The sequence below is a fragment of the Battus philenor genome, unplaced genomic scaffold (assembly GCF_028537555.1).
Source record: "Battus philenor isolate CCGP_79_NKW_IND1 unplaced genomic scaffold, ilBatPhil1.0.hap1 SCAF_1, whole genome shotgun sequence".
Lineage (NCBI taxonomy): Eukaryota > Metazoa > Arthropoda > Insecta > Lepidoptera > Papilionidae > Battus > Battus philenor.
In genome coordinates this window covers 566,694-680,832 of record NW_027181661.1, presented here as the reverse complement: position 1 = coordinate 680,832, position 114,139 = coordinate 566,694, and the positions used below count along the sequence as shown (strand labels likewise).

General features: G+C 32.9%; 1 protein-coding gene across 2 annotated transcripts; it reads right to left on the bottom strand.

Annotated features, from left to right (window-relative positions):
• Nucleotides 1-4,561: 4,561 nt before the first annotated feature.
• LOC137919330 (forkhead box protein L2-like) lies at nt 4,562-100,171 on the bottom strand. 2 transcript variants are annotated; one of them, XR_011106726.1, is made up of 11 exons: nt 100,013-100,171; nt 60,362-60,473; nt 20,735-20,894; nt 19,657-19,991; nt 19,295-19,514; nt 12,591-12,747; nt 8,868-8,937; nt 8,359-8,481; nt 6,737-6,853; nt 5,516-5,590; nt 4,998-5,077 (listed from the first exon to the last, which is right to left on the bottom strand). XR_011106726.1 is itself a non-coding variant. In XM_068762378.1 (10 exons), exons 1-10 carry the CDS (start codon nt 100,088-100,090, stop codon nt 5,010-5,012), a joined length of 1,440 nt encoding a protein of 479 aa, XP_068618479.1. In that variant the 5' UTR covers nt 100,091-100,171; the 3' UTR covers nt 4,562-5,009. The 2 variants fall into 2 exon arrangements, 1 of the variants encoding a protein (XP_068618479.1); XM_068762378.1 differs by lacking the exon at nt 5,516-5,590 and having other exon boundaries at nt 4,562-5,077.
• Between the last annotated feature and the right edge of the window lie 13,968 nt (nt 100,172-114,139).

Here is a 114,139-nt window from a genome sequence, read left to right as displayed (position 1 = left end):
ATTTGGTTCATCGCTATATATTATATAACTTATTTTTAATGCGTTTGGTTCGCTCTGCTTTGTGTATGGCAATGTCTTATCTTTTTAATTTTCTTTTTCTATTCATTATTCACAATTCCTTTAATTCATCACGCATATCCTAATTTCAATCATCAACATTCATTTTTAAATTTCGTTATTGTTAAAGCATCTATATATTTCACTTTCTTCATTGACAATTTTTTTTATTACTTTTATTTATTTATTAAATTACATAATACAATTAATTTATTATTTTATGTTTTGTTGTCGAGGTTGGTAGACCTTTTATTTTTACTTACTTAATTTTTAAAGTACTTACTTACAATATATTATATATATCTTTAATGCTAACAAATTCATTTATATCTATCTTATTTATATTTTAATTATCTGGGAATAGCTACTGCATGCTCTATGAAAATTTTTCGTCTTAACGTTGATTTATGGGAAACTCTTTAAACACCACGTATAGTAGAAATTTTTTTATCAATCATGTTAATATTAGTTTTAATTATAAATTAATTATTATTATGTATACATTTATTTCCAGGAACACACGAAAATACGATAAAATATTATATTTTTTAAAACATTTCGTAAATATAATAAAATCTGTTTTTTTTGTAAATCAAACTCTATTAATGTAATACATAAATACTATATTTATAAAAGGATATTCAAAATATATTTTTATATATATATAGAATATTTTATATAAACATATTACAGTAAAATATACGTGGTAAAGAAATTGTCTATTGAAATTTATATGTCTTTTTGTAAAAAGCTGATCATGATTTAAGTATTTTTCTTTTAAAAATAGAATTCTCTATCATAACGGAATTTGGTTCTTCTCCACGGGATGTGAATAAGTTCTCCGCTCAAGTGAATGTCTCAGCTCAGAGTTTCTTGTGTCTACTGACTCTATTGTAGTTTCTTCATGAGTAAGCTCGGCATCCAATCCCATCCACCTCAAGAAACCTTCGAAGAAAATTCGCTAAAGAGATTTGATTTAAAGGTCAACGTTCAACTGTCTCCAATCTGCTACCACTGCTCGATTATGTTTTAACAGTTACGAATTACAGATACATCAGCTTGTGAAAAAAAATTAGTACTGACTGTTATAAAATTTAAGATTAATTGATGTATTATAATTAAGAGAACAGTTAAGAATTTTATTAATATTTATTTTTAACTTCATATTATAAATCAAAGGTTGCTATATTTAGTATTATATTTTATCTGTAAATGCTATTTTAGAAGCTATAAATAGCGTTATTATTATAGCATACATATAGTACATTGCGACTGTTTAATATAAAAAAAAAAATTATACTTGTCAGCTTTTTAAATTATGACATTTATTTTATTGTTTTGTTTTTTTAAATTTGGAATATATAAAACAGAAAATAATTTGAAACAAATTTAAAATATAATTTTAATGAATCGAAATATTCTATATCTGTCAATATAATAGTTTGCTATAATTGTTTCATTCGATAAAAAATATATAAGGCATTTACGAATAAATTATATATAAGTTCTAAAATATTTATGAATAAATAAATATATATTTATATATCTATTGAAAACGATGTGTGTATAAACCTATCGATATAGCAGAATAAATTTTTTAAATAACAAGTTTTTTTTTTAATATGTATTCCTATCCCTCAATATTAACACATTTGGGTCAGTAATATGATGTAACGGTGCTGTAAAAATTAGATATCGTGTTACGTTGCAACTGTCAAATATTGCAGGCTTTCACAATTTGAGAGAGACAATGGAGAGAAATCGATCGGTGTAGAAGAAGGAATAGAAAAATGCGAAGAAGTAAAAAGAACCAAGTGGTAGAGAAAGAGAAGAAAAAAATTACAAAATTAGGTACGGCCACGTATTTGTTTATAATATTTGTGTAGATTGTCCTCTAGTTATTCAAACTCATGACAGATATGGACGAAGTCAATGCGAATAGCAGCATCTTCATTCGAATCCGTTCAAATTTAAGCTTTCCGCTTGAAACAGCTATTAAGTCAAGTTCTCACAAAAAGGCTTTTAAATCAATTATGACGATAAATTTTCTCTTCTTCTAAGCCCCCATAAGGTAGACAGGTGAACTAAATTGAGTTAAAACGATGATAATTTAACTAACTGTGATAATATAGCAGACTGTGGTCTAGGAACGAAGAAACGAAAAGGAAGGTGAGACATGGGAGACGATTTGAATTTGAAGAAAGGAGAAAGTGAAGTAATAGTATAAAATAGAAAACATATTTACCAGAGTTGTAATGTCGCTGCCCCACATATGGATGGAGGGGACGAGAGGTCCCAGAAAAGGGGGGATATGTAAAAAGAGGACAGACGAACTAACAAAAGTTGTCGAACAACATCGGATACAGGCCGTTTTATCCAGTCTAATTTTTTTATGGTGTTCCAAAATGTGTTTGGGGGGAATTTCGTTCATCCAACGTTGTGTGAGGCAGGGAAGTTACAATTTCGGAATAAATATTTTTTTTTCAGTATTATATATTTATTTATCTTTCTCTTTTCTTTCTTCACAATTTCTTTTTCACATTAATTACATAGCCCGTCGTATTGGATACCTATGATCGAAGCCTGTGTCTTGTAATGGGAGTCTTACAGCAGAAATGGCGATGACTATACTGTTACCAAGTTTAAAATTGTTTGCGTCGGAGTTATATCAATTGACCTCCCATATTCTTTCTATCATCAGAAATCTCTTAAGCATTAAAAGTTTTGATAATACTTTTATAATTCGAACAGTAATGATATGGAAATGGTCGTTGTTTCCTGCTAACTCTAAGTTAAGAAATAATAGGTTTCTTATAGGTAATGTAGCATTGTACACCTTGTAATAACTTAACATCAGGTAAGATATAGGTCAAATGCTTTGACTATAGTTGATAAAAATGTGTATCCAGTTTAGGTGAGAGGTATCAGTGACGCGTGAGAATAAAACAGTGATTTCATTTGAACAAGATATTGTCTTGCGTATACAAATGACGACATCAAGAATAGACAAGTAAATTTCGTGACTTACACTAAGAAAATGCGATAATATAAGACGATCGAGTTTAAGACAAACTAGAATAAAATATACATGACTTTGTACAAATAGAAATGAAAGTTATATACATAACATTTCGATTTCATATTTTTTTTAGTCCTCTAAATCTTATCGTAAACTGGAGCGATTGCAAGTGTTCAAAACGTTAAAATTTTAATTTATGGATTTAATGTACAATAATCTCTACAGACGCCACATTCATTTTTAGATCTAAAAACTCAAGATTTTTTCTTACAATTTCTACGACATCATCAAGGAATGTACCTAAGTTATTTTGCATAAATTTTCTGTTCAACTTACATCTACGTATGAACTATTCTAGAAATACAATTTATATATGTATATAAATATTTAAACTACGATGTTGAAATATCAACTTTAACACTACACATAGTTCATTTTATTTCCATTAATTTTACACAAGATTTACAGTACGCGGCGATAAATATTGCACATCGACATTTAGAAAGAGACAAACAATCGGCTAATTTCGGGCGGGCTAAATTAGGGCGTTATCTCTGTCGTACGACTGATAAAACGTCACATAGGTAGTGTGTGACAGAGATCTCTACGAAGCCGATTGTCTCTTGCCAATGGTCGATGTGCAATATCAATCGCCGGGTACTGTAATTATACTATAATTATATATTTAAATAACTACGATTAATCAGATGAGATATCGTTTTCTCAAATAAAGAAAAGAAAATGTGCTTGCAAAAGCTCCAGGTAAATCTATAAAAGTTTTTCCTTAATAACATTATATCTACTCCATCTTAAAATATAAATTGAGGTGAATTTATTGTCATATATGAATTATTTTTCAACGATTCACAAACGTCCGAAGTTGACAATAGGCAGGCGCGAAGTGTAACATCGATCTGTGATTTAAAAGCTTGAGTAGCTGTTTTAACAGAAATTGTATATTTATAATAAACTAAGACGAATATTTAGACCAATGATTTCCAAAATCGAATCCACAGACCTCTTAGAGACCCCTTCACAGTTAAATTACTTTTAATTAATGTTACTCTAACATTATTTTTTAATTTTAATATAAAGGTTGTGCCAGAAAGATGTGCGTATTTAAATTTCAAATCGAATGCAACGTAACTTTTTTATTTTTACATGGTTCCAACTAGATGGCGCCACATACATTACTTTCAATAAGTTGTTTTTAACGAAATGTTTAGTTAAAATTTGACATCGCTGGGAGACATTTCATGATCTTCCCAGATCTTAGGTCTCGCGTATATTTCACATCAATGTATTTTTTTTTCTCAATGTATTCTTGATTGTGTGATTTACACTAATGACTACGAAAAACAGATAAAAAAATCGATGTTTCAGTTTACACTGGGCACACATATGTGATGTTATTAAAACTAGGAAATATATTTCTTTGTGTCTAGAATATTAATTTTCTTTCCAAGGTTTACAGTTTTTTTTTCTATGATTTTTTAAAATCCGCACAACTTAATGGCCAGCCTTTTACAAGTGTAGGTTTTTATTTCTCTAACATTTGGTTTAACAATGTTTTTAAAGCTACTGTTCTACAAGCTTAAATACATTTATATATATCTTAATTATATGTTGATAATTAGATAGATGTTTTATGATACTTCTGCCCTGCCTTTAGATTTTTATATTGAACATAAAAATGAACGCGTATTTATTCGGTGGGGACGTCTGCAACGAAACTCAATGAGTTCCGTATATCTTTCGTTGTCTTGCGTTTGAAATCTATAAATGTTTATACAAATCCGTAAATTTATCTTAAAATTATTTTATACACTGTTGACTAAGATTTATGTTACTTATGGTATTATTGGCACCTCTTCATCGCTGTACGATTGTGCCGGATACAAATGATAGATTTGTGCTCTTAAATCTAAATAATTTACATGAAACACTTGTATGGGGCTCCGTTCGACATAAGATTCGTAGATGCCTCTTCTTTTACACCAACTGTAAAAATTTAAACGAAATTAAAGCATATCCATAAATGTACAGGATGATTTGAAATAGATGTATAATGTTCATTTAAAACACTTCATATTGCTGGCCATTACAGCCATAATTCTTTAGTTAAAATTAATCATGCACGTTCGAATTGAAATTAGAATGAGAATTTGAATTCGGAAGCCTCCAGTTTGGTGATCCCAATGTTACCTTAGACTCACTTCAAACAACACGCAGTCGGCGAAAACGCATGTACCATATATGTGCAAATTTATCCCACGCTTGAACAGGTCGTGGCAATGTTCCACGTACATTCCGTCGATAACGTATTTGCTTTTAAAAATTAGCTCAAATGACAATACGACGGTTGCATTCGAATTAATATTTTCAAATTGAAATTCGAACGCCGAAGAATTATTTTTAAATAAAAAATTGTGATCGTACCGGCCAGCATTACGAAGCGTTCTTAAACCAGCTCTGTATTGTATTTCATTCATCGTCAAATACGTTGTGAATATACTGAAATAAATTAAATTTGATGACTGCAATTTGAAAGGTTAATAACTTCAGTAAGTCTGTAATCAGATTGTAAACAATATTTAATTATGATATGCAGTAATTCGAATTTCGAAAATATTTGTTCTTAATATATTATCATTTTCGAAACCACTGATTTGATTAGTGTCTATTATATAATAGTTGACAGCAAATTAACTATATATTCTCCCGTTTAAATATAAATCTTTTAAGTGTAAATATCAAACTATGTTAAATTTTAAACTAGCCTTAGTGTATGAAAGAGATATACGGTCAACATATCTATTGTTTACAACGGCAGTTGAAAGCTAGTAAATCATTTACAATACATATCTATATTTGTTATTGTAATACTGTTGTAGTAGATAAGACTGGAAGGGGCCGCAGATCGGATTAGATATCATAATCATAATTTCAGCTATAGGATGATAATATGTATGATTTCTATTCCTGAACATAGGCCTTTACTATTGATTTTCAAAAGGATCGGTTGGAAGCGGCCTGGTGAAAGGATATTCCAAACTGCACTTGCCTGCCAACATACTTATGGAGCCTGCTAAGTATATCTAGAATTTAATTTAATTTACAGGTTTTCTCTCATCAATATATTGGTATGAAATTAATTATAATAAAATGGTAGTACATACTTAAAAAAATATTCAAAATGGACCATGATTTAAGAATGAGTGATGCAACATTGAAAAACTACATACGTGTGGTTAGTTCATCTAATTCCAATTCTTCCGCTTGTATGAAAAAAAAAACAGTGCCAAAATTGCAATTACATATTTCAATAATTTCGTTTTAGTTTTAACTTTTATATTTTTAATTATACATCAACAACAACATGTGTTGTTAATGCACGACCCGCCAATTTTTTTTTAATTTAAATTGGTCCATTGATTAAAAAAGGTTGCTCACCCCTGCTTCAAAATATTAAGGCTCGAGATATCATTTATTCCACTGACGTGACTCACTGCAACTTCAACCTGTTGATCAGCTGAGCTGTGGTTTACTTTCGTAAGGATCGACTAGTTTCAGAATCGATCACGCAAAGAAATCCTAAACATAACCCTAATGAAGATTCGATATCTATATAAATATAGTAACGTAGTTATTAATATTTACCGTCCGGCCAAAATGGGAATCGAGCAGTAGTATCGGAGGACGTAACCGACTCCTGTCGTCGTGTGGGCGAGAAGTTTCCAGATGGAACATACCCTGGATTGGGGCTCGGTGATCCACCTTACAACAAAAAAATAAATAAAAAATTAGTCTTGTTCATATAATTTTATAATTTGAATCGCAATGAACACTTCTGTATCTTCAAAGTAATGCCAATAAGAGCCTTTTCTGGTAAAAACTAAAACCAAATTGAACTCATCGATGACAATATTCAATTTAAGTATCAACCAAAGCTAGAAAATCACGTCCTGATCTAAGAAATAACCTTATTAATATCTATCAAGTGTTTTTGAGACAAATGTCTTGAATGGAACGGGGAAAAGGTCTTATAGCATTGCAAAGCAAAGGCCTCTCCTAAAAATATCTCTGTGGAGGTTGGCATCATAAACGTTACGTTTGGCAGGTAGGTTGGCGATTGCAGTGTGGTATTATATTATGTAGAGGGCGTTATTGTCCATCCTCTGGAAACTTGTGTATGAGCAGAGACAATTCTAATATATAAAATAACTAATGCACTAGTGTGAATTATATAAGATTGTATCCCGGGAATTAAGCCCATGACCTTCGATTCCAACTTTCAGTTCTCTATCACTGGGCTACCAAATAATATGTATAAACATCTAATAAAACCTCTTTAGCTATACCATTTGCATCTGGCTGGTTTTAATGGCGTTAAAAAGGTTGCATTACAATTGGTTAGATTTGGTCTCTCAGTATTTTTTTTTGTGTTCTACTTCTGTAAAATTGAGTGACTGTAACGAACAGAAATTCGATAGACATTAAAATTATATTTAAAAAAAAGATAAAACGCAAGCCGTGGAAAGAATTGTGACGTTTTCAATTCGGGAATTTTCATGTCAAACATGTATTTCGCTCTGGACATCCGGTTACAGATATATTTCATAATAATTATATCACATAATAATATCTTACACTAAATAATGCTTTAAAAGGATTTCATATTGTTATTTTTATAACATTTTTCTGATAGTTACCAAATTTTACTGGGACACGATGCGTTAGGTAAACTACAAGAATTTACTACCAAAATTATAGTTTTCTTATCGTGTTTCGAAGCGTTTAAAATCAATTGTGACGTCACAGGCGTTACGACTACCGCTGTCGCCTATATGACGTGTGTTATAAACCAACGGACTATTTTGCGTAGGATGAATGATAGACGGTAGTTTTCATAGATAAGAAAAATCCCTATTTTTACATAATTATGCCTGCATATTAAGGGAGCGAAAACTAAATTTCATTTTTTGGATTTCAAATCTGTTATTTTCAATTAAAAAACGTTATATCATATCGATTTGATACGATATATAATTAGTGTTTATTTTACGTACAATCTTTTCTATGTGTAGCCTTTTAAAATTTGTTTCGATTTGAGGCGAATTTTTAGTACTTATGTAGAATTGAATATCGCGCCATCTATGAGCAATGCATGTAATTATCTTAAATATTAATAAACGCTGCTCTTCGAGTGAGACTGTTTCTTAATATCGCCGACAGATGTCTCTAGTTAATATTGTATATGTGAAACTTGTATTTTATTTTACCTTCTGGCCAGAATGAGAATCTGCTGGCAGCGTCAGATGATGTGACGATATCATGGTGCCGATTGGGCGAGAATCCGCCCGGTGGCGGATAGCCTGGGCCAGGACCAGGGCTTGGAGAGCCGTCTGTGAATAAGTACACGTTTATAACCAAAATTCTTTTTGAATATTTCTTGTTAAGACCTTGCATACTTTTAGCTTTTAATGAAACGCTCCTTGATATCATTCAAATAACAGTAAATTAGAAATCCGTTTTCAAGTGAATCAGTTCAAGTAGGGACTTTGTAAATTAGGTTTTTTATATTGTAAAAGAGATAACCTCACTTTTTTGTCTTTGGAGTCTTCTAATAAAAGTAGGTTATACACTTAAAAGGTGACTCAGAACATGGTATCATGTAATTATTGGATAATGAAATAAACATTTTATATTTTTTATTTATTTATTCATTTTATAGTAAACATTTTCTTCTCTCTTCGCGTCATTTATATCACGTAGTTAATAATAGGCTTACCAATACTGACTCCTAATTGGTTGTATGTGTTCATTGACATCGTCTGCATAGGTTGCAGCGGATTCTGGAGCTGCAAGTAAATGTAATTATTTATTAATTATTTTCTCAACTATGCCCAATTTAAAGTGACATAATTAAATTATAATCGGTGGTTAAATTTGGATAACACTCTTTGCCACGCATCTTTCTCTCTTTATGTTTTATTAGCTGTCACAACAGACATTGTACTGTTAAAAGGTATTCGCTAAACAAAATATAAATGATATACTGTGATCAAAAAGTAAAGTTAAATTGTCATTTAAAACTTCCGGGTATTAGAAAGGCAGGTAATTTTTTATAGATTGGTAGGATGGTACATAATATTAACCAAACGTCTGTTTGTCAAAATTTTGAATATTATTTGGTTCAAACAAAACTGTTTTGTTATATGTTTTGTGTTACAAACGTGTCAAGTCTTTTGTTTTTAGCCAACTCAAAGGGACAATGCGGGGACGCCGTTTTGACACGATTGAGGAGATAAAAACCGAACTAAACATCTTCAAGGCTATATTATATTTCGAAGACTGGAATAAAGCTTTGGTAAAAGTTCGATTCAAGCGACGGGAATTATTTCGAAAAGGATGAAATTAATTTGGAAAAATAATACATTTATATTTTATAAATCAATTCAACTTACTATTTAATCACAGTATTATATTTCAGAGAGATCAATTTATTTGTGACGCAAAAGATGAATAAAAATATTCGCGAATTTTCTTTGTGACTTCATGAAAAAAAATCGATTTGGCCGATTAAAACATTGGTCGATTCAATCAAACGTGCGACTATACTATGTTATTTGATTGACATTATGCTAGCCGGCTAAGGCTTTGTGTAGATTCTTCGATATATAGCTCACGGGTATAGCAGATCCACGAAATATAAATTTATGTTAGGTGAGCGTACCATTCATGCATCGCAGCTACAAAACTTTACACCTACACAGATGTTAAGTATTGTGACTGTAAGGCAAGCGAGGATTACTTAGTCGGCAGCGACTTGGGCAGACCCTGACTTTCGTTTTCACTCGGTCTACGGTGTCTTAAGTATCAGTGTGATGGATACGCGAAACATTATATGTACATAAAAACAGTCTTAGTACTAAGTTTATAACTTAAATATATAAAGGTAAGTTAGTAATAAATTATTTATTTACATTAAATATATAATATCTACATAATATCTTTAAATGGGATGTAATGTTCAACGTAATTTTTTGCGAAATTCGTTTAATGCATTTATCACCAGCTAGTTCATTATACTGTCTGTGTTGAGTTCTGTATAATGTAGAATCATACGGGTGAGATATAACTTCGTTCAATAGGTGTTTACAACGGTAAACTTTTGAAAGGATATAACCCCATCAGTAGTTTAGTTTAAGTCCGCTTGTCACAATACCGAAATTAGCACTGTGTTTCCCGAATCCAAGGATATCATACTCCTCAAACCGGCAAAGATATTATAGTAAGATTTTTAAGTACATTTTTGTTATCTTTTATTATGTATGCCATATGTTAGTCTAATATAAGGCATTTATTAATTATAAATTTTTTGTACACCATAGATAATAAATAAAGGAGAAAAAAACAATTCATAAGGTACCGGAGGCGGTTTTATCTTCTTTGGATGGAGATGAGAGACATGAAGGAGAGGGCAGTTTAGGGTGTATATACATATAAATATATACATTACTATACATATATATGTTTATGTGGGAAAGTTATCAAATAAATATGAACATTTAACAGATTCTACACAATATCCTATTTTAGAGGCCAAGGAAATGATTTTTTTCTATTTTTGTAAATGCTGATTTTTACAACGATTTAGCGCATCTTATTGGTTCTGGTAGCTCATTCCATAACCTGACAGCGACAACAGTGAAAAAATTCTCCATAAACATAGTAGAATGAGCAGGTAAAGTCAATTTCAAGTTTTCCGAAGATCTGAGCAACTTATCATGTGTGAAAAGAAATCTAGATTTACGGTATGAGGTTTTTAACTTGATTTTACTTATGTTATATTTAGTATGATGATGTTGATAATTGCTTAAACTATATCTATCTAATTCATTGAATGCTCATCAAGCCTTTTGTATTATATTAACTTAACTAGAAAGCTAAGTTGAAATAGATACTATTGCCTTATCTATTTTATCTTATTATTTTTATCTGGTGGAATATTTGGTGCATTTAAATTCAGATTACGGCTTGAAATTGGATAAAGCGAAAAGGATAGATATACTTTAGTCGATGTCAAACTATTTTATATTCATATAAAGTAGTATGTCCGTGTGTGTTGGTATGTATAAGTAACCAAAGTTCATTAAGACGATTTGCGAACAAACGCTTTTATAGTTTACGCACTACTAACATATTAATTACGTTTAGATTAGCTGATATGAAATTATTGTTACGCTCCGTTATTTCGTTTTATAATGTCTAGAATTTTTTTTTAATTTTTTTTTACGTTGACATGTAATCATCTTTGACATCAGCCATGGAACGCCTATATATAAAGCCTTCACCGGTTTTCAAATGGTTAGGTTAGTTAGGTTAGGTTTTGGGACAAGATCAGTCCACCTTGTTACCTTAGGAATCTTAAGACTTCAGTGGTCATTTACTCTGCACACTAGGTAACCTACTTATAGTTAAGTGTATTATAACTAAATTTATGAGCACCATGAAAAGCCTTGGGGTGTATTATTCAATAGAAGAACGCTGCTTAGTACGACTGGGTAACTTTAAAAGAAGCCTTCAACTTGGACTATATCTATACGAGTTTAGCATTCAATACAAAAGCGCGAATTTAAAACAAAAGGGTATCACAGATAATTAATATCAACATGGTCCGTTGTCTCTCGTATGTACTACTGTGATCATGAAGTAACATGAAATTGTCATTCAGAACTCCCGGACATTAGGAAGACAGGAATTTTTTTTTCCTAGATTGGTAGAACTGTCTATAATATTTGCCAGGCGTAATTTGTACATATGTTTTTTTTCAAATGTGTCTATTTTATTGAACGCGTCAAGTCTCAGTTGGTGCCAAAATTTTTGGATAAAAAAGCGTCAAAAACTCGACTCATATGGTTCCGTAACCACCGTATTCGCCTGATTTGACTCCGTTTTACTTCTGGCTATTCAGAAAACTCAAAAAGACTTTTCCGACTGTTTCAAGGACTGGAAAAATCGTTGACAAAAAGTTGGTTGTGCCTTTTTCGGACGGGGATTACTTTGAAGGAGATGAAATTGATTTGTAAGAATAAATAAAGAATTTACGTTTTGATAACAAATTAACATTACTTTTTTATCATAGTATATTTATAAACATGCCTTTTTTTTGGGTTACTTTTTTAGGAGGTATGCTAATACTCGAAAGTTGTATTCCTATCATCATAAGATCCCATCAGGTGATTAGGTAGTCACTATGTTTTGAGAAAAAACTTGATGAGAATTTTTTTTTTCGTTTTATATTTAAAAAGTGTTTAAAACATAATGTATTAAAAAGTAAAAATATGATGTAATTATATTCATCGATAAAAATCCAAAAAAGGTTTTTAAGGATTGTTTTTTTTTTTTAATTTTATAATTGGTTTCGTAATTTCCTTTGCCGATGTGTTTGCAAATGTTATGCCTCCATATAAAAGCCCTGTATATACATTTATAAAAGTAAGTAAGGTACCTGGCCTTGAAGCTGGTGTGTAGCAAATGGGTTGACAGGCACAGGGGAGGTCTGGTGGGGCAAGGCGGTATGCGGGGAGCATCCTGGTGGGCTCCTAGCCATACTGCCGCAAGCGCTCGCGTATCCCAGACTACTGGTCGGTTGCGTCAACCATGTTCTGTAATGAATTGTCCAAAATATATAACATTATAATACACATGCAAGCGGAAAATGCAGGCTAGGTGTTCAACAAACAAGGTAACCAGACCACTTCGTAAGTGCACTGGAAGACGCTTGGTAAAGGAAGGTTTTACCTAGTCTTACAGGAGATGTATGGGAGAGGACTATGTCCAGCCGTGGACTTGTAGATTAATATTGTTCTTTTTTTAAATATTTCTGTATAAGACTCTTTACTAGTTATTTTTAACAATGTATACACACACTCACAAAGATACACAAACACGAATACACACACACATATATATGTATATATATATACATATTAATTTACATTTATAACGAAATATTAATAACAGGTATTTAAATTTAATCGCTGATCTGCAATAAAACCTTTTCGACAAATTGGAAAGATAGAGAGAGAGAGACACAGAACTGCATTAATGGTTTGTTCCAGTTTTCGCGTTTATTCAATAAGAAGAATTTATTCAAGAAGAATAATCACAATTTGTACAACAATACCATCATGTCAATACAAGACTTGTTTACTATAATTAAATGTAAAAAAAAATTAAAATTTCATTCAAAATGCGAATTGGTTTTCGCTTGCAATGCGTTTTATACGAAAGCTACATGTAACCCAGAGAGCTACGAAGAGGGTTATTCTTCATTGAGAGATCAAATCAGAACTAACATCTATAGAGGAACCATGGATACCGATGTAGCTTTAAAATTGTCCATCTGAAAAGGCAGCGAGTTCGTTGTAGTCTGTATTCTGGGCGTTGAATCTGTTGTTAGCCTTGTGAAGCTGTTACAACTTTGTAACAAAAATTTCCTAATGCTATATTATTTGCCTCCCGGCGCATCGGTGCGCTGTGTGGGACTCGGTGTGTTGCCGCTGTTTTCGCTGCTGTTTTACTTGGGCGTATCTTGTCGCTTTGTGTGACCTTTTTTTGGGGACCCCCCTTGGTTTTTTTGGAGGGCGTCTTTTGATCCCTTTCGGGATCGACGCATTCTCGTTCGGTATTGCGTGGCGTGGCCTACGCTTTACTGTTGTCGGGTTTTCTTTGGGTATGTAACTGGCCGCTCGGGCCACCAGATGTTTCGGGTGGTGTACGGCGTCTTAGAAGTATGTCCTTGACGCCTCTCTGAAGAATTCCTTTATGGTCGGGAGGTTTAAGTCGCTGTGAATGTCGACGTTTCTCTGGTAGGGCTTCGCTCTGGTTGCTTTCCGGGCGAAGCGGTTTTGGACCGTTTACAAACGATTCAGTTTGGTCTTACGCAAGCCTTGTAGAGGTGGGTTCTTGGTAGACGTTGCGTGGGTAGATCATCCACTTGGTGGGTCTATGACATTATCAAGGTCACGGGATGTCGCTGAAAGCGCAGCGCTTGACCCGTCCTCGTGGACATCTTCGGAAGAGATCTATGCCCAACAGTGGGACTCTATCGCTCGATATAACTAAATTAAAGTACGTATTTGAATATAGTTTTACAAATACACAATTAAAATAAATAAATTTATTATTTATTAATGTATATAAGATGCTTAAGTGCGGTAGATAATTGAAAGACACGTGTCAAGTTTGGCCGGTGTTAATACAAAGGCAGTATTTAATTTCAAACCAGTTTTGTTCGTGTCGGTGTTATATGTGTAAGCAGGTGTGTCTTGTCGCGTCATCTTTGTGTTGAACACGTAGATGCATGGCTGTTATATTCCCTCGCGTAAACCGGTCCGGATCGTAAATAATTGTGAAGATACAAACTCCGCCCCCGATCTTATGTGCTCAGCCAATAAGCGCATCTTAGAATCTCACCTATTGTTCGCCTAACATACACTTAGATTTACATTGTCATCGTTTTATGTATGACAAAATATAACTCATCATCTGATTTATATGCATTAAAATATTCTTAAAATAAAATAAATTAAATCTACACATTCACTTTATAGATCTGAGAAAAGTAAATTTTTTTGTTGTTGTGGTCACTGTAACACACTCTTACTAATACATCCTTAGTAATCCTTAACGCTATATTAGGAGCTTTAATAAATATATTTTGATATGTACATGGTTAGTACTTAAAATTATAAGCTTATCTTTAGGAGAAATAGATCTGTGAAAAGCAAAATGAATTAGATGTATTTTAATTGTGGTTACTCAACACATTCTTATTAACACTTAATCTTTTCAATTGTATTAAGATCTTTTATACATAAATACTTGTCAACAGGTAAAGATTACAAATATTTACAAAGAGTAAATTTAAATAAAAAAGAATTTAAAAAAACAACACATCAACATTTCGAAGCAAATTATGGAAAAATGTAAAGCTATCGACACGTGTACTTCCGTTGTTGATACACTAGATATATATATATATATTTATATATATATATATACATATAAATATATATATTATAACTCTCATACCGAATTTATATATAGCATATGTATACATGTATTGGTAATTTATGTGTATACTATATCCTCCTCTTTATATATTTATTAGTAATTATTTACCGTATATAGTATATTACATAAGTATCTGCCGGCTTTATACTTCAAGTTAGTGGCCTGTCGAATTTAGATAGAAAAACATTGAAATTGTAACATATATATGTTCTTTTTTTATACAATGAAAATATATGTCAAGGCTTTCACGCTTTTTGCTGACAAATGAGCTATACCAGGGGTGTACAACACGCGGCCCGTGAGCCAATTGCGACCCGTTAAACTTATTCATACGATTCGCTAAGTATTTATAATTTTTTTTATCGACTTTATTCCATCAATATATTGTTATAAAATTAATTTTAATAAAATTATAGTACATACGAAATGGAAATAATTAATCGAAAATGTCAACCGATGTAGACTGAGACTCACTGCTGACCAAATGGCACTTACAGGTTTCGCGGGTATGAGGTGGCAGGCCGCAAAGGGTGCCTCCTGGTGCCTTCTAGGCTCCGAGGCAATAAATTTAGCGATTTTGACAACAAATTAGACTTGACGGGTTCTATGAAATTGAAACTTTCTGACAAAACACGTGTCCAGACAGTCCTAACAATCTAGGAAAAAAATTACCTGCCATCTTAATGCCACCTTACTCTTTGATAACAGTACAAGAGACAAAAACCGTGAACCAAAGTTCTCGCAAAAAAACTGGTAAGTTTAATATGCACTAGACATCTCTATCATCATCTATGCGTTCATGTATCATCATTTCAACTGTACGTCCAAAGTTGGACAAAGGCTTTCTCCAGAACTGTTCAATAAGACCGATACCGATATATACAGCCTTCCGATGACCTTTACAAGTGGTGAATTACCCGTTGTAAAGGTCAAGGTCAAGCACGTTGGAAATGAAAGTATGTATTTACATCTGTACAAAGATTATGTACAATTTATACGATCTAGACACAATGGTAGCGATCACTTATGGGGTCCGAATTCGAATCGAATTTCAAATTTGAATTCAACCGTCGAATGATTTAACATATTACTGTCGTCGTAGTGGCCAGCTAGAGGAGACGTGATAGTTGTAACTTAAAATAGGTCGCATATCCGTCTCAAAGATAGATTTCCTTATTTTGGATATCGGGGGGAAAGTTTCAGGATACAAATAAGGTACCCTGCTAACCATTAAAACTCCTTCGGTGGTCGCTTCGGTAAATAACAAAAAAAAAAAATCTTTATTAAAACACCGTTATTGGCGTCCGAATTGTTGTTAATTTTAAGCAAGTGTCTTTTAAAAATATTCTAAAAGCTCCTTTATTCAATAAATATAAGTTGACCGGAGAGTAATGTCGCTTTCTTAAATTAAATTCAAACGACAAGATTTTTAACAAGTTTTAGTTTCTAATCAACTATATATTCACCTTCGTGAACAACCTTTTGTCATCAAAGATACAAAATCAATGCCCGAGCGGTAACAAATCAATCGATTTTTCTGTAAAATATGCCGACAGGAATGATATGATTTTCCGGACCCCCTATTATATATATTTGCAATAGATTAATTTTTATATACCAATCATATACTTTTTTATCCTTTATAGGTGAAATATTTGAACTCTGTCTCGCCTGATGTTAAGCTAAGACCAAGCCTACGAAGGTACATGCTTGCCAAGAAGAACTTATACGCTCATGTCTTAAAGACCCCTTTAGTTATAATTTTCTAGAAACAATGACGCCGGTTAGGTTTTTCACTTCAGCTAGGATTGGGTAAATGACTTCAAATGTACATTCTAGAATCTATGTATCGAATGACACTCTTAATGTTAAAATAATAATTAAAAATATTGTAGTGGGTGTGGGTGTGACCTTGTTGCTATGCGAAATTCTATCTTAATTTCAATGTCATTGAGATACAAATTGAGATCATAGGTGACCAGGAAAAGAACAACTATATGACATTATGAAAGCATTTGTTTTTATAACACAACTTACAAAGTAATTATTTTAATAATAATTACCTCGTAATAACAGGTCACGTGCGTTTTGTTTATTAAAAAAATATATGTGATCAGAATTATATTCTATTAAGATTTGGCCAATGTCTTTCTAGTCTAGAAGAATCTTTTTGATGAAATTTATGACAATGAAATCTGGTTTTACACACAATATACTCTGGAACAACGAAGCCTTGAACTTATTTGTATACGTCGACAGAACTGAATAAAACGACTACTAACTGGTTTAATAGGAAATCTATTGAAAAGGAGTCCAGCTGTGGGTGTCCAATAGCTGATATGATGACGATGGTGTTGATAAAATTTAAAGTAATACCCCGCTTTACGCGACCCCGTTATACGCGGTTTCACTATAACGCTAATTGCAAATTTCGCGCTCAAATGCCTCGAATTACGCGAAAGAGTGCGTATAAATATAATGTAGTCATCAACTTCTCTATGGTGTCTTGACCATCTGTCAAACAATTAAAAACAGTGTTGGGTGTTATGAACGTATTTTACACGAACGTAAACAAAACGTTACCCAAAAGACAATAGATGTATTTTTCCGTAAAAAATAAGAGTATGTATTGCATAAAGTGTTCCTAGAATTAAAGTGATTGAATAAAAGGATTTGTATTTTTTTTGACTATATTTAATCATAAACCTCGTTATACGCGAATTTCAGTTAACGCGATTTTTTTTTGTAACGTATCCCTCGCGTAAAGGGGGGTATTAGTGTTGAAGGTTCTAGTTTTAATAATAAGAAAACTAATACAGCGAAACAAATCAAATTGATTATTCGAATTTTTTTCACAACTTCTCTTAGTGCTTCTTGTTTTTCTTTGTAGCCGGTGGACGACCGCTACAAGGCAATAGATAGTCAATAGACTTCCATAGACCATATCGTAGGCCTACCTAGTCGACCTAGCCTCGTCACGTCTTCCGGATCATGGTTGCCACTCGAAAAATTTTCGGACCGAATGGCCATCGATCACAAGCGTTGTGTCACTGCCATTTCAGACAAGTAATCTTGCAGCGTCACTCCGAGCATAACTCTTTACATTGCTTTCTACAACCGAGTAAATCAAGAAACGATTTCCTTGGACGTTCTTGAATTATATCCACAAAGTCAAGGATAGATGGACCTTTCAATACTCGAAAATCTCTGTAAATGACCTACATGTTGATTACCCTAGTTATCCTTGATTTAATTTATTACAAACGAAGTTTAGGACTATAAACATACCGGGTATTTGCTTGTGTGGTATTTTAAGTGACCTTCTATCAAGAAAATAAACATCTTAACGATATTAGCTGACTTTATCAAACAAGCGCACGGCGGTCGGATTGATAAAGCACGTCAAATTTAATTCGAAAGGTTATCAAATATTAATAACAAGTGCTGTACCTAAAATATACAGTTGCATTATGGACAAATATATACGGTATGTAAACATTAAATCATATATAAAAATTTATTCATTGTTACTCGTCACGAAACAAAAATTTTCTGTTAAATTCTATATAGAAATATAACTTAAAGAAATAGAAAACAAAATCTGAATAAATACAGAAATATAAACTCAGTGTTAGTGCCACTATAAACGGAGATTTGTTTAATTTTATCCATTCCCATAGGGCAACTTAAATAGTAAAAATACAATAACCGGGGTATGATATCTTCTATCATAAACAATTCTTCTTTTTTATCATTACCATGTCAGCCGATAGACGTTCACGGCCTTCCCTAAAGATTCATTTTAAATGATCCTCCTTTTTGGGGATATATCATTGAAACAAGTAAACTATTTTTTTAATTTTTTACAATATCTAAATTTAAAATTTTCTTCTTGCACGAAATTTACCTAGCTTCACATTCTAATTGTCTTCTGTGTATTACCTTTCTTCCTCCATCTTCCTTTCAAGACCACAGTTTGCAGCATTATTAAAGCTTTGACTTAATTTTTAGATTTTATTTACATTTTACTATTCCGTCAAAGATTGCAACGATGTCCAGTCTTACGTTGCCCGCGTTTAACTATTTACGCATCTGATATAAAATTATAAATAAATAAAATAAAAATGGACTCACGTATCGTAGCGCGGGTATGAAGGCGGATAGGGCGAGCTGGATCCGAAGTAATTTCTTGCCCCAAGTGGCAGCGGCTGCATGTGCGCGTGCTGGGCCACGTGCGCCACGTGGTACCCATCTCCGAACAGTGTCTTGGAGTAGGGTGTCGCGCGGAATGGCCTCTTCATCCGACGCCGCCGCTTATAGTTGCCGCCCTCGAACATGCCCCTGCATTGTGGGTCTAAAACAACACTTAACTGACACAGGTTCTACAGTTAAGCTAAGCAGGGGAATACGCCAGCGATTCGCTTCGCTCGCGAGCTACCTTCGCAATGCAGAAACGCGAGTACTAAAAAAAGGTTATGTTTCAAAGTATAACTTACCAAGGGTCCAATAGTTTCCCTTTCTTTCTCCACCTCCTTCTCTCGGAACCTTGATGAAGCATTCGTTAAGGCTCAGATTATGCCGGATGGAGTTCTGCCAACCCTTTTTGTTCTTTTCGAAGAACGGGAACTCTTTCGTAATGTAGGCGTATATCTCGCTGAGAGTTGCGCGCTTGGACTGGCTGTTCTCTATTGCCATGGTAATGAGAGCGACGTAAGAGAACGGCGGTTTCGTCAGGGCTTGGGTCGTCGGCGTCGTGGACTGAGCCTTCATCTCCGAGGAACTCCCCGGACTGATCGGCGTCGATGACTTTGATTTATTTTTCGAATCCGAACTGCAATTGTCACAAATCGTGAGATCAACAAAGCAGGTATAAGCATATACTTTTAATTCGCAAAAATACATTATTATTATCAATGGTTTAAACTCAATGCGTTTGTTATAATAATTATATGTCAAATATAATGTTAAATACAATGCATCGATATTCGAAATTTCCCTTTGACTTGTAACGTTGGTTAGTCGGAAAAGGCGGTGTCAACTTAAAAAAATTTTAGATGGAAAAGTTTATAGATGGTGACCACGAGGTCGCATCCCCATGCGCTGGTACGATTAGATCCGAACACCCTTTATATCACAGTACTTTATATGCTACGGCGCATTACAAAAGTCGCGTACCGGCACAAATGACGTAACATAGTGCGCGATAAATTTTACAAAAATACCCTCGATTCTCTGTAGTGAATTCAACTGAAGGAAAACTCAATGAACATAGTAAATTTAGTTAGTACAGTTTTCGTGGGCTTTACTAAGGTAACTCGCTTGAAACTCACGCATTAGAAAAGTTAAATGCAATTTTTTTTTCATTCGGATTGGGCTATTCTGGCATTCTTCTCTTAACTCATAAAATTGATCAATTTAAATGCGCAAAATGATTTTCTATAAATATTTAAATGTAAGATGAATTATTCGCAATTGCCAATGATATTAATAAAAAATAAATAATTTATATTACTATTTTAATTAAACTTTTAATAAAGTCAAATACTGATAATTAATTCGTTAATTTGTTATTACCTATTATTGGAGCTGGTGTTCTCTTCTCTGGAAAGAGCCGGCATCGTGAGTGTCTGGTAAACACGAGACAGCTCCTCATCCCCCTTCACATTTTGCTGCGGCGGCGGTTCAACCGAGCTGGTATCTTGCAGACATATCCGGTTGTCGAACGGGGATGATCCTAAAAGGATTTCCAAAAGATAGTTACATATCGTACACCAGGACATTTTGCAGGTGTGCTTTCGACAGGGAACAAACACGGAGTGGGTGCAGTGAATTCAGTTATGTGCATACTGCATTTAACGTGTTATTCGAACCCGATAGATAAATGCCGCGTTCGCAATGTGGGAGGCGATAGCACATAGACAATTCTTTTGGCATCAGCTTTGAAATATTAAACTTTATCGAACATAATATATTAAACTTTTATACGACTTACACTAGTCTATTTAAAAACATTATTAATATAATGAAAATTCATTGCATTTTATACTGCATTTCAACCTAAATACGGCATGTTAAATTCGGATAATTTTTATATATTTATCAAATTACCAAGCGGCATAAAGTAGACCAAAATATGTAAAAACAAGTAAATAATGTAAATCTAAACTAAAAGGCGCGTTGGGATGTAATCAAACCAAAAAATGTCAACAGAGTAATCACTCAAATACATTTTATTTGTTAATTTTCTTTTATTAGACTTCCGGAAGCCAATTACTTTTGACTATATGATGTCTATGTGAACAATTATACGAATAAATGTTGTTCTCTAAATAAATATAAAATAATTTAAAACATATACGATATTTATCGCTATAAACTGATACATTTATTTATTTTTCAATAAATAGCCGAATTCAGGAAACGATTTTTCTTACATTATCATGATGTTATATGTATGCCATACTTTGATTACAACATTTATTAACACCTTTAAGGCTTTTAATTATTAACCTTTCATAAACCGTCATCGTTAACGACATATAAGTCGATAGAAGCCTTCTGTAAAGTATAGGCCTCCCGAAGAAATCGCCACGACGACCAGACAACAACGTAATTGAAAGTGTACAATTTATTTATTAATTTAATATATTATTAATAAATAAAATTATTTTTTTCGCAAACTTTAACACTTTATTAATAATTTTAATTTAATTCTACTCTAAAGTTTTTTTTGTACACCGTACACGATTCGTTTTAAAGGATCCTGACGCGAATGTTTTGGTTTTGACTGGCGACATGTATGACAAGTACGGATAGGAATTTAAATCACCACAGGTGTTTATAATTGAATCTATTTATCTTTCTCTACGAAGCTATATTTTCTCGAACCTGCAATATATATATATATATATATATATATATATATTTATATATATTTATATATATTTACATGTTCATAGGTCTGGGAATACATAAAAAAGTTTCATAAGATATCTACAACCTTCCATTTCTTAGTTATAAATCTAAAATTAAATGTATACTGTTAATAAAATCTTATTATAGCATTCAAGAGTTTTTATTTTATAGAAATGTATGGAACTTATTTTTTTGAGACATTTTCTGGGTTATTATTCTAATGTATACGTGAAAAATTAAAATGTCGAGTGTTTAGTCGGCGTTTTTCAGCAGTTCAGCGTTCAAAGTCAGTGGTAGCATACTGTTTATAATGTAAAAATAATCGTCGATTCAAAAGTACAAGTATATTCTAAGGCTGTAACTGTTCCTAGACTCGTACTGGTGGCTTGTATTGAGTATAATTTATTAAATAATTTGTAGGCAAATTTTAAGATGCCAAACAAATTATTTTTGCCAAGTTATATCTAAAAGAAATGAAAAGCTGGTATTGCTAATGTAATTAATGATGATTGGTGAAAAGTGATACGAAAAAAAATGATTTAGTTACTTTTCACGCAGGCATAGTCACGGGCTAAATCTAGCCACGTTTATCATATAGTTAGAGCGAGATTTAGCCGATTGTAGACGTACGTGACTGCCTGCATTGGTTTCTTAGAATTCATCTCATGTAAGCGGTTGGTAAGTAAACATTGAAGGCGAATTGGTTGCAAATATATACACTATATATACATAGTCTGGCCACAAACACTGTTGCAATTTAAAAAAAAAAAACTTCAAATTCAAATTTAGAACTTTTCATTATAATACATCTATTTCCTGTATAAAGCTATAGCTATAAAAGCGTTTTTTTTATATTTTAATGCAACAGGACAATAACATCTGGCAGCATACAGTCTACATGGACAGATAGTAAAAAATGCTTAATTTTATTAAGTAAAAATTTGAATTTCGAAAACGATTTTTTAACTATGTTGTTGATTTACAACAGAGAACCTATACAATCATTCTTTTAAATTTTTTACATATACAATTAAACATCCTGTATATTAAGTGTTATCTGGATATATCAGTAGAGGTCCACTGTGATATACTTCCGCCAAAGATCGCCACGAATATCGGTCGCGCACCGCCTGTATTTCAGCGACTTGACGAAAATTAACTAAATTGTAAATCAACCATTTGTATCTGGCTGTATATCATAGTGGTTTTTGCCTTTTAATTAAAAAAAAACTGTTTATAATTAAAAAAAAATGTCCCTACAGACTTACTGTCGGAAGTACTGAGTCCCGTTGTATTAAATTAATGTAATATATTTCAAAATTAAATTTAACATTTGAACTGTCAAACTAATCAATTGCAATTCGTGCCGAAAGGTTGTCGAACACAGTGAGCATCTATCAGCTGATCTGATGATGATGTGATTCTCGCTGATGATAAAAAGTAAAAAACGCGAAGCTCATTGCGAACTAACGTGCAAAGATATATGGAATAATTTTAAACTTACCGATGACATTAAAAACTCCTTGCGTTTATAGATTTAAATGAATCACGTCATTCTTATACGATGAATTAAAAAGGAAAACAATAGCCATTTACTCGATGTTTTAATTAATTTCATTTATTACGCGGTTCATATGAATAATACAATTCTATTTCACATTTACAGTCTGAATAAAAATGTACGATTTTATTTTTTAATTACTTCTATATAATTGGTATATCTTATATAAATTAAACGTTTTATTTATGGTTATATCTAATATATAAAATTCTTGTGTCATGGTGTTCGAACTTGAACTCCTCCGAAACGGCTTGACCGATTTTTACCAAATTTTACATGCGTATTCAGTATGTCTGAGAATCGGCTACTATCTATTTTCCATACCCCTAAGTGATAAGGGTGGTCCACCCCTAAATTTAATTTTTAATTTTTTAGACAATTTTTTTGGTTTTTATTTTATTATGATACAGCATACAAAAATACATACAAACCTAAATTTTCACCCCTCTACGATCAATCCTTATTTTTAAATTGAAAATTAAAAATATTTTTTTTGCAAAACAACGTTTGCGGGCTAGTATCATATAAAAGTAACTTCGTCATCATTTCAACCGTTGCCCACAGTTGGACAGCTCACCCATAGATTTCCCAATGGACCGGCTGGGAGTGGGCCACAACCCGCGTGCCGCGCCTTCCGCTAATGATGTAATACGTATTGAAGGCAGTAATCATGATACGATTGTTTCAACTAATTATAGATGTTATTTAAATGTAAATTTCAGAACTTAAGAAATATCGCTACTGACGTCATCAAAAAATCTTACAAGTGCGCAAACAAAATTTTATTTATAAACCATTCCGCGTCAATTACTCTTCAATGAGTAACGTGAATTGTGACATTGTTTCGTCTGAAATATGTTACGGTAATTTTATTTTTTTATTGTAGATTGCCTGTATCACGTGACAGTACAAACTCTACAGAGACAGATAGTAATTCGAATTTTTTAAAAAGTTTTTTTGTTATATATTTTATATTCTTTTCTTTTTTTTAGCCGATGGGCGCCCACTTCAAGGGTCTTGCACTGCCTGCGTCCAGCGGCTTCTACCGGCTCGTGGTCGCCACCTTTCTGCCCCAACGGTCATCACTGCCACTTCGGACGAACAGTTCTTTAAGCTACGTCAGTGATGTTGGTTCTTCTGCGTGTCTCATCATCTTTGATCACGCAGCCTGACTCCAAGCAAAGACATCTCTAGGTGACCACGTGTAAGTGACCACGTCTCGGATCTGTATGTCATCACCGTCAACACACATTGGTCAAAGATCTTCGCCTTCAAACATTGAGGTATTTTTTATGTTACTGTTACGTTATTTATTATTGCTGAAAACGTGTGTTTCCATTTATTTTTATAGACATTTTAAAAGATGTCACATCTTTAAAATGTTTACTAACACAATTAATCATCCTATATAAATTAAAACGAATTGCCATACATTTTAATGAGCGATAAACTCGACAATGGTTGTGCTAATTAATTAAAAATTTATATAGATATTTTAGTAAAGGCTCGAGTGAGGCTTTATTTTTTATGTATATAAATATGCATGTTTGTCTGTATATCTTAATAAAATTGTAAAGTATGCATTTGATCATGTGATGATCTGTAGCAAAGTTGTTTTACATGAGCCTACGAGTTGCTTAGTTGGTTCCACCAATTTTAGACAGATGGCGCCACTGTCATCCCAGTGAAATTCATATATTGCCCTTACAGTTGATACCGATTTGAATTGAAATGAAAACATCAAACGAAAGATGGCGTTTAGATTTATGACAAGAATTTATGGATACTGTGAAATTTACCTGATGAAAATAAAACTAAAATAGTAAAATAGATTAATTGTTTTTTGTAAATTCTACGAAATGAAGTAGCAGAGCACAACTAGTTTAATATATACATTAAAATATATCCGTAAGTGTAAAACATTCGACGAAAGACCGAATTAAAAAAGTCATGGTATGATGTTATAAGATACATTCTCGTATACCGTAAGAGATAATGAAAAGTAGCTTTGAACACCGCCGGCGGTTGGCGAGTTTGTCAATTTTTTTTACAGGATTCATTTAGATGGAATTCTTTGAACTTCACTACCAGTGGCGTAGCTATAGTATTTGGGGCCTGGGGCAGATTGAGGCTTGTTGCCCCTTCCCCCCCCCCCCCCTAAAGAGTCTGAATAATTTTAAAATTCAGAACAGAATGTAGTTAATATATTTTTTGGTTCAAAATAATAATAAATGTATATAAAATAACATTAGACCTTAATAAAATTTATTGGGAAAATTTAAAAACGAACATTCCTCGCTTTTTGGCCTGCAAAGTCATTAATCACATTTTCAAAAACAATAGTGTCGATTGCAAGATGATTTAATCTATTTATCATTAAATAATCTTGCAATAATGTAATAATTTATTATTTTGTCATTTAGGGCCCTTTTAAAAAACACTATGTGTTTTGCAAATGAAAGGATTAACTACACTAATTACACTGATTAATTAATTACACGGATTAATTACACTGTGTATATTATAATTTGTAAACGTTTATTTTTTTTAAATGTTAATATCATTTAACAATTTTTTTAGCACAAAAATAGTAAAATTCTATATTCTTTTTATGTTATTTACTTTAATTTATGGTTTTCATTTTTCTTTTAACATTTCATTATTCATCATTCAAAAAAAATTTTTCAAAAAAATTATTTTCAACTTTGGTGCCCCTCTACTTGTGGTGCCTGGTGCGGCCGCCCCGCTCGCCACCCCCTAGCTACGCCACTGTTCACTACCTTACCACCATCCCCATTTCTATATAACGAGTAGTACCACTACACCAAGCGGTAGAGGACTAAGACTTGCGTTCGTAGGTTCGATTTTCGGAAAAAAATCTTGAGTTACTAACGAATAATATCAAAAAATTATTAATTTCATTAATGCATTCAGTAATAGTTACGTATACTGATAAATATGATTTGTGAACAAAATCTTATTTTACTACTTTTTAGAGGTGGGTACAAAATCTACTAATTTTAATACTTATTAAAAATATACCGGAATAAAATTCTAAACTACATTGGGTAAGACCAATAGACGTATTCTATAGGGAGATATACTATAATTGCCACTTTTGGCAGCACGGGTTGACGATCGCAGTGAGGTATATTCGTACGCAGATGACGTTGCTGATTATCCTCAGGAAACTGTTTTCTCAGCAGTCACAATCCAATATAATTAATGTACAAGTATGAATTAAATATAAAACTGTATACCGGGAATTGAACTCGCGAGCTACGATCGTAAATCTCAATTCTCGACCACTGGGCCATCTCTATCAAATAATAAATTTTAACTACGTCTTTAACTTTTAGAGAAAAGAGTTTCAAAATTATTTCAACAGTTTTCACTTTGTGAAAGTTTATTTGGCTTCAAAGCTCCGAACGAACGATAGCTTTTCTAACAGTGTTATATGATAAATTCATATCTTACAAATTCCAACGAATTGTATGTTTCTAGTTTATTATTTAAATTATTACAATATATTTAAGGCACAAGGTATATACGTGCAATAAAATTCCACAATCAATTTCAGATCTGCCATTGGAGAGATTTGAAACCAATATTTAAAGAAAACGATGTTAATGTGTGTAATTAAATATCTAAGCCCACTCAGGATGCTAAATATTGTCGTGGACTGTTTATAAAACTATATTAGTAAAGAGCAACTGTTGAGTTTCTCGCCGGCTCTCAGCAGAACTGCCTTCCGAGCCGGCGGTAGTTTCCTATAGGAACAACGATGCCGACATTTTATGTTGATTGACGATTCCAAAGTGCTTGTAAAAATATTTTGATTGATAAAAAATATTTTGACTGTTAAAAAAAATTTTGATTGACAAAAAAAATTTTGATTGTTAAAAAATATTTTGACTGTTAAAAAAAATTTCGATTGACAAAAAATATTTTGATTGGTAAAAAATATTTTGATTATTATTTATATGAAAGGTTGTATCCAAAGGAAAAGGCTATGCTGGAGATTTCTGTACGAGATAGAATCCGTAATAACGAAATTCTTTGACAAATTAAACTATTCGACACTGCTACAAAGCGTAGCACTTTATCCTGTAGGTGAGACCACAGACTGGAAAGACTTCCGCCTATAACATGATCTGACGATTATTGGTCGTCTGGTATATCTGAACAGCGGTAGAGGATTGATGCCTCGCGACTGTAGGTTGCGAGTTCGATTCCCGATATACAGTCTTATATAATTAAAATTAAGTGCAATAATTATATAGGATTGACGCTGTTCACAAAGAAGTTTCCAGAAGATGGAATCCTCTTCGTACCAATAATACAACATTGCGATCGCCAACCCGCCTTCCAGGAGTGGCGATTATGTTATATCCCCCATTGATATCTTTGAGGAAGAACTGATTTTTAGTTGTTGTCTAAAGGTTAAAACTACGACATATGTTTATGTAATCTATTCTTTGTTATATCTTATAATGTCATAGTCCGGGATCTTGCCTTTAATGTTTATTATTGTATAAGAAAATTAGTTATAGGTGAAAAACCTTTAATGGTATAGCTAATTTAGCAGGAAAATTTCTTTAAGCTTTGATAATTTTTTTTAGTTCGAAAAAAAAATTATATTAATACGTGTTTTCTATATAAATCCGACAAGCTAAAGTCGTTAGGAATAGATAGTAAATAATAGTGAATTTTAATACAGTGATTTGGGAATATTGAAAAATCTTTTTGTAACAATATCTATATACACCTATACCTCGCTTGCGTCGTATCGTTTTACGTTTGTTTCGAAGTTGCGTCGCTGCTTAAGTTCTAATTATCAATGTGCGTCATTAGATTTTCGAGGTTGCGTTGTTTTGGGTTCGAGTCTTTAATTTTTTTTATGACGACACTTTAGTTTCTAATTGCGTCATGCCATCAAAACTCGGGGATTACATTTCTAACTATAAATCAACGCAATTTTAATACAATTACATTTTCACTTTGTTTTGCTAATTCTAGAGTTCAGTTTCTATTACGTAGTGTGTTGTAATGTAGTGTGTTGTGCTTTCTTAAAAGAGAATTATAAATTGATATCAATTTTAACGTGTTGTTTCTGGTTACTTAAAAAGTAAATATTATTGTAATTTATTTATTGGCAGACTTATATAACTTTTGTTTTTTAAATGTTTACTTTGTTCAATTTTATTTTTAAAAAGTAGAATTTTCGTAACCCTGGAACCTATCTTCGATCTTTACATGGTTTGCTATAGAAAATCTTAATTTGACTTTGCGGCGTTTCAATTTGCGTCGTGTTTTTTTGGAACGTAACCACGACGCATTGTGTGGTATTGGTGTATTGTTAGTTATTTTTTCAAACTATTGAATTTCGGATATGGTTTTACGTACGTTAATCAATAGAAAATGATCTATATATATATCAAATTCACATTGTTTATATTATTAATTAATATTTATTAATTATCACAAAATAATTATTTTATTAATTATCCAATTCAATTTGATAACTTTATATTTTAATTGTATCTATATATTATTTATATTTTATTATATTTCTTTATGTAATTATTGTGCGCAAATTGATAAGGAGACCCGACCCCAAATAAAGGGAAAAGGGAAGGAAGAAGAAGAAGATCTTTATATTATTATTGTATCTATAAAATGTATTACATACAAATATATATATATATATATATATATATATATATATATATATATATATATGTGTTTTGTTGTGTTAACTATCCATTATTTATACTTCTACTGTTTCCATACTATGTTTGTCTGGAAAAAATTGCCTCGCGTGATTCGATCCGCCCATTGTATATTTTTCTTTACTATATATTTTTTATCGTGTAAAATAAAAAGTATTAAAATAAAATAGATTAATTAGCAATGAGAGATAAATAATTGAATGCTGCCAACAAATGTCCGGACAATTTGCGTGTTGAAGAATGTGTCAGGCGTGCGGTGCGAGGCGAGGTGAGACGGTCGCATATCGGATTCTAGCGGTCCGCGAACACGGCACGGTATTGTGTCGCATATAGAACAATGCCTCGTATTTATAAAACATTAAAAGCCGGCGTATCGTTCCTGAAATTAATAACAAATAACAATTGTGAAACTATACTTTGGCACCAGTGTGAATTACCTGTGCTGTTGAATAACTGCAGATAGATTTTACGTACGACGTTCTAATAACCTCTCATTAACCTTATTTACATATCGATTTATGCCACTATTTCACAAACATATTTATTCCCAGACTTTATAGAATCACTACTCTATACAACACATGTAATTTTTATATTAAAACACATTTATAAAAGCGTGTAAAGTCATTTTAAAATTGCCATCTTTAAGAATCAAATTGATATCTAGTGTGGCTTAGGCCTCGCGTTGGGAGAAAATCACATCCATTAAACGAAAATCTGGTCTAAATATATATGAATATTAAAAAACAATGTACACATAGCATTAGAAACAAAAGAAAACTAGATATACGATATATGCTACACAATGAGTAATCATTTTGTCGGCAACTTAGTGTTATATTAAAATACATTCAGGTATAATGTATTTGAATTACATGTATAAAAAAATTCTTATAAAAATGTGAAAGATTTTTTTTAAGTTTTCTCTAATACGTGTTAAGATTATTTGTCACAAAAAACCAGTCTGAGACTGCCAGTCTGTTGGGCTCTCTTTAAATCATGGCATGTTTGGAACCCACCTACTTTAATTTGGGAGATGTCTTATAGGAGAATTCCTATGAAATTGGGCTCCTGGCATTCCTCACAAGTCTAAATAATCTTATGTGGAATAACCAGGAATACAAAGGTATAACTCAAGAGAAGCCTGGTGTTTTTTATCTTTTTATACATAGCGGAGATCAAAAGAGAAAATTTACTCTCTGGAGATGTGGTGATGGAAAACTTACTCCCCGGAGATGTGGTGCTGGTGACGAATCCTTACAATCTCGTCGACGTCGCACCGAAACAACGTTTCGATCCTCAAAGAAGTCAACATAAAAGAGAGGTGATCGTCGACTGTGTCAACACAAATCATCATGTTTTTTGGACATGTCACCCGTGATGAGGACTCAATGAAACATTTGGTGGTGGAAGGAAAAGTGATTTCATGGACGCTCTCTAACGATATGGACAGACGTCATCAAAATATTCTCTAATAAGTCAGTAAATGAACTCTCTCTCTCTCTATATATATATAAATATATGTATATATATATATATATATATATATATGGAGATATGTCCTTCTCATATATGTACAGTAGATGACATGTCGACCTAAAGAGCGCTTGTCGGTGGTCATATATACAATTTATAATAATTACTATTCAACGTACAAAACTAGGACTTAGAGGTACATAGATTTACCACCACCATCATCGTTTCAACCACAACTGGACATGATCCTCCCCCATAGATTACCAATAGTACTGTCTCAGTCTTCCGAGTACCTCAGCAAGGTTGTCTGTACCCGGTGCGCGTAATATAAATAAAATTAAAACAAATATAGCCTTTATTACTACTAAGTAATAATCTAGAGTAGGTTACCCCCTCTCCTAAACCCCTCCATCCATCACGATGCCGTGTCTCACTCATCCACGAGGATCTCCGTCGCTGGCTAAAGGCATCGTTCCATCTTTTACTTGGTCGTCCCTTGGCTTCCACTCTGTTAGACGTTTTGCCAGTCTCATGTTGGTCAGACATGTCCTGACGAATGCCACTTGAGTAGTTTCACTCTTTATTTCAGTTCTTTTTCTGATGTTGATATTGTTGATCTTCTTCTTTTGAGCTGATGGAAGCTCACTGCATGGTACAGACCTCCGTCAAAGATTGCCTTGGATACCAGTCCTGCGCTGCCAGCATTTAGCGACATTAACTATGCCTTCTGTCAACATTTTATCCTGAGCATGCCTCTTTTCTCACCTTGGCAGAAGGCTACTCTATCTTCATCTTGTATTTTGTATTGTATGTTCGTATGTTAGTCAAGGCAATATATATATAAATAATAAAAACATTAATAATTATTAGACGATCAAATGTCATTAAGTTCCATTACAGTATTCAGCCCCACGAAGTTTTCTTAGAGTATAATATAGAAGCGACTTATCGTATTACAAAATGAGCAGCGAAAGATTTCAGGTGTATCAAAAAACAAGACGAAACGCCCGGAGCTACGTAACTTGATAATCTCTCTCAATTAGCGAACAGTAGGTGAAACACCCGCGGGCATTGTTAGCAAACACCTGGTCAGAGAAACGAAACATTGTTCGAAGGAAACAAAAAAAAATTCAAAAGGGTACTTTATTTCTAAACGCAATAGCCGAGTTATATTTTTAAGCGGATTGATTTTGTTAACCTAATTATTGGGTTAATTGGGTTAACTGTTTTTATACAATTGAATATAATATTTATTTATATATTTTATATGGCACCCGTTTTTACGGACCTCTCTTTCTCTCGTACCACGGTAAAGCAGGGACTATTTATGCAATTAATAATTCTCTCTCATTCTTCTTAATATCTTCCATTAATTTCTCTTTTTCTTCCTTTACCATTCCTATCGTACATCGCCTCAACTTTCAACGCCTTCTCTGTAGGTTCCTACATTTACATCTTCTATTATTTTTGCTTTTTAGATTTATATTCCTTGGTTCAAAATTAATATTATTTTCTTTCCTTCTTATCTATATCACAGTTTATTATCACTTTCCTTTCTTTTTTGTTTTATTTCATTTAAACTCTTTATTTGTTGGCTCTTACCATAGGTCCTATGACCTTCATACAAAAGTCAAGAAGATCTGGCGACATTCCTTATTGGTCAACAAAGAGGCTATGATTCCATTCTTGAATCTTTATTGCAATCGATATATATAATTAGAACAGTTTTCTGTTTTATTATTAGCTTATAACCGAAATAAATTGGTCATACAGGGTGATAGATTATAGGTATAAAAGATATGAATAAATGAATGTATAGCTAGCTCATGATGTCAATTTATGCATGGTATGAATTAAAAAATCAATGGTTAATACAATATAATAAATATATACATAAATGTATGCTTAAATTTATTATAATTTTCTCAATTTAGTTAGTAGATTATTATATAATTTAAGGAATAATACGACATGATCTTAACTATGTCGTCGTTCTGAAGGAACTATCCACGCCGCGTAAACCGTCAACGTTCATCGATTGCACTATCATTGTGTCTCGCCTACCAGCAATTCTTAGAGTTACTTCGTTGATCTTGGTTCTTCTGTATATATCCTCATTACTCATTCGACCTCGCAGCGAAACTCCGAGCAAAACCCTTTCTATTTCTCTCTGGATGATCTAGTACCTCTTATGAATCACCGGTAACACACGTTTGTGAAAAAACTTCATCCGAGTCTTTTTATTATATCTCCTGAAAATTCTAGAAACACAAGTAAATTTGATTTGTATATGTTTATGTTCGAACATAACACATTACAAAGTATCGTCCTTTCTCTATAACCTTTACAAATTATCATTTATAACTGAACGTTAATAAAAAAAGAAAACTTAATAATTTCTGATATTTCGTTGTTAACCTTGCCCCCTATCAATTTGTTATCAGAGTGTTTACGAATTTTTTTATAAACAAAACTTCAAAGTGCATTCTCAATTGTATCGTTTTAAAGACACCACTGTAGTGCATTTTTTATTCAAAATATATACACGCATAGACCTTTTCATGGAGACACGTGTGATAATGCAACCTTATGGCCGAATCTCAAAACCATATAAAAGTTTAAAACTAAAATGTATAACAGAATTTAGTAAATAAAAATATATTTTGGATAAACTATATCAAAATTTTTGATTTTTACGAAGAAAGAAATCGTTAAAATTATTATTCTATACAGACATTTATGTTTTAAAACAATTAACTGTGTTAGTATAAATAAAAATGTTGTGTATACAAATAAAAACTATTTACATATATTGAATCCCTTAAAAACAAACAAAACCAAAAGATTTCTTACATTTATATTCCACTGACATCTTTTTAAACAAAAATATATGCTTGTTTTGTAAAAAATATGTTTACGTATATTTATTTCAAAACACCATGGTAAGGACGAGAGAGTAAGTGACCCCCTCTGTCTAAAAAGCTACAAAAAAGAAATTCCAAAAAGGCATTCATATGGGGAGAGAGAGACTGTACAAAAATATACCGACTATAAGTCAGTTATATATATGTAATACCATACCCCCTCGGACTGTATAAAAGTGTCAATGTCAACACGAACATTCGTCTTGTAGTTGCGCCATTCTTCTTTTTATTTTTAGCTGGTAGACGCCCAGTTCAAATCATAGGCCTCGCCAAAAGATTGTCACGACGACTGGTCCAGCACTGCCAGCTTTCGACCCCAACGGCCATCACTGCCATCATACGAGCAGTTCTTCGAGCTACTTCAGCGATCTAAGTTCTTCTGCGGAACTTATTTTTTCTGATTCGATCTCGCAAAGAAACTCCAGTCATAGCCTTCTCCATAGCTCCCTGGGTGATCTTTAACCTTATGAGCCCCGTCGTAAGTGACCACGTCTCGAATCCATATGTCATCACCGGCAACACACATTCGTTATAAACCTTCACCTTTAAGCATCGCGGTATTTTGTACGAGAAAAGGTTTCGGAACATCCTGAACGCTGTCAATTCGAATTGGATTGTAGAGTTCATTTGAGAGTATGTCCCAAGTATATATACCCGTCTATAACTTTGAGCGTAGTACATCGAAAAACTTTAACTTGTTCAATGTTGTGAAATTGGTCAATTTTATATGACGCAGTGCGGTTAGGAAAAAAACCGTCAAGTTAAAAATTATATCGAATCTTAACAGAAATTGACGAAATGTAGAGTATGTTATAGAACGAATATTGTTTTTGGCAATTAGGTTATTGAGACTAACTAATTTATAAGTTAAGTCCCAACACGTTTATTGCGAAAAAACTTTACCGCGCCGTTTAGTGGGTTTCAACTTATATTGTTTCGTTCCAATTTCAAGTTATATAAACATAATATTATTAAAAACGAAATATATTATTTCGTAAACAATATTTGTCAATCAGGTTAAGTCCTACGGGGCACTTGAAATGGAGTGACGCGCATATGATGTCTAGTGACTCTGAAGTTAACTAACAACTCTCTCTCTAACTAACGACTCTCATTCAACTGCCATTAGGTTTAGAATAAGTTGCGGAAACGAAAGCAAATATAAAAGACACTAAACATAAAATTTGATTTGTAAATCGAACAATACAAATTTGAATTAAGTTAGGATTTTGAAATGGAATATTCTAGAACTTACTAGAGATTAGAACGGAATTCATTCTGCAACAAACGACGAAGATAATCTAATTCCAATATTACTACTGAATTAAGTAAGCTGGTGTAGTGGTACCCAGTTGACTGAGACTTGCGATCATAGGTCGCGGGTTCAATTCATCAGATCAATTTTATATAATTTACATATTATGCGTTAATTATATAGGATTACCACAGATTAAGTTGCCATAGGATGGACTGTACCCTAGTGTACCAAAACACCACACTGCGAAAATCCGCAAGGTATGCGCATGCACAATATAAGTGCTGAAACAATTTCAGATTTGTCACTAGGGAAATTTAAAATCAACATTTTGTTTTAAAAAAAGTATTAATATTGTACATAAGAATTAAAGAACTATATAGATGTTAATGTGTGAAATTAAATGTTGTTGATCCTCACTCAGTTATTGTCACGGACATTTATAAAACAATATTTGTAAAGATCAACTGTCGAGTTTCTCTCCGGCTTTTATCAGCACTACCTTCCGAGCTGGTGGTAGCTTCTTGAAGGGTTAACAATAGTAAAATTTTATGTTGATTAAGATTCCAAAAGCGCTTCTAACTGCCTATTTGAATAAAGAATATTTTTTTTGACGTTATTTCCTAAGCTTATTGAAACTTTTTTCTCATAAACTTTTTACAACGTCACGAGAAACTTTTTCTAATTAGTTCAACTTTTGATTTCCAAACTTATGTGTTTGGTATAAAATTCAAAATGCTTTGCGATGTCTATGTTAATATTATTTTTAATATATTGGTTAAAAAATAATTAAAAAATTTGTTTCGTGAAAGTAAGTTATTTGAAAGAAAAATATTATAACTTGTGAGAAGTAATCTATTTTATTTTGTATATATGTTAGTATATTATATTTCATGACCTAAATAAGCACATATGTATATACTACGATTAAGTTGTAATTTTACTTAGTAGTTACTTACAGTAACTTTCAGAAAAGTGCTCAAGTCTGGCCGGTTTTTGTAATTTAAAACTCTGTATTTCTTTCCCTAGATCAGTATGACTGTCTATAGCATTTGCCAAGCGTCTGTTTGTTAAAACTTGGAATATCTTTTGGCTTAACTCGAAACCATTTTGAAGGATGTTTTATATATCAAACATGTCTTCTTATTTGTTGTGAAAATCGCTTTTTTTTTTAAAAAAAAAACTCGACTGTTATCCGAAACTACTTTATTCGGTTGTTTTGGCTCCGTGCAACTTCTGGCTATTGAGCAACCACAAATCGATATCTTGAAGGCCGTACCGACTGTTTCAGGGACTTGAAAAAGCGTTGACACAAGTGCGTTTTATCAGACGGTGATTACTTTGAAGGTGATGAAATTGATTTAGAAGAATAAATAAAGAATTTACACTTTATAAACAAATTCTACTTACTTATATATAAAGACTCTAGTATTTGTAAACAGATGTTAGTTAATCATTAAAATAATAAATAAATACATGGGTTTTATATATGTATTGACTCTGTATTTTTATATCTATAGCATATATACCAAGAAAATTCATAGCATTGATGTTTGTACTATTTTATGAACATACAAGTGGTTTTTTTAATGACGTATCATTGTGTTATATTATTTTAATATTTTTATTTAATATCGTGGTAAAGATGTAAGATATAAAGACGAAATCGCTGAAGAAATGAAGCATGTTTATATATCTAAAAACATACAAATCATATCTCTTAGTTATGGCATAACATGGGAACGATTTGTTTAAACTTTAAGTTTTCTTTCTAGAAAGTTCTTGTGGGAAAAAAATTATTTACATTGTGACGTATGCGGATTTCTCCCCTGCGTGGGCGTGGGATGCCCACTAGATGGACTAAGTTACTGACTGCGGGCAACGTGAGACCAGTCACTATGTGGATATTTCTGGAAGGCCTATGTGGCTTCAATACAGTAGTTTTTTAATATAACTCTCGTTTTACCTCACATTCCGTCTATCTCAAAGCTATAACAGGTTTTTTTTTGTGCAATAATTTCTTCACTTCACTTCGCCACTTTATTTAGTTTTGCGTTGTTTCACAACTTTATGTATTTTTATAGTTTTCTTCTTATCTCTATTTCTATTAGTATCTAGTATCTTGTATTTAATGTCGATAAGTAAATTCCAAGGAGTCGTTTTTGGCTTCAAATTTTATTTTTTTAATTATATAAGATAATTGCAATATATGATTGTCAGATTAAAATTTAGATTTTGTAATTTTTTTTTCATGATTATACTTACATACAAAAAATATTTTTACTTTAAAATTAGAACGATTCATTTTTAGTAATATTCCTTTTGGCATAGCATTAAAATAGTGAAGAATTAATTAGAATCACGTTTGTATTAATTTTTTTGTTAATATATTATTTTGTTTTCACATTGCCAATTATATATCGCCTTTTTTCTTTTTTTAAAAAAGGATCAACATTATTTATTTTCTAAAATAATTACAACGAACACTTGCTACTTAAGAAAATTATTTTATGTATCAAGTTGCATACCATAACACACTGCGATCGCTTATGGTATATACCCCCATATATATCTTTGGGGAGGGCAATATATTTAAGTTCAGAATCGATTATTCATATCTTTTCAAGTTTGTGGGAAGACATCGGGCTTCTTCCTAACGGTCCTACTGGAAATAAATCGGAAAATATGTCCAGCCGTGGACGTTGTTCGTCTGAAATGATAATGATGGTGTCGGGATGATCTATTTATTAAGTTGGTGTTCTTTTTTCGAATTGATCGCGAATCACATCTGTCAGAAAACTTAGTGAGGTAAGGGCGTTTTTCAGTCAACGCGTGTCTCACTTTCAAGATGTATGTGTTATAATGAAATGGACATTTCAAGAATATATCTGTGACCTAAGATACAATGCAAATCTGTTTGTTAAATGAGTTTTAATTATTTCATTAGGAATTTGTTTCTTGACTTCTGGAACATTCGATGGAATGGGATAATCGGGAACAAGAACAAAGCATTATTAATTTCTAACTGCACCGGAGTCGAACCCGAGACCCGCCGCGTTACTCAACGCTTGCACTGATAATGTCCATACGCACTTGTACAAAAGGTAATTGTTCTCTCAAACAATAAACTTTAATAGCGTATGGTTCTAAGTACAGTAGGCGGCTAGTATTGTACGACAGATGTATTGAAGTCTACGCGGGTTACAATCAACTAGCGTTGCCTGGTGTACGGTGTTACATGTGTGCGTGAGTTTTTTTTTTTCTAAGCTAACACCCGGCAATGTTTCCGCAATTTTACAACGATTCATACATCATTGTTTTGCGTTTAGCATTATATAAGATGGGCTCTGATGAGTTTTCCGCGTTCTTCGCACTGATTTAGTTTCTCAGTTTTAACTTTGAAATATGAAATTTTCAAATATGCAAATTTACAATAAATATATATCCAAATAAGCATATATATATATATATATATATATATATATATATATATATATATATATATATATATATATATGCTTAGAAAAGCATCGTACGCTGCGATACTTTTTCTACTATTTTGACAATAAATCTCTTTTTATTTCTAATGAAAAACACTCCGATTTTAAAACAAAACACACACATGTAATATTTCAATCAATATTTCAGCTGTTGGAAGTCAACTGGTGGGCATAGGCTTGCTCTGTTGATTGAGGACTTTTCCTTGGGACAGCTGGTGAGGTACACCACGTTCTGCTTCACTTCCTAGTCCCAGATACATGTGCGACTCTTGGGCTTGAATCAACACAGGTACTTAGAGAATTCTCCGTGATCCGTGAACATCTGGACTAGACTCGTGTCCAGTTGAACTTTCTAGAACACGCGGTAAGCTGATACGGCGTACGACAAGAAATTCCTCATTGATACTTGTCAAGGTCATTTGTCTACGATAGAGAAGGGGGAAGTCTCACGATTTTGTCGGTCTGTGGATTTCACCCTAAAGCCTGGAAATCCTAGCTTCCATTTTTTTGCGGATGTGGTCTGCCAGCTGCTGTTTCAAGTCGCCAACCCGTCGGAAAACTTCGGCTACCTTCGTTAGTTTACGGATCTCCTCATTACCAATTATCAGGTACTCTCCCTCAGAACGATTGTCGATTACAAACCATACGTTTCAACTAAATTTTCTGTTACTTGCACAACTTGTTTATTTTACGTGAAGACTTTTGTAGTTTGTTTTCAATTTTGTTTCTCTTTAACCGAAGTTTGGATAACTTGATATTGTTCAAAAAATTTGTAAGGATACAATTTGTAAACTTGATGTTTCTTAATCGAGAAAAAAAAATCTTTGTAATACACAGGTTTTCATATCGATTTATTTAACATGACCTTTTAATATGATATTTTGTTTACCGTACACTAATGTACATACTGCGTGACTGTGTAATTTCTATTAGATTAATTTTTGAACAGATAAATGAAAGCAAAAAGGCTTGATGGAATGAAATGAAACAAGAATCTTGTGCAATGAATTAATATATACATAACTAAAAACTCAAAACGTACGTATAACTAAACAGATTCTTGAATTGTCATTTATTGTTGAGTGAAATCAATATTTAAAGAAATTCTAAAATATTAATTTTAATTAAACGCAAAATGAACGCCATAGACCGCTGCTAAAGATATTGCGTCTGGTTGGCGATCGCCGTGTTGTGTGATGATTGTGAGAGAATGCTGCTGCCCATTTTTTCTTTATAATTAATATACTAAGTGTAAATCATATAAGATTGTATACTGAGAATTGAACCCGCGACATAAGGTTGCAAGTCTCATTACTCTACCGCTGGGATACCATTGCTTTTTGTAATTAATTATTGTTTATTTTTAACATAATCAGTACCTATTATACAAATATCAAAGTTTTCTTTCAGTAATCTTTGTCTGTCAAACAACAGACACCATCGGGTTGTATAACAGTATCCGTGCGATGGTAGCAATATCACGATTCACGTCACATGAACTCGTGCGTATATTGCACGGACGAGACTCAAAGCATCGCAAGATTCATCGACGTGGCGAATACGACAACCGCTGCACAGATACAGCAGGGATGGGGAAATGGTCGCACTAAACATAATCCTAAAAACTGGACTTGAACACTCTAACATAAAAAAACATGAAAGTGCGATCACTTTTATCTTCAATCTTTATTAATTTATTTTGATTTGATATGTCACCTTTAAAGAAACACATAACAGAACCATTATTCATACGGCAAATTTTATTGTTATTTTAATTTATGTGTACTCTTGGTACCTAAATAAATAAATAAAAAACCCGGGAGAAAATAAAATCTAAAATTTTATACTCGAATGTAAAAAAGGCACGCACGCTTATATCTTAGGATAATAGATGCTAATAATAATAATTAAAAAGGTTTTTTTTATTAGATTACAATCAGATCAGGTTGACAGTGATATTAAAAAAGACCCAACTTAGTTTGTTCTGTGCTTCAAGTATAGGGATTTCATTATAGATGAGGTCAATCTAATATATAAAATTCTCGTGTCACGGTGTTCGAACTTGAACTCCTCTGAAACGGCTCGACCGATTTTTACCAAATTTTATATGCGTATTCAGTAGGTCTGAGAATCGGCTACTATCTATTTTCCATACCCCTAAGTGATAAGGGTTGTTCAATTCAATTTTTTTTTAATTTTTTGACGATTTTTTTGTTTTTATTTCTTTACGATACAGCAAACAAAAATACATACAACCCTAAATTTTTACCCCTCTACGATAAACCCTTATTTTTTATTTGTTATTTAAATTTTTTTTTGCTAAACAACATTTGCAGAATCAGCTAGCTTGTATATATATGTATCTAACTTGGTTTCTTTAGGCTTTATTCTTGTGATGTAACAAGTGAACACTACAAATGATGTGTGTCATGCATTAGTATGTCTCGTAATTAATAAAAAAATATATTTTTTTATTCTTATTATTTATTTAGATATTATTCATACATATAGATCGAATTATTGCCGATTTTTTTTGTTGTGAATGACTAAAATTGAAATTATTACAGTGTTATTTATTTATTTTGTATCTGTATTACAAATAGCAGTTAAAATATAATATTTCCTTAATGTTATGGTGGTTTGTTCTCACCCACCTGTGGTATTTCAGTTTTCTTTATGAAAAGTTTTACACGTGGGTGGTCTGGTAATGTTCAAGTGACCCGACAACAAAACCTGTTCAATACTTAGGAGTTTAACTTGTTACACTTGTATTAAGGTAGATTTTAGATAAGATATAACCTTTTCAAAAGCATAGTGCGTTTTAGTTTTTTGTTTGGATTGATACTTCGAGTAAATATTTATGTTTTGTAGATCGTTAGCACGCGTTTATCAGAAGTATTATGTCTGATATCACGATTAAATCGACCTATCTCATTTTATGGAAAAACAAAAAAACCGTTAAAACTTGATTTACATCGTTCCACAACCACCGTATTCGCTAAACTAAAAAGGCTTATCCGGGGACGCCGTTTTGACACGATTGAGGAGATAAAAAGAAGGCTATATCGAATTTTATGTTGGTCTACAATATATTTATAACTCTCTCTATTGTATCTAAATAAATAATACTGTACACAAGACGATTGGTTGTAAGTATAAAAGCTTCAACGGCATTGTTTTTTAACTCATTTGTCAGATAAAACTTTTAAAACTTTTAACACCTGTTTTCAATCACTGTTTAAATTGATCACTATGAAATACGTTACAATGATTTTTTAATATTGGAATATTTTTATAGGCAATATTCCGAATTGTTAAAAGACTTTTTCTAGTTTTGGTAGGATATACCATATATTAACACATTCCTCGCCACGTGGGGCGTACGCGACCCCCGCTGCATGTTCAGCCGATTTGCAGTTCTCATTGAAAAACAAAGGATTCTTAAAAAAATTATTTCAAGGTCGGATATAGATAATCACATCACGTATGCGCGTACGTAATGCACTTTAAAATTTATATCTTTTTCCTGTTAATTAAAGGTTTGCAGTATTGAAAGAGTGTAAAGCATGAGCTCAAATAACTATTTAATTTTTAAAGTGGTCGTATATGTCCCACGCGCCCTAAATGGAAAATCTTCAAAGTTGCCGTGGCACGGAACGTGTATAGCAAATACAATATTAAAACTTTTATAAAAATCAATCATCATGTATATGATAATAAGTCCGAAAGTAGATCTAAAGGAAGTCGTTTCCAGAATTCGTTTTGTGTATCTTTCAACGTCTATCAATATGACCTGCCTGTTGCCGCCACACAAGCTGTTGAAGTTGTAAATAGATCAAATTCAATTAAATAATTTTCTAAGCCAACATCTTGTTTTCATTATTTAAGCACGTACGTATACCGTATCTTATATTGTCGTCACAGACATCCTTACGTCATATATCTATATATATGTATATATTTATTACACAGACCACTTTGAAACACTATTGATCAATTTATGTTTTCTGTAGGAATGCGACAGACCAATAACTGCATTGCAAAGTAAAGTAAACAATAATTAACTTCAATATGTAATAATTCCAATTTTGAAACGATTTTTTAATACTATATTTACAATAAATTAATTATTATTTCGGAAAACATAGACTTCTGGATATTTCAGGGGTGTGCAACCTTTTTAATCAACACGCTAATTTTTTTTTTGCGGGCTGCTTATAAAATAACATTTAATAATTAACAAAACTGTATTTTTAGTAAACATTATAATAAGAAAATACATGTGTTTTAGTACATAATACCGGAAAATTTTAATGCGAAATATGGCATCGTTTTTTCGATACAAGCGTCTATCTAATTGTACATCACTAAGTTAGATCGGTGGCTATTATAAAATTTTTCGGTTTAACACGTACCAGAATTTTATTATAATTAATTTTATAACAATATGTTGACGAGAGACAGTTTGTACAATAAATTTTATTTTAGAAATATATGTCAGGTTGAATAAATATGTATAAAGTGCTGCAAACGACTAGCGGGCCGCGTGTTGATCATCCCTGATAGAGTGTACCACTATGTGACAGTAGATTAGCTAAACATTCACTCTTTCAAAGGTTTAACCTTCCTATGCCCGCGCGTTTGTCTGAGAGACCGACAGAATGATTTTTCGATTTTAAATAAAGAACGATTAATGCTAGTTTAATGAACTTTCTAGTACTTGCCTAATTTGATACGACCTTGAAATTGACGTGACTTGTGATCTTGAGTGGGGGTCATATTTGAGTGAATTGAGCGCCATTCACGTGTATTTTTTGGTTTAATTTATTAAACATATCCCTAACTTTAAATACAATATAAGTTTCCAATAGGTTTTCCCAAAAATTCAAAGTTACGGATTTTAAGGTTTCGGTCCGTTACACCGTGCGCGGGTACAGGAACGTTAACAGCCTAGAACTTTACTGGAATGTGCGAATTGAAACATTGAAATAGTTTATATACATACAATTTAATAATATAAAGGTTTTTTGTATACGCGAATAGCGTTATATAAAATTTCAATACAATTGATTATTCTTTTTTTCTGCCTCGGCGTTCGACACAATCGGCTGAGTGTTGGGTTCAACCACGCAGTATTGCAGTGAGCAATAAAACTTGCCCGTCCACAGCGCACCGATCCGTATTTTTTATTGTAATCGCAGTGAGTTATATGCGGTTTGCGGCAACAGTACAGAGGTTAAGGGGACGCGACCGCCAGCTGACGTCAGGGGTTCGAGACCGATTGGCACGCCCGCTAGATAGCGATGTCGCCGTGTAAGATAACGGCAAATCTCCGACTTGTGTAAATAATTCGCAAATAAAAAAAAATCAACTGTACTATTTCAACTAAAATATACACACAATCTAAAGAACATAACGAGAATATTTATTAACATAAATATACTAAATGAAATTAAAAATATTAAATATGAACAACTACGTCGAATAACTGTAACATCAAATGACCGATAGATGGCGCTAATATTCGATTGCGTAACGATATGATTAGATGCGGGTAGGCTTATAAGTTACACCGCTCGATAATTTGGATAAATCCCTGTAACTCTTACAAACAGAAATGCCTACATATTTTGAGAGGTACAGCGGTTCCGGTCAGACTATAGAAACGTTGCTGGAGTATCTTCCGCCACTTCTCTTAACGCTGACGCTATCCGAAGTGGCAGTAATGACAGCTCGGCAGTAGCAAACAACCAACTTAAAGTTCGGTGACTTTGTATCGAGATGATAAGCTGGTATTGAGAGACAGCCAAAGCTAAGGTCCCTTCTCAGTGGCCCTTACGTTGTTTCTGGTTAAACGAAAACCTTGACAGGCTTCCAATACGGTAAGCAATTGTTACGTAGCGACCCGAGCCAAGGCCCGAGAGGGAGGCTTCAGGTTTCTCTACCTAAAGAGAGATTTTGGGATACGTGTTACCAATGCTCTACCTCACGAATCCGCAGAAACTCTATCGTAAAAGAAATAACAATTAAATATATAAAGATTTATTGTGAAGTTATTAAAGAAATAAATTAAACTAGAAAATAAGTCCCACGCTCATGTCTTGGGATAATAAGAAACAGACTGTAATAACTTGGGAATGGAGATCAGAAAGGCGATGCTTAAAATAAATGATGTTAAGAAAGATATAGTAAGGAAAAATAGAAGAATAATAAAAGAAGATAAGAAGTATGAAAGAAGAAAGTAAAATACCAAAAATAATAAAAAAAGCAAACAAAGTATTCTCCCATGAAAGGGGGGAAGGAACGAAAGGTACCCAAAAACGGGGGCCGAGGATAGCCTCTGTAAAATAAATTTGAGCAGCGGTGATAATCAAATCCAAAATAAGTAGTGAAATGAAAATACTTATGGGCATTTGAGGATCTTATTAGACATAACAAAAGATGTCAATCTCCTAAAAATAATTAAACATGCCATAAAAAGAAGGAATGATTTGAATTTTGAACCTAAACTAAAGAAGAAAAGTGTATAGCAACATTAAAAATATTAAACTCATGGTCTATTAAATCAAATTAAACGCAACAGAAGAGAGATAATAGGAGTCTTTAAGTAATAAAAGGAGAATGAAACAAACCTTAATTTATATGTATTACAATTTAATGAAAGAAAATTCAAAAATACTGGCCGTTAACATATATATTAAATACTAGGTTTTCTCGTGACTTCATCCACGTGGAATTCAACAAAAAAAATATGTAGTATTTATTATTTTTCTCGACTTTTCTTTAAAAAAAGTTGCCCAAGTTACTCCTTATTACATCAGCTATCTGCCAGTATTAGTACCATTAAAATCGGTCTAAACATTTCAGAGATTAGCCGGAACAAAAAGACAGACATACAGACAAGGAAAAGTGAAAAAAATATAAAAATTTGGTAAATGAACTGTATATATGTCCAAATGTATGTAGCAAAAAAATGGTTAATTTAATATTACAAACAGACATTGCAATTTTATTTATTTGTATAGATATAAGAAGGATTGATAAAGAAAAAAGAGAAGCAAAAAAAATATAGGAGTAGCAGAATTTTTTAACGTGTTAAATATAATTAAAGAATAAATGGTAGTCGCGTAAAAAGAAAAATTATCGCCCATAATTAAAATAAGAAGCAATAGAGAACGTAAAATAGGAATAGCAGAAGTATTAATCATCTACAATTGATAAAAAAGTTGCAGTAGTCATGTAATAATAAAAAACGTATAAGTCATCGAGATTGCCTTAATTATTCTGTTTATTATTCAATTATTCAAAACCGTTACGCATTATAAAAGAAAATATATTGTATATGGGTACAATATGCATAATAATAATATGCTATATAATATATCTCGTATATGTAATGTACACTTAAGTGTCCTTAAAAACAATTGTTTGTTATTAAAGTCTGTTTATAAAATACGTTACATGAAATTTCACAAATCTAAATCACTACATCGTTGTGTCGAAGTAGTTGTCGAAGGTGCTACGACCAAAGTCGTAGACGACTGTATATACCTGTAACAAACCGCCCAACTTGGCAAGTTCAACTTAGAGGAAGAGATCACTCGCTGAATTCAACACGGATGGAAACCTCTTCTAGTCCAAAATACCGCAATGTTTAAAGACGAAGGAGTTTCAGGAGATCGAATTAGAAAACAGGAAATCCGCAGAAGAACTAAGATAGCTCGAAGACCTCAAGAGGAACTCAGTTAATATGTTTAAAAATAATTTTCTATTAAACTTAACACTAGAGATCTTTCCCGTAAGCGTTACTCTTCTTCTCGATGTACCAAATCAAATGGATCTATTTCAAGAAACTTTGTCAATCTATTTTGAATGACAAAAATTCAATCAGAAAATTAGCGTCTGTAAGCTAGACCTAAATAGGTAGGTAGGTGATGGACATACGAATTCAGGACGTGGTCACTTACGACAGAATTCAAAAGGAGGATTGATATGACCTAGAGAGCAATGGAGAAGGTTATGATTGGAGCTATAGGAGATCCGCAGAAGAACCAAGATCACAGATATAGCTCGAAAAATTGCTCGTCCACTTCGGCAGTGGACGAAAGATTCTCGGGTGGCGACCATGAGCCGGTAGACGCTGGTGGGCCCCCATTAGGTGAAGATATATGTATGATCGTGGGAAGTCCCTGAATGCGGACAGTCCAGGACCGCTCACCGTGGCGATATCTGGTGAGGCCTATGATTTGATCTGGGTTGAAATATCTCATAATCGACAGAGTTGGTTATTAATAACTCATGGCTCACTCGGTGTTTGGCACTGGTCGGTGTAACAACTCCTGAGGATGCCACACGTGTTGAGTGAATTAACGGTAGTAGTTGTGTTTCGCATTTATTAGCGGGCTGGCGGGCGATGCACTTCATTGCACGACTACTGCTGCATAGCGGAAGTAGCTATATATTAGTCCCTTTCTTACATGCTGGACTTCCTCTAGGTAACGCCTGAATCTATTAGATATTAATTACTAGCTGTCCACTGCCTGCTTCGACAACCTAAGGCCTTCAATCTCCTTTGCGAGTATAATGTATTTAAATCTATTTTTATTTAACCTCTGCTCGGCATTTATTGTAGGAGTGACCATCGTCTTCGTCAGCAGTTCATCGAAAAGGGGAATTCCCCTTTTCAAAGACGTAATGTAGCATCTACAGTATATAAAATCTATAAGCTTTATAATTCTATAGATATTGCGATAATTCTTGCACATTATTAAAATAATTTTACGATTTGTGCCTATTTGTCAAAGTATCTATAGGTTCCAGGTGTCTCCCGCCTGCTTTAAGAACTCTCATTTCTGAATAAAACTTCGCAAAATTCTTTGTTAGTTGATCTCTACTAAGATATATAAATGTTTGTACAAATTTCACATTTTTGAATTAAAGGGTGGGCCAAAAATTTTTGCAAATAGCAACACTTGATTTCTCCAAAACCGTGAGAGTTAGGGGCCAACGGCGAGACGGAGCACATCTCGACGATGTAATTTTAAAAAAATAAATTATAATAAATGATAATTACGGTAAATAAATCATAAACAAAATAGCATTTGTACTTTTATTTCTACACATGTTTCAAAAGTGCAAAAATTTATGGCCCACCCTATATGTAGTTCGCAAAAGTTCGCTATTACTGCTGTATCATCATCACTTTAAGCTTAATACTTTCACAGTTGGACATGGGATCTCTCCCATAGATCCAATAGGACCGGGTGAAAGCGGCCTGCATAACAATATAACAATCTTTAATACAATAGTAAAGTCATTGATAACTGACAAGCGATTCTTATAATTCTAGACCTGTAGTATTTGAAAAAAATTATGAAATATATATTATTCTGTGTATTATACAGGTGTGGAAGTAACTTCGCGGACGATTTCCTCTATCTTTCCGCACATTTCCCCGTCATGATGAAACGGATCATAAACGTATTATGGCCGGGCGTATACCGAATCGATTTCACCCGGTATCCAATTGATTTAAGTGTAAACCAGTAAATGCTAGCTCGACACGTTAAAGCCGAGGATTGTGCGCACCTATTTGTACCGGATTTGTTACGGTACGGTTTACGACCACCACACCAGCTCGGGTCACTGGGAACACTATTTCATATTCATCTTATCCATTACGTTGGTTGTAAACATTTAATCAAGCAGTTTACATGTATTTATTACTCTTTTGTACAATTTTAATACTAAATTAACTGTTTTAACATAAATTAAAATGAATAATCTAATACTTGGTAAGATAAGAAATATAAATATAATATAGTCGCTGAATATGGACAGTGCAAAATCCGTGATTGACGATCTTTGGTTTTATCTATGTCTTGCAATGTCCATCCATAGGCTTAGAAAAAGTAGAAGGAGATATGCAAAGCATTTGACCTTTTTCTAGTCTGGTGTTAAGTGTCGACAAGGCCTGCTTGCTTAGAATCCTATTCACTCTTGACTTAAAAACTTCCAAGTTATATTAAGCTAAAAACAACGACGCCGCTTCGTTTTTAGTGGGATTGAAAGGATTTCAACTATGCACTATATTTATATATGTTGTGAATTAATAAGTCTTGTTGTCCGATGTTAAAAAGAAGATGGTAGAATTAATTAATAAAATAATTTAATATTTTCTTAAAGTGTTAATTAATAAAAAAATAGCTTCGGGATAAATTGCCGAAACATCAGTTTTAATTTCAAATAGAACATACAGATTAAATTTATACAGACGTTTATAAATACGGGTTAGAATGCTATAATATAAGTAATATCGTGCACTGTATCTCTGATATAGCTAAGTAGTGAAGGGTTAAAGTGACCGATGGTAGGTCACATATGCGAACAGAATACCATTGGAGACTTAAGATTCTAAGTGGAGTGAAGTACAAGTCCTCGCGTGGACATCGATTTTGAAAGGTCATCCGAAAAAATTGGATGAAGGCTGTTTCCAACCGATTCCATTGGATATCTTTGGAGGTGTTTATCCAGCATTGGGATCTTACAGCTGAAACCGGTATATGATACTGAAAGTATATTGTAAATATATTATTTTTTAGTTTACATTTTTTAAATTATCATAGTTTATTAATAATTTTTTTACTTTTTTCAGTTTTATTTAAATTATTTCAATTATACTCTCAATATGAAAAGGATGTTGAATTTTCAAAGCAAAGATAATCGCTTTCAGGTAACATATTTATTTAAGTATTTCATGTAATAATGTTACCTCTATGTTAAATAAACTTAACTTTGTTTAAGTCTTTTGTGTTTTACAGTAATCGGTGTAACATAACTCCTGAAGATGCCCCGTGGAGGGGTGAAACACGTGTTGAGTGATTTGGCGGTGGCGGTTGTGTGATTCGCATTGTTTGCCGCATACGCATTTATCAGCGGGCTGGCGGGCGGTGCATTTTATTGCACGACTACCACTGCATGTGCGGAAGTGGCTAAATTGGTCCTTTTCTTACTTAGGTTGGACTTCCGCGGTAACGCCTGATTCCATTAAATATTTAAGAGGTAACGCCTGATTCCATTAAATATTTGAGAGGTAACGCCTGATTCCATTAAATATTTAAGAGGCAACGCCTGATTCCATTAAATATTTAAGAGGCAACGCCTGATTCCATTAAATATTTAAGTGGTAACGCCTGATTCCATTAAATCTTTTGTGTAAGCAGTGGTAGCCTAAGGTTAGAGCACTGAAACCTGCAATCGTCGGTCGAAGGTTCGATCACTGCAATACAGTCCTATATATAATTTACACTGTGCATTAATTATATAAGATTGCCAATGTTTTCAAACCATGGTTTGAAATAATGGGCAGCAGCGTCAACTGCGTACCATAATAGCACTGCGATCGCCAATCCTCTTACCAAGCGTGGCGATTATACTACATCCCCCATAGATATCTTTGGCGAAGGCCTATGCGCTGCAGTGGGGGTCTATCTACCGAAACGACTCTTGTGTGAACAATGGTGTACAATCAAACTATATACTCACATATATTGTTATAAGTTATCTTTTAGTAAAATTGAAGAGTTCATACTAAAACTTATTTAATATTAACGTATATTAAAATAAATAATACGAATAATTAATCTTAAAAATAATTTGCTCAATTACAGTATTAATAATATTGAATCAATATAACATTTAGTATAATAATATAGTGATAATGGAAAAATTACATTTATTGCGAGGAAAATATTGAAAACATCAGTTTTAATTTCTTCAAATGAAAACAAAAGAAAGACATTTAGAATTACGTGTGAAAATGCTATTAAATATATATATGATATGTTATTATCGAAGTGATCACATAACAAAAGCTTCTAAGTTTATCGTGGGTTTTCCTTCCCAACGTGGGGACCACGATTCACGGATCAATTGATTTTCAAGGGAGGCAATTCCAAATCAGAGTTTAATCCTTTTGTTTTAATATTAAAATATATATCTTACATATGGCGTAAGAATTTAAGATATATGGCATGACATATAAAAGGTTGAAAAATACCGCATTACTGGCTTGGAGTATGTGTAGCTTTTGAAGAAAGCCTTATAAGGTAGAGTCTGGTTCTCCCGTCGCATATGAGTGGTCACTGTAAACGAACTATGTGAGTGGTTATTTTACAATCTAAGCCCGTAGAATGGGTGAAGTGGTGATTTTAAATGATTTACTGACCAAAAAAATGAATTACAAAGCATAGCACGTTAACTGTTGGACATAGACTGCCATAGACCTTTCAATAAGACCGTAATAAGGTCATCTACTGATCTTGTGAGTGGAGGCTTTACACTTAAAGCCTCATTGGCCGTATGTTCTGCTATATGATCAGTCTACTGTCACTTCAAACTAAACATTCCGCTGACATACTAATTTAAACCTTACATGATAGTATGTGATGTAGAATTTAACAAAGCAAAATGTAAGTTAAAAAAATTGTAATGTTAAATATTTTAATAAACAAAAGTGAATGAAAAAATTATGTAAAAGTTGTACTCTGGTGGTGAAAGCGAAGTAAGAAGGCGATGTAAGAAAAGAAAATGTGAAAAGGTATGACAGAGAATGTGACGAATAAAAGAAAGATATGTAGATAGAAAGAAAAAGAAAAAGACAGACCTAAAACAGAGGAATATACCAGAGGTCCCTAATAACGAGGGTTATATAAAAAAGACCACGTCGAGTGCGTCACAGCCTTCAGAAATAAACGACCTCATTGAGGAATCTGTTCATCATGAGGATACCCTGAGTTATTATGCAGGGATGTTATATTTCAATATTACCCCTACCATGTATTTACATATAATTGTTATCACTTCAATAAGATTTAACGGCCCAATTAAAACAGATGACCCATGCCCCATACGATATCAGTCGGTTACATAAAAATCAAATATCTTAACGCAATATTACATTTATATATATACTCCTATAGAAACAAGATAAAAGATGAGAATTTTTAAATATACGACTATTTTTTCTCTCTACTGTCTATATACTTAAAAATATTATTAAGGACTCTTTATAAATTAACTGAAACGAACAAGCACTGTAATAAAATGATACCACCTGATTTAGACAAAAATAAAAGCCTTAACTGTATTGTTATTTCAACGGAGTATCTAATGAAAAGTATACACTATAAAAAAAAATATATAAACTTCGAATTGCATTCAACGATCTGAGATTTTTTTGGTTCTACTGGCAACTTAAAACTTTGCGTTCCTATCCAAGTTTAGTTTAAGTAGATTAGGTTAATTGTTTCCTCGGAGACCTCAGCTAAGTTAGATACATACCCGCCTTTATCTCGAGGAAGCATTAGATAAGTGACTAAAGTATGAAATGTTGCCTGTTAGTGGGCAATGTAATTTCGCCTTGTATTCCTAAAGTTCTGTAGAAAGGGCATAATAAAAAATATAAAACAAAAGATTCGCATATAAGTGTTATGCGGTGAGTTATAAATGCAACCAAAATTGTATGAGGTTAACAATATTAGATGTAAAAAGAGTTCAAAGGAAAAGATATTTTTTATTAGAAATACAATGTAAATATAAGTTATTTATGAGTAAAATTAACTATGATACTTTATAATCTGTGATCTAGGAATGATAACGAAGGAGTAAAGGTGATGTGTGAAAGAAGATATGAAAGAGAAAAGAAGAAAGAGATTGTGAAGAACAGAAGGAAAGTATATAAAAAATAGAGAATGACCAGATCAAGTCCCTGCCCTAAGCACGGTATGGGAAACAAATATAATTTAAAGAAAAATCACAAACTTAGTTTTAACATGTATATAGTGCATCAAGAAATTTTTGTTGTAGTCTTAAATTGATGTTAGATACAGGGTGGAACATTTTTCACTTATTTACAATTTACGTAGTGTCACTTAATGGGTCAGTTGTTTGGGATATGTAAAATTGGCGGTCGATTAATATCATAAGCTGAAACACCCTTAGCCAGTGGCGTAACTATGGTATTTGGGGCCTGGGGCAGATTAGGGCTTGGTGCCCCCCCCCCCCAAAGAGTGTACACTCTAATTTCAAAATTCAGAACAAAATGTAGTTAATACATATTTTTTTTGGTTCAAAATATATATAAAATAACATTAGATCTTAATAAAATTTTTTGGGAAAATTTTAAAACGAACATTCCTCGCTTTTTGGCCTGCAAAGTCATTAATCACATTTTCTAATCTTGCAATAATGTAATAATTTATTATTTTGTCATTTAGGGCCCTTTTAAAAACACTTTGTGCGAATGAAAGGCTTAAACACTGTGTATATTATAATTTGTAACCGTTTTTTTTTTATGTTCATATTATTTAACTTTTTTAGCACAAATACTTGTGGTGCCTGGTGCGGCCGCCCCGCTCGCCACCCCCTAGCTACGCCACTGCCCTTTGCTTCTAAGTTATTTTATTATTTACAGCTAAATATAGTATATAGGAGCAGATTTTAAACATTAAACGCGATGCGATAGCTTTTACAATTTTAAGTTAAAAAAATCTCATACGTTTTTAATTTTTATATATTTATACAAGTCATAAGAGATTATTTATATTGGACAAGAAATATACTTGATACGTTTTATTCGCGGTTTTTATACACCTCATGCGTCATCACTTTTAAATTACTTTGACAAACACGTGTTGAACTATGACGTCATCTAATACAACAATGGATCGATTAATGCATTCATTTTACTTATATATCACATGATCTATGTACGTGATATTTATAGCTTCTTGAATCATTTAACTAGATCTAAAAGTATAGTTAAAAAAACTATTCAAGAACTCTCTCTGGAATACTAGGGCTGGTAAATCGCACGCTATGTTACCGGTAGACGGTAGTTTAGGGCGGTAGACGGTAGTTTAGGGCGCCGAGTTCTCTTGATTGTGCTCCCCCCTTTTCAAGGGCCTCTCCTACCCCCTATGTTATTTTTGTAAAGGCACTTATTTTTTCTTTAATAATTTATTAACAAGCTCCGTTTCTGTTTGTTCATAATTTCTCTCATTTTTTCTTCTTTACATTATTTTTCACGTCGAGTTATGAGTAAACTGACTTTTCTTTAAAAGCCTCTGCGAATGGACTTCAGTTCACACTGTATTTTTTTACCATTCCGACTCAAAGAAGAGGACTGAACTTGGACTCCAATTCGAATACAAAATATTTTTATTCAAGTAGACTTTTACATGCGCTTTTGAACCGTCAATAACTTAAACAGTATAAGTAGTAGTAGTATGTTAAGAAGAGCCGGCCAGAAAATCTATACAGTAATACCCCGCTTTACGCGACCCCGTTATACGCGGTTTCACTATAACGCGAATTGCAAATTTCGCGCTCAAATGCCTCGAATTACGCGAAAGAGTGCGTATAAATATAATGTAGTCATCAACTTCTCTATGGTCTCTTGGCCATCTGTCAAACAATTAAAAACAGTGTTGGGTGTTATGAATGTATTTTACAAGAACGTAAACAAAACGTTACCCAAAAGACAGTAGATGTATTTTTCCGTAAAAAATAAGAGTATGTATTGCATAAAGTGTTCCTAGAATTAAAGTGATTAATTAAAATGATTTGTATTTTTTTGTAATAATTTTTGACTATGTTTAATCATAAACCTCGTTATGCGCGAATTTCAGTTAACGCGATTTTTTTGGAACGTATCCCTCGCGTAAAGCGGGTATTACTGTAGTCCCAATTTTAATTTTTAAATGAAATTTAACAATTTTTGATGTGTACATTGTTATAACAACCATGTAAATAAGTCAACAAACCAAGTTCCACACATTACGATCAACTAAAAACACTTGAATGCTATATTAAGATTTATTTAACAATATACTTTTAATCTTAGATATGAAGTTATAAAAAAGGTTAAAGATATCTCGTTGAACTTTATTATATCCGTAAATGCAGAAATATATACATAAAGGCTTTGTTAAGTTTTTTTAAATATATAAACAAACATAATATACTCGTAGATGTATAAACCGTAGTCTTTGATTCCTGTCTAGTAATGTTTTTATTTTTATTTGTTTTTTCATTGTTTGACCATAAATCATTATGTGTTCTCAGTGAGATAGTTATAAGGTAACAACTGTAATTAATTTTATATTTCTAAGCTTCTAAGTTTGTACTTTCTTACTGCCTTTTGTTACTGTCTATCTCCTATAAAGTAAATAAATAAATAAATGTTCTCAATAATAAGGATAGGTTACATTTTAAAATTTTATATATGTATATGAAAACAGCGGGAAAGTAGGCGGTTGTCGATGTGTCGTCCTCATTTAAGGTCATAGACTCCAACTGCAACGCCTCTAAGACAGCTATGAAGGAGGTAGGAAGGTACATCTTAATCGCCATACTTGGTAAGCGTATGATCGATCGTAATGCTGTATTAATGTACTCTGAGGTCGGTGCTGGTCATCCTATTGAAATTTATTTGTGAGTAGTGGCAATCCTATACGTATATATAATGCACTCAAAAATGATACATATAAATTTATTAATAAATATTAATGATATGCTCATTACAATATATAATTATAACTTTAATATCTTTATGACTTTGAAGTAAACAGAGTCACTTAACGTACTACGGAGAGAGATATGCTCGCGAGATGTTAGTTTATCTACGAAACTCTTTACTTTACTTCTATTTCTTCTACTTTTCAGCGGTTGGACGCCCATTTCAACGCAAAGACCTTCCACGAAGATCGCTACGTGATCTTGGTTCTTCTGCGGATCTATACTTCTATATAGAGGAAGGTAAGTAACAGATTTGGCCCAGTGGATTAGCAAGTTGCAGTAGCAGTAGCCAGATCAGATGATCGCTATGGTTGAAGAGCTTTGGAGACCATGGACTAGAGTATATCGCCCATAAGATGAACTAAAGACTTTATAAAGGTGGTCGGAAAATGCTGGATGCAAACCGCTTCGAACCGGTCCTCTTAGAAGAGGGAGGAGGAGCGAATCCTACTAGTAGGGGATGTTCTTCGGCTCATATAATGACAGTTGTAATTTATTTTTAATTATTATCTGTGGTCAATCCCTACTATATTGCTGGATTTCTGCATGACGTTAATTTATGGGACATGTATATGTAAATAAAATATAATTTAAAATTCGAATATCATGAGGATATTAATAATAAATCAATGTAAAAAGCTTATTATTTAAATGATAAGAATCCTTGGCAGTGATGTCGCCTGATTATTTTTATTTCATGTAGCCTATATTTTTATTTAAACTTTATTAAAACAAGTGTTGTTGTGGAGTTTTTTCTTGCTTCTCTACAATTAACTATACACCTTGCAAAGCAGAGTAGAGTTAATAATAAGCAGACGATCAATGAGAGTTTCGTTAGAGGTTACGTTGAACAAAAGTATTTAACATCAAACTTTAACATCTTGATGTCGATCAATCTTATCGCAATATGACGCAAGCATATATTTCAAATACCCAAGGACCCTGTACGTGTTAGCATCGGATTTAGAACCAACCGGACGAAGTTAACGACTTCGCGATTTACTCTCCGAATCGATGCCCGTAAGTTATTTCAGTTCGAGCGATTAAACCTATCAATGAGCTTCCGGCACCGGGTTGACACTTTTAATGCCGACAATCGGAACGCCTTCAGTGAACAATAGCTTTGCGATCATAAATTTAGCCCGCTCCGTTTCGAGTGCCTCCGCACTTTAGCTCGTACAGACCGCTCTTTATAAAACTACATACGAATATACTTAATAAGTTTTATTTGTTTAAGTTTCAAGTTACGATAAGAAACTACTAGCTGTGAATATGTAAGAAAGAAGATTGTTCGAAAGATCTTTTGATGATGAATTAAAAATTAAACAGCCTATATATCCCATCACAAAAAATACAGTACAGGATTTAAATATGTGAATCTAAAGCTAGTTTGCTGTTAAATAATAATCAAGTGGTTGCCGATTCGATTTCGGAATTCCCGCATCTTTACCCTTCTCTATAGTATTTTGTTTAACCCGCTTAATCCGTCTTACCCTGAACCTAGATTTCTTTTCTTACGGGATAAGTTGCTTAGATCATCGGATAACATGAATTTGACTATACCAGCTCATTCTTTTAGGTTTATAGAGAAATCTTTTACTGTTGACGCTGTCAAGTTATTAGATAAATTACCAGAAGCAATAAGATGTGCTAAATCGCTGTTAGCTTTTAAAAAGATGGTAAAAGGACACTTTATTAGCCTCTAAAATAGGATATTGTGTATGTGTATTGTATTGTGTATGTATTGTGCAGCACGTGTTATTAATTGAAATTTATATTTTCCACATGAACACACACACTCGCACACACTGACTGATTACACGTGTGTGTGTGAGTGTGTGTGTACACCTTACACTGCCATTTCCTTCATGTCTCTCATCTCCATTTAAAGGTTGTGTATTAGAGACAAGACCGCTTCTTGCAAACACTAATCCCTACGCAGTTCTTTATAACGCGTTTTAATATATCGCTGGAATCACTCCTATAACGCGGAGATATCACAAGGTTTATTCTTGTACTATAATCAGATCACTTTATTAAGATCGTTGGAAAAGGCTGGAAACGTGAGGCATTTAAACGGTTCTATTAAAAATGTATAAGGTAGTTCAACACGTTAATATATACTCGATTTTGTATCCCTCCTATAACGCGTGAATTTTCTGAATTATACTTCCGCAGTGTTAATATTTTCAGTGATTAACGGAAGTGTTATAAACCTATTAACAACATAGTAAGTCGGGGGGTGAAAACAGAATTCAATGTATCGTCTAAATTCGACGTCTTATTAGCTACGTAACCAAGGCGCGTTATTCAAATATTATTGTGTTCTAAAAACGGTGAAGTAATAATATTTTCAGTGCTGAAGTAATTTGGGCAATATAGCCGTGTCGGTAGGAAAAGTTAAATTTCTGCCTGTTTTGTTAAACGCCCGTAAGGTCTTAGATTTACTGTATGTTACACTACAATGACCATAACATCGTATCAACTGAATCAAGGCATATACCTCCCCCAAAAATCGCCACGATAAAGTTACACATATATATATTGTAAATCGCATTTTGAGACCGTCGATTGAATTTAACTTTTATATGTACAACAAATAGTACTTATTCTCTTTTATCGACGTTGTCAGGTTATGATTAATTACCAGAAACAATAAGACGCGCTAAATCTCTGTCAGAATTTATAAACATAGTAAAAAAGTTCTTATGTGTGTAGCATTTGTTATTTATTCGTATTTATGTAAAGTCTTTTCCACGTATATATATATATATATGTGTGTATTGTAATGTATGTATTTGTACATATATATACCCTAAATTCACACTTTTAACGTTTTTTTTTTAAAAATCAGCGATTTTGGCAGAATGGAGACTTGTCGCTTTTGAAACACAAAACATTCTTCAAAATATTTTGGACTGTGCCAAAGATATTCCAGCTTATGACAAACAGACGCTTGACAAATTTTACTTACGGTCAGATCAACCTAGGAGTATTAATGACAATTTCACCTTACTTTTTGATCGCAGTACTAGCAGTGCTGTTAAGTTTCTACACCCTTTATTCTAAAGTTTAAAGTATTTATCATTATAACAGGTAATAGACTGAACTTGAAGTTATGAAACGATAATAATAGTGTGTTAAAAAAGAAAATTTTCGTGAACTTACAAATTGCCATCCCATATCTCTTTGTCAGGTCAGTGTTTCAACGGTAGTATGTATATTAAAATTGATATAATGTAATACACATGTAATACAATAAAAAGAAAAACACCTTTAACACATGCATACCACCTTGTCTAACTTATGGATGCGAAACTTGGTCATTAACCAAATCGCTCAGGGAAAAACTAGCCATATGTCAAAGAGCAATGGAGCGAAGTATGACAGGCATACGAAGACAAGATCGGATCAGAAATACCATTGTAAGATCGAAAACTAAACTGACGGATATATTACAAAGAATAGACCAGCGATGTGATAAGAATGGGAAATGGAGCAAGGCCATAACAGAATGGTACCCGAGAGACGGAAATAGAAATCAAGGAAGACAAAAAATAAGATGGGAAGATGATTTAAAACTGACTGCGGGTGTAAAATGGAGAAGGGTTGCAAACGACAGAAGTCAATGGAAGTTTTTGGAGGAGGCCTATGCCAACAGGCACACTGAAATTAGAGACATACTTTAAAAATAAATTTAGTTTTAAAATGTGTAGCCATAGATTATTTTGTAAATACTAATTTCGGAATAAAGGGCTTTATTATTAATACACATGTAAGTAGTAATGAAGAAATTGAACAAAACAAACGGGATGAAATTAAGCGTGTAAATTTTGAGTGTAGGGTGAAGTCATAAGGCATTACTCGGAACTAAATCTGATACAGTGTATTTGTTAGCTATTTTGCCACAAGGCAAAACACGTTCGCGGGGCTCCACTTGATCCTGCACGTTCTACCCGGCCCGCGCCCCGTATCGGATTGCTAAAGCAGTCATTATTTATAAATAATACATTATTTCTAAACTTTAATGCAAGTTTCTGGGTAATTATGAAATTATTTCAAGAAGTCATGTAATTATTTAGTGCGCTCTCATTTTCTTATAGTACCAATTTCCGGTGTAACCTATTCTGTGTTCCAATTATAATTTTTTTATAAATGAATCACAAATATATTTTCTTATTGGCTCCCGTTTTTGGGTGCCTATCTTCCGAGCCGATCTTTTAACAAACTTTTCTATTTTCATCCGCTCTCTCTCTCTCATCCTTCACGAATTCTCTTCAGATTTTCTGTCACACAGCCTTTATTTACATTCACGCATCGCCATTTTTGAAATTTCAATTGACTATTTTCGTTTTTATTTCCTACAATTAATAACTGTCTCATTTTCAATCACAAATATTGTCAAGAATTCAATTTCTTACCTGCTCTAGTGACTTCCCTAACTTGTCAAAAAAAAATCATCATTTGTATAAAGCACGCGGAAAGTTCATGTAGAGAGATAATAGAAGAACTTTATTTGTACATTCAAACATGTGTTCAAGTATATGAACACTTAGTAAAAATTATACATCAGTATTACTGAGTATCGGTATAAATTAAAAAAAAAATTGTTCATCAAAAATCTGATCCCAGCTCTATGTATATACCGGAAGAAATATCGCCCATTTCAACTCTATGTAACTCTTTCTCTAACTCTATATTTATCCCAAGTAATATCACTAAAGACAGGCTTATCTACTTCTCTCTAGCTCTATGTGTACTAAAACAATTATTTCCTTTCACATATCTATCAAGCTGTATTCCCAGCTCTATGCATATACCGAAACACATTCCCCCACGACATCTCTATCTAACTCTCTCCCCGGATGTATATTCAAAAAAATATCACTGACGATGTAACCATCTATCTTTCTCTCCAGCTCTATATATACCAAAAGAATTATCGCTCCTTTCAAGTCTATCTGACACTCTCCCTAGCTCTTTATTTATCCTGAGAAATACTGCTAAAGACATGTGTACCTACTTCACACCTTAGTTCTAAATGTACCTAAAAGATTTTTTTCTGTGGCATCTCTATTTAGCTTTCTTCCTAGCTCTATGTTTATTAGCCTTCAGTATATTTTTAAAGAATGTTCCATAAAACCTACAGGACAACTTTATATAAAAAAATATGTTTTCGTAATAGCACGTTGAATTTATTATTTTTAAAAATGACCTTTATGTTAACAGGTATAAGTGCTATAATATAAAATCTACTTACCCGGATGCTGCAGATTGACCGTACACAAATTAGCTGACGGTGCCAGCGAGTATGTTGGCTCATCCTTGGGCTTCAGTAGCTCGTGTGCTGGGACAGCATGGATCGACAGCTCCTGGAAATAAAAAAAACATTATAGCTTAGCTTAAAATTACACAGCTGTAATATAATTTGTAGCTATAAACGTTGTCAGTCACTTTATTTTAATAACGTCCAAGTTGGACAGATATTTCTTTAAAAGCCATCGCGACCGCTGTCTTCTTATGATATATTCTATATTGAGTTTGTATATAATTATTCACTCTTATACATTTTCACGTCCAATATATATCTCAGCCATAAGTATTCTACTGCTAGAGAAACTATTATAAACCTTCTGCATCCAATAACTCACTCAAACGTGCCATGGAGAGGCATGATGTACTAAGGAGGTATATATGTTTTTTTTTTGACCCTCTCTAATGGGGGCCTCTCGTACCCCTAACTTTTGGGATCAGGGACTTTTTAATTTTTTTTTTTAGTCTTTTCTTGATTAATCACTCTTTTTCACGCGTCACAATATCTTTCATTCTTTACTTTTGTCCTTTACAATATCTTTCATTTTGCTCTTTTATACCTTCTTTCTTTCTTCGCCTTTCTTTCATCATCTTCTTACTCTAAGGTGGCTAGGTACATTTTATTTATTTTTATTTAGGAGGTATATATGAGAGCGAATCAGGAATGATGAAATCCGTAGACGAACGAAAGCAACCGATATAGATAAGCGGATTGGTCAAAGTGGCAGTAGGAAGGCTACATTACGCACAGATGTCGATGTGTAATTATATCTTTTTTTTATGGCTCCCGTTATTGAGAGCCTCTCGTACCACCTATCTGGTGTGGGACAGGGACTTTTTGTTTACATTTATTTTATTTTTTCACATACTTTTTTATTTTTTATTTTCTTCCTCTTCTTTCATACTTCATATTATTTGTCGTTCATTTCTTTCTTTCCACAATTCCACTATCTTTCTCTTTCTCTCTGTATCGCCTTTCATTCATTCCTCATTACTTTTACATTTTCTTATATTCTATATCACATTTTATAATTATATTCTATTTTTATTCTATATCACATTACTTTATTTTGCTTTTATTTTATCTTTGTGTTATTTGTTTACAATTTTTTACTTTTTTAGTCTTTATTTTTATCTATTGCTTTTGTGTAATTATATCACCTAACTTGTGGTAATTCTTATTTGGTACAGAAAGAGCACTCCACCTGTTGAGTCGGTCGAGTGTCGCATATCTAACGATCGTAAAAACGGGATGAGGATGGATCTTTTGGACCGCGACTTAATTTTGAAAATCGAACGGTATATTGCATAGTAAATGGAAACTTCAAGGAGTTATCAGTGTAATATACTCTAAAACAAAAAAAAATTTGCATGAATCAAATTAAGATCTTCTGTCTTCGGTGTAAAGTACATATTACTCTGAAAATCGAGTAGATATCAATTAGTATATGTAATCCGTGAGGCGACGAATCTGTCGTAATTTTTTTTTTAATTTATTGGCTTGCGGATTTCAGATTCGTGAGCCCTGAGTCCGATGAAATTGTAAAAGCCAAAACGGCTAACAGCGTGGAGTAACAATCGAATATAGCCAATGCATGACCCTGTGTTTGGCACTAATCGGTGTAACATAACTTCTGAAGATGCCCCGTGGAGGGTTGAAACACGTGTTGAGTAATTTGGCGGTGGCGGTTGTGTGATTTGCATTGTTTGCTGCATACGCATTTATCAGTGGGCTGGCGGGCGGTGCATTTTATTGCACGACTACCACTGCATGTGCGGAAGTGGCTAAATATTGGCTTTTCTTACTTAGGATGAACTTCCACGAGGTAACGCCTGATTCCATTAAAAACTTTCGACTGTCTGTAGCATGAGCGACAAACACATATATACAGATTGATCATATTTAGATATAATAATTGGGAAATATGATGATGATGTGGCTGAAAAAACCTGGGCTTTTGACATTCTCCCTACCCGCTCCCTCATTATATCTAGCGCGATACAATGGTTCCGATAGCACTATATCACTATAACTTAATAAATACATTTAAAAAAATTTTAAATTAAACGGTTTTTTGATACCCATATTGTGGTGGTTGTGGAAAAATATGTACCTTGTCCGCCATATTGGAACGGCGTCCATCTAAAATCTAAAATTTTGACAAAATCATCGTGTTTTACTAATGTAGCCATTTCATTTGATACTCATATTGAGGGGGTTAAGGAAAAATATGTAATCCGCCATTTTGTATCGGCGGCCATCTTAGATCTATAATGTTATTGATTTTATTATATTGTATTGTCATCTAAATTAAATGTGCGTACCAAATTTCAGATCAATCTGACAACGGGAAGGTGCTTAAGTTTCAATTTCTAATTTTGACCCAAATAAATTCCGTACGGGTCGAACTAAATAAAACCGTTTAAAAATATTTAATATTTAAAACTCCTTTTTTCTGCACAGACACTACTAAAGGTGTGACCATATTTGTAAAATTATTACGTTATCTGTGCCGGGTTTTTTTTCTTTTCAGCCGATGGACGCATAGTCTTAGGCATTGGCCAAGATCGTCACGATGATAGCTTCCGCGCTGACGGCTTCTAGCGATCTTAACTACGTCATTACTGGTTTTAACTAGTATATACTGGATAAGAAAGTAAAAAACTTCAAACTAATTCATTATAACAAACAGGTTTATACTTATAATTAAAAATTCGGACAAAAATTCAAATGACATCGTATACGACTTAGGTAAACTGAATTTCAAATATTGAACACTTGACAAAAAACACATAACATCACCGATAAAAGCTGTTGGTTATAAGCTTTCAATAAGGTAAACAAATTTACGTTTCATTTACTTAATCCAAGTGTTTTCGTTACAAACAATAACAATTTATTTGTAAATGTTACAAATGATCTACATCGGATATCGTGTGTAAAAAAAATACGTTGTTACATAAAAATTCGATATGAATGATCCGTGTCATATACAGGATGATTAATAATAGGTTTAAAAGCTTTAAACAGCTGAATGTATACCGCATTCATCAGTAAATAGTTATCTTCTACACCAATTTACAATCACCTTGTATAAAGTGTTCTCTGTGAAATATGTTACATTAATTCGATTTTAAAAATCAAGTTTTTAAATATGGTTTATAACTTCTGACAGTACATATTGTGTAGACACATAGTAAATAATAATTATTTTAAATAATCATCTGAATTTTAATTAAACTTTTTTTATTGCATTATGATTACGTCATTTATTATTTCAGAAACCATTAATATTTATAAAGAGTGTACCATACATCAATTGTCAGCAAATACAATCACTCCTTTATACTTTTTACACCTGTTACAAATCACCTAAATCCCTGTAATACTAGTAAAAAAAAAACAATTGGTAATTAAAACATATTGTTAAGGGTAAAAGGTTCGGTATCGGAGGAAACCTTAGGTTTTATAAGAAAAGACTTCATACACAACAACACGGACAGACGGCAGCTGTGATACGCCAGCTTACGCTGATCTTTGAACACGCACTTGAAGTACCTAGGCGCGGATCTATTAGATTCGTCCGCTTGCCACATCTCCACTGAACCCCAATAAATCATCCAAGTCGACTATGATTTGTGTTCCATGTTAAAACTATCCGTTAATTATGTGTTGATAAACTTAAAACTGAAGAACTTATACAACAATTTTGCAATTAATAAACAAACAAATAAAAATTGTATAAATAGCATAGTAAATAGTAATAATAACACTACATTTCTCATAGAAATCAGTAAGTTAATTAAAGCATTTAATGTTAAACATTTGAAGCCGAACTAAAAAAACATTTTAGGATGTATTCATATAAAACAACCCGTCCTATGTCATTGCAATATAAACATAAAAACATTACTATAAAAGTTTAACGGTGTATATTATTCTGAAATGATTTATATAAGTAATCATTGTTTATAGATTACAATTAAAAACAATACTGAATATTAGATGAGAGAAGAAAGCAGAAGAATGTGAAGAATAAAGAAAGCAAAAAGAAACTTGTGCAGAAAATACATTATGATAAGAAATCATAGTGGGCAATATATCAGTCGTTTCAGCATATATATACCAACGTTAAGGCACAGGTCTCCCCATAAGATATCTACAGGGGATGTGTCATAACCAAATATGGAAGGATATCATGGTAAATAAAGGATGCTGCTGCAATCTTGAATCTTGTGTGCAGAAGAGATCATATATAATTAATGCACAATGTTTTAATATTGTATCCTAGAAATCGAACTAGCGACCTACCACTAAACTCCCGCGCCAGTGCCAAACAATAATAAAATAAATAGCAAACTAGTAACTGTCGCTTTCAATAATATTCAAGATACAAAAGCAAGTTCGATACGTAAGTATACAAAATAAAAATTACAATCCATCGAATCGGCACGTGCATACAATATTTTTCTAATGTTAATATTAAATCGAATCTGAAATAGATGTCCAATAAATATTCGACAATATCTATTTTTAAATACTTAGAACGCTTTCTCCGATCTTGAATGAACGGCAGAAGCGTCCCCGCTCGTAATGCGTTCGTAAGCTCTGCTACGGTACAAGATACAAGCGACGCGAGGTTAGATAAAATCAACAATTACTAATAATATGGACAACGTAACTTTAATTTTTCTTTGCGAAAGGCAAATCATTACTGACAGTAAAAATCTGCACACAGATATTAAATAATAATTAATTTTTATATGCAGTGATTCCAATTTCAAAAACGATTTACTATATTGCCGTACAGCATAAGATGCAAACGTATTATGATAAACATTATATATTTTATTAATAAAATAAATTGCTATTAGATTATCAAAAGCAGGAAAAGAGATAGGATCATATATCAAAGGGGACGTCAATCCCCGATCATACTAGATAGAAGCGTTGCTAATATTCCGCTCCGTCTTCTCCCAGCGTTGACGCTTTCCGAAGTGGCAGTAATGATATTAGTCAGGCAATAGCAATCAGCTAAGTGGAGTAAGAAAAGGACCAATATTTAGCCACTTCCGCACATGCAGTGGTAGTCGTGCAACAAATGCAACGCCCGCCAGCCCGCTCATAAAGGCGTATGCGGCAAACAATGCAAATCATACAACCGCCACCGAACTACTCAACACGTGTTTCAGCCCTCCACGGGGCATCTTCAAGAGTTATGTTACACCGATTAGTGCCAAACTCTGTGTTTGGCACTGTTCTGAAACACGTGTTGAGTAGTTTGGCGGCGGCGGTTGGCTAAATATTGGTCCTTTTCTTACTTAGGATGGACTTCCGCAAGGTAACGCCTGATTCCATTAAAAATAGCTAAGTGGAGGTTCGGTCCTCTCGGGCGCCATTGCGTTGGCATACTAAACGGGTATTACCAACGAGTGTGGTCCATAGAGGGGTCCTTTAAACTTAGTCACTCGATGGAACACGGCAGCCTCTCAATCCTGTAAATGGGCCCATTGCCCAGGCTCCCCCAGGAGCCCTCGATCTTCGCTACTTTAAAAGAGGTAGATGGGCGCACTCTGTACCATGCCACCACATAACCGTGGAGTCTGCAAATGCCATTTGGCAGCTGTGAGAGCCAGTTAAAGAAATTTTCGTTTTCAAATTTAAAAATCCTAAAAATGGCTACCTGGTATCGAAACTTTAACTTTTATTGGTTTCTATAAGTTCCTTAACATTTAAAAATATAGACATATACTCACATAAAAACACAAAAGTACATTTTAGAATAGAATCATTATTTCTCGTTTTAATTCAAGTGCCTTTTTTTTCTTTGACACAATTAAGGAGATAAAAACCGATTTGAAAGATGTCTTGAAGGCTATACTGAAAAAAGACAATTCAAAGTGTTTCGAGGACTAGAAAAAGTGCTTTTAATCGGACGACGATTATTTTAAAGAGAATGAAATTGATTTAGAAGAATAAATAAAGGATATACATTTTAAAATAAATTCACCTTTCTTTTTTATCACAGTTTGAAATGGTTTAGTATTTAAATACATTTTGCTTACTGAATATTTCTTCATCTTTTCAGCAGTTACACCACCCACTGTAAGATATAGGGCCTCCCACATAGATAACAATCGGTACAATATTTAATAGTAAATAACTTCTTTAGTTATTCTTTAACATCAGATCAGTTTTCTGTTGTATGCTGTGATTAATAGAAAATCCTTTTTACAAAAGAACGTACACTATATCACCTATCATATCTAACAATCATTTCTACATACAATAAATCAAACAAAAACATTTTTGCTTTAGCACTCTAGACCAGTGCTTCTCAACCTTTTTTTGTGAACCTTTATTAACTTCTGCAGAACAGTAGCCAAAACAATAATAAAAGAAAAGATGAACAGTGCAAAAAATGTATACAAAAACAAATTATAATAGAAATAAGTTATATATGTAAATACTGATATTGAAAATAAGAGAAATAGGAGAACTGTGATATATAGGTATAAGATGTAAAATTAACTAAAAAACCTGTGATATATATAATATGTATAAATAAACTAGACTGCAGTGATTGAGGATGGATGAAAGTATATTATAGCGGAAGAGAAAAATAGACTGAATTATGGAATGAAAAACAGAATGATAGAGATTGAGAAGAATGGAAGAGGAGTATGAAAATAATAAAATGGAAGTGAAAAATTTAATAAAGAAAGAAAATCCCTTTTGCCAACAAAAGAGGGAGGTGAAACGAAAGGTCCGTAATAGCGGCTGCCATTTAAAAAAAACCCTTTTTTGAGTCATGTCCCATTTAAGCGTTTCTAGAACTTTCTTTCTTTTTTACGTCCCTCCTATGTAACATTCATAATTTTTATAATAAAACGTAAATACTAAACCCGTGTCGAGTTCATTTTCTTTGTAGCGTGAGCATCACGTTCGGAAACACTGCTCTAAAGCCTTCTAGTGTACGAAATTTAAATTATTTTATATATAAGTATTCATCATTTATATAACTTTACATTCATAAATAAAGTGATCACTTATTAACAAGTGTAATTAATTTACTTTTTCATCTTTGGACTGAAGCAAATTACTTTGGTAAAAAAATGTGTCGTGACAGTACATAAATAAAGAAATTGTATCAGATATTGTACAGTTTGTCCGCTCGTCGCTTGCACCAGATGTGCGGCTTTTTGACAGTGTCGGATACATTCGAACTGATTTGTTCGCGACAGCTGCGCTTGCGCACCTATTAACCGCTGATACATGCCCGTCCGTCGGCTATTAGGGCGAAAGAGATGAAATCTCCGTATCATCCATAAGAGAGCGAGATCGATTCATTTCTCCGATTCAGAGGCGATATTAATTTGCCGCGTCGTGACATCCGAGAAAATTCTGTCGTACAGAAAAATCGGAATATGTTTGTAAATGCGACATCAACGTTGGCAGGCGATTTTTCTTGTTTCTATATAAAGAAAACTTTTGGTCAAGGAATATTACAATTTTTAACGACTCGACTAGTGCATCTCTCGATTACATACAATATATTACTTCAAAACAATCCATCTCTATTACAACTGTTTATTTCGCTGAATCATATCACAATTCTTTATTCATTAAACTCAGATGTTTACATAATATATTATTACGCGTTGAAAATTTGTCAACTTTATTAGCTTACTAATTCAGATATTAAAACAAAATATATCTCTTTTTACTTTTAAATATGGCGAAATGTTGAATGAATTGTATAGGTGTTTTAATCGTACGACAACTCATATACAGGGACATTATTTATAACTCTGAATGTTTTGAATAGATGAATATATACCTCTTTTACCTTTTCAAAGCATAAATGGTGTAAGAAATAATTAATATAAAAGTAAAATACTCCTATTCAACATTGTAACTTTTAAAAGGACTCTTATTGATCATCAACTTGTATTAATATCTGTTTTATTTTTCGAGTCTACTCTGCTCCGTAAAGTGTCTTAGTAGTGAACAAGATATCACGAAGACTCTCCAAAACAACACATCTTTTAATAAATTTTATAGTTTAAATAATTATAATTATTCCATATTGAAGTTAATTATTATTTATTATCTGTCTACAGGGATATTTTGTACTGCCAGATGTCATAGACCAGTTGCATTCTAGTAGAAAAAAAATGAATTGCCATATTTCACTTAAATGATCACTTTATACATAGTGATTTGAAATAGGTTTCAAAGTTTTAAAGCTTTATACCTATAATAAATCATCCTGTGTATCACGAAGGTATTATATTCTACGTCGTCATTTATTCCTAATATTAAAAGTATTGCGCTTTATTATTAAATGTAATAACATTGTTTCTTAGAGGCGAAGGTTTACTAAAATTGGTTAAGTTAATTCTTGTTGACTTCAGTATTTAGAATAAAGAAATATGTAAAATAAAAATTCTCATTTTCAAATATTAAAGGAGTTATTAAAAATTTATGTACACAAAGAAAATTATTGAAAGTAAAATTCAAAATAATTATTTATACACAAATAGGAAAATGGACTTTGCATGAGTGAGAAGATATATATATATATATATATGTGGCCTGGATCCAACCCCTACTAGGTGGATCGACAATATAGTTAACGTCACAGAAGTTCGATGGATGCAGCGCAGAGCTAGTCATAATGGCAATCTTTGGAAGAGGCGAGGGTAACATCGCTTCATTAATGGAAAAAGCAAAACATAACAATCTTTTAAGAGTAAAGGAAATGGCTGTGATATAAAAATGATAAAAAATTGTGACACATAAACAAGATGTAAAAATAAAAGAAGAAAAAGTTATAACCATTATTGTAAAAAAAATATTTGAACAAAATTACAAAATAAAAAATTGTTAAAAAGCAGTCCAGGAGGGAATGGTAAGTTAAAACAGGTTATCCTTGAAAGGTAAAAGAATGAGATATTACGACTGACAAAGGAAGAGTAAGGAAATAATAAGAAAATAAAATGAATATTTATTCAAGGAAAAAAACTATTCCTGTGAACCAGGAGGGTTGTACGAGAGATCCCCAATAGTGGGGACCATAAAAATCTTTGGGTAAGGCCTATGTCATACAGTGGATATGTATCGGTTGGAAAGAGAGAGAAGAATACGTCTAATAAACCGTAGTCCTGACAGTTAGACCAAACTCACTTATATGACGCCAACCTCAACACAGCTCCACGATGCCAAAGGCGACTCAGTGAAATTTATATGAAGATACAATGTATATATATATATAAGGAGAAACACGTACACATAGCGTCGAGTACGAGAAGAATATATATATAAATATATATATATTTAAGCTTAAATGAAAAATCTTAATTTTACAGATATTTTAATCTAAGCCAAAAATAAATCAATCGTACAAAGAAATATAAATTTAAATTATCTCTCGACGAATATGAAATAATAATTTGATTTTAATAATTTAGTTTGCATAATCCAAAAAAAAAAACACCAAATACCAATAAATCTATATTTTAAATAAAAAATTATCGCGGTATATTTTAATTCACATAATCTGGACCGGCATTTCAACAGGTGGCCAACGATGTGGATCGATGGCCTGAGATATGACACTTAGAATTGTTTGAACCTGAGACGGATGCAATTGGAGTATTTGAACAATCACTTATAATTAACGTTTACTATTTGTTATATAAGTAAGTCAGCTCAGGCGAGGCCCGGAAGACACTGAAATCTGTGGTGAAGTCCTAAAACAAGCAGTAGACTTGAGTGAAGAGAGTAAGAATTTGTGTGCGAAGATAAAGTATACTAAATATCTCTATAATGATGAAGTGTGAGCGTCTAAAGCTGGAGGGGAGAGGAATCTGGTCCGCCAGTTCATTGCAAGGTCTCTCTAAACCTGCTTTACGAGACTACATCCATTAAAACCATACAACGCTTCTTCCTACAACACGATCAACACGGTGTATATATTGCCGTATATTGAACTTATGAAGTGTTAAGAAATATCTGTCTCTTTTTTATTGACCTCTTGCACAACCCCTGTAAGTATGAACAGGGACTTTATTATTCAAAACATTAATGGTTTTTTTCAATTGTAGTATTTATTTCGTCTTTTTTATAAAGTACGCTTCACACGTTACTCTTCCTTCACGAATTTTATCATTCTTTATCATTTTCCACAAAAAATTCAAATATCGCCCCTCATTCTTCTCCAGGACTCCCATAATATTACAGATACAGTAATTTTCTTTGGTTTACTTATATATTACATTATTATTGTATCTTTTATGATTTTAACATCTAATTTTATACAAATGTGACTTGTATTAATTTGTTTTTTATACAGTCTAAATCAATGTGCCTTTTACCTTTATCTTTTTTGCGCCATGCACTATAGCATATTAAAAATTTTAGAGAACGTTCTTCCCTTACTTTATGTAACATATATAACATAAGAAACTTAAATTAAGTATAAAGAAAAATCACTATCAATAATTAACAATTTATAATGAAAAACTGAAATTTAAATTACAAATTACTATAATTAAGATTTTATTCTAATAATTATTTACCTAAACTATATAAATTTGGCATCGAAATCTAGCATTGCATTGGCACCGGAGCGAAATGGTTTAACTCTTGTCGAGTCCATTTTCAAATTGTCCACCTAAACGTCCACGAGAAACACTTGTCTAGATATTGCTCGACCTTTTTAATTCTTTATTCCTTTAATTATTTATTGTACTATTACTGTACTTGAGAAAAGAGGGGAGACGGTTCTTCCTTTATTTCTTCGTTCTACTTTGATTCCAGCTTCTATTTCGAATAATACAGCGGTTAGAGCAATTCATTCTTAATTTAAACATTTTTTTTAAATAATGGTTTGTTTAGATACAAGTTTTTGTTATACGAAACTTTTTTATATTTATTGCGTCCATGTTGCTTTGATGACGTCACGATATTCATTAGAAACTTTCAAATGTTTGTCACGACGTCACAATATGTGTATTGTTTTGATACGATTTTATATTACAAATGCTAAGATCCACAGGAGTGTCAGAAAGAAGAAAAACGTTGTCAAAATATATAACAAACATCGCATCATATATATCATAGTTTGCTTTTGTCTGGTTAATGTTTTTTTTTTAACAAATATACAGTTGTGACATGCAAGTAGAATGGTGCATGAAAAATATCTGCCAACAAGACGACTGTAGGGCGAGATTAAACGAAAATAGCTTTGTAACTGATTCCGTCCACGAAGCCGCAATATCCGAGCGCTTACAAGAATCCTAATTTGTTTTTTTTTCATATCAAATTAAATTATAACAAAGTAAAAATTATTGTAATACTCTGTGGAAATATTTGAACACTTTATTTACTGAAAAACATATAATTAATTCAACCTTGCTTTTTATCATTATCTACTTCTATAGATATTGATGTATAGGCTGTAAATTATTGAACATATAGGTAATATAAAAATAAATATTTTCAGAAATAAAAACTAACGTAATGATTATATAGTTTTAAAATGCGATATCATAATTCGAATTAATATATAAATTAATTATGTTTACTATCTGTCTGTCCGACTTTGTACTGCCAGACGTTATTGACCAGAGGTATTGCAATAAAAATTAATGTAACATATTTTAGAGCAGTGATCCGTAACCTTTTCTCATCTACGTCACACTAAAATCTTTCCTAGAATTCCGCACCGAAAGCTAAATTGGAGATACGAGTGAACGTGATGTCCCAATGTATAGCATATACAAAATATGTGGAGTGGAACATTTGAACAATCAATTAAAATTAAAGTTTACTATTTGTTATGTCAGTAACAAACTCAGCTTAGCCAAGGTCCTCGGAAGACGATGACATCTATGGTGAAGATTATAGACCAGCAGTAGATGTCAGTGAATTTGTGTATAGAGATAGGGTATATATAAAAACTAAATATCTCTATAACGATGAAGTGTGTGCGTATGAAACTGGAAGGCAAAGGAATATGGTGAGCCAGTTCATTGTATTGTAAAATATGTGCAATGAAAAATTGTAAAATTTCAATGCATATTCATTTTTAACACGGCACACTTGCATTACTGCACATTGGTTGCGAAGTACTGCTTTAGAGTGACCACTTTATATGTATATTGGGGTATGTTTGCTGAAAAATATATTCACCCATTAAAAACCAACACCTATGGACCAATCATGATGCATGAAAAACCTTGTATAGTCTTCATATATTTTGTTACTTAGTTTTTGATATATTAAATATAATTTAGAAAAAATTCGTGGACAGCTATGTAGAATACTTTCCCATGTAATGTTAAATAATGATATAATCATTTTGAGTTTGTTAAATGAAATAAGTAACTTCTTATTGTAAACTGAAGTATTTTTAGTGATAACATAGCTGTATTAAATACATTTTTTACATATTTAATAGCGCCCGCTTTAGGGGTTCTCTCATGGCCCGATCATATTTTTGAGACAGAAATACAAACCTTCCTAATTTCACTCTCTCTCTAGTCCTTTACAATTTCTCTCTTTTTTCTTTTTTTCTTCCTTCATATTTTTTATCATTCTTACGGCATTCATTTTTAGTGATGACATAGATGTATTTGTGTTTTAGGGGTTCTCTCTTTGCCCCATCATATTTTTGAGACAGAAATACAAACCTTCCTAATTTCACTCTCTCTCTAGTCCTTTACAATTTCTCTCTTTTTTCTTTTTTTCTTCCTTCATATTTTTTATCATTCTTACGGCATTCATTTTTAGTGATGACATAGATGTATTTGTGTTTTAGGGGTTCTCTCTTTGCCCCATCATATTTTTGAGACAGAAATACAAACCTTCCTAATTTCACCCTCTTTCTTCTCTCTTTGTTTCTTCATATTTTCTAGCACTCATTTACTCGCCATATTTCTTGAAATTTCAATCACATTTCCGAACGAGTATTTGAATTTTTATTCCCGTCAGTTTTTCCATTTTATGTTTTTAATATAATTTCTTCTTAAAAAAATATTACACTGTCCTCTTACATGGTTTTGTTGCGCTTAACTACATTCTTTATAACCCTGTAACAATACAGCAAAACAGTATGGAGTCTCTCTTCCTTCCTCAAAAGAGAAGCGACGCTGCCGCAAGCAACACTCTTACCGATTTTCATTTTCCAAGCCACTCTAAGTCCTCCATTCACAGAAAAGCAAGTAATCGCGTGCGCTACCGCCTGATCCACCGCTGGGCATATTAAATATATTGTAAAAGTGACCACAAAAAAAAAAACACTTCTAAGTTTAAGGTTGGCTCTTCTCAGATCAGGGTGTGTTTCGAACCTTCGTAGCTGAGTTGAATAATGTAATTACATGACGTACGAACATAGGCAAGTGTACACCGTTATCTTCATCATCATAATACGAATATATAATCACTTAACTCTTTGCGGGGTGAAGAAATGTTCTTATATCTTCCCGTGTTTCTCTTAGATTCCGACCAAATTTTAAATATGGATCGAAAAGCAGGAAGACTTTTTTTATTGGACTCTCTCTGCTACAAAATGACATTTGCAGATACAGTGTGTAAGAAATGGCAGGGCGCCGAGTTCGCCTAGCCTATGACACCTTTTAAAGTAACACAGCTCGAGAGGCTCCCAGGGAAGTCTCGACTTGGACCGCTACATGTTACTTTGCTATTACTTGGCCATTACACTCCTGCCACTTCGGAAAGAATTACCGCTGGAAGAAGTGGTGGATGAAACTCCAGCAACGCTTCTATTCTAGTATGATTGGGGAGCAGGAAAGCGCTCCCATAATCTACACGCGGTAGACTGGTATTTTTAAACCTTTTATGTGCATATCTCACCTTAGCCTTTCTTAAATTGTTACGTCCTATGTTACATATATATTTTATATTAAAAGAAAAGGGTTAGACTTGTAATGAGTCCACTTTAGAATTGCCCTCTTTACAATCGAATTGCCTCTCTGTGCGTGGGCTTTACGTTGGGAAACACTGCGGTAGATCTTGTTATATTTGACGAGATTAGATGTTATTTTTGTAATAAAGTCGCATATCATCTGTTCATCTGAATAAGACATTGATGTTGTCTTATCAGAACGCACAGAGGGTATCCAGTTGGATCCGTCTTGAGTGACGTTCTTCACCTCTTTTGTTATCCTGTAGATGTGTTACACTTCTGCTAGTGGTGTCAGTCCTGGTTTGCTCGACCCCTGTTTTTGGGGACTTCTCATTCACCGATTACGCGTGGGATTGGGAACTTTTTTATGTATGTTATTTTTATTTTCTTCTTTCGTGTTTCATATTTCCTTTTGTTCATAATGTTTCATTCTTCATTTTAATCGACTTTCTCTTTCACCTCTCTCCTGCATTCTCAAGATATCACAGACTTGGTGATTGGTTTACGACTTCCCTCCATATCTAGATTTTAATTTTGTTTTTTTTTTTTGTAAACACGTATATTAATTACCTTGACCAATATAATTCTCTATTATTCTATAGGGAATTCGTGGTACGTTTTACGATAATTTTCAGCGTATAGGTACTCCGAAAATTCGACGGAGGCTTCGATTAATGAAGACCTGAAGCGGTTGTTGCGTTCTTTTATAACTTTCATGGTCACGCAGCCGTACAAGTATAAAAAAGTTCCGTCAAACGTTTGTTAATTTGTAAAGGATAATCCTTTCTAACTTTGTTATATTTCGATTTACTTTGTTACTTAGTAAAGTACAATGTAGTTTATAAGTAAAAGCTTGATGTATAACTTGATTTTCTTATATTAATCAATTCTATTCAGAAAATTTTAGTTTTTGAAATTTGTATGGTAAAATATATATTTATTGCATGCAATAATTATACTAATTTAACTTATAAAAATAAAAAAAAACACACATGAAAAAATATCTTTATTGTTCCGAACGGAATGTCTGTACGTGTGTCACATTGTTTTGTACTAGTGTGCATCTGTATATGTGTGTTCATTTATGTCAGCTGATACATGCCTACTATCAACGATAAGCCTCCCCTAAAAATATCTATGTAAGGATATAAAATAATCATTACGCTTGGCAGGCGATTTGGCGATCGCAGTACATTGCTATCCATTACCTGGAAACTAATTAAAGAACAGTGGAAATCCTATGTAGTTAATGCACAATCTGTGAATTATATAAGATTGTATCAACGGAGTCGAACCTGCGACCTATCATTGCAAGTCGTAGTCATAACCGCTGGGATACCACAGCGTAGATTATTCCAAAATGTACACAGTGAAAACAAGAATAAGTTTGATTAAGTTATACTGTGATATATATAAGCCTTATATCTATTTTTAACTATTAAATATCGTTTCCCGAGTGTCTTATGTAATTCACACGTTTTGCAATAATTAGGATTACCACTGCTCATAAACAAGTTTTTAGAGCACGAGCAGCGGCGTTCTCAGCCTATCAACCACACTGCGATCGCCATAGATATCTTTGGAGAAAGACTTTTACCTTGCAGTAGGCGTTTATTGACTGAAACGAAGTTGCTTCGTTTCCATTTCTATTCTTCTTCTTGTAATGTATATAAAGTGCGGATATTAAAACATAAAATAAAAATAATTTTATTTTATTGTCTTGTTTTAGTAATATATCAAAAGGTATATATACTATATTATAAGAAACTTATGTTAGCTTACTTAGTTAATAAATTAATATTTTATCTTACATTTTTAATTTGCACACGGTTGAAGTACCTTCCAGCCGTACTAAGTATTTTGCTAAAACATTTATTTTAAACAGCCAAGGAGTGAAACAACCTAGCAGACAATTATAACTTAGGAGTCTTTCAGACATGAATCAACAAGTCTCTTCTAGGTAAGCAAGTAGTATCGTCAAAAGTTTCGCCTGTTATAAAAAAAATTAGATGTCAACTTTGTTATCACAATAAAACAAGGGTGATTTTCTAGTATAACAATGATTTAATCTTATTAATAAATGAAAAGTACATTCATTGTAATAAACTCTGGTGTAAAGGCAAAGAAAGTGAGGAGACGTATGAATAAAAAGTATGGAAAGGAATTTAATATAAGTATGGAGAATAATAAAATTATTTCAAAAATTATAATGTAAATATAGACCCTATTCACCCGTGATAAGGATGAATTGAATTTGGCATTAAAAGAACTCGACTAACAATCATTTGAAAATTATTACAATTATTATTATATACTAGTGAGTTATTCTAAAGTGTGAAAGTGTTGCAAGATTTAAATAAAAACAAATTAATATCGTCACTGGAAATCTTTTTCCGGCATCGCGGTGATTCATTGAAACAAATTATTTCTCAACGGCTAGGGACAGTTGAGATTTGTTGAATTTATGAATTCCAAAAATAATTTCCGACGTTTGACTTAAAGTTTACTTCGTACACGTTGTGTTAAAGTTAAATATGTCCACGATTGTAGCAGTTTGGAAATATGTTATTTATTACAAATTAAAATTAAAATATATCTCTCTCGATTCGGTAAATTTTTATGCATATATTATACCTAAGTCTCGAATATGAGAGTGACGAAGCCAAAACAATATATCTTTTCTTCTATACATAGTAAATCGTCGTGTAAATTAAAAGTTCTATCCATATGTGTCAGTTAAACATATTATTAAATATAGCCTTGGAATGCGAATTTAAAAAGTAACAATTTATTTTTTTTAAGACATAATTTCCATAAATAACGCAACGACTTTTACTCCGATAGGCCAGTAACTGACTGTACAAAGTCTATGAAGGCATCTAGTATCTAATATATAAAATTCTCGTGTCACGGTGTGCGTGATTGAACTCCTCCGAAACGGCTCGACCGATTTTCGTGAATCTTAGCGCGCATATCGACCAGGGCAAAGAATCGGACAACATCTATTTTTCATCCCTCTAAATGTAAGAGTGGACGGTCCACCCCTAATTCATTTATTTTTTCGTCTAATCACGTGCTCCGCAGTATCGAAATGGACGCTGTTTGGGTCCCGCGTTTCCCTGGGGACAAGAGTTTTCCTAATACCTTCACCGGCTTAAGCTCAAGGAGGACCCCTCGTGCTTCTGTGAATCAGGCGTAGACCAGACCATGATCCACCCGGTAGCCCACTGTCCCGCATTCAGAGGACTCCGGGTCGACTCCGAATGCCGGTTAGGCATGAAGATCTGCGAAGATTTAATGACCTCGCTAATAAAGGAGGACGAAAAGAGACCAATATTCCTCGAACTTTGCAGGAAAATTGCAGTAAAAACAATCAGTAGAAATAAAAATTAAAAATAAGAATAAGTATGAACAATAAAATAGCAAATAAAGCAAAATAAAAATGAAAAGTATATAGAACAAAATGTTTAAAATAAAAAAATTTAAACCGAGGAATGAGGTGAGGAATAAATGATATCGTGATATGAAAGGGAAAGACAAAAGAAATGTGGAAAGAATGTTGAAGTACGAAAGATTGTAAGAAGAATGCAAGAAGAACGCAAAAAAAGTAATATGAAAAAGAATTATTAATAAAATAAAACGACCGTCTTTCCCAAAGATATACGAGAGACCCCCAATAGCGGGCGCAGTAAAAAATACTACACCGCGATCGCCAACCCGCCTACCAATCGTGGCGATTAAGGTATATCCCCCATATTGGGATAATAAAGGAAGTTTAATAACAGCTGACTCGAGTTCTGTAACCTAAATAGTTCTGCAATCAAATACAGTTCAATAATGGTTTGTGTTCATCGTGGATATATTTGAGAGAAGGTTATGCTTTGCAGTTGACATCTATGACCTTAAAAGAAAAATAATGATAATTTTTGTGAGCAGCAATGTTTTTAAAAACCCATATTATAATAGTCTGAAACAGTGTTGGTAATTGACTAAAATAAAAAATAAATCCACTTCAAGAAAGATGTATACAATATCTTGATGTGTCTGAAATATTTTTTTACATTCGTCACATTCGTAATATGAAAATAAATTAACACTCTACCAAAATAACACACTGTCGAAACATCGCTACCGAGAAATATTGAATTTATATCGATTCGAAAGTGGTGCAATAATCAAGTAATCGATTATAAATATGACATCATATGCATGTATCATTCAATGAATTCATATTAAAGTAAACAAAAAACGTATGTGATTTCATTATGTCTGTGATTCCATGCGTCTGCGCAGGCTGTACGCTGTCATGTTTAGGCTAGATCTCGTCTTGTTATATTTAATTCATAAAGTCCATCTAACAGGTACTTTGGTAAAGTGTGAAATTAAATCAATCAAAATGTCTTTCATTTGAAACTAATGCAGTATATTAGCTAATAAAGAATGTTTGTGTATATATATGTGGAATAACTATAAAATTATATTTAAGTTTTTTTCACATTTGTTGTCTTGAAATTTATCCATCAAGTCGATGTAATGTCACGAGATATATAAAGTGAAGAGATTGTTACGCGATTGCTACGCGAGAATAAAATAAAGACTTGTGTTTGGGAACGCCGCCATATTGTTTGACAATCCCATAGATATATAAGGGCGTAAAGGAATAAATTTATAATTTAAAACTAGCATTATAAATCTTATATCATTAATGAACGACCTATCATCACATGTCTCGATTCTCTGCCATTGCTCTGTTTTTTTATATAGTTGTAAATGGAATAGGCGTTTGTCATCAATATCCTGATGAAAAGTGTAAATGAAGACGAAGGTAAACGCCCATCCCAAAGACACCTGTTCACTCTACTCTTAAACGCTCCAGAGTTCAACTCATCGGGAAAAATAAATCCAGACAGGTCGTTTCAAATCTTGGCGACTCTCACCAATAATTAGAATCTAACCAGTGTTTAAATTGATACAGTGAAATAGGTTTTTTTTTGGTATTGAAATGTGATAGGATAATTACTTATGGCTGTATTTAGTCTGTGAGAACAGATAGTGTTTTTGGAAACGTCGATTAAAATGAAAATAGACACGGAAAGCATCGCCTTAATGATGGGCGACAACAACCTTCGCCCATCATTTCTATCGTTTGCTCGCAGGGTGGTAAGCAATGCAATAAAAAATAATAAAACCAAATAGGAAAACTTTAACCAAAATGCACATATAAAACACATGTAAAAGAAAAAAGTCTTATTTAAACAAATCTGTAATATCAAAAGATAATGATAGAAATGTAAGAATAAAATAAAGATTAGAAATAAAATTGTACCTAGCCACCTAAGAGTAAAAAAGATGAGGAAAGGAAGGCGATGAAAGCATGAAGGAATGAAAAAACAAAAAAAATTGCAAGATATTGTGAATGATAAAAGAAAAGAATAAAAGAAATTGAGAAGAATGAAAGTGAGTGTAGAATAAAGATAAAACCATGAAAAAATTATTTGTAAATAAAGTTCCTGTCCCAAACAAAACAGGGGTACGAGAGGCTCCCAATAGCGGGGGCCATAAAAAAAACAGATAGTGTTTTGGTAATGTATTTTATTAATATATATTAAAAAAATTTACTTTTATAACTTATCACCCTGTATTAATAGATATAATTTTAATGTGCAAAGGTTAGGTTTGTATTTATCTTTATAATTGATTTTTATTACATATCTTAGTATTTTAAAGTTTTTTTACGTTGCTTTTAATAGTAACAGGTTAAGTTTAACAAAAAGTACATATGCGTGCTTGTGAAACTCGTATCTAACGAAATAATTCAAAAGGAAATGCGATTAAAAATAAATGACGCAGCGAATGCGAAACGGTTCGTGAAATAGGTCCATTGTGTAGACCTCAGTCGACCAAATTAGCTTTCGTCTACCTAGCAATGCTACCGGTCAGCCTTCGCGAGCCAACAGCTTCCATAAGATCGTGTTTAGTTCAACCGAACTAAATGAGAATGGTCAGCGTATGCAAAAAATACACTAGCCGGCCACCCACGAACTCGAAAGGGAGCAGCAAGAAACACATTCGTGTACATACATATTGTAACGAAGTTTTCACGGTACTGCACCCACTAGTCGACATACCACGTACTATCCTAAAGTTATAATGCTATCGAACTATGGTATTATCGTATTAATAGTAAACGAAATAGGAAACATATTAAATAAATCTTAAAAATAATTATTGCTTTTAGTCACTTTTTATTCATTTTTTAGATTTCAATGGCGATATATATATATTGTTTTACAAAAAAATTAAAGTTTTTATTTAACAAATAAAAAATAAGGGGTAATCGTAGAGGAGTGAAAATTTAGGGTTGTATGTATTTTGGTATGCTGTATCATAATAAAATAAAAACCAAAAAATTTGTTTAAAAAAAAATTAGGAGTGGACCACCCTTATCACTTAGGAGTATGGAAAATAGATAGTAGCCGATTCTCATACCTACTGAATACGCATATAAAATTTGGTAAAAATCGGTCGAGTCGTTTCAGAGGAGTTCAAGTTCGAACACCGTGACACGAGAATTTTATATATTAGATGAAAATATGTAACTTGTGTAGTGTTACTGAATATTATTTATAACTTTATTTTTATCATTTTATTTGTCTTTTTAATAAATAAACATATTAGGGGGACCGGAAAGTAATGCCGCTTTCTTAAGTTAAATTCACACGACTACACATTTAACAAGTTTTTTTATTTAATCAACAATATATTCACCTTCGTCAACAACCTTTTGCCATCTAGTATACAAAATCAATGCCGGAGCGGTACCAATTCAATCGGTTTTTTGTAAAATATATCGACAGAAGCGACATTACTTTCATAATATATATAATTTTTTTAGTAATTAATCTTGATACCATAATAGCACGAGTTTTTTCTTATTAACGTCAAATAGTATTTCAAATAACTCTGTAGTTTTTGAAATAATTATTTTTTAGCAATTCCTTTCTTAATATTTAGCCTTAACAACATAGAAGTAGATTCGTTTATGTAAATAAACTGGTTCTTCTTAAATGGAATGGTATTTAAAAAAAAATCAATTTTCAAATAATTTTGACATACCAATTAAAAGTCAGACCAAGTTTTATATACTATGTGCTAACCCCTTTGTGGATGGTATATCGCAATAAATCTATTCTTTATTGAAATAATTAATAGAAAATATTAATTTAATTTTCTATTAATATATCATGAATTTTAAGTTTTAGACTTAGTTTACTTATTATGATGTATATGAATTTTCATTGTAAATAATGTTCTATAATTTAAATTTTGTCATTTTAATCATAGAAAGTTCAGTATTGTAAGACCTCTTCCACAGATGCATTCGATTGCAGTCTTGCATGATCTTAAGCGATGACAAGATCTAAGATGCTTGTGGCATCCTATTCACACTAGCCTGGAAGACTCCTAAGTTATAATTGTCTGGAAACAATGACGACGTTAGGTTGTTACACACCTTGGCTGTTCGCAATATAAAAGTATTAGCAAAACGCTTTTTTTGTGGCCTCGGCTGTTGGGGATCTCTCCTTCCAAAGGCCGGTCGTCTTGCCGATTCATGGTTGGCTTTCTAGATGCATTACGACTCCGACGGCCACTCTGTACGCTAGTTGGCCTACCAACTGTCACTTTAAACCACTTTCAAATCTGTAACTGATTCGGATCTCGTACATAAAATCCGTCTCTCATTTCTGTATTGTATATAATTATTTAAAATTTTAATTAACTCATTTTCTTTTTTATAAACCGATTTATATTATATAATTAAATATTATATTGTTATCGTTTCAGCATATGTATATTACAGTTGGTACTATTACAGTTGGTAGATTTTGTAACCACCTATAATAAATGTTAAGATAATATTTGTTCATTTGTCAGATATACATAACTATTGCTGGTTGCATTAATTAAATAAATAAATCTTTTTTGATCTTATTCAATCCATAGTAAACCTACATGTGATATATGACAATGTAAAATTCAAATTGACGTCTCATGTCGTTTCAGCCCATGGACGCAGACATATAGATCTTACACCAAAGATATCTACAGGGGATATCCTCTGAGGAGGAATGATATATATCATAATCGCTTGGAAGACGATTTGGGGATTGTAGTGTAGTATTATGGTACGCTAGACGATGGTGCCCATCCTCTGTAAATTTATTTGTGAGCAGCGGCATTCCTATATAATTAAAGCAATGTACCCCGGGGATCTAAGCCGCATGTCTCAGTTCTTAACACAGTTCATATATATCTATGTACAGTAATACCCCGCTTTACGCGACCCCGTTATACGCGGTTTCACTATAACGGGAATTGCAAATTTCGCGAAAGAGTGCGTATAAATATAATGTAGTCATTAACTTCTCTATGGTGTCTTGACCATCTGTCAAACAATAAAAAACAGCGTTGGGTGTTATGAACGTATTTTACAAGAACGTAAACAAAACGCTACCCAAAAGACAATAGATGTATTTTTCCGTAAAAAATAAGAGTATGTATTGCATAGTGTTCCAAGAATTAAAGTGATTGATTAAAATGATTTGTATTTTTTGTAATAATTTTTGACTATGTTTAATCATAAACCTCGTTATACGCGAATTTCAGTTAACGCGATTTTTTTTGGAACGTATTCCTCGCGTAAAGCGGGGTATTACTGTATATATACTCATATATACTCATATATATATATATATAAATATATATCGATTTTTAATTATGGTATTAGTGACACGTGTTTTAATGTTTTATTATAATATTTTCGTTGCATTCGTCGGGGGTCTAATAAAATATATTAATAATTTAATTGAAAAACGTAAGAATTTGACCTCGACACAAAATCGGAACGATTACCTCAAGCGCAGTTCGGTCAGCGTGTTCGCGTCGTAAGCGAAATGTTTTAGGAATACTTACAAAGCGAAATCGTCGTCGACCTCCTGAGCGCTGGCATATTTAGTTGATATCACGTTTGGTTCGACTAATTACGACGTTACGCCATCGATTCAGCTTCGCGCTTATTTTCTTGGTTATATCTATATATATTTAACAAAGTATTATACTAATTAAAAAACTAATCGTATAATTTTTATTGTTAAAAATAATTTACAGGTGCAGCTTCATACTTCACAAAGCATTGTATAGAAAATTACACATGTTATTATTTAACAAACGAATATTTAAAAGGCAATAATCCTTGGCAGTGATGTCGCCTGATTATCTTGATGTAGGCTATATCTAATAAAGTATTTAATATAATATAATTACATAAAGTATTCTGGTTTTTCTTTACAAATAAAACATGTTTCGAAGCAGATTAAAAACTGACTGTTCTGCGGCCAATGGACACGACTAATAAGCTTCATGTATTTTTAATTGTTTTATACTGTTGTATTAAAGTTACAAAGTGGAAAAATAAATATTACGTACATTAAAATGCTGTTTTCATTGTAACGATTTTATAGCAACACTGAGTATTATGTATAGACGGACTTTTTTATTAATAATGTTGAAGGAGTAATGTTAAGGGACCTCGGCAGGGGCCGTTAATTTTTTTTTGACAAGATTGGGAGGTCCCTCTTGCGTTTCTTAAACAGTGGATTCCAATGTCAGATGTCGGACTTGGCTCCCACTAGAATCGTATTCGCGTTCTCATTCGAAGTTGACTCAATAGGTCTTAGGTCTTAATATATGTATATATATATATATGTATATATAAATATATATATATATACATATATATATATATATATTTATATATACATATATATACTACATTCGTATATATATATACATATATATATATATACGAATGTAGTAAGATGGAGAAATATCCTTCTCATATATGACATGTGGGCCTACAGAGCGCTTGTCGGTGGTCATATATGCAAATACAATTTATAATAATTACACTTACTTAGAGGTACATGGATTTACCATCACCATCATCGTTTCAACCACAGCTGGACATGATCCTCTCCCACAGATTACCAATAGGACCGTCTGATAGTCTTTCGAGTACCTCAGCAAGATCGTTTTTCTACCGTGCGCGTAATATAAATAAAATTAAAATAAACATGTCCTTTATTACTACTAAGTAATAATCTAGAGTAGGTTAACCCCTCCATCCATCACGCTGCCGTGTCTCACTCATTCACGAAGATCTCCGTCGCTGGCTAAAGGTATCGTTCCATGTTTTACTTATATACATGACAGTGGGAGCATGATAATTTCATAAAAACGGGGGCTACAAAAATGATTCATGTGATAGAAATCGTCGTTTGCACTAAAAAGCCCTCTGTACTTCTGTCGATAGTTAAATTATGATTTATTTACTTTTCCATGTCTTTATACGCAATAAAATATAATAAATATATATATTTAAGTATGTATGTTAGTTAAACATACGAGTATGTCGGCTTACGTGTAAAGTTTCTTTTACTAAGCAAATCGTATACATATATGAAATAACTTAAATAAGCAATAGTTAATTACGTTTTTAGGGCGCCTACATAGTTAAATCGCTGATTTCACATTTGAATATCGAAGTTTGTCAAGGTAAAGGGGACATGCCTACGTATCAATAAAAATTTCAAGCCACTTCTTATGAAGCAACGCGTACTTTTATATAACAATATATATAACACGTATGTGTACATATATATAATAGAAACATACAGGTGAACATAATTATGGTGATGAAGATATGTTTCATCATATCTATAGAGGCCCACTGCAAGACATTGGCATACACCTCCATGATCGTTCATAACTGCCTACACCAGCAAGTCCATTCACCTAGTTGGATGTAAAACTAATTTTCTTTTTTTTTTTTTTATTCATTTTTAACATTTGCTTTAATGCCTTTTTGTATGTTTATACGACATGTTGAAGAGGCATGAAGCCATATAGACTAGAAAATATTGGCCGCTGGAGCCTTAACATTTCCAATAGGAGGCCACAGACCAGCAACCTCCACGTAGGAGGTCCATCTATAAGGACCCATGACCTTCTCAACGTCATAAGAAAAAACTTGTTCTATTATAATTCTGTTAATTATGCCCAGCAGTGGACGTTTTATGACTGTAATGGTGATGATATTAAATATAGTATAGATATGATTTATAGTAAATATATTATATATGTGTGCATGTTCCTCGGAACATCTCAGACATTCCTATTTTTCATTTTAAATTTAGAATTAAATGTATATTTATAAGTAAATCCTATCATAGCATTAAAGATTTTAGTTGATCGAAATATGTGAAACGTGGTTTGTTGATTCATTTGCATATTATGATGTATAAAACAAAAATTGTTTAATTATATTAAAATAGAGCAACAGTCTTTTCTTAGATGATTAGCATTTTGAGGTTACTCGCGGAATGACTGGACGTCGTTACAGCCTATAGAAATAAAATGCATGACATAGGCCTAAACCAAAGATATCTATGGGGGGATATAACGTAATCGCCAAGCTTGGCAGGGGGATTGACGATCGCAGTGTGGTATTATGGTACGCAGAGGATGCTGCTGTGCATCCTCTGGAAACTTCTTAGTGAGTAGTGTCAATCCTATATAACTAATTCACAAAGTTTGAATTATATAAAGTTGTATCCCGGATATCGAACCCGCAACTAACGATCGCAAGTGTTAGTGCTCTACCGCAGGACTACCACTGCAAGATGACAACACTACTTCATATAATCTTAAAAATGATTCACTGTCCAAAGTTTCATGTAAATGTCTAAATGAATAAAGATATTATGATTTTTAAATTTTGCAAAAATGTCTCTGCCATTTGAGCAAACCAAATGCTTTCTCGCAAAAATTATTTATTTAAACTAACGTATTTATAACAACTTTTCTTTCGAGCCACACTAGAAGCAATAGAACATGCATACAACGGTTGCAAAAAGCCTTACGTTCGCTTATTCAGCGTGAAATGTAGTTTCAATTTTGATGACATAATTGACTATATACGAGTATGTTCTATTTATGAAAATATTATGACTAACATTGCACTTCTCGAATTAGTTTATGAGAATATATTTGAGCTATTCTTTTCAGCTTGTTTTGCTTTCGAAAAAAAGAGATAGTGAAAAATTAGATGTATTTTTTTAAAGATATATTTCATATAAAATAGACAATTTAACATCTTCTTAAATTCGTTAAAAAATAAATATATCCCATCCGATAAAAAAATATTTGTTGTTAACAATGGCTTCGATAGGTCACTTTAAAAATAATTTTAAAATTTGAAAATAGAACACTTTTATAATCTTTTGACGTAGATAAAATAATTCTGTTATTAATTTAAAAAAATGAAATTCGAAAGTGACGTTTCTTTTACCACCTGTGTCACAGATTAAAAAAAACTTAACTGTCAAAAATTTTATATTAATTAACACTAAAAAACATTTTGTCAAACAAAAATAAAAATGTAGTTAAATTGTTACTAGTGTATTGTAATGTAATGAACTAAATACTTTAACGGAACGATATCTCCTAAGCTATAACTGAACAAAAGACTGGATGAGTCAATAAAAAGTCCATCTCTTTCTTAAAAAGGAGTTCCGATTTGAAATAGAGTTCGAAAGAGAGACGAACGTAAGACCAGTAGTTGAAATCGACTTCTAAAATTTAATACCTTACTCATTTGTCACAGCGTTGATCGGATTACGGCGAAGTCATTCGAAACGATCGTGTGCCGGGCATTCCACCGCCGCAGGGCTGTCGATAAGCGCATTTAGTGTTTTTTCTTTCATTTTATTTCCAATCAAAGATAAAGATAGATAACTTATTTACACATGAATTAATTGCCCCTATCTCCTTTCTTTAATCGAACAACCATACGTACAGATTCACTACATCCATACACAGTTAAAATCAACCTTTATAAGTACTAACTCTTTGATACCTTTCATAATACTAACAGACATGATATGGAACAATTTACCGAGTTCGTTGTTTTCAGATAACTATATTAAGATACCTGGGAGTAAACAGTTATTCAATAGTAAATATGTATCTTTTAGACAGGCATGTACCATTGTTGACTTCAATAAAAAAATTGTTATTTTATCGGTGTTCTATACATGAAGAGTGTTCATCGGAGTTGTATCAATCAATTCCCCCATCTCCATTCTTCTATCAGGCAAAAAGGTGCACAGATCAACGATATAAATCACAAGGTAAAAATACCTTCAACCCCCAGTAAGAGTTTAATATGATGGGTGTCATTGTATCCAGCTATAGATTTTTTTTAATGGCCCCCGCTATTGGGGGCCTCTCGTACCCCTATCTTAGGTGGGACAGGGTCTTTATTGGCAATTTTATTTTTTTCACATAATTTTTTATTTTCATTCTCTACTTTCATTCTTCACATAATCTTTCATTCTATTCTTTTATACCACAATTCTGCTTTCTTTCACTTTTGCTCTGTATCCTTTCATTCCTCCCTCATTACTTGTTACGATGAAGTCCAGCTATAGGTTGGAAGTCTTGAAGTCAAGATTGAATAGATTTCTTCTAGGCAAGCATATAGCATCGTAGATCTCGTCTTCACCCAACATCGGGCATGACAGAGGTCAAAAGCTTTACCTATAGTCGTTAAAACAATACTGAACACTGGTATCATATTAGTAACAATATATGAGGTTTCTAAACGCATCCCGGCTTTATTTTATGGTCACTTTTACGCCATTCATCAGAGTCCGGGTACGTGGTAAGGGTAAAAAGGATTGTCACTTATATATGTATATATATATTTATGAGCATATCTGTAAAAAACAAACTCTTTCAACGATTCTCCAATGTTTCTAAACGTTTCTTCATGGCCTTGAAGAAATCGACCAACTCCATAATACAATAGTATTTAGACCTATTCCATGCTATGTTATGGCTGAATTATTTAAAATTGTACTTTCACAGTTCTTCTTCAACGATGTTGAATGTAAAACTATATTTAATAGGGCCTTCTAAAAGATATTTTGTGCTTTGTACCATGGTCGATAATAGTTCAGACCAACATGTGATGTTGCGAGAAAATAAACTGTAATATCGATAATAAGGAAACAAAATAATTTTAATATTAAACTAAGAAAAATAAATGTAAAAATAATATACATACGAACATAAATATAAGTAAATGTAAATGTAGAATCTTGCAGAGAAGGCGATAGAAGTGAGGCGATGTACAAAAGGAGGAGTAAGAAAAGTAATGCGAGATATTGTGAAGAGAAGATAAGAGAAATGAACAGAAGATATTAAGAAGTATGAGATATGTATATATTCAGTGCAAAAATTATAAATTGTATAAAAATTCCCTGCTTCACCAATGTAGAGAAAATAGAGTCAGTAGTACAAAAATCACCTAATAACTATTATAATTTAATTTATATTATCTTTGCGCGTTGTTAAATATCAAAGCTTTGAACAGTGTATGTTTAGGATTAATGACGTAAACATACGAAATATAATATATATAGTTATATGTTATTCTGGTAAGAAATGTCGAGCTGTACCTTTTTATCTAACCTATATATATATATAGGACGCATGGTTAACATATCATTACATACATTGGTAAGTTCAGAGGGCTATAGTGAGAAGAGCGTTGAGGGAGTTAAATTTAAAAAGCCTTTTAGGTAGCCAAGTTTTCCAGGATTTAGGCCATCAAAATCTAAGTTTACTTGGGCGGACACTCCATAGAGTTTTCAGGTGCAAAGGCCACCGAGAAGGGACCTCAGTATAAAATGCCTAAAGACAGTGTTCTGTACAACCTAACACTGGAGATCTTTTCCGTAAGCGTTACCCTTCTTCTCGATGTGCCAAATCAAATGTATCTATGTCAATTAATTTTGATTTAAAAAAAAAAATTCTGAAAATTAACGCCTGTAATCTAGACCTAAATAGGTAGGTAGGTGATGATATACGAATCCAGGACGTGGTCACTTACGACAGGATCCAAAAGAAGGCTCAGGTCCAGAGAGCAATAGAGATGGTTATGATCGGAGTTTAAGAAATGAGGAGAACCGTAGAGGAACCAAGATCACCGAGGCAGCTTGAAGAATTGACCGTCTGAAGTGGCATTGGGCCACGAGCAGGTAGACGTGGCATGGGTAGGCACCCCACTAGGTGGAACAACTGCCTCGTTAAGGTTGTGGGAAGCAGCACAGGACCGTTCATTCTAGCGATCATGGGGGGATACCTGTGTTTCAGTGGGCCTACCCAAAATAAAGAATTTTTAATTTGAATTTGGAACACAAACTCTACAAATCGAAAAAAAAAAATGTTCGCCCATGTGAAAATGCTATATTTTTATTCGATTCATAGTTTCAGAGTTTCCCATTCAACATTTTCCTAACACGTTTCGACGACATCAACGATTCGTAACAAAAACATGCTATCAAACATGTTATAATCGTTTCAAGGTGATGGAGTGTATACATTGCCGGCGCGCTAGAGTGGGACGGTTGAGTTGTTTACTTAAACGCCTCGTTATACGATCGTTTATTTCAAATACAACGTAATCCGCGGGTGATGTTTGAAAACAACATTCACGTGGTACGGGGAGTATGTAGTTCGATCGGTGTTAGCCCTACTGCATGTCATCGGCCGATACAAGTAATGCAATTGCAGCGCGACTTGTGAAACATGTAGCCGGACTTTTTTTTTTATTACACCAACCGGCAATATTTCATATGACCCAATTCACGATCCAACCAACGAACTGGGAACAAAGAGCTCCTTTGCGAAGGTACGATTTAGATTGTGTGCAATGTTTTTGTATCGATCGCTTTACGGTTTTTCGAAATTGGAATATTTTACAACTGAAACTAATAAATTATTATAACAGAGCACTTCATTATTATTAAGCTATTAGCTATATTATATAGCTGCGCTAATTAACTACGAACAGTGGAAAGCTATTAGCATATAGCAATGTTAGAAAAAAATACATGAAACCTATTTCACAAAGATCTTAAAATAATAAAATAACAAACAACGATTAACTATAAAAATATAATTGCGTATCTTCTAAGTCCTAGGCAGGCTTAGTAGTCACGTCATTAAAATAGAAAAGGGTGTTCGCATTTAAAGATAAATATCGTGTACTATTAAAAACAATACAATTAAAATATTTTTTCTTAAATTAAGAGAACTTAAAACTTTTTTTTTGTATTGTTATGAAAAACGTTTTGTTTTTTTATATTTTTTATTGTACTGCCACAGATGAATAATTTTTAAAACTATGAAGTCCGTCAAGGCTTCTCACGTATTTTTAATTTGATTGTAATTCTAAGTTAGTAGTAGTCTAAAGTGTAGTAAAGTGTAATAGTAGTAAAGTGGTAGTCTAAAGTACATCGCCAGTACATAGATGGATATATTGTTATCACCTCTTTAATTACAAAAAATTATATTTGAATATACAAAAATATAACTATATTAAACTATATATTTATTAATATCTTGTAATGTATTCACGCCGCTATGAGACGAGACGTTTCAGCTTCCCTTTCCGCATATAACATAGTTTATCTCTCGGTCAACATATGTTAGGGTCATTGTAGATTTTTTTATCGAAGCATTTATGAAGAGGAAAACAAATATAATGTTATAATAAAAAATTTTAATTTCAATTTTAAACTTATAAAATAATGTTATGAATAATGTTATAAAAAATTGATATCGACGTACTAGATTCAAATTTTTAATTCGATCGAATAAATATGTTTTCATGTGATATAAATAATACTGACAAACTGGTGAAGCGTTTGTTAGTAAAAAAATAAGTAAATAAATTTTATAAAAAAGAATCTGACTTGTTTATATATATGTAATAAAAAAGAACATCGATATAGAGATCTATCGATTTATTTAAATATAGATAAAAGGAAAAATATAAATAACTACATTAATGAATCTATGGACGAGGCTTAAGTCTAACAGCGCATCTACTGCGGATAAAATGATGATGATGAAAGTGAGGAATCGTTTAGTGCTGAAAAATAGGGCGGCCGCCCGCCCCCGCCTATGCGACCAGCGAGAGCGATCCGAGGAAGTATCCATATTCTACCTTAGATTAAGTTTACTCTAACACAATACGAGAAATGAATCATTACATTACAATTAATCAGACTCTAGTTCGAAGTTCATTTTAAATTAAATAATATTTATAACAAACCACAAAGGTCTGCATAAATATTAAACAACTTATGTAAAAAGAAAAAAATCTTATTCTGTTAATCGTTGTTTCATAGCAAAGACACTCATTATAAGGGGTAGGCCTCCCCCAAAGATATATATGGGGGATATACCACAATCGCCACGTGTGGCAAGCGTTTTGGCGATTGCAGTGTGGTATTATGGTACGCAGAGGACACTGCTGCTCCTATATAATTAATCTATCTATCCTATATAATTAATGCAAAAAGTGTTAATTATATAAGATTGTATCCCAGGAATCAAACACGTCATACGATTGCAACTCTCTGTTCTCTATCGCTCGGCTTCCACTTTTCACTTCTTCCACTTTCACAATAAGCCAAGTTACATTAACTTAAAACAAGCAAAATGAATGGATGAATTTCAGGAATATATATATGTTTTATTGTAGTATATATTACACTTTTTATTTTTGCATAGCGTTGATTTGAGATGTAGTGATGTGGTGGGTCATTGCGTTTATGCAGCGTGTTGCTTTTTGGTTGTACGATTTAATTTAAATCATCTCGTGGTATTATGGTACGCAAAAGTCCCATCCTGTGAAAACTCGAGCATTGGCAATCTTACCTAATTAAGGCATAAATTGTGAACGATATAAGATTGTACACGGGAATCGAACACGCGAAATACGATCGCAAGTTTTAGTCCTCTACCGCTAAGCTACCACTACCCATTTCTGCCAATACAAACATAATATATAACATACTATCTTTACCAAGATTGGGTTCAACTTTAAAAACAATTATATTAAAGGTAATTTTAATATAACAGATTTAAATAAGTGAATACGTTGATCATTTGGTGACAAATAACAACTGAATATTACGTAAATGTAAAAGTAATATTATGATCAAATTAATTATGGTTTAATATCTGTTCCTGCAAATTCTGTACTCCCAGAAATAATTAAACTATCGCATATAGGTAATTAAATAATTTACACATATTTCAGAGTGATCACTTTAAACAGGTTGATTGGAAATAGATAGCAAAACTTTTAACTGGTGAATGTATAGCTACACATTGAATTGTCATCATGTGATCTATACACATATATTTGTTCTTGCATGTGTATATATTTGGATTAAAGATAAAAGTATTTTTAAGTTAATTTTACTTGATACTTATAACAACCAAGTTAATGCCAAGTGATAAGATAAGTATACTGCTAAGAATAAAGTAAAGACTTGAGATCTCAACCGCTGCGATTAATGTTTGTCAATCCCACATACATTGGAGGTAAACCCAGTTTATTTATATTGTTTACAGGTTGACTGTTTATGGTTTCAAAACTTAGCGTGAACTTGTCAATAATTAAGATGGTGGTACTCCTCGATCCTCGAATCGCTGTAAATTATTCAGTTTACAATATTTTAGATTTTAAACGATAATATGGAGACCACTTTTGTATACACAAAAGTTTTATAGACGACAGTTCATCATCAGTCCTCCTCGACCATCCCAACGCAAAGTTTCCACAAACCACTCGCCACACCACACACGGTGCAGACAATCACAACATTGCTAGCGTTGTTCCCATATCATCAACAACCAATGCATCAACAATACATCGCACAATACACAACAAAACAAAATATTACACAACACGATATTAATCCGGGGTCCTAATCATGAATAGCTTTACATCCAGGGAAAGATCAGAATCCTCCATGATCCACCTTCAGATTGCTTGGTGAATCACGCGTAGAACTGCCAACTTCATGCAAACATCATCGTACAACTGGAGTACATGTGTCCAATATTTTTATTGAAATGTCGGACCCTTTCGCTCCGTAAACTCAACTCATATGAAGCTGTAAAAGCCTTCGTACAAACTGTATTATCTTCCTTACAAACAATACAGTGTTCTCTATGAGTTCGAATCAGGAGTGAAACTTTATATGACCGATATACCCTAAGGAGTTGGTAAGCAGAAATGGCAGTTACTCCAGTGACTAAGACCGTAGCTACTATTAAAGTTTTAAGTGGCCACGGATGATTAAACACGGAGTACTTTCACTCACAATGTGAACTTGCATCCTTGCTAAAGCCGTACGATGACATGGGGAAGCTTATGTTCAGCAGTGGGTCTTATTGCTGAAATGATGATGATAATGTCACAAATTGATCCTCACTGTGATGACATTCCTCAAGTCAAATAAAACAACGAAGATCACACCGTGTATATGATATATATATCTTTATTTCTGTTCTATCCGGATCTCGAGGTAATAGTAAAAGTAAGATATATATTTCATCATATTTTTAAACGCAATTTAAAAATGTACGATATCGCTTGGACAATCTGTTGGTCGAACCCCGATGAACTTATGTCAGGGACAATAGATAATTTTCAACACGAATACTTTTAATTTTATTTACATGAAACCACTAACAATTCTCTATTTTACTGAGATGTATATTTAAAAAAAAAAAAACTTGGTTTACAATACAAGTTTAAGAATACAATGTATTATTTATCGTATATTTAGATTAGTATAACATCAACATGTTACCTAAATAAAATAAATATTAGTATATATAGATAGAGATATGTTAAATAATATGCTTATAATTGTTTTAAATCATTCATAAATTTTATTAGGTTAAAATAATATTATTTAAATGTATTAGTGACCTGTAATTGAAGTTTATCGAAAATACACAACAATGGATACAATTAAATTTATTAATTTGTATTTTGACAACATCTCTAGCATTTCTTTAACAACTAATTATCGTGTGCAGAGACTAAAATTTGTTCCGTTAGCAATCCACTTTTCATAATAACACTGAAACTTTTCTTTATTCTATTCGACAGCTACTGTTTTTAACTTTGAACAAAACGACCGTCGCATAATTCGATTCTCAGGAGACCATATCGTTTTATCTCACCATTACGTTCTGGTGCAGATGACAAAGATTTTTTGTATTTTATATATTTCATTGTAAATAAATGTATAAATAGTCCTCGAAAATACGCAAAAAATATTATGTTCTATTCACTCAAATAACTAAGAATAAATTTATATTGAATTTGTATGCGGTGTTAGTAATAGTGAGAGATGCAAAAGTGAAAACCTTTTAAACCTGATGACGTTAAAATCAGGGAGGAGACAATAGCCTCCCTGATAGGCGAAAAAGAAACTAGGAAAGAATTCTTCGCTTGTTACAAGAAAATAGTTAAAAACGTTATATAAAAAAATAAAAATCCAAATATACAATAAGAAATGTGATAAAATGTGCTAAAATAAAACTCAAATGTGACATATAATGTATTATATAAAATAAGTAAAAATGTAAAATAAAAATGATATATGAAAAAATGTAAAAAGAAAAGAGGAAAGAATGATAGATGAACAGAGCAAAAGGGTAAGAAAGTAGAAATCTAGCATGAAAGATAGATAATAGACCGAAAGAGAAAGTCAAATATGAAAGAAGAGAGAGAAAATGAAAAATTAAATTGCAAATAAAGTCCCTGTCCCACCATAAGTAGGGGTACGAGAGGCCCCCAATAGCGGGGGCAAAAAAAAACCTGATGACGAGTTTAGGTGTGTGAAGATAGAATATCAGCTCAATCACGAAACGGTCTTAAGCACAGGGATTTTTAAAATTTAGTTATTAGAGGAAGGAGTCTGGTCCGAGGAGGTGACTACCGAAGTATTGTGCATATATCTAATGATTCTAGGGTTCAGCAAGTCATTCCAACATTTAAAACCATAGCGGTGCATGGTTTATAAGAAATATAAAATTCCTAGAATATTTTAAAATGGCAACTATCTACGACTTTATTGAAAAGTCTTTGAAACTGAAATATCAATTTACGAATAAAGGCATAATATTTAATAAACGAATATTTAAATGACAAGAATCCTTCGCAGTGATATCGATTAATTATTTTGATTTAATTTAGGCTACATCTTGTAAAGTGTATATATATAAATCTGTATTAAACTCTACTAAAACATATGTTGTTGTGGAGTTTCTTCCTGCTTCTTCTCCACAACTATAACACCTTGCAAAGCAGAGTAGAGTCATAAATTAAATAACTGATAATTTGTCGATTTGACAGTTCTGTTAAAAGTTCTATTGTTAAATAAATAAAATTTGACTTTTATCCTTAAAATAAATTCCCAAGTGTTTCTTTGATCAAAATATGTTTGTTAATAGATTAGTAAGGTTGATATTATTATATATGAATATCATATATATCAAAAATTGTTATATTTATTTTAAGAGAGCAACGGTTGAGTTTCTCGCAGGTTATTCTCAGTAGATCAGAGTTGAGCCAGTGGTAGCTTACAACATATAACGTTAAAATAATCGACGATTTAAAAGTGTATATAACCTATTTGAATAAAGATATTTTGAATTTAAATTTAGAACTTGATTTGAAAGAAAGCCATACTTAGAACCGCAACGCTGGTCGCCAAATCCAATCACAGTACCCGACATTTTTACGTATAATACGATAGACTTAGTAACAGCACAATTAATACAAGGTATAGTTAGATGTTTCGTATTTTTACTTTGTAAAAGTTAGATTTAATTCAACCCTTTATCCTGGGTTCACTAGAATATTACTGGGGTATTCCCTGACTACCGTAAGAGGCGACTAAAGGAGCATCGGGTTCACGAGCGTTGTGGGTGGAGGCCTTCGTTGTCCACTCAATGCGAACCCAAGAAGGGCAGCAACGCGTGGTCGTCTCGTGTTGCTACGGTACAGCGAGGATCCCGGGAGAGATATGGGTTCCTCCCGGGATGTATTTTAACACAGAACTTCGGCTCCTCCAAAGGTATATCAGAGGATACCTTGTCTCCTATGCAACACCTTTCTTCCCATACTTCATTCTTAGACCACAATTTGGTAAATTATCACATTTATGACTCAAATTTTCGATTTCACTTTGTTGTAATTATTATTCTATTTTAATGCAATTATAGTTATTTTATTGTCTTTTCTTATTAACTAAACTTATATTGCTTTATTCATCACTAGCTTGGAATCTTGCTCGACCATTTTTTACTTACTTCACATCCTATTCTTTTCTATTGGATAATGTACTACTTTTTAGGAGAATTAGAGGAATGTAGGGCGACATTTGACGCCGCCTTCTTCGATCCTATTCCCCACAACCTGGGAATCAGCGCGAATATCTTGTATAACGTTTTCAATAGCATATCATCATCTAATTTATTCCTATGTCTCCAAGATTAGCCAGAGGTCGTCCACAGTACGTCGCCATCCCGAGCTGTCTTAAACCTCGCGCTTTACTTCGCTCCACGTCATTTCAACTGCCTTCACTTCTGCAGTGATCGTCACATCTTCACTTTCCTTGATGATTCCATTCTAACGCTTGCCTTGTTATTTGATCACGGTTCGATCGGAGCATGTGGCCTATCCAGTTCCACTTGTGGCGTTAGATTTACTAGTCGATTGGTATATCACCGCAGCGTTTCCAGAGTTCTACGTTGAAGACATACTGAGAATACATCGAAGACAGTTGTTAATGAAGAACTGATGCGAGATATCTTTGATGATCAATATCATATACTAGATATATAAATATAGATTGTTATTATGTGACTTACTTATATGTGGGACGATCTATAATTTTACGCGTAAGACGAATAAACAAGGTCGATGATGTAATTAACAATGACGGAGGCGAACTGATAGTAAAGTTCAGTGCTGCGATATCATAGTCGTCAACTTACTGTACATGTTGGAATTATTATTATAAACATATTATTCAGTAAGAAACAGAGAGGGGAAAATTATTTTTACCTTCAAATCTTTTAATTTAAATTATTTATCACTTCTTCAATGATTGCCACGGTGAACGAGCATACCCTGCTCGTATCTAGCAACCCCTCGCGACCTTAGCTATGGCGACAGTTTACCTAGAGAGGTTCTTACCCACGCCACGTCTACCACCTTCTGTTCGCCACTCGAGAACCTTTCTCACCTACTTTCATTTCAGACGACCAATTCTTCGAGCTACGTCAATAACTTTGCTCTAGCTTGTCTTCATCATTATTTAATTACTTATCTATACCACGACAAATATTTAATATTTTACAAATATATAAAGAGTTTTCATTCGATCGCCCCCCTTTTAAACAATATTTGAACACTCACAGACCACTATAGGTTATAATTCTTGGTGTTAATTTAAATATGACTTTCTTGACACTGACATTCAAATAGATGATGTATTTTTATTATTATAACTAGGATCTGTATTCCAAAGACATTAGCGTTCGTGTCTTTGTTTTTATAATTATGTTTTTTCTTGTCATAATGTTTACTAAGTGTCCTAATCTATTTTAACGAAGCCCTTACAATGTCCAGTTTTTAAATTTACGTTTTGTGCGACTAAATCCTCGTTGCTACTCCATATTGGCATCCTCAGGTTGTGCGCCAGTATCTGTGCGGTTGTCGTATTCGCCACGTCGATGAATCTTGAGATCGCTTTGAGTCTCGTCCGTGCAATACACGCACGAGTTCGTGTGACGTGATATCGCTACCACCGTATCATGGACACTGTTATACAACCCGGGGCTGATCACCTCGCTCTTTAGCTCCTGAACTTAGTCCTTGAACTTGTCTTTGTACTGAAGTCTTGGCTAACGAACCTTATTTATCGGCAAAGGTGTGAATTAGATACAGGATATTCCTCTGATGAATTTATACCGTTATGTTTGGTTCAGTCAACATTATAAATTTTCTTTGTAATATAATTTTATTTTTTCCAATGAAGTCGAAGTATAATAAATATAAAATGTAGTGTCCGGAATTTCTTTAAAAATGTTGATTTTATTCCAATCGGAACAATTTAAGAATGCGCCCGTATTATATATATAATTTGCATTAACAAACTGAAGTTGGATTTAATTTTCTTTGTCTAATGCTAAATCATTTAACAGTCCGTCCTTCCGTATATATTTTGACTTGTTTTGTAAGAGTACAAAGCATTTTGAATATCTTAAAAGATATACTATCATTGTTATGGATTAAATTTAATCTACCAAAGGTGTAATGTTCAGTCTACCTAGTGAGAGGCTTCCATCGCGTCTACCGGTACAAGCGATGTGCCCATTGTCATTTCAGACGAGAAATTTTTCGAGCTACGTCATTGACTTATGTTCTTCTTCGGAAAATTTCATGTATCTTCTTTTGATTTATATTTTTATTTATATAAACTTATTATTAGCGAAGTTATTTAGTTATATATATTTAAAGCAACTTTAAACATTAAATCATTTCAGCTTATAGACGCACACCGCAAGGTTTACGTCTCCCACAATGATATTTACTATGGATTATTGATAATGGGGATATAGCATAATCGCCAAGGTTGGTAGGTGGGATGGCGATCACAGTGTAGTATTATGGTACGCAGAGGTAGCTGCTGCCCATCAGATGTAATTATTTTCATTTAACACGTTCACTGCGGGCCCAATTTTGAACAACTTTCAGCTTGTGCGGCTGAGGTCGAATCAGCCTCAAGCTGAACTTTCTAGTAGTGCGGTTGAGGCCTTTTCTGCCTCATGTTTCGGTTGAGTGTAAACAGCCGCCGCACTAGAGAGAAAACACGAGTTTTACGCGCCGCACCAGTGCAAAGTCTACCATGAGGCTGAATCGGCCTCAAGCCGCAGTGAACGTGTTAATAGAATCAGGCGTTATTTGTGGGAGTCCATCCTAAGTAAGAAACGGACCAATATTTAGCCACTTCCGCACATGCAGTGGTAGTCGTGCAACAAAGTGCACCGCCCGCCAGCCTGCTGATAAATACGCATGAGGCAAACTAGGTAATTTTTTTTGAGTAAATAATCATAAATAATTGCCGTTCAAAGTGTAAAATATATAAAATTGTAATCTGATAATCGAACACGCGACTTACTATCGCAAGTCTCAATCCTCTATGCCGGGGCTCAAAAAACATGTTTTACACTACATTAATTCACTTACAATAGTATATATATAATAATTATAGTTTATAAATACTATAACATAATGTAGTGTAATATACTATTAGATTTTCTACTTATTTTACTAAGTGGCTCAATCTAATTAACGTCTTGTAAAAAAAAAGTGTTAAAACCATTCGAAAAGTGGCGAGCGATTTAAAATAAATAAACAATTCCTTATTTAAATTTGTGATTATACGACTAATTTAGGTATATATTAAACGTTGTAAAACCTCCTTGTTGTATTAGTAATGACAGCTGACGTGCCTTATATGCTATGACAAATTGAAGTCGGAGTAAACAAGGTATTGTCGATATACCTATCTGACAATGGCTTCAAAAAGGTAGGTACGCACACTGCGATGTATTCAAAAGGCGTATACACACAAAGGGTAATGACTTACCGTCGGATGTATGTGTGGGTGAGAGTACAGCTGCATTCTGCGCGGCTCCGTTGCGTAGGTGGAAGGCAGTTCGTTCATATCGAATTCGGTTTGCAGGCGCGGAGTTAGACCCGCCACGTCCTCGCATCCCCGATGGAGCCCCGCTCCATCTGCACTCCGGGCCACTGTTGACAATGTTATTACAAGCTATATTCATCAAAACGCAATCTCATTTATACATAATTTTATTTAATTCAAATTCAAAAATCGAAGTCTATCTCCAGTGGTTATGACAAAGAGATATGAGTTACCAATTTATAAATGGAAGAAGGTCCACGAAAATTTTCTTTTTTTAAACATATAATGGTTTAAATCTCTTATGAAAATAACGAAAAATAAAATTATATATGTAAGTAGTAATTTAGTAACTAACTTTGTAATAATAATGTACCGTGTTGACTAACACCAAAATCTGTGATAAATTGAGAATAGATGGAATGTAACGTGATGTCTGAAAAAAAGATAAAGATAAAGACAAAATTTTATTCAAAATCGGAACTTTTAACAGAACTCTTATTGACCGTCAACTATTTTTTTAATTTTTGACTTTGCTACACAAGGTGTTACTACGCAACACATCCTTTAATAAATATTAATACAGATTTATACAAACACTATCGGATATAGTCTAAATTAAATCAAAATAATAAATCGATATCACTGCCCAAGATTTCTGCAATTTAGATATTCGTTTAATGAATAAAAATCTTTTTCCAAAAATTTATTTTAATATACCGTTTGAATTTTGTAAATGGTAGTCCAATAAAGTTTTTTAGAGACTTTTCCAAGAGTAATTTTGGTACAGTTAGTTTTCCGCACCTTGTAAATACACTTTAGACGTCCACTATATTTTTTAATTTAATATTTTTATTATAAATGTTCAAAATATTATGATAAATATATTGTAAGTTTCGCGACCCTAAGCCATAATTAGCTCGAAGACTCTCATTTGCAAAAGAATGAAAAGATACCGTGAAGAAAGGAAGATGGCGTATAAAAGAAAATGTGAAGCATGAAAGGGGAATCCCAAGCCGAAGCCCCCCCGTGGGGATCCGTTGACTTAGTTACTCCAAGGAGCGTTTACCGAAACGACTTAAGTCCTCGGCGGCCTCCCAATCCGGAATAACGGAAGGATGTAGCGGGCCGAGCCAAGACTCATCTGGGAGCATTCGAGATTCGCAACTTTAAGGGAAACTGTGGTCTAGGAACGATGAAGAAAGGAGGGTGATGCACGGGAGACGATTTGAATGTGAACAAAGATAGAAATTCTGAACGATAAAGAGAGAGTGTGTAATAAAAGAGTAATATGAAAAAAAAAACATTTACCAAAACTGTAATGTCCTTGTCTCATATAAAGCAGGGTGAGCGATAGGTCCCCAAAAGGGGGACGTTTAAAAATAAAGAATAGATACCTTATTCACAATAATTCATATATTATTTTCAAATGATTTTTTCAAATCTATTTACACCTCTGCAGTAAACAAATTTATTAAAATCTATATTTTCTTATCTTAAAATTAGTTGTCGTTATTATTCCTGTATTTTATTAAAAGTGTTTTATTTATTTATGTTTTAAATACATATAAAAGTATACAGCCTGTAGGAGTGGTCTGGCTATCGTCACAGCGTAACAGCCGCCATGGTTCATTATCATCATTCCAGCTGTATACCGCCCACAGCTGGACTTAGGGCTCTTAGATGTCTAATAGAGCGAACTGTATTCTGCATCTTCCAATGACATTAAAAAGATCTTTTCACCACTTTGTGGGCGGATGTCACGCACGCCTTACTTTTCCTCCACGTGTTTGTCGATTTTTCTCTTATGCTTCATCCTTTATTTATAATACTCATTATTCCAATGAGTGTAAATAGGTATTTGTTATACGATAATAATGATAAGCAGACATTATAATAAAGGTTATTATTGTTTCGCTCTGTAACCAGGTGATAAAAGATATTGAAATGATGGTTTTAGTACGTTGAAAACAAAATGAGTAAGTATTAGCCGGTTGTAGATGCATTATATATATATATATATATATATATATATACAAATTCCAATGTCCATTATATCTCCGTTGAGTCGAGAGTTTTTTTAAAAAAAATTCTGCGCATTTGTTCAGATATTTCTAGAAGACTTATGTTAGATTCTATAAAATTCAAACGTGTCTCTATTGCAAATATCTTAGAGCAGTATTTTTCAAACGTTATTGTACCATGCTCTACCATAGTCTTTCTAAATTTCTTACGCCTACCTATGTATACATAATTTTTATTTTAAAGCGAATGGGTTAAACTAGTGTCGAGTCCACTTTTGAATTGCCACCTCTTAACAGACGAATTTCTCCCCTGTGGGACGTGGGTCCCACGTTGGTAAATACTGTCTTAGAGTGTATTTAGCATACTGTAATTTAATTAAGATGTCTTTTCATCTTTACAGCGAATGGACGCCCTCTACAAGGTCTTTCTCAAAGTTCGCCAAGATGACCGGTCCTGCGCGCCCACAATTTCAACTATGTCTTCGGTTTACCTAGACATGTCTTTTACACTACGTTTATGCCCCAAGAATATCTTAGATAGTTTATATATATCACAATATCTTAGAAATATATGATCCACATACCATACTTTTAAATGGCTAGTTTAATTTTGTCCACTTCCACGACAGAGTGAAGAAATATGTTACCGTCATCACCATTTTCCCGAAAGACCTCTTACTGACCTCCTACTGTTGATATTAGCCTCCCCCAGAGGCTTTCCGATAGAACCTGAATAAAGTCATCTCTCAACCTTGTGGTTGGAAGCTCGCTGCACTTGCCAATCCGTGGTCTCAGTGGCCTGCCCATTCCCACTTCAAGGCATATTCCTCCCCCAAAAATATTCATGAGAAGATATTCCATAATCACCACGCTTGGCAGGCAAGTTCGCGATTGCAATGTGCTATTATAGTACGTAAAGGACGCTGCTGTCCATATGAAAACTCGTTTGTGAGTTGTAGCAATCCTATGTAATTAACACGTTCACTGCGGGCCCAATTTTGAAGAACTTTCAGCTGGTGCGGCTGAGGTCGAATCAGCCTCAAGCTGAACTTCCTAGTAGTGCGGTTGAGGCCTTTTCTGCCTCATGTTCATCAATATTTTTTTACAATATTGAGTCAATGCTTCGCAGACATAAAGAAAGCTATATTTGTCTTTGTCATACCTCATACGGTTGAGTGTAAACAGCCGCCGCACTAGAGAGAAAACACGAGTTTTACGCGCCGCACCAGTGCAAAGTTTACCATGAGGCTGAATCGACCTCAAGCCGCAGTGAACGTGTTAATAAACAAAAGTTGAATTATTTAAAATTGTATCCAGAGTAACGAACTTAAGATCGCTTACTCAGACAAAATATAAGTCGATATTTAAAATTTATATTCAATTGACAATAAATAAAATTTTCGATGAGACAATATATAAAGATTTATAAAAAAATGTGTGCCATTTATACATTTTGTCCCTTATAAATATCGGTGTACCTAGATAACCTAATACGGACACGATAGCACCTCCCTATAGATCGAAACTAGGCCGCAAGTGTCCAATTTCGATACTGCGTTTGACACAAATATTATATTCTATTATAATGCTATCTATATCTCTTATGATATACATTCAGATAATTAACTTGTGAATTTATATAGCATTATTATCGACTATAGGCAAAGCCTTTGTCATCTGTCTGACCTGATGTTAAGTAAAATGATAATATATATAATATAACGACATCTAAAATGATACATGCTTGGATAGAAACCTATTCACTTTTGAAATTACTTCTAAGTTATAGCTGGTAATAACGACACCCGTAGGTTGTTATATAGCTTCACTATTCGCAATATAAAAGTTGTATCAACACGCTTAATGCTGAAGGGATATCAATAAGGGATCAATTTTTGTAAGTCCGTGGTACTTTAGAATATTCTGTCTATAGAACACCGATAAAGTGGCAAAATTTCACAGCTGCTCCAGACTTAAAAGTCACCAAAACATCGTTAACAACATCTTATCTCATCTCTCCATTGAGTCCAAAGCTTCGACCTGGTACTTCTATCCATCCTACAAATATTACTACAGTATTACACATATGATCGGATTTACAACAGACTCGGTAGCTGTTTTGGTTTAAATTTACTAAAATAACAAATTACAATTGTAAATAGTATTTAAAAATGGAACAACTTTCTCACTAGGTGACAAAACCACTGTTACCATGATTAAAAGATAAAAAAAATTCAATATTTAATGGAATCAGGCGTTACCTTGCGGAAGTTCATCCTAAGTAAGAAAAGGACCAATATTTAGCCACTTCCGCACATGCAGTAAGTGGCAATCACAGGGTGACTACTCTGTGTTTGGCACTAATCGGTGTAACATAACTCCTGAAGATGCCCCGTGGAGGGGTGAAACACGTATTGAGTGATTTGGCAGTGGCGGTTGTGTGATTCGCATTGTTTGCCGCATACGCATTTATCAGCGGGCTGGCGGGCGGTGCATTTTGTTGCATGACTACCACTGCATGTGCGGAAGTGGCTAAATACCGGTCCTTTTCTTACTTAAAAAATTATCAGTTTATCAAGTTTTTCTTTTTATTTTGAATGTTTTTTTAAAATAAAAGTAACCTTACTTTCTTTTTACTAATTCAGCTACTATAGTAGTATAAGTCTCGTCAAAATCGGTCCAATCATTTCATGGATTGTCCGAAAAAACAATCTGACAGACAGAAAATAATTTTACAAAAATATGTATATTTTGGTATATGTATCGTATGTATATACTCATGTGCGTGTAGTAAAAAAACTATTATTTTGATATCACAAACAGACAATCTAATTTTATTTATTTGTATATATTTAAAGTGTTTGTTAACAAGCGGTGTTTCTTATGTCTATGTTTAAAGGATAAATACATTTTATTATTGTTTAATAATATCAAGTCATTTGTTTTACCGTTAAATATGTTTATTTGTAATTTATATTTTTAGTTACGATACAAAATTCTTTTTAAAACAGTTTTTATAATAATTCGAAATATTTCCAAGATAAACAGTGGAATCTAGTCCGTAGAGGTGATAGGATAATCCAAGAAGAGTAATGAAGGAGACATGAGGAATGCATGGAAGTTATACACAGCTGTCTAAATTCTCTATCGATTTAAAGTTATATAAGAAAAATATATTCCCGTATCTCGGATGTTAGTTAGACCTATTTATATACAAATGGACCGCCGTGACTTTGCACAGATTGTTTCTACAAATTACAATGTAAACAAATTGTTACTCGAAAGATAGGCCTGTTCAACATACACTTTAAAACATACTGAAACTATCTTGTAACATTGTCACTGGTATGGTTATACAGGATGATTGATAGCGGATGAATCTTTGTCAATATATCCAATATTTTTAGAAATTGTAAACAGCTTAATTATATTTTAATTTGTTTTTTAATACTTTATATATTGAAAGTGCTGTTTTGTACTATTGCACGTAATTTATGTTCCTTCGATCTACTGTTATCTAGTTTTATAAAATTATAATTAAATTACAACCATGATTTTTATTTATTTAAGTCGATTATACAGTCCACACGCTTGCTAACAATAATTTAGTAGGAAAAAGCGTTCGCTACACGTATATGTTAAATGTAATTATTGTTTACAACCTATACTTGTAAACTGTACTGTCAGTTGTTGACCTGCCGTATTGTTATTAAAAAAATAATGCAATATATTTTAAACTGATGGTATTACACAGGCTGATTAGAAACAGATATAAAAGCTTAGAAGCTTTCACATCTAAATCCAATCAACATGTATATGTCGAAAAACGTTTAATTTCTTTTGTTTCTTCTCTGCCGGTTTCTCTACGTATATTATATAGAGAGTATTCCTTATCATAACATTGTTACAAGCGACACAAATAGGCGTGTACGATGTGTGCCCCGCCCACTTACAAGAACCCCGCAAGCCTTCTATCACTTTTGTTTGATTCATTTATTTAATATTAAAATGATGTAGGAATTAATTCTTTTTTTATTTAGACGTTTGTGTACATTTGTGAAGGTCACGTTCTTCATCAATAGTCTTGGTCTAATTACCACAGATCTCTCTGACCTGTGATCTGCTTTTCTTAATGCTTCAGCTATTTCGAGGCCCGTCACCACTCCAACAGAGTCCATCTGTGAGCAACAGCATATGGAGGTTGCCTATTCCGGAGATATGACGTATGTTAGTAGTAAACTGAGTGATAAAATGTACGTTACGGAGTTGTCTTGGTGGACATTTTAGTTTGTTCCAGTCGAAGGCAAAACAGATCAGGTCGCAATGTGAAATTAACTAATTATTACCGCCAATGAATCGGTCTTTATAAGCGAGTGATATGGACAACCCCACATGTCGTCTGAATATATTAATACTACGCAATAACGAAACATCAATGCCTCATGATAAGCATTGGTAGAATTGGTTAATTGAACACTACACATTCATAGGGTTGGTGGTTGCTTTTTTGTCTCTTTCCCTCCACTTTTCCTAATACAACCAGCTTATCCAGACTCTTTGGTTGTCTCCTGGCTAAGTGTCCGAAATAACCCAGAATCTGCTTGTAGCAGACGGCGAAGGACCTGGTCTTTACATGGAGTTGATAGAGAACAGATGTCTTGGTTCTCTTAAGTATCCACGGCATGCTAAGCATCCATCACCAGCACCGCATTTAAAAAGCGTTGATTCTCTTTCAGTCTGATATGCGCATTGTCCAGGATATTTCAATTTAATATTCTTTATTTTACACGTTAGAAATCATATAAATAATTTAATAATAATAAACAATAAAGTACAATCGGCAGTATTATCACGAGGCAATTTCTTTCATACAACCATAGTATGAGAACATTAGAAGTGTAAATAATGGGTAGTTAGTGTACAAAACATACATATATACATATACAGCATATATACTTATAATTTATAAGATATAATACATTTTATAAATATAACTGACATAGGTCTCACTTGCAACAGAAAGAATAAAGAAACTGAGAAAAAAAAGAAACGAATTAAAAGAATCAATGATCATAGTTCTAGTAAATATTCCTTAACCATTATCTTCTAGACAAGAGTGAAAAGGTTTCTAGGCAAGCATATAGCATCGTAGACCTCGTCATTGCTTAACATCAAGCGCTTACATCGCATCTATATAATCTATAATATACAGAAGCTAATTAAACGTCTTAATAATAAGAACAATAAGAACATAAGTTTAACTCAAACATAAGTAACTCAAACAAAAATAAGTTGTTAGAACGCCACGTGAACGGCAGTTGTAAGGTTTCCAAAGTCCGTAGCCGCGTGACTCTTAGCCTTTCAATCTAAATGTCAAACCGGAAAAGTTTTCAAATTTAAATAATAATCTCGCCATTGTAAATATTCCGAAAAAGTTTTCAATATTTAAACACTCAAAAGGCTTCGAGGTTGACCTCTATGTAACCACAAAAGTTTACTTACAACAATATTTCCGACTGTTTCACCTCGTGACCATGTCAACGTGACATTTAAAAACAAATTTTTTGAAACCGAAAACGTAAAAAATTAAAACAATACTTGACCATCATCATCACCACCCGCCATCGCGACCTACATCCAACATTTTCCAATGACCTTAATAAGCAAAAAAACATCAAACAATATTATCAAACTTTAAATAAGAGTGAAATCAATTAAAGGTACTATACATCGATTTACAGCCAATGAGCTAAATATTTACATTTTCAAAACTTTTTCACCTCAAGTCAATAAAATGGTTAAAGAAAAAATAAACATTTACCAACCACAATCGCAAAGTTAAGAAACATAATGTATATAAAATATATATAATAGCAAAAAAATTGTCGATTCACACCTGTGTGACTTTGCATAATGTTACGTTGTATTCAGTGTTGCAAAAATTGGTGGCAAATATTATTTTATATTTATTTCAATATAATAAAACACGTAAGTAAAGTTTATCAGAAATAATAAACGAGGTGATGGAACACAAGTCATCGATCCTAGATCGAGGATTATACCGTTGAAGTAGCAGTGACCAGGCCATATAAAGTACAAAACAGCTGACTTCTAGAACATAAGATAGGAGTGGTGACTGTATACAGGGAAGTGCAGAATTGAACGTCCGCTACAAGATATACTAAGGCTTGCATCATACAATGATAGTAAAGTCTACAATGCACTTTAGCGTTTGTAATATAAAATTAATTAATTTATAAAAAGTTTGTTCAGGAATCGAATGATTTATAGGAGGTAAGAATCCTTAACCACTGAGCCATCTGATAAAGTAATAGTAGTATTATATAGTGATCGCTGTTGTATGTCACGCGAAGTATTGTAAAACAGGTAATTAAAACTAGAATCTAAATGAACTCCCCAATATATATATCTAACTGTCTATATCTAGCTACTTTTCGCGATCTTCACTATGTATATATATATATATATATATATATATATATATATATATATATATATATATATATATATATATACATTGAGATTGAAGGGAAAAAATACGAAAGACTCCACCCATATGTAGCGAATCGTCACAACATCTCTTCAACCATTAGTCGCAGAATCTTGAAGCTTTCGTAGAAACATTTCTTTCACCGACTAAAAGTGAGCTTAAAATAAAATTTGATTTTACGAAATTCCACCAGCAGTGAGATTTGACGGACCGATTAAAAATATTTACCTTAAATCTTTATCTTTTGTAGATTTAAGAATTAACAACATTTTTATTGACTTGTAAATTACTGAAAATAAATTTTACGATATTGTGAACTACAAAATCACTACAGGCCACGCAAAGTGGGCGGAACAAAGCCTTTAAACCGTAAGATTTTTTCTTTTATTTTTACTTTACGATCTTTTATAAGCGTATTAAGTGATTATCCGAATAAATACAATAGATAATAAATATAAGGTATTTCGCAGACGGGGTATTTTAAATGATCACTTTCTTCTATCACCCTTAGTAAGTGGTATTTCATTTATACGCGGTGTTATTAATTTATAAAAAAATCCATACTTATTTAATAATTAATTTTATTTAATAATTCATAGACACCAAACACTATTGTTTTGTAAAACTAATGCACACTTTTGCATATAAAACAATTTTTTTTGTAGTTGAACAACTATTATTGTATTGTATTTTGTTGAACTGGATTACAAATCCTTACTCATAGGTCTTCTCCATACCAATGGAGAGATGTTCCATAATCGCCACACTTGGAAGGCTGATGATGATGATTAGCTATCGCAGTATAGTACATATTATGATACACAGATGACGCTGCTGTCAATCCTCTGAAAACTTTTGTGTATAACATTTAAAAAAATTATTTTAGTCTAACTAAAATTTAATAAAAATGTATATAAAATCGTTCACAAAATAATCATAGAACGAGCTGTAAATATTCGATATATACTTAATTATAAACAATATAGGATAATAGAGTATACTTGGTCATTTCAGGACATGGATGCCCACTGAAAAGCGTAAGACTACCCTAAAGATATCATTGGGCAGATGTATCATAATCGCCACGCTTGGTTGGCAATCGCAATATATATATATGTATATATATATATATATATATATATATATATATATATATAGTATAGATATAGTATTATACTAAGCAGAGTACGCTGGTGCCCTTCCTGAAAACTTGTTTTGTGAGCAATGGCAATCCTATGTAAATAATTCACAATGTGTTAATAATATAAGATTGTATCCTGAACCTGAAACCTATGATCAGAAAACTCAACCCCCTACTAACTAACGCATTGGGGCAGGAAGGTGCGGCATTTTGAGTGGCGATCTAGAGGTAATAGATGCGGTGTGGGTAGATCCTTCGTTAGGTTTACTGACGACATAGGGTCGCGATGGATGCGAACAGCGCAATACCACACTAATATACATACACACACACACACACACGCACGCGCACACACGCACACACACACAGCCACTTTATCAGAGAAAGCTGCAGCTAAATCCCCCCGCGAAGTAATGCCTAACGGCCATGCCGTGGGGACCAGGGATACCGAAGAGAGAGGATTGTTTTTAGTCGGTATTGATGTCTAGATCGAGTCCGACATACGGGGCACCAACATCAGGCCCTATAATACGTAAAAGTATTTTTAAACCTCTATAAAAAAAACACACACACACACACATTTATATATATATGTGTGTGTGTGTACTGATTCATCACGATATCTCTAGAATCATAAGGATTAGAGAATTAAAATTTTGTTTGAAAATTTCTTTTGCCACGTAGAGTTCAGCTAAGAATTTAACTAAATACCACCCGAAAATTTTTTAGCCAAAAAGTTACTTCGATCTCTATTAATTATTTTAATTTCTAGCTAAATTTCATTAATTTATAAGAACAAAAGTATTATTACGAAAACATGATAATTTTTTAATATTATTATTAAGATTTATAATCTACAGAGATTAGAGTGTTTTTGTTTTTACATTTACGTTTAATATTTCTGAATATTTTTTTGCTCGCGTTTCTGCAAGTCACAATGTTTACTAAATATTTTAATTTATTTTAACAACGCCCTAACTATCTTTCTGAGGTAATAACACTAAGTTCCTACCTCTGTGGGGCCACATATTATTATTTACTAATTTTCGCTAAGAAATTAGAAAGGTCCTTATGAAATATAAAATTGGACAGAAAATATATAAAACAATACCATTTGGCAACATAAGCCACAGTTTGAAGACGACTTAGAAAAAAAACTCAATAAGCAGTTTTATAAGTAGGGGGAGTATATTTCGCTGATTTCGTCATGGAAAACATCATATTCAATTTTAGAACGCAACTCCTGTACACCCTATTCCCTCTCCCATTATTTCAATAAGATTGGTTGCAAATATCATGCATCAAAATCTTCCGACTACAAAGCAAGGCAACTACTTTCATGGTATTCCATGGTATGTCCAAAAATGGGCGCCAGATAATAATCGACATTTGAGAATTCGTAACGTAATCTTAAAAGTCCTATTTAATTATAAACAGCGGCCCGCTATATACCATAAAAACTTAAAATCAATTTCATAAAAACATATCCTTCGATTGTATAAAGTAAATTTAAAAGTTTAAAATTATATAAATTAAAATACCTATTCATAATATCATGTTTTTATTAAGAAATAAATTTATATATTATTCATCTAAACTTAATTTTCGGAATTAATAGCAGTATCTTATATGATGTCTAAAAAAAATAACGAGGTTTTTTATGTATAGACACATAATCACTTAACATCAGGCGAGACAGAAGTCAAATATTTTGCCTATGTTCAATAAAAAAAAAACATATTTGTCAAAAGTAAAAATGATTTTCGTATAAAAAAATTTAAAAATAATATTTTCATATATAAAATTCTTAGATATGATGTAGTCTATAAATATATAATTTCGAATTATTTCAATATAAATAAAATTAATACAACAATAAATAAAAAAAACTATTACGATTTTAGACATAAAATACTTATAAAAAATTAGAACATTCTAGAAATAAATCGAACTTCATATGTCGAACGCTTCACTGATATTTCTCGAATCGTATAATCAACTATTATTATCCAATAATTTTTAATTAATTTTTTTTAACTACTTATATATTATAAACTTTATTCTGCAAATAATCATGATTTGTCATATTTTATTTGATATATTAACCGATATATTATATAAACATAAATTAATATTTATTTAATAAAATATTTAAAACTGAAAAGCATGAGCGTCTATTTAAATAAAAATGTAAAGTCAATTATAATTTCGCTGAATATTAATTTTAAATCATAATATGTTTTCATTCATTTCGCATTATATATAACACATTTGTTAACCTATGATTGAGGTCATATGTCCGTGCTCGCTTCGTTTATGTTGATTAATTAAATATTTACTATAAATATTTGATCAATAATTGAAATTTAAAACACACAAATATATTTTAAATTAAAAAATAATAATCTTGTAACACGTAGAATAACATGGTTTGCTTGCAAATTTAGTTTGATGTAAATATATTAAATTACCACGTATATATATATATATATATATATATTTTATAATTAATGAACGTATTTTAAAATTTAACTAAATCGCGTTCAAGCGTAAGTGTTGTATTAAAAAGCAATCAAATATTTATAGTACAGTCATAGTTCGTAACTAGGTCGTAAAACATTCGAACTGCCCGTTTCGTATGTAACGTTCTGTTTATGGCCACTACTTACCCACTTTTTATTAACTGTCGCTTGATGCTCGACGATATTCTCTTCTTTTTACAGGCACTCGCAAAATCGGGTACCACAGAACATATTAAAAAAAAAAAACACTAAAGTTCAAATTATCACTGGGATTATTTCAAAATAATAATAACATATTAATTATATGAATACGCGTGCGTTTTATAATGTGCGTTGTTATAAGAAATATAGTGTTAAACGTAAGACGATCGGAGTTCGCGAGAGCAATCCGAAAAGCGGGTGACGTGTTGCGCGAGCGAGGAATGAACTGAGTCGCAACACAGAGCAACGCCGCCCGGTCGACTCGACACGCACTCGCCTAGAAATTATTAAAAAAATATAAAAAACATCTCGCGTTCAAACATCATCTACTGTTGGATACATTGCATCTAACCGCACTCGTTGCTTTATGGGATTTTCTTTGGAAATACGTTTTCACTATGGAAAATTGAATGCGCGCGGTAACGAGTGGGGTAACTAGGTTCGTCATTGGCCGCGCCCGACCGCCTGAAGCCAATGGCGAGCGGAGGAGGAGTCAACCAATTCGGTGCGACAGCTCACCTCCCTTGTTCTCTTCCTTTGCGTCATTTTACTGGAATATGCTACGCTCTATACGTTTCTGTTCGGCATTAATCCATTTCAAATCATTCATCATGGTATGGTAGAAGAAAATGTCCATATTCATCTGTTTTCCACTTAATTGACCCCCTTACGTAATAGCTTGAAGGTAACATTGGACTGCTCTATTCATCTATAACAGCATCACATAGTCAAGGTCACGGGAAACTCGTTGGATTCCGAGCAATAACGGACAATCTCTGGGAAATGCCAAAATCTTACAGCAGCTGTTTTTCGGCAGACATGATGATGGGTTGTTTCTCCTTGTCTGAGATAAACCATCAACAAACTTGGTAATTTTTTTTTGGTAATCATCTTAATAAATATTCTTTAAAACAGTATTTAAAGGAATTATTGTATGTAGCCTACAGCAATCTTCGATTTATTTTCTCTATTAACTAAACAAAGTCTACATATTCATCATCATCACTCCAACCGTGGGATGATTACAACAAAACATAGGCCTCTCCATACATCTTCAATTCTCGCAACTTTAATTTTTTTACCCGTATAGAACCTTCCTGGTGCATTAAGTAAAATTAAAAAAAAAACTGTATTCGTCGTCCCATTACACAATAGAGTAATACATAAGACGTTTCAATATGAATAAGTGAAAGACGTTATAATGTTACCGAAAGCGCTGTACCTCGCCTTAGGCTTGCGCGCAGCGCGACGAGCGGGGAGGGTGGTATCGGTCACTCCGTTCCGTCAACGTTCACAGTAGCGCTCAATTTCTTAGCGGTTCCTTATTTATCTTAGCGACGCGTGATTTGTGATATATAAAATATTGTACATAATAAACAAGAATTAAGTATAATTATAATAATTATTATTAAACAAATGATAAAAATAATAAACATAAAGTTGTAGAAATCTTGTCGGAAAACAAAGGAAGTGAGGTGATGTATGGAAAGGAATAAAAGAATTTGTGGTGGAAATTAGAAGAAGAAAGAAGAATAAGTTGAGAGAAAAAAAATAAGTGAAAAATATTATTATATAAATTATTTCTTATATTTACAAAAATGTCATAAATGTTTCGCAAAGACTAAAGTTAAAAAGCGACTCGACAAGTCCGACTATTTTTTTTATATTTTTATT

Bases quoted from the DNA above. Each gene is read 5' to 3' on its own strand.
- LOC137919330 (XM_068762378.1), bottom strand. From the start codon at position 100,090: ATGAACGAACTGCCTTCCACCTACGCAACGGAGCCGCGCAGAATGCAG. The intron at 8,938-12,590 runs GTACCTTACTTA...ATTTACTTGCAG, and splicing joins CACACCAGCTTCAAGGCCAG to CTCCAGAATCCGCTGCAACC. The intron at 5,078-6,736 runs GTAAATATTAAT...AAATTTTTACAG, and splicing joins ATTCCCATTTTGGCCGGACG to TTGGTGTAAAAGAAGAGGCA.